A 102,569-nucleotide genomic window follows, 5' to 3' on the forward strand; every position below is an offset into this window, starting at 1 on the left:
TTCACCTTATTCATTTTCTTCACGTCCCTTATCACTCTCTGAAATTATTTTAAGGTCATTCTCTTCCACTACAGTGTAAGGCTCCGGAAGTCGGGGTCAGGGTCGCTCCGGTTCAGGCCTGTACACATTTAGAGGCTCAGGCACACAGTAGGGATTCAGCCAGTGCGCGCTGAATTCGCGAGGTCTACACCCGCGGCGTGCCACGTCGGGGCTCCACTCCCCGGGAGCGCGCACTGGCAGCAGGGGCCCGAGGGGCAGCTCCGCCGGGGGCGTGGTGGAGGCGCGAGCCCGTCCCGGGCCCCGCCCCCCCCGCGCCTGCCCATTGGCGGCAGAACCGGGGGCGGGGAGAGGCCTGGGGCATCGCGATCCCCGAGGCCTGGGACCCAGCACACGCCGTCCGCGCCCCGCCCCGCGCACCAGCTGCACTTTCAGCATGTTGCGCAGCGCCGCGGTCGCGGCCTCCCGCTTCGGACCCCGCCTGGGCCGCCGCCTGCTGTCGGCCGCCACCACCCAGGCCGTGCCGGCCCCCAACCAGCAGCCCGAAGTCATCTACAACCAGGTGAGGCCGCCGGCCCCGTCCCGGCCAGCGCTTCGTTCTCTGCGGGGACGGAGCCCGCCTGCTGGGAAGGCCCGGGGCCCCTTTGGGCCTCAGTTTACCCACTTGGGGCCCGAGTGGTTTGCTGCAGTTGCTCTTTCTGCACACCCTCCCTTCCCTGCCTGTGAGCGGCTTGGCCCTCTCGCCACTTCTGACACCTACGTTCCATTATCTGGCCGTGACTTTGGCCGCTTATTTGACTCCGTTTTCCAAGGCTGACTCTCGGGGTTCCATCCTCCCCTCGATCGTCCTCGGCTTTTGAGCTTCTTAATCGCCCCTATATCTGCACAGAGTCCTCATATCACCCACCCAGGGGACATGTCCATCTAAGACCCTCTTTGCAGGAACCTTTTCTGTCTTCGGAGTTATCTCTTTTATCCCTTGACTCATGCCCTCTTCCAAGGAAGGCCAAAAGGAAAAACAAGAAAAGGAGGGGTCCTTTTCAGCCAAGGTTCACCAATTCGCTAAGGGAGAGGTCAGGCCACTCGGCGTCCAGGCGCTTCCAATGAGGAAATTGGGAAAAGGTGGGGACCTACGCCACTGAGTGCAGTCCCCAAATGGTGACGGCGCCTTCCAAAGAGCTGGCTTTCTTTAATCAAAGTAAGGAATGGCCTTCCAGGATAACACCGATTACTAGTGCCTGATTTCTTGCTCAACTACGACTTAGGAATATTTTCTCTTTTGATCTGTGAGTTTGGGTAAAGTGCTGGAATTCAGAGGGGGAACTGGGCTATGAAAGTGTTCCTTTTGTTTGTGCAACAAGTATAGTTCCTGCCCTTCCATTTCTGTAAAGTGGGGAGGAGGTCAGAGGGCCAGCACAGAGCCTCATAAACCCAGTGGGCACTTACAGGAGTAAAAGCTCCTATTCTCTGTGCACATCCTTTGTACCTGGCACCAATCTAAACGGTTACCTGTGTTGTCATTTCATCCTTAAAACAGCCCCGGGAGGTAGGTACCGTGCCTATCTCCAGTTTACAGATGAAGAGACTGAGTTACAAAGAGGTTTACTGAATCTGAAGTAAGTGGCAAAGTTGGGGTTCACATCTAGGCTCCCAAGAGTAACTGATAACCAGAACTTCCCATGGTACTACTGATGAAACTCTGGGTGGGAATAAAGGGATCACTGCTAACCTGGGATGCTGTAGAGCCGTCCCCTGGCTGACTGGTTTCTATCGGGGACCTGCTCTCTGACCGAGAGCTTGGCTGCAAATCTACACACAGGCCATGAGTGAAGGTACATCTATGTGATTTAACGGATATTAGGGAAAAAAGATAGAATAAAACACACATGCATAACACAAGCCAAAAAGGCAGCGCCTGCTGCTTCCTCGGTAGGCTACTTAACCATGCTTGAAAGACTTGAACATCAAAAAGATGTAGCAGAAATATTCTCAAGGGAAGGGCGGTAGCACTCCACGCCTTTGTAGCCACAGGACCTAATTAAGATTACGCTACTTTGTGCTCACTTGGAGGTGAGGAAACAGGTTTCAAACGTGCACACAGTCCTGGCAGATAGCACATTTAGTTTGGGAATGTAAATTGAGGGAGCAGAGTAGAATCTTTCTGAGGCTACTTTTCTTTATCAGATTTTTTTTTAAGATCATAGAAGTAACCCTTGCTTATTGGGTACAAATGCAGAGAGTACATGAAACTTCCCACCTACCCCTGTGCACTCCTTCCAGGAGCACTGGTAACTGGTAGGTCTGTGGTCTTGCAGACATTTTCTTTGCATTTGTGTGTGTGTGTGTGTGTGTGTGTGTGTCTGTAAGAGAGAGAGCCCATGAGTGAGTGTGCATCAGATTTTTTTTTTTTTTAACATAAACGAGATCATAGCACTTACCATTCTGAAGCTCTGTCTCACTGAACAGAGTATCTGGATTATCTTCCTATTCTTAGCTTACTTATTCTTCCTAAGGGCTGCAAAGCAATCCACATGAGCATTACACTGTGCTGGAACTGGTCCCTTTTAAAGCTCCTTGGGGTCGTCTTCAGTGTTGTATTGTTGCAAACCCTGTGGGCAAGAATGCCAAGACTAATCCTAAAATTCTGAGTCTCTTACCAGGGGCTCTAGGTACAAGCCAGATCATATGCCTGGAATTTCCCTGGGGGTTATTGGTCCCTTGATGTTCAATGAACTGGTCTGAAGTCTGGAGCTTCCCCAAAAGGAGTTCTTAAATAGGCTTTGAAGTTGCTCTTGTAGGCCCTGGGTTTTCTCTCCTGAGGGCACCTGGGGAATGCTGTATTTCAAGCTTGTTGGTTCTCTCCTTGGGGTTGGGGGTGGGGCACAGGCAATAGGGCTTCTCCTTCACACCTATATTTCCTAACCCAAAAGAGGCAGAGTTGGGTGGTCTGGCTGACCTTCCTGGGTCCTCTTCCCTCTCCTTGTCCTGTGTGGAGCTGCAGGGTTGGGGGAGATCTTCTTGGCTGGCTTAGGAAGATTTCAGGACGAGTTCCACCTCCCACTCACCTGCAGGGACCTTTATGGCCGGTCTTCATGAATATCAACGTTTCTCATCCTTGGTGGGTTTTAGGGACACACCTCTGTCAAGGAAACTGATTTTCATTTTTCATTCTTTTTTTTTCTTCCCTGACTTGGAGAGTAATTAAGATCTGTAAAAGGCAACTCCAAAGAAAACCCAAGGGACTGTGGTTTCTGCAGAGTAATTTCTCTGGATGAGGCGTGACTAATTCTTTTTTTTATTCTTCAACATCACCAATTTATGTTGATTGATGATAATAACTGTTGACAAAAACAATCAATAAACAATCAGTAATAAGAATAGGAAAGAGTTTTATTTGAGCCAAACTGAGGACTAGTCCGGAAGCCCGCTTCTCAGATTACTCTGAGTTGTTGCTCTGGAGAAGCATGGCTTCCAGCACAGTTTTGTATCTTGTCAGAACAAAGAATGTTAAACAAGTCAGGGTTACATTTCTTCAAGGCTTCAGGAAAAAAAAAAAAAGAACAGACCAGCACGTACATAAGGAGTCAGTATGGCCTTGGCTCCTGGGAAGGGAGTCTTATCATCAAGGGATTAGTAGCATTGGCATCCCAGGAGGAGGGGCATTTAATTTTTATCTCTAACATGGACATACTTTACTTCTGGTCAGTTTGCCCTTTTCTTTAATAATCAAAGCAGATGTATAATACATGTCTGATAGGCCACAAACAGGCTATTTTAGTTAGTATAAAATTCAAGTTAACTCATGTATAAGCCAGAATGACTTCTCTAAACAAGTATAACAAATAACAGGTTCCCTTGCTTGTTCCCTGAGTGGGGGTGAGCTGATCCCTTAAATGGGGTGATGGTGGGGGCGGATCCACCCGTCAGGCCAGAGGGGTGGCCTGGGTGGTTGGCCTATCCCATTGGTGGTGCTGTGTGCAATCTTTTGTAATAGGTTTAGAAGGATGGGCATTAACTCTTCTCTGAATGTTTGGTAGAATTCCCCTGTAAAGCCATCTGGTCCTGTTTTTGTATCTTCCTGTTCATAATTTGCCCCAACTGGGCATGTACACAGTTAATTTTAGTCCCTTATAGTTTCTGTGTATTCTGTTGCTTGAGGAGACATCTGTCCAGGTGCAAGCACTGCAGCAAAGGGTCCCAGGTCCCAGCCTGTCTCACCCCCAGTTCCAATCAACAAAACAGACAGTAATTCCTACCCATGGGAAGCTTGCATCTTGGAAGGTGGAAATAGACAAATAAGTGAAATGTGAGGAAGGCAATCAGTGTATATGGAGAAAAATGAGGCAGGAAAGGGGGGATATGGAGGGTGGGGTGCAGTTACTTAATTCTGTACTTCAGCTGCTGTATCTGCAAAATGGGATAAAAATCCCATCTACATGGTATAGTTGCTGTGAGGATAAAAGAGGGTCAGTCCTTGCACAGCCCTTAACATGTGCCTGGCTGTATCTCTGTATTTACTGAAGCCTTAAATAGGAGATAACAGTGATGCTGTTGAGCTTACAATATAATGATGATATAACTCCATTTTATGTGGGAGCTGTTGTAGTTGTAAGTTGTTTCCTGAAGGGGTGAGCTAGGTTGCCGTAAAGTTGAATGGAAGTTTGGGATGAATTAAATTTGTGTCTCTATTTTTAGTCTCTTGATCACAAAACTCAGAAACTAAAGAGAGAACTGACCAAAAGGGAATTAAGAAAGGATCTCCCTATATAGAATTTTCTGATTCAAACAGTAATACATCCTCAGTCAAAAAGTCAAACGTTACAGAAGTGTGTTTTGAGGTGGAAATACTGGAAATACACATGGGCACATAGAGATGTTTGTTGCCACATGTTAGCAAAAACCAAGAAATAAGCCAGCTTGTGTTCCATGAGGAAATAGATAAACAACATATGTTAACAGTTATAGGAAGGAATAATTCTTTTTGAAAAAAATTACTTATTTACATTAAAAAAAATTTTTTGGGGGGGTAATTAGGTTTACTTATTTGTATTATTTTTAGAGGAGGTGCTGGGGATTGAACCCAGGACCTTGTGTATGCTAAGCATGCGCTCTACCACTTGAGCTATACTGTCCCCCACAGGAAGGAATAATTCTCTGCATGCAGTAGTTAAAGGAATTAGCTGGAGCTGTATAAATAAATGGATCTCAAAAACAATGTTTCAAGGGGAGGAAATGTACACCACTCTGAGAGATGTAAACTAATTAAACCCACTACCAAAGCAAACTTCCCACTGAATGTGGATGGATAAAGCTATATATAAATGGATAAAAATGTTCTGGAAGGAAAATGCTCCTTGGCTTGATGGCTGAGTTACACAGGGAATCTGCATGTGGCTAATGATTCAAAGGGAATTTGACTTAAATGTTTTGTTTCTTTAAAAATTAGTAGCCTGTAAGCTAATATAAAAACAACAACAAAAAAGAAAGTGGCAGTCCTCTGATGCCCCACCCCTGCAGACAATCACTGCTGACGAGCAGTATATACAGAATAGGAATTTGATTTATCTTGTTTTCCTTGGGAGAGTCTTTTGTGTTAGGCAACCAGTGGCCTGGCGTGACTATATGCCAAATGAGTCAAGTGAAATATTCCCCACGCTGATCGCACTGGTTTAATTGCTTGTTTAGGAGTTTTAAGATCCATTGTATAAACAATAGATTCAGGGAAGCCAGGGAATCTGAGGATTTCACTGGCCCCACCTTGGTTACTTCTGCTTCTATTATAAATGAACACGAATGCCATTCAGTATCTCCTGCCTGCCTAGGACGCGCTGGGAACATGCTGAGCCACAGGTGACTGGGTTATAAGAACGTTTGTGGTATTGAGGTCAAACTGAGACCAGATGTGTGTGTTGTGGACACACATGTGTCCCCTGATCCTATAATCATAATTATTGATCACTTATGATCTGTCAGGCCCTCTTTGCCTGATAACTTGTACCTACATTTTCACCTTTCATCCTACTAACAACCTAGGAAGCACATCCTATCTTATAGATTATGAAACCAGAGTTCAAGATTAGTTCTGTCCATCTCTATCACATACGCCCTTAGCCACAGGCTGTGCTGCCTCGTGACCAGGCCCTGTGGTCAAACAAGGATGTAGATTTTTATGAGACAACTGGATTGAATATTTGAAATCAGATGCGAGGAGCCGAGTTTGTGTTCACATTTGTATTCCCAGCACCAAGACTGGAATATAATCACTGCTCAGTAAATATTTATTGAAGACATGAATAGTTGTCCCTTATGAAACTGTGTTTACAATTTTGTTCTCTAGTAGCAAGCCACTGGAATCCAGTAGTTCCACTCCAAAGGGCGTCTTTGCAAAGAATATGGGAGTTAACATGAACAGGTTTGTGGGGACATGCAGGGAGTGATAAAATGGACCAGAAGAATGGATTATAGCGAGATAGAGATTGCCAAACCATAAGCCCATTGGCACATTGACAAATTGAAACGGTGCCTGCCTGGGAAACAGTCCACAGGAGAGTTGTCCCTCCCATCTTGGAAGTGGTGAAAGTCCAGAAGGGGGTGGAAATCCAGGAACTGGGACCAAAGGCCCTGGGGGATGAGGAGGGGAGGGGAGGGGAAGGCTGGCGTCAGGTGCCATAAGTCTCCAGCAAGTCTAGGGGAAGTGGCTGCCCTTGGCTTTAACCCCAAACTAACCCTGAGGTTTCTAGATGATTGTATGGAGAAGTGTGAATGTGTGTGGCATTCCGTGTTTATCTTGAGCATTTCTCCTTAGGACTGTGTGATATGAAAGACAGCATCTGTTTTCTCTTAGATATAAATCGCCCAACTGTTACTGAAAATGCCAGTGCCAGCAGGAGTCACCCCAGGATAGAAAACCACATTTGCTCACTCACTCTTGGGGAAAATGACATACTCCAGGGATGTAAATTTCCTTGGTAACAGATCCCTAATTCTTTCATCCATCAAAGTTTGAAAATAAAATTTTTCTAGAATGTGTCCTGCCTCTGTAAATTGGAGCTATTGGTATTTAACCTTTTTTGGTGACCTCGGGCAGTTTATGACTGTCCATTGCCATGAGGTGGCGGTGGCACCAGAATATCGCTCTGTCCTTGCCTTGGTTAGGACTCCTCCCCAGGGTCCTCCAGTCCTTCTCCCAGCTCTGCTGTCCCTGCCCCGGTTTCTAAGCCACCCTCCCCCACACCAAGTTTCTGTTTGCAGTTCCTAATCCTCAGGGGCCTGGAAAAAAGATATCTGAGGCAGCCAAGGATCATGTTATCCTCCAGTTCAGCAATTCTAATTTTCATATGGTAATCTGCCCCAAGTTTGCAGAGATGCACATCAAAGATGTTTGCTGCAGCAGCCCCGTCAGGAATACAGGCGGATCTCATCTTACTGCACTTCGCAGATACTGCGTTGTTGTTTTTTTTTACAAATTGAAGGTTTGTAGCAACCCTGCATTGAGCAAGCCTGTCAGCTCCATTTTTCTAACAGCACTTGCTTACTTCCTGTCTTTGTATCACATTTTGGTAACTCAGTATTTCAACTCCTCCTGTCAGTTAGAGGGGAGGATGAATTGTTGAAAATTCAACAGTGGAGAGTGACTCAGCAAATCCAGGGCATTGAGAGGCAGATAGGTGCCAGGGAGTGGTCTGGGGCACAGCGTGGGCCCTGCCCAGGGAGGAAGGGGTGAGGACTGGGGAGTTTGACCAGATTGGCCCACTTTGCCACTTCATATCTGATCTTTGCAAAATAACAATGAGAACTTTTTCCGGATGAACTAATTTAGTATGCTGCTGTGCAGGCATCTGGAGTGATGTTGTGATTGTAGTGGTGAGACCCACTGTGTGTAGGGTCCTGGCTTTGGAGCTTTACATTCCTCATTGCATTTAATCCTCACATCAGCCCCCAGATGTATTATTCCCAGGGGCTGATGAAGCATCTGGATATGAGAGGACTGGCCCAAGGTCACAGCTTGTGAAGGGTAGAGTCAGGATTCGCATCCACGTCTGTCTGGCTTAGAGGCTTGTGCTTTTCACAGCACCCATAATAAAAAGTCAAAATCAGACTTGCAATAGGGCAGTAAGTACACCATGAGGATGGAGACTAGGAAACAAGAGTTCTGACCTCCTTGAAGGCAGACGTGGGCTCTGACTGGAGGCTGGAGTTGGGGGAAGAACTGGGCAATAAGCACAGGCCTTGGAGTTCTGATGACCTGGGTTTAAATCTGAGCTCTGCCCTCACTGCTGTGTGATCTTGAGCAAGTAGCTTGACTGTTCTGTGCCTCAGTGTCCCCCACTGTGGAGAGGATGAAGCTCACCTAGGTTTGCTGTGAGGTTTAAATGGGAATAAGCCAGGTGCAGAAAGCTCCTGGTACCAGCGCTGCCACATAATGAGTAGCTAGAAACAGTCATTCACCATTTCCATGACATGCAGGTGGGCAGGACATCCTTCCTCGTGGGACTGGGTGAACCGTCCTGGTCAGCTAGGGGGAAGGGGTTGGAGGGAACAGTACAGGACCAGCCAGGCTCACCCCCCACCCACCAGGGCCTGCCTCCCTCTGGAGCTCCCTGACCTCTGGCTTCTAGTGCTTCAGTGAAGCTGCTGGGTGTGGGACTGTGAGACCTGAGCCTGCACTCGGGGTGACAGTGGGAACAGATGTTCAGAATGGTCACAGAGAGCGTGCCAGACCCTCCTCCTGCTCCTAAGGTCATCAGGAGGCGAGGCCGAGTCTCAGAGAGGGGAGCGCGTGCACAGGGTAGGGCTGAGTCCAGCATGAACTCGGTCCACCTGGCTTCCAGCCTGAACTCTTTCTGCGACACCCTTCTCTCCACTGGAAATGACCTGCTAGCTGCTTCCCCCTGAGCTGAGGGCATCACAGGACCCGCCCTCCTCTCTGACCCCATCTCCTAGCATTTCCTCCCGGTTCGCCAGTAACTCTAGCTGCCTGTTTTTTTTTTTTTCTCAGATACACCACTTGTTCCTGCCCCAGAGCCATTGCACTTGCTGTTCCTGCTGCCCGGACTCATCCTTCTTTTCTTCTGGTGGCTGGCTCCTTTTCATCAGTTGGGGCTCAAGTCAAATGCCTGCTCCTCCGAGAAGCCCTCCCTGACCACCCCAGCTAGAGTTCTCTCTCCTCCCTCATTTTAATACTCTCTGGATCCTGTTTTTCCCCTTTGCACTTAAAACTGCAATCTGAGGTTGCCTTGTGTACTTGATTATTTATTTGTGCCCACCAGAACACCAGCTCCACGAGAGAAAGGTTCTTACTGAGTTTAGTTCCCATGGTGTCCTCAGCCCTAGAATGGTGCCGGTGCATCACAGGTGTTCACTAAGTATTTACTGAGTGGATGAAAGAATAACCTAACCGGGTTCTCACAACAACCCTCACAGTAGTGAGGCAGAGGACAGGGGGTTGCTCATTCTTTGCAGCTCCTCCTAAGCAGAGGAGTCGCCTCTCCTTCCTGTGAGTCTGGACTGGGCCTGTGACTCACACTCATCAGTGGAATTTGGTGGCAGAAATGAGGCCATGTGATTTCTGAAGCTAGCTCTTAAGAAGCCTTTCGGCTTCTGCCTGGTGTCTTGGAACACTCTGGGGAAGCCAGCTGTCACGTGGGAGGCCCGACTAGCCTGCGTCTGCCATAATGTCAGGAAGCCCAAGCTGCCAGGTGGTGCCAGACAGATGAGTGAAGAAGCCAGCTCGCACCTGCAGCCCCAGGTGCCCTTGCTCTGCAACCACACGAGCAAGCCTTGCCCACCTGAGCCCAATCACTGGACACAACTTTGAGAGAGAATGATAAGTCACTTTAAGCCAGCAGATTTTGAGGTGACATTACACAGCAATAGATACAGATAACTGATAATGTAGGAACGTACTCTTCATTTTTCAGGTCAAAGAAACCAAGGCATTGGAGGGTCAAGTGACTTACCCACAGCACTTGGCAGACTGGGTGCTCCAGCTCAAACTGTCTCCACGCCTGTGCTTTTAACTTACAGGCCACATCCCTCTGAAGCTAATTCACATTTGTACTTCCTGATTTTTTTTTTTTTAACATCGCTGGTGGTAGTGTCGGGAGGAGCGCTGGTCCTGAGGACTTTCTTCCTTCTCGTTGCAGATCTTCATAAACAATGAGTGGCATGACGCCGTCAGCAAGAAAACCTTCCCCACGGTCAGTCCATCCACCGGGGATGTCATCTGTCATGTAGCTGAAGGGGACAAGGTGAGAATTGGTGACTTAACCTCGGGGCAGGGCTGAGCCGGTTGGAGATGGGCAAGGATGGTTTCATTTTTTAATTTTATATGTTTTTGTATGGCTGAAACCTTACCATGTGTGTATTACTTCCATAACTAAAAAAATGCCAATTAAAATTTTTGAGTAAGTAAAGCCACAGAAACTCTTCCTTGTAGACAAAGGTGCTAGATTGTACCTGGGTTCAAGAAATCATACAGTTGTGGAATTGTAGGCTTGGAATTGAATTTGAGAACATCTAATCCAGTCTCTCCTTTCCAGACCTGGAAGTTGAAGGTCAGAGAAAGGAAGTACACAGCTAGATGGAAATCTTGTTGAGCAGAATTGGGGTCTCCTGAGATCTAGCTCTGGTGTCTGTCTTGTATTTTGTTTTAATTACATATACTCATAGTAATATAAAAACAGTAATATTAATTTTAAAATTTAAAAATTGGACTTACAGTAAAAAATATTTCATTTTTTTAAAATAGAGAAAGCATTAAAAATAATTCAAGAATGTCTCCTGCCCTCTGCTTTAAGACAGTCTTCTATATGTACATTTAAGGTCTTACTCCCTTTCCTAAAAGAAAATGTGACTACTTTTTTGGCTCATAGGGTAGTCTGATGGTAAATGTATTTAGTATTAATGAAAACCATGCTCCCCACCTCCTGAGACACATCTCCCTATATGGAAAATGCTAGCTGTGTTCATTTTATTGCTTCCTCAAGGAGAGGGAAGCTGGTTAAACCTGCCTTTGCTGGAGACTGCCAGTGGTCTTAGAAGGCATGGTTCATTCACTAGGCTTGCTTTGGAAGGAGGAAGGGAAAAACAGCCAGTTCTAAGCACTTACCCCGAGTGCCTCTCCTTGCAAAACTCTTGGGGCAATTTTGAAATGGAAATCCAGGAAAGAAAACTGTCAGGATCCTCACTCCCACTGTGACTCCTGGGAGGGAGAGAAACCCTACCGCTTAATTCTGAAGCTGGTCAAACAGGGCCCTGTGAGGTTGGGAGGGACTGTTTGGGGCATTTTCCACATGGGCATTGACTGAAGCCCCTGTGGGGTGCATTTGGCAGCGGGGCAGGAGGTATTTGGAGGCAGTTATTGCTGAGAGGGCCTGAGCTGCCTTGGTGGGTGTTTTCCAGGAAGACGTGGACAGGGCAGTGAAGGCTGCCCGGGCTGCATTCCAGCTGGGCTCGCCTTGGCGCCGCATGGATGCGTCCAACAGGGGCCGGCTGCTGAACCGCCTGGCCGATCTGATTGAGCGGGACCGGAGCTACCTGGCAGTGAGTTCTCAGCCCCCTCCCCTCTCATCCCACAAGGTGAATGGGCTCAGAGCATCCCGTGGACAGCCAGGAAAGGGCTGCATTACTGACAAGTAACTGGTTAGAATGGCAGAGGCTGGACACCTTTGGGGTACCCCCCTACACCAACCTGGGGAGCCTCTTAGTGTCTCCTTTGATGCAGTGAGTTTGGCTAAGAAAGGAGGCGATTCAGGGGCTAAGGGGACCATGATGGGGAAGCCTTCCCAGGATAAAGACCCTCAGGGATGGACACCTCTCCCAGACCCCCTTTGTGTGGTGGGCCTTCTCTCTGGCTGCAGGCAGCGGAAGAAACCAGGAGGCAGTACCCTTTCCTCTCCCAATCCATACTGCACACAGCAGCCAGAGTGAACCTTCTAGAAGCCAGATTATACCATGGCACTCTGCTCTTCACCCTTCCATGGCATCCCGTGTCCTGAGGATAAAATCCCCCCTCCACATGGTCTACTAGGCCTTGCCTGGGCTGGCTCCATCTCCCAACTCATGCTGGGCGGTGGCCCTCACACACACAGCTCTGCTCACCAGCTCTCCCTCAGCTTCCTCACTGCCAAGCTTTGGGCCTTTGCACATGCTGTTTCCTCTGCCCAGGGTGCTCTTCCCTTCATCAGCATTTGTACCTCCACCTTTGCCTGGGTCCTCCCACATATCCTTCAGGTTTTAGCCTACAGGGTGCTTCTCACGCTGGAGTTTCTCCGATTGGGTTGGGAACTTTCTAGCACCCTGAACACTTGTGACTAACAGTCGTGTCATTATTTGCTGACTTTCTGCTCTATAAGCTCCATGATCTGTCTCTGTATTCCCAGCACCTAGATCTGGCATGGAGCAAAAGCTCGAAAAACTGTGTTTGTGAAAAGATTGAATGAAGTTGGTACATCCTTCTCGCATCCCCCTTCTCATGCTCCCTGCCATTGAAGAGGGAGGGGCAATGGCCCAGAAAGGCTGGGAAGTCTAGCACAAAGTTAGCCACCAGCCCTTCTCAGTCTGTGCTGAGCCCCAGTGCTGTTCATCTCCCCATTTGCTCTAATTCTTTCCTGCGTCCGCCTGTCTGCATCACCTTGTTCTCTTTTCTCAGGCCTTGGAGACCCTGGACAATGGCAAGCCCTATGTCATCTCCTACCTGGTGGATTTGGACATGGTCCTCAAATGTCTCCGGTACGGGCTCAGGCTTCCTCTTCTTTGTTCTGGCTGTGTCAAAGTGGGGAGCGTGTTGCTGGGGAGGGTAGAAGCAGAATAATGTAGAAGGATCGTAGGAGTTGGAGAAATGTGCTCTAAGTTAGACTCTATCTCATGGGAATAATCCCTCAGTCCCCAAACTGTAATTAGTCATACATACATGTTTTCTCTTCTTTTTTTAAAAAATTTTTTGGGGGAGGTTTGTTTGCAGGGGGAGGTAATTAGGTTTGTTTATTTTTAATGGAGGCACTGGGGATTGAACCCAGGACCTCATGCATGCTAAGCACACGCGCTACCCCTGAGCTATACCCTCCCCCTTTTGTCTTTCTTCTTGAGTCATTTTTGGTAATTTATGTGTTAGTTGGGAATTTGCCCCTTTCATCTAGTGTTTCTGATTTGTTGGCTTCCACTGCACATAGTAGTATAATCCTTTTTATCTCTGTGAGGTCGGTTGTAATGTCTCCGCGTCTGTTTTGATTTTAGTTATTTGTGTGTTCTCCCTAATATTCTTAGTTTGGCTGAAGGTCTGTCAATTTTGTGAATGTTTTCAAAGAACCAGCTTTTGGATTTGTTGATTCTCTTGTTTTTCTGTTTTCCCTTTCATCTATTTCTGCTCTAGTCTTTATTATTTGCTTCCTTTTGTTGGCTTTGGGTTTAGTTTAATCATAAACATTTTAATGACCAAGAAATGTAAGATGAGGAATAAGAGCTTTGTCAGAGCCCCTGGGTCACAGGTAACAGGAACTCACCCAGCCTCACTTGTGCAGCTATGGAGAGTTGGGGTCTTAAATCCAGAAAGACACCGAGTCTCACGGCTGCCCCCCTGCTCCATTCTTCTCTCGATTACCCTGGCCTCTTATGTGGCCCGGCTGCCCACACCCAGGCTTGTTTCTTTCCGTATGCGTGATTCCAGCCAGACTAAGCTCCAGTCCCTCAGCCCTCATGCCAAATTCCTGGAGGAGAGATCCAGATTGGCTGGCCTTGAATCTGTCCAGCTATGGTCCAAGTGTACAGACCGCTGTGCAAATAATGGTTTTTCCCCTATGACCGTGTGGATGGATGTGGAGGGGAAGAAGATAAGTAGGGACTGGACAACAAAACAGTAGTTATCCCCATAACAGGAATTCTCAACCAGGGCAGTCACGTCTCCCCGTGGACAGTCGGTAATGCCTGGAGACCTTTTTGGTTGACACAACTGAGGACAGGTGTATTGGCATCTAGTGCATAGAGGCCAGGGATGCTGCTAAAAATTCTACAATGCAGTGAATTGCCCCTCAGCAAAGGAATGTCCAGCTCCAAATGGCAGCAGTGCCAGGATCAAGAATGCTCTGCAAGGATGCCCCAGAGGGAGCAGCCTGGTGAATCTAAGGCAGAGCCCCAGGCTGTCCTGAGTTTTAGCAGTTTGCCTTTGTGCCGATTAAATACCTGTTTGGAGGCATGGAAATTTGTGTACTATAGACCTGGGAGGAAGGGAGCAGTGTTGCCTTAATTGGTACAAATTGGCAACTCCCTGGCTATTTTTCTCCCCAAGGTCACAAAAGCATGTTCAAACCCAGGTCAACTCCGGTCTCAGGCTAACCTTGACATTCGTTTCACGAACCCGTCTTTTGCCCTACATGTTGCATCTCTCCCCCACCGTTCATTTCCCTGAAAACCATCATGTACTACTAACACACGGCTCTTCCTTTCCCCCTAGCTCTAACTCACTGTGCTTTTCTGCCACTTGTGTCCCTCTGTGTCTGGATAGTAAATTTTACAGGGGTGGGACCCAGTCATTGATTTGTTGCTGGTGACTGTTTACCAAGTCTTAGTACAATACTCTGCACACAGCAAGTACCAGCCGTTACGTGGGTTTGCACTTTCCCACCAGAGCTGACCCATGGTTCTCAGATGCTAACCTAGGGTGCTAGGCGGTACCACAGTCACGGTTTAATAAATCTGAATGTTTATTAAAAACACCGATTCCTGAGCATCAGCCCTGGAGAGCCAGACTGAGTACGTCAGCAGTGGGTGCCTGGAATTTGGTGTTTTTCACAAGTACCCTGGATGACTCTGAGGTGTAGAGGTTAGTTACCTAGAATGGATTACTGTGACCCTAGCAGTTGGTTAATTCTTTCTGGAAATAAGCCAAGAGCAGAGACAACTATCCGAAAGACCCACCTGGACCAGTTTGAATCTTATCTTTCTGCCAGGGTTTACAGGGGTCCCTGACAGTCATTGATTAAGCTTGGATTTTTTTTTTTTAATTTAAGTTACTACGCTGGCTGGGCTGATAAGTACCATGGGAAAACCCTTCCCATTGATGGGGACTACTTCAGCTACACCCGCCACGAACCTGTGGGGGTATGCGGGCAGATTATCCCGGTGAGTGTTAGCCTCATAAAAACAAATGAAGGTTTATTATCAGGAGTGCTGTGAGAGGCAGTGATCTTGGTCAGGCTCATTGCCAAGGTGGGAGGGTCTGTGGATGATGCTGGAAGGTGGCCTGGCCAGTGGTTGAGGACGTGGGCTTTAATAAAGCCAACCGCTGCTGCCCTGTGTGAACTCTGTGACCACGGGAAGTCACTTATCTCCCTGGGACTCGGTTTCCTTATCTGAAAAGTGTAAGTGAACACAGTAGCTGTTTTAGGGAGGTAGGGAGGAGTGCATTCGACAATGTAGCATGGTGCCTGGTACGTAAAAAGCACTGATGAACGTGGGTTGCTAATATTATCATCCACCACCTGCCTCCTCCATCTGTCTTAAACCTACAGTTGAGTTGTGGGGGGAGCACAGGGAGTTCTGCTCTCTGGGCTGGTCCTTTCTGCTGCTGAGGCAGCTCTGGGCTGTGATTTGGGGGGTGGCTGTTCTTGATTGCAGTGGAACTTCCCGCTCTTGATGCAAGCATGGAAGCTGGGCCCAGCCTTGGCGACTGGAAACGTGGTTGTGATGAAGGTGGCTGAACAGACTCCACTCACTGCCCTCTATGTGGCCAGCCTGATCAAGGAGGTGCGTGGCTCGTGTCCATCTTGACCTCTAAATGCCCAAACAGGCCTGCTCTACAGGAGTCCTGAGGAAGGGCCCCAAAGTGGGGGCCGAGCCCCTCTGACCCCCACCTCGTACACTTCGGCCGAAGTGGCCCCCTTTCACCTCTTTTTTGCATTGGGTTTCACTGCAAGACCCCTTTCAAGAATGAAAATCGTTATGGGGGGTGGGCACAGGGAACCCCACACAACAGGTTCCTCACTGTACCACTTACAGTTCCTGAGCAGTACCCAGTAAGACTGCTCAGCTGTGTCGCGGGCAGACTGCCTCGGTTTCTCTGGGAAGGGATGCATATTCCTCTGTCCAGGCCCTTTGGAGCAGGAGGATGACTCCCAGTGTCCCTGGCTGTTTGCCCACAGGCTGGCTTTCCTCCTGGTGTGGTCAACATTGTTCCTGGATTTGGCCCCACAGCCGGGGCCGCCATTGCCTCGCATGAGGATGTGGACAAAGTGGCCTTCACAGGCTCCACTGAGGTAAGGCACCCCAGGACCTCAAGCTCGTGGTGTGTTTGGCTCAGGCAGCCCTGTCCTCAAAGGATGATACGTTCAGAGTTAGCCTCTGGGTACTGTGTCGAGGGTCTGTCACAAGACTGCCTCTGAGTAGCTCAAGTGAGGGGCCCCACGTGCGCCAGCAGTGACCATCAAGGTGGAACTCTTCGTGGATTGGTTGAAACTTCAGCTGCTGGGGGGTGGGGGCAGCATCTCATGTGGGATAAAGAGACCAAGACTGCCTAGACTTCACAAAACGCAGAGCTGACCACCTGCCCAAGGTCAAAACACCTGTGCTGTGTCAGACTTCTTGACTGGCACTGCTCTGGTGATTAAAAAGTGTGGGCTTCACCAGAAAGAGAAAGAAAAATACCATATGAGATCGCTCATATGTGGAATCTTAAAAGAAAAAAAAAAAGAACATAAATACAAAACAGAAACAGGCTCATAGACATGGAATACAAATTTGTGGTTGCCAAGGGGGAGGCGGGTGGGAAGGGATAGACTGGGAGTTCAAAATCTGTAGATACTGACAGGCATACGTAGAATAGATAAAGAAGATTATATGGTATAGCACAGGGAAATATATACAAGATCTTGTGGTAGCTCACAGTGAAAAAAATGTGACAATGAATATATGTATGTTCATGTATAACTGAAAAATTGTGCTCTACACTGGAATTTGACACAACATTGTGAAATGACTATAACTCAATGAAAAAAGTTTTAAAAAAATAACAAAAAAAAAATGCATAGACAAAGATGCTCACTCCATCACGGTTCATAGTAACAAAAATACTGATCATAACTAAAAATGAACAATTACAGGCCTGGGTCAATAGACACACTCATATACTCATCATAGTAGCATATGGTTTAAAAAACTTTTAAAAAGGGTGGGCTTCAGACAGATACGAGTTCAAATCCCAGCCTTGTCATTATGACATGGGGTGATTCACTCAATGTCTTTTGGGGCTCCATCTGTTCTGTTAAAATACGGATGGCACTGTTTATGTAGTAGAGACAGGAGGTGTGGTGCAGTGGGGAAGACCATGCACTTCGGAGTCACTGTTTCAGCAGCACTTACTTAGCTGTGCGACCTTGGGCAAGTCAGCCTCCTGAAGCCTCCATTTCCCCATCTGTAAAATGGGGATAAAAACTGCTCCCACCTCATAGGGTTGGAGTGAGTGAGATAAAGCTTATGATGTGTTCAGCAAAGGTCTAGCCCAGAGTAGGTGCTCAACTAGTGAATGAATGAGTGAATGAGTGCTGCTCTGTTGTCAGGCCCTTGAGAGACAAAGACAAATAAGATGCCTGATGATTCCTTAAACATAATCTCCTTTAGGCAGGGTAGGGTGTAGCTCAGTGGTAGAGTGCGTGCTTAGCATGCACAAGTTCTTGGGTTCGATCCCCAGTACCTCTGTTAAATTTTTAAAAAATAATAATAAATGAAAGAATAAATAAACCTACTTATCTCCTGCCCACAAACAAACAAAACATAATCTCCTTGAAAGCAGGGACAAAATTCCTTCTAAAGAGGTAACTTTTCCATATCCTTGAGTTCTTGGAAGGCTTCATCACATGACTTCAGAGAAGGCACTCTGCATAGCTGAATGAAGGTGATCTTCAAACAGATCCCCCTGAGATAAAGATACTTCCCAACCTGCAGTCTGTATGCAGTAATGGTGGTTCCAGGAGGGCAGGATGATGGCCAAGATGACATGGTCCTTTCTTTGCTTAGTCACTACCTAAATCAGTGCCTCAAGGGGATGTTGAGAATCTTGCCAAGGGGCTTTCCTGACTGAGATGCATGTGTTCATTCAGCACATCGGGTGGCTTTGTGCCAGGGTCTTGGAACATGGAGGTGAGAAGCACCCATCCTTGCCCTGTGTTGAGAGACACCATTTAAAACACTGCGTGAAAGAGGCAGGATAGCAGTTCTGTCTGAGCTGGTGCTGGACGCTGGCCGTCTGAGTGTGAATCCGTATCCCACGTTTGCTCTGTGACTTTGGGGAAGTGACTTGACCACTCTGAGCTGCAGCTCCCACATTTCTAAATCAAAGAAGAGAGTCAGCCCTACCTCTGAGGTTGCTGTGGGGCTGAACGTAATGCACACAAAGCACTCAGCACAGTGCAGATGGTACTCAGTATGCAGAAGCCACCCGGCAGTGACTCTACTCCTGTTGTTACTGTCATTGTCATCCTAGGAGCTCAGAGGGGTGGGGCAGCAATGGTAAGTGAATGGCCAGATTGGGTGGAATCCTCCAGGTCTCTTGTAATCCAACTTCATTTTGTGGGGGCTTCTGTTCTGTGTCTATGAGAGTGTTTGGTTCTTTCCTCCCACCGAGAGCTGGTCTGTTTCTGCTTCCCTACAGGTTGGCCACCTAATCCAGGTTGCTGCAGGGAACAGTAACCTCAAGAGAGTGACCCTGGAGCTAGGAGGAAAGAGCCCTAACATCATCATGTCAGATGCTGACAGTAAGTTTTCGGGGGGAGGTCTGCTATCAGCCTGCCACTAGCTGTCACTGCTGCAGTCCTCCTCCCCTTGGCTGCGTTACCACAGTGGGCTATGACCGCTGCTCTTCCTGTCTGCCACCCGGCCTCCACACTTAGAAGGGAGAGATCGAGCCTGTCTTTCCCGGCACAGGCTCTGGCACCCAGTGGGCATGGACGCGGCTGGTGGTGGTAATGGGTTAAGGGTAGCAGCCGCTGGGGCCAGGCTTCTCCTCCTCCTCTTCTCACGGCCACCTTCTGCCTCCCCAGTGGACTGGGCCGTGGAGCAGGCCCACTTCGCCCTGTTCTTCAACCAGGGCCAGTGCTGTTGTGCGGGCTCCCGGACCTTTGTGCAGGAGGACATTTACACCGAGTTTGTGGAGCGGAGTGTTGCCCGGGCCAGGTCTCGTGTGGTTGGGAACCCCTTTGACAGCCAGACTGAGCAGGGGCCTCAGGTAAGTCCAACAGCTGCATGTAGGTTTTAGTGTCCAGAGCCAGCATGGAGAACAGAAAGGGCCTTGGATTCTGAGTCAGGCAGGCCTGGCTTCAAATCTCAGCTCTGCCAGGCACCAGCTGTGTGCCCCTGGGAAGCCACATGCCCTCTCTGAGCCATTCTCATTCATAATGCCTACTTTCCCTAACTCACAGGGTGGCCTTGAGGTGGAAATTCATAACGGAAAGCCCTTTGTAAATTACATACACATAATAAACACTAGGAGTGTCTGTGTGAAGGGAACGCATGTTTCCTAGACCTTGGCCTTCCATAAAAATTCATCTGCCAGAAAGACACATGCATACCTGTTAATCCGTTTCCTCTGGGAAGGGGCGGAGGGCCATGGTATGGGTAGCAGAGGGACTTCATTTCACTTGATACTCTTCTGAACTGTTTGGTTTAAAATTAAAAAAAATTTTTTTTTACCATGAGCATCTATTCATTTTAATCAGTAAAAATACAGTCAATAATAATTACAAAAGAAAGAAACACAGTGCCTCTCCCCACCATTTCCTCTCATATCCTGGTCCTTTTTGCAGCACTGTCCTTAGACCCCGCCTGTCCTAGGCTCACTCTCCACAGGGCCCTGCACTGGCCTCCTCCAGCCACCCCCTCCCAGAGTCCACAGGATCCTGGATGCTCCCAGCTCCCACAAGTCCCTTGCACACAGCCCTGAGCCCACTTCTGGGGCCCACTGCGGCCTCTCTGTGGGTTCTGTTATCCTGAGGGTGTCTGCCCTGCTGGTGTGCACTCTTCAGGCTCCAGGGACTGGCCAAGGCAGCAGCCTTTTTTTTTTTTTTTTTTTTAATAGACTATTTTTCAGAAAAATGAGCAGAAAGTATAGAGTTCCCATGTATCCCCTACCCTCCCTACCTGCTGGTTTCTCCTGTTACTAACATCTTGCATTGGTGTGATACATTTGTTATAATTTGATGAGCAAATATTGATATATTATTATTAACTAAAGGCCACAGTTTGCATTAGGGTTCACTCTTGGTGGTGTACCTTCTGTGGGTTTTGACAAGTGAATCGAGGCATGTATCCACCATCACGGTGTCACACAAAATAGTCTCAGTGCCCTAAAAATCCCGTTTGCCACCATTTTGTCCCTCCCTCCCTGCCCTTAAGCCCTACAACCACTGACCTTTTTACTGTCTCTTTGGTTTTGTTTATTCCAGAATGTCATATAGTTGGAATTACATAGTCTGTAGCCTTTTCAGATTAGGCTTTTTTTTCCTTCTTCTTCGGATTGCCTTCTTTTACTTAACAACGTGCATTTCAGATTCCTCCATGTCTTTTCATGACTTGGTAGTTCACTCCTTTTTATGGCTGAATAATATGCCTTTGAATGGATGGACCACATTTTCTTTATCCATTCATCTGCTGGTAGACCCTTGGATTGTTTCCACTTTCTGCCTATTGTGAATAGCGCTGCTATGAATCCCAACATCTCTTTTTCTCTCTTGTTTTCCTTTGTGGTTTGTGACTGCTTAATTATTAAAGTAATACAAATGTGTATAAAAATTTAATAAAAAAAGAGTTTAAAATAAAAAATAAGACTGTCTTGGTCCCCTCCATGTCCATTCCCCATAGGTAACCACACACATATAGGCATCATAGAGTTGCATTTTGGTACGTTCGTTTTAACAAAAATAGGATTATATCACATATATCGTTCTACAAGCGTTCCCCTCTCTTTACACAGTATCTTAGGCTATCTTTCTGGGTCAGCTAGTTTACAGGTCTGTTATTAATGATGACAGAATATATGGATGTACCGCTGGTTATATGAACCAGTCCCTCTATGGATGTGTACTTAGAATTGTTTTTGTTCTTTGCTTTTACAAGATGTGACCAGCCCTGTTCAGGTCCCTTTGTCCCATGTAGAATAAACTCCTAGAAGTTAAATAGCTGGTGGGTCAAAGGATATGAACATCTAATTTTTTTTTTTTTAAATTTCTAGTGTATAGCATCATGTCCCGGTCATGCATATATATACATATATTTGTTTTCATATTCTTTTTCATTAAAGGTTATTATAAGATATTAAGCATAGTTCCCTGTGCTATACAGAAGAAACTTTGAAAAAAATTTTTTTTAATTAAAGTACTGTCATTTACAGTGTGTCAATTTCTCATGTACAGCACAATGTCCCAGTCATGCACATACATACATATATTTGTTTTTATATTTTTTCGTTAAAGGTTATTATAAGATACTGAACATAGTTCCCTGTATTATACTGAAGAAACTTTTTTTAAAATCTGTTTTTATATATAGTGGCTAAGATTTGTAAATCTCAAACTCCCACATTTATCCCTTCCCACCCCCCTTCCCTGGTAACCATAAGATTGTTTACTATGTCTGTGAGTCTGTTTCTGTTTTGTAGATGAGTTCATAGTGTCCTTTTTCTTTTCTTTTTTTTTTTTTAGATTCCTCATATGAGTGATATCATATGGTATTTTTCTTTCTCTTTCTGGCTGTACATCTAATTTTTTGACCAATATTAATAAGCCACTTTCCCAAAGAGCTGTACCAGCTTACAGTCTTTTTTTTTTAATTGAGATATAACTGACATGTTGTATTAGTTCTTCTAATAGAGTATGAATATTACAAAGTGTGTGTCATACCCTAGCCATCAATGCATTTTCTTACTACTTAACATTTTTATTAATCTCATTATTGAAAAATAAAAACAATGGGCTTGACACTCATTTCTTTGAGGGCTAATGAGGTTGGTGGAACCTTTCTTTAAATGTTTTTGGCCTTGCTTATTCATGATCTGTCCCATTTCCCAGCTGTCACCTTGCCCGTGTGGTTCTAAGCCTACAGCTAGGAGAGGTCTGGCTCTAGCATCTTTGTAACTCTGGGCTCCTTCTCCCTCAGGTGGATGAAACCCAGTTTAAGAAGGTCCTTGGCTATATCAAATCTGGGAAGGAGGAGGGGGCAAAGCTGCTGTGTGGTGGAGGGGCGGCTGCTGACCGTGGCTACTTCATCCAGCCCACCGTGTTTGGAGACGTGCAAGATGGCATGACCATTGCAAAAGAGGAGGTTAGCATGGGTCCAGAGCTCGGGGGAATGTTCTTAGGAGGACAAGTGGATAGTTCACTCCAGCATCTTGAGACTGTGACGCATGAGCAGGCCTCGGGCCAAATCCTGGCTCTATGCCTAGGACAGATTATTTAAAATTCACTTCTGATCTTGGCCCTCTCCTTTTCAGCCTCTCATGGCTGCCCACGGTTGGGGAGAACATCTGAATTCTCTGGCACAGCCCACAGGCCCTGTGTGTTCTGGTCCCTGCGAGCTGTGAGTCAAGGAATGACTCTGCCTGGCCCTTCTCGTGGCCTTCATGTAAGCAGGACACTGGACTAGATCAAAGGGTTGACTTTATGTGGCGAGAATCCCTTGACCTTCTTCCCCATAGCACTCATGAACACAGGGCAGCAGCTCCATCTCATTCATTCGTTCATTTCGCAAATAATGTTTGAATGCCTAGAGCCACACACTCTACGGGCACTGGAGAGCCAAGGGGGACCCGACGTGTGCACTCGGCCCCGGTGGAGTTCAGACCTGCTCTACTTCCCCAGCTGGGTTAAGCTCTTTAGCGGCCCTGTGAAGGGAAAAGACTACAGTGCCCCCACTTTCGTGGATAATTCAAAGTAAAGTAATATTAAAACGCAGAATCAGGGTAAAGAAGTACAACACTTGATTCCAGTCACTTACAGTCTGTTCCCCGGGACTCTTCCCTGACAGGGCTGGGAGCAGCCGCACCCCAACAGCACAGGCACACCTAGCTCTCATGTTTTGGTTTCTGAACCCCATTGCCCACTAAAAGGACCCAGGATTCCTTGTAGAGCTGGCTCAGAAATAGGGCAAGGATAGTGTAAGATAAACCTGGAACATCCTGAGATCAGAGACCCTACTTTGTTCATAGTTTCTTCAGTGTCTAGTGTGTGCCTTGCTGAATGACTGACTTACAGTCTTTTAAGCTAAATCTACATGTAACCTGTCAGTGCAGGCTTCTACCTTTCAGGACTGTTTAGAAATAAGATAAGGTATGTAAGGCCCGTGGCACATAGACCGTCACTAGCTCCCGTTAGCTTCCTCCCCTTTGTGTTCCAGTGAGTGCGGGAGCTGTTGTCTCCCCTGGAACTGTTAGCGTGTGTCTAGGGGCTTATCACCACATCTGGAATCATCTGGTCGGCTCTGTGAAAGCTAGATAATAGGTGGTTCTGTGTCTGCCACGTCCACTCACTGTGCTTCCTCACCCCAGATCTTCGGGCCAGTGATGCAGATCCTGAAGTTCAAGACCATAGAGGAAGTTGTTGGGAGAGCTAACAATTCCAAGTATGGGCTGGCCGCAGCTGTCTTCACAAAGGACTTGGACAAGGCCAATTATTTGTCCCAAGCCCTCCAGGCTGGCACTGTGTGGTAAGTGCCTCCCAGCAGCTCCTTACAACCCAGGCTGAGATCCCCAAGCCAGGGCCTTCTAGAGTCCAGTGCTCACATCCCAGACTTGGGGTGCTGGGCTCGGTTCCTCCTGAGTCAGGGTTTGGTGTAGCAGATAGAGATTCCCCACCCTTCTCCTCCAGGAGATTAAACTTCCCTCCAGCACATATGCCCATGCAGCTGTTCTTGGGCAAGCAGATGGATGCCTGGGGCTCCTTACCAAGCTACAGCAAGGGCAGGAGACCAGAGCCGAGGGCCCACACCTGTGTAACACTTATCCTAAATGCTTAGCACTTACTTCACACCCATTAGGATGGCTATAATTTGTAAAACAGAAAATACCAAATGTTGACTGGGATGTGGAGAAATTGGAACCCTCACATGTTGGGGTGGGGGGATGTAAAATGTTACAGCCACTATAGAAAAGTCTGGCAGTTCCTCAGTAAGGTAAACGTAGACTCACCACAGGACTCAGAAATTCCACTCCTAGGTATATACCTGAGAGAAATAAAAATATACATCTACACACAAAAAAAGTGTACCTGAATACTCACAGATTATTCACAATTGTCAAAAGGTGGAAATAGCTTAAATGTCTATAAACCGATACAGAAAATGTGGCTTATCTGTGCAATGGAATATTCAGCCATAAAAAGGAATGAAGTACTGATACCTGCTAGAACATGGATGACCCTTGAAAAACATAATACAAAGTGAAAGAAGCCAGACACAGAAGGCCACATATTATATGATTCTGTTTATATGAAATGTCCAGAATAGGCAAATCCATGGAGTCAGAAAGTAGAGGGGCTGCCAGAGGCCGGAGAAGCGGGGGAATGGGGAGTAACTGCTTACTGGGTATAGGATTTCTTTTTGGCATGATAGAAATGTTCTGGAATTATATAGAGGTGATGGTTGCACAACACTGTGAATATGCTATAAAGTGCTGAATTATACACCTTTAAAGAGGTGAGTTTTAAATTCAGTTAAAATTTAATAATTAAAATAATTTCAAAAACGCTTAGCAGAAAGTAGCAGAGATGACTCATTAATATGGGAAGCTAGCACATGATGCACCCTGTTATTTGCCGTCCACCTGTGACACACCAGGCAGGACGCGATGACTTACGGCTTTATTTCACGCAGCTTGCTTTCTACTCCTGTGTGACTGGGATTACTAGGGTTCTGCCCATCCATTTTCCTCAACAGAATTTTACAGCAGTACCGGAGGCCCGAGGGGTATGATGCTTATTCCCCAGTCATTACTTCTGAAATCTCATCTCAAATTGTAGGGTCAACTGCTATGATGTGTTTGGGGCCCAGTCCCCGTTTGGTGGCTACAAGCTGTCTGGGAATGGCCGGGAGCTGGGAGAGTATGGGCTGCAGGCGTACACTGAAGTGAAAACCGTGAGTATGGGCGCCTCCCAGCCCTCTCCTCTGTGCCGGAGCCCATCAGTGTTTATTGCGAGTTTCTTGTTTTAAGCCATGGAAGCTACAGAAGAGGGTTAAGAGCCAGTCTCTGTCTCTTGAGGAATAACTAGGGACTTGACCACCACTCTGCCTACACGACCCTTAGCTGGGCTTTGTTATACACCAAGTTCCATAAAACCTAAGAGGAAGGAAAAATCCTAGTGTACTGAAGCAGTAAGGAAATTCTCCTAATAAGAATCAAGCTATGAAAAAAAAAAAAGAATCAAGCTATGGGCAGGGAGGGTAGAGCTCAGTGGTAGAGTGTGTGCTTAGAGTGCATGAAGTCTGGGGTTCAATCCTCAGTACCCTCCGTTAAAAAAAAAAACCAAACAACAAAAAACCCTAATTACCTCCCATCCAAAAAACAAAACAAAGAATCAAGCTATGAGCCATCAGATATCAAGGGCCATAAAAATACCTATGTCCTTTGCTTTTACAATTTGAGAAGGAGGAATATAGCCTGAAGAATTAATCAGAAATACCAAGAAAACTTTATTTCCATAAATACCCATCACAGCATTCTCTGTCTAACATGAAAAAAAACAAAACAAAACAAAACAGACGTAACCTAAATGCCCAATAAATTATGGAATGCTAAGTAGCTATTAAAGTATTTTTGTAGAATATCTGCTGTGGAAAATGCTCATACTTTAAAGTAAAAAAGCAGGATGAAAAGTAGTACACAGTATAAGCCCAATTTGAAAACTATCTACGCACATATGTAGATACTCAGATATCTTTATCAATTAGAAAAAGACAGGAAAGATACTAAAGTGGAAATGATTTCCTCTTTACAACGAACACTAAATATAATTTGACCAGGAAACATACTCACAAGCGATATTTTAAGAAGAGAGAAGTAGGTGGATCCAGGCTTTTCTAGGATCGGAAAACAGACGGCTCAGGGGAAACAGCCCAGCCAGGAGGAAGCAGGATGAGAAAGGGGGAGCAGAGTTATGAAAGGCAAACCGTGGTCTTCATTCAGCACTACAGTGGAATGTCTGGGAATAACCTTCTGTGGTATGTGGCTCTAATAAGATACAACCTGTGTTCTCTGGAAGATCACTGGAATAAAGTAAACATGTTTGCTTGCTTATTGAAATGTTCCCAGTATCCACAAGGGGTGAGACCCAGATTTGAAACTGACATTGAGGTGTCACTGGCCTGTAACAGGTCATCGCATCAGCAGTTATGGAGCTTACTGAGGTGTGTGGTGGTGATGGGGGAGGGAGGGCTAGGACTGAGCCCCCGAGGATCTGCAGTCTCTAAGCACTGCCTGGAGGGCAGCGGGAGAGCCTGAAAAGGAGAGGCTTGAGTTGAGGTGACTCGTGGAGAAAGCCAAGCTGCCAACGCCGGAGACCTCAGGAAGTGAGATGTTGGGGGAAGCGGGAGAAAGTGTTTGAAGAAAGAAGGGGCAGGACTTGATGATGACTTGAGAGGGTTAGAGGATGCAGGCGAAGGCGGCAAAGCTGACTCAGCCCAGCACCCACTCTGTTCCAGGCACTGTGCTTAGTGCTCATGATAAAGATTCCTGTATTTTGAGCTTTAGGAACTCAAATGATGATCCTAACAAAAATAGAGATTTTTCAGAAGAGAAGTCAAGTTTGCAAGGGGGGACTGGTGAGAAAATTTCTTCCTTTAAACTCTTTTTTACTGAGAGTTTATTTGGTGCCAGAATCTGTGCTAGACTTTCTTATGTGTGTTACCTCATTTAATGCTCACAATGACCCCGTGAAGGCGACACTGCTGTTATCCCATTTCCGGATGGGGGAATGAGGCACACAGAGGTCAAGCACTTGCTCAGTAGGGAGTAAAGATGGGATTCAAGCCCACATCCATCTGAATCTGGAATCTTCCCACTTAACACGCTGAAACACCTGCAAGCTTCAGCACGTTATTTTTTCCTGGCTCTGGTTCTTGTGGAGGAACACAGTGGATCCAGGTCAGGGTCTCTCAGCCTTGGCACTATGGACATTTGAGGTTGGATGATTTTTGTTGTGGAGGCATCCTGTGCAACATAGGATGTTAAGCAGCATTCCTGACTTTTACTAGCTAGATGCCAGGAGCATCCCAAATGTGGCAATCAAAAATGTCTCCAGACATTGCCCACTGCCCTTTAGGGGGCACAGTTGCTACCCCCGCCCCCTCACTGGCTGAGAATGACTAGGTCAAGGGGAGGCAAAGTGTGACCTTGTGCAGAACACAGCCCTAGTGGTTCCTGGGATTGGGCAGCTGGCCATCAAGATGGCCCAAGCTATGAGCAGCACCCAGCTGTGGGTGCCTGCAGACCACAGGGAAGCATGAAGACGTGACAGTTTCTCTGCATCCCTTTCACAGGTCACAGTCAAAGTTCCTCAGAAGAACTCATAAAGAACCACGCTGGCTTCCTTACTCATCCAGTGATGGAAAGTTCAACGCATAGCAACAAAACCGAGAGAAATGACCCTTGCGTGCTAAAGCTCTCAAAAAAAGAAATTCGGCCACAGGATCTCTTGGATCAAGAAAGTTCCAGAATTTGAATCAATAAAGAGGGTAGGCTTGGGGCGAAGGGTATATGGAAAACCTTTTAAACTGCAACAGTACTACTAGCTTTCAGGGTCAAATGTATTCTCCTGTCCACCTGATACATACACTTCTGTAACTTGCCTTAACAGGGGAAGAAAAAGCCATTGTTTACCATTATACTATCATTGGGGCGACAACTAGCACCTTGCTTTGTATTGTGAACTAAAACTCATTAAAAACAGTGTTGCTCTTCACTTTTTGGGTAATTCTTTCTCCCATCTCAATAACCGAAGGAGATGTTGTCACAAAACTATGTCGCCCCCTCTGTGCTTATGTCACTGTGTACAACTGCCACCCCTCCCCTACTGTGGGGAAGCAGCCTTGGTCCCCTGTGTGTGATCAGCTGATACCTCTGGCCTGCCCACTTATGGCGGGCCCTGTGGCAGACACTGAGGATGACAGCTAAACAGGACTCCCAGCCCCTGCCCTCAGAGAGGAGGAGGTAAACCAGGAAGGACACACTTGATGTCCAAGGTTGGTTCTCAGTGTTGTAAGTTCAAAAACTCGGTCAGACCAAATGAGACGCTATACCTGCTGGACCAATTTCATAACAGATTGATTTGAAAACCAGATGTCAATTTATTCATTTTAAGTGAGGTCTATGGTTCTCGTAACCAGACCTTTTGAATCTCATATCCAGAACACTGCCTTCCTTTAGTCAAGGGACCTGGCAAATTAGTAATTAGTATCATCGGTAAATTAGGAATCAGAGGATTCCTTGGTAAGCAATGGAACTGGAGCAAAAAGAGTCGAACCACATCAGTGGTTTGTGAAGTTTGTGATCATGTCTGAGTCACAGATTCCTTTAAGAATTTGAGGCAGAGTTCAATCCTTTCCTAAGAAAAACACACGTGTATCATTTTTGCAGACAGTGTCGGGGGAGTGAGGGAGCTCACTGGTTGATTCCTGGCCTTATTTCACTCAGGCTAAGCCACATCTTGATATGCAATCCTTACTCCACTAAAGACTAATTTATTTGAGTAGCACTTCACGATTTTTGTCATATATGCATATACCTGCACTATTATTTACTTCTTTTCTTTAAATTGACTCTTATTAGGTAAAAAAAAATTTTAAATACCTTATTGCAATACGTTAAAAAAAGCATTTTACTGCCATAAATAGAAGATGTCATAAAAAAGAGGAAAGCAAAGCAATGTTACTAAACTTAAAATAATGAAATACAAGTAAACCTAATCCTTTAGATTATATGTACATATTTTTGTACATGTATACAAATCTAATCATTCTATAGCTGTTCATACCTGAAATAAGTGTGCCTCACTGAGGAGACGAGGATTTTCTGACCAGTCACCAATAATGGGGTATTCCAGTTCATGCTGCTTCAAGATGAAATGGGATTCACTGCCAATAGAAAGAACCAGGATTTTAGCTTTGATGGTAAGCACCAACAGCAGTGCCTTGACAGGTGAACCTAGTGGCAATGGGCAAACCCCCCTTGCGCCCCCGCTGCTCTCCCATCTTACTCTGCAGCCTCCTAGGCTCTAGCTGGCACACCACACACTGGGGTATACGGTGGCACCAGGTCAGCTGAAATGTCTGTCCCTGTCCTTGCGGAACTTGCCTCCACCTGGGGAGAGCGATGTTACACATGAGGACACGATAGGGAGAGGGTGTTCTGAGAGTGCCAAAGGGGACGCCCGGCCCAAGCTGGGCCTCTGGGAAGAAAAGGTCATGCCCCTCATACTTGCATGCGTCTCTCATAAACCCTTCCCAGGAGATTAAAATAAGGCGCCTAAGACACTCTACCTCTAGAAGCTCAGGATCTGGTGAGGGGAGAGACTCTCAAAAGAGATTATTATAATACAGACGCCAGGTGCAATAAGAGTGATAAGGTAGTGACATCACGGAGGGACAAGAAGGGCCCCGGCTCGCTGCAGGCAGGGAAGAGCGCCCCCTAGGTGGTATTCATACTGTCTTTCACTTCTTTCTAGGCTTCTCGCCAGAAGTTCAATTCCTGAAGGTCTGAGTCTGGGTTATTTGCCTGTTTGTGTAATGCCTTTTACGTAAATGGGAGTACCACTATTATCTACTTAAATATTTACTCTAAGCAATAATCAATGCACGTCAAAGTCTGATTTTTAAAAGTTAAAAACACGACTCCTATTGAATATGAAATGAATATAGGTCAATGATTTTACTCATTAATTAATAAGATGCTGAAGCAGGTTCAAAAATCACTTTGGGGAACTGGCAATTTGTGGGCAAAATCTTAATAAACGAATGTTAGGTTAAGATTGCTACATTAGACACAAAACTGCTTAATGTCCTACAAAACAAGAGACAGTAACTAACCATGAACGTTCTGTTTTTACCAGATAGAAATCATTTACTGTTCTACTATTAGAAATCTATCAATTAGAGGTTGCGTCACCGAGTGTGAGCTCTTAATTTGCTAACAGCAAGTTCAAACACTTCTATAATCGAGGGCAGAGTTGACAATTTTTTTTCTATAAAAGGCCAAGAAAATAAACATGTTAGGCTTTTCAGACTATAAAACATCTCTGTCATATATTCTTTTTTCTTATAATTCCTTTTTATTGAGGTATAGTCAGTTTACAATGTTGTGTCAATTTCCGGTGTACAGGACAATTCTTCAGTCATACGTGAATATACATATATTCATTTTCATATTCTTTTTTTGTTTGTTTTGTATTTTTTGTTTTTACAACCGTTTAGAAATGGGGGAAAAAAACCCCAACATTCTTAGCTCGAGGGCTGTACAAAAGTAGGCCACAGGCTGGGCTTGGTTCCCGGCCCACAGTTTGCTGACTCTTGTCCTAGGACGAGAACGAGAAAATCATTGGGTGAGCCTGTTAAACAGTGTTTTGGCACAACGTTGAAAGGAGGTGCATTTATCTTCTTGGCCACATTTGTAAGGTTTGGATAATTTACAGATATGTAATCATTAACACAAAGTTTGCCTTTGTACTACCTGAAATCATCTCAGTAAGGGCAAAGCTTACTTTGGGAAACAGGACTAAGTACACCTCCCAGTGCCAAGAGTCTCCCTCCAGCAGTTCAGACGGAACCAATTCATAACCTTCAGTTCACTAGTTCTCTGACACCTATGGTTAAGATTTGGGAACTGCCCAAGCCAACTTGGAGGAGATAAATGAGGAGACTTGAGATGACCATTCCCTTGCAGCAATGTGTTAACAAATCATTCTGGCAATTTGTTTAGATTTTTCAAATTTTACTTTTTTTCCCTCCGTTCATTCATCTATTTCTTGTTTCAGGAATTCGTAAGTAGCACTTACCACAGGCCGGGTACTATGCTAGGTAACTGCTTCCTCAGGGAGTAGAGTAATGCCAGTGACATTACTGGCCCCCAGTGCTTACAATCTAGCTATGGAAATAATGAACAAGCGATTGCACTGAAGTGAAGTGTCACAGTAAGATGACTGGACGTGCCCAAATTGTGACATTATACTGTTTGGGGCATTGTCACCCTCCATGCACTAACCATACATTTAATGTTTGGTTTTACTGGTTAGAAGGAACGATGAATTAGGAACTATGGAAGCAAATCTAGTGTTAACTTTGTATTAGCTGGTTTGGTGTCTCTTTCACTGAGTTACAAGATTCTGATTCTTCCATTCCTTGATTTGTTCCCAGTCCACATGTGTATCAGGCAAAAATAATAGTTAAAACAAGGCTAAAAGTTTATTTCTCTCTCAGGTAAAATAAGTCTAGAGATGGGCAGTCAGGGGCTATTACAGTGACTTCACAAAGTCTTTAAAGGACCTGGGTTCCTACTATTTCAATGTTTCATCATCCCTAGACTATGGCCCTCATCCTCAAGGTTTAATATGGCTGCTAACATTCCAGCCATCACATCAACATTCCAGGGAGCAAGATGGTAAAAAGGTGGGACACTCTTCCCTATAAGGCAACTTCCCAGAGGTTGCACATAAAAGTTCCATTTATGTCTTTGGACAAAATTTAGATGCACAGCCACATCTAGCTGCAAAAAAGGATAAGGAATTTTATCTTTTTGCTGGTCATCAGTGTATCTAGCTAAAACTGAAGTTCTTAATTCGAAAGAAGAAAAGGAAAAAGGATTTGAGGAGGCAAATAGCAATCTCTACCACAAGGTAAAACAGCACCCTCAAGATTTAGGATGATGCCTTCCCTAGGCCTCACCTTACCACCAACTCAATCCAAATCTCTCATGATGTAGAGTGAGATTACTTCTGGAAAGTTTTTCTATACAGTGTTATCACTTAAGAATATTTTAGTTGCAAGTGTCATAAAACCAGATTCAAACCAGTGTGAAAAAAAAATGGTTCCTATATTCCAAAATCATGTTATCATGGCTTTGGCCATGGCTTGATTCAGAAGTTCAAAACGTTTCCATCTCTTGGGTTTACCTTTGGCACGTGGGCTTCATTTTCAGGCCATACCATACCAATTTCGGTTCTGGGGGGTTCTGGATTCTTAGAAGAACCAACTGCCCTCAAGAACAAGTCTTACATCCATCCTGCCAAGCTCAAGTCCACTGGCTAGGAGAAAGTCCCTTTTTGTCAGCCCCAGCAAAGATCCTCAGGTTCATGCTAACTGGTTCAGTTGATGTGACATCCTGGCCACAGTGGGATGAGATGTGGTGACTCACTGAGACCTGAGTGGTAATGATCCACCCTTGGGGCCAGGACTGAAGTCCCCTCTAGTCTGACTGGACTGAGAGCAAGAGAGGGATGGATCCCAAAAGAAAACTGGTGCTCTTATCCGAAGGAGGGGACACAGATACTGGAGAGTCCCTTCCTGAGTTACTGCCAACCTTTTAGTACTCCAGTGTTGCTAAAAACCCTGTTAGGGGTGAATTGGAAAAAACAGAGAAATGTAGTTTCTTGCCTCGCTGTAATTGTAAGAAAATCTACTCTTTAAACTGATGAATAACAAAGGAAATTCTAGCTATTAAGAAATGTCTGTAGTGTTGATTTTGACATCCTAGACACTTATTAATCCCCCTGTGTTTTCAGTGACAAGAACCAATTAGAACCTTGGCAGCTGTCTGAAGGGACAACAAAGTTCTCAGGTTATGAACAGCCTAATCTCTCTGGGTATGTGAATGTGGGTCAGTCACAGGAGTATTGGGTGTAAAGCTGCTGTTTCTGCCTATATCCTTGCCCAGGGCCCAAGAGAAAGTGTCTGATTCTGGCTGAATAAAGGACGCAAGGAACTTTTCATGCAGCTTGGAGGACCCGACTGATGAGGCGTTTTCTAAGCATAGGCGCCACCTCATGGGCAATTAGTACACCTACAGCGCTAAGACACGACTTAACACGGGCAACATCTGGCAGGCCAGGCAATGAGAACCAAGAGGCCAGGGACACGTGCCCAAAACAACCCAAAACCTGCACATGAATGTTCGCAGCAGCACTATTCAGAAAATAGCCAAGAGGTGGAAACAACCCAAATATCCATCAATAGATGAATGGATTAACAAAACGCGGTGTATCCATGTCATGTTATTCAACCACAAAAAGGAACGAAGCACTGATGCATGCTACAATATAGATGAACCTTGAAACCGTTATGCTAAGTGAAAGAAGCCGGACACAAGACCACAGATTGTCTCATTCCATGTATATGAAATGTCCAGAAGATGTAAATCCAGAGAGAGGAAAAGGAGATTGGCGGTTGCCAGGGGTGGGGAAATCAGGAAAGGGCAGTGGTATTTATTTATGTTGACTTTATTAACCTTTTTTGAAAAGGGAATAAACATGGTAAAAAATTTTTTCAGGAAGATATAAATCTGGACCCCAATCTTGTGGCCCCAGGAATAAATATTTACTGTGTACCTACTAAGTGTCATGTGCTATTGACACTGCTGGTCTGGAGGCTACACTTTGGGAACCAGTGCTCTAGAAAAAAATACTTGAGGTCATTCTTTGATTTTTCCACACAGAAACGTTCATTTCCTTAATATGAGAGGGAACAAAACCTCTTTCAGAAAGATTTGTGTTTGTTTGATTTTTTACTTTTTATTTTGAAGTTATTTCAGACTTACAGAGTTTTAAGAATAGTACAATAATCTCTCATATACTCTACCCAGATTCATCCACTTTTAGTATTTTTCCCCAGTTGCTCTATCACTTCTTATCCCCTTTCTCACCTCCCGTATATATATATTTTTTCTAGGCCATTTATGAGTAAATTGCAGGCATCATGCCTGTTTATCTCTTAACGCTTTATTGTGTTTGAATTTTTATCTGGATATTCTTTTACATAACCACAGTTCAGTTACCAAATTCTGGAAATTTCATTCGATACACGTTGACACAAAATTTGCAGGAGCTTTTGACAACACTGCAAACATCTGAGTGACAGGATCACCGTGGGGGAAGCCAGTGATCTTTCTTGGTCCTACTCTGCCTCATCCGAGACTCTCATACGCCAGCTATGAACCAGGAAGAGGGCCCTCACCCAACCACGCTGGCACTCTGGTCTCAGACTTCTGTCCTCCAGAACTGTGAGAAATAAATTTGTTGCTTATAAGCTACCCAGATTGTGGCATTTTGTTGTAGCAGCTCGAACAGAGTAAGACATCACCTGATCTTCACACATTTCTGACTCCTACTGACTTCTCTCTGCAATCCCATTGTAAAGGGTGGAGATGGGGATATCACCTCCTGGGCAATAACAACAAAAAAAATCGTCATCAGCTGAGTGTTTAATGATTTATTTAAAAATCTATATCCAAATGTCATGTTCCTGTACATTTGTGGTAATCTCTGTGTCTTGTTTCTCAGCTAGAAAAGGGGAAATCACAGTTGTCAAATGAGATATTTTAATTCTTGGGAAACTGTGCCTTTTCAGAATCGTACTGTCCATTTGGGCTTCAAAAGGCCACTAAGTGAAGTGGTTGTTTAATGGGTCAGAGCCTCAATTTTGCAAGATGAAAAGCTCTGTGAATACACTTAAAACTACTAAGCTATACACTTAGAAATGGTTAAGATGATAAATTTTATGTTTTACATTTTTTTTTTACCACAATAATAAAATGCTTTTTAAAAAAGCTGCCAAGTGAGACATCTGAGAAGCCGTCCCAGAAGAAGGATGTTTCTGTGGCTTCCAAAGGAGAGACCAGAGCCAGTCAGCTAACAGTGAGGGAAGCAAGTGGGAGTCCTCTGGCCACGGGTGGAAAAGGCTGCATGTGGGATGGTTCAGGCCAGGTCAAGGGAAATGTTCCAGCGGCACTGAGGAGCCCCGGCCGGGATGCTGTGGAAACACAGAGCTGTACTGTGGGCATGGGGTTGGCCTTGATGATTGCTAGGGCCCCTCCCAACTCTGAGGCTGGAGGATTTGAGCTGAGTCAAGTTCAGCAAATGCTAGAACTTTCTATTCACAGACTGTCAAATTTTACCATGTTATATTTAAGAAATAGAAATTTAGGTTAAAAAAAAAAACAGTGCATTTTCTCACACTATAGGAGACTATAACTTGGTATGAGTTTTCTGGTAGGAATCTGCTGCTAAAAATTTATCCCAGAAAACAACTGGACAAGTGCACGAAGTGTGTTATTTCCTAAGTGTTCTTCCTGAGCACTATTCGTAATAGCAGAAAACTTCAAACAACTTAAATGTCCATCAAGTGACCACTCGGCAGCATTCAGAGGGACAAGACATCACTCTGTCAAGAAGGGAGAAATCTGGGGCAGGATGGGGGCCTGAGAGGTGGGATGCTGAGCTCTTCTGCTTCTCTCCGCGGCCTTCTCCTCTGTCTGCAGACTGGCTTTCACCACTTTAATACTCATGAGGCAGATGATGACTGGCTTGGCCTGAACAACACGACCCACAACTGGCTTAACATTCCAGTCTCAGTTTCCCAGAGCCTCTGATGGTCCCAGCTTGGTCCAGATGTCCACTTCTGAGCCAGTCAGCTGTGGCTGCAGGATGGGGTCACATGGTACTCACTAGATATTAACCCCATCCCCTAAGCAGGGGCTGTCGGGTGATGAGCACCCTGGAGGTGGCTACACTCACTCATCAGTGTGGTCCAGGACCAGCTGGCAGCCTCTGCGGCACCAGGCAGCTTCTTAGCAATGCAGACCCCCACGTTCCACCCCACACCTAATGAATCAAAATGCGCATTTTAATAAGGTCCTCAGGGGTCAGTCTGTGCATTAAAGTTTGAGACACTGGTTTATCATGAGAAAAGACAGTTTACTCTTACTTTCTTCCCTCTTTCCTTCCTTCCTTCCTGCCCCACCTCCTTTCCTCATTAAAATACCTTTAGCGAGGTATAATTTACATACCAATTCACCCATTTAAATAGTACAATTCAATTTTTTTAGTATGTTCACAGAATTGTGCATCTATCACCACAGTAGATTTTAGAACATTTTCACTGCTTTAAGAAGAAACCTGTACTCCTTTGCTGTCATTCCCTAACCCCACCCACTCTCCCTACCCCAGCCCCTGGCAATCACTAATCTGTTTTGTCTCTAGGGATTTGCCTATTCTGGATATTTCATATAAGTGGAATCATAGTGTGTGAGAATGTGAGACCTTTTGTGTCTGCCTTCTTTCACTTAGTGTAATGTTAATGCACAGTGTAGCATGCATCAGTACTTCATTTTCATTGCCAAATACTATTCCATCATATGGATGTATCACTCTTAGTTTATCCATTTATCTGTTGTTTCCACTTTTTGGTTGTTACAAATCCTGCTGCGAAGAATATTTGTGTACAAGTTTTTGAGTGGATTTGTTTTCATTTCTCCTGGGTTAGACTGCCATTTTTGTAAAAAAAAAAAAAATTCACGTAACAGAAACTCAAACGTGACTGGGCCTTGGTAGGCAGCTTTTGCTATTGCCCAATGCTAACTTTGAAACAGGACTCAGAATTTTTTAGATTGATCCTTTCCAAAGCAAAAACATGCCTGAAAGCAAAACTTACTGAAGATTTTGGGAGGCCAAGAGGGAGTGACACATCACATGGGGTTCAGCCTATCATTCCTGCCCTTCCCCATCCTCAGACACACATCGTCTCCTCAAGATCATCCCCTTTCCCTAGCCCAGCGGGCTTCCTTTTTCCTTGTTCTCATCCTACGTAGCCCCTTTCTCCCTCCCTCCACTCCCCTGCCCCATCCTTTCCTAATGCACTGCATACCAGCCATGTACAACTCACACACTCTCACCCATGTTCAAGTTGAACCAAGCTTGATGGAAATGAAGCATCAGCTATTCTGTGGATCTGGTAACTCCACAGCTCTTTTGAGCACTTACTCATAGAGCTTCTCATTCTTTCCGCTTTACTCCAGCAAAGACTGTTGCTCTCTTTACTTATTACAACGTGTTGTATCATCAGTGTGGGTCCCTACCCTTATGTCTCCTTTGCAATGGTACTTAAAGCTCATTTCCTTCCGGATGCTAGGTATCCTTCCCTCCCAGCGCCAAGAGCATCATTTCCTCCTTTGAATTACTTTGTACTTAGTACACACTTCCGTGTATTGCCTATACTATGCTGTATTCATTCTGCTTCCTTCTTTAGATTGTGAGCCCTTTGATGGCAGAGACCAACTGTGTATCCCTTGAGTAGGTGTGTTACAACGGCCCAAAGTGATATATAAGAAATTGTACTGGGGCATTATGAAGGACTGCGCTATTTTAAACTCAAGAAATGTGGGCCTGGGAAATAGGCATGGAAAATGGAGTCTCAAGGTTAAAGAGGGTGAGTAAGAGAGCCCTAGAACCTTGCTAGCAAAGGGATGGGTCATGGACCAGCAGTGTCAACATCACCTGGGCACTTGTTAGAAATGCACATTTAGCTTACTTCCACTTTAAGACTTTTGCACTTGCTGTTTCATCTGCCCAGAAATCTCCCTGGATTTCCAGTAGACAGCTCCTTCATTCATCAGAGGTCTCAGCTTCAAGGTTACCGCCTGGGGGGTCTTTCCTTGATCATCTACTTGGAAAAAGTCTCCATATGCAGTTATTCTCTTACCTCAGCATCCTGTTTACTTTCTTCTTAGCATCCACAAACTGAGTTTTTCCCTGTTTATTTTCTGCTTCTGTTTTCAGAAAGGAAGATCCATGAGCAGGCACCGTGTCTTGTTTCTACTGTTTCCCTAGGGTCAAGTGGGCCTGGTACATAGCGGTACTCAGTAAATACGTGAATGAATGTGGAACTATCAAGACGTGATTAACCAAAAGCTCCTACAGGGTCTTCTGATAGGTTGTTGGTGTCGTGTAAGGAGAACAAACTTGGGTTCCAATTCTAACTTGACCACCTGTCAACTGTGCGCAAGTGAGCTCAGTTCTCTGAGAGTTTCAGTTACCTCATCTGTTAATACGGGATAAGAACATACTTACCTACCAGCCTCAAAAGCCTACTTTATAAAGAAAGGAACTAATGGAAGAAAAGAGCAAAGTTAACGCTCCGTATATATGACTATTATTACTATTATTACAGGTAACTTTTGTTACTGAAGGACTCGGCCAGGGCCACGGTTTCCTCTCCTCCATCACGAGTCAATATCCCCGGCTCCCTCTGCAGGGTGTTTCTGGCGCCCTAAATCCTGTCCGCGGCGCCGGAAGAAAAGAGGAGGTGTGAACGCTCCCGTATTCACTCGAGTCCGGTGTTGAGGTCCAATAGCCCCGCCCCGTCGGGCCCCTGACCCTCTACGTCATCAGCACGGCGCCAGCGGTGCGGAGGGCCCGGGGCCCTGTCCTGGGTGTGGCGCTACCTTGGGGAGGCCTTGGCGGATGCCTGCAAATCAACTGCGTGGTTCGGGGGCAGCTCAGAAACCCCAGCGGACCACGGCGAGGGGCGCGTGGAGCCGTGGGGGCACAGCGTCGGGCGGCAGGAGGGGCGGCCCGAAGCTCAGGCGGGGCACAGCGCCGGCGGGCGGGCAGCCGGCGGGGCTGCCCGGCGCGGGTGTCCCGGCGATGTGTGGCGCTGAAGCGGCTGCGGGAGCAGCAGCGGCGGCAGTGGGCTCGGCCTCGGCTTCGCGGCGGTGCCGGCGGCGGAGGCGGAGGCGCAGGCTCCTTCTCAGGACCTGGCGAGCCCGGGCCTAAACAGCGGCCCCGCGAGGCCCCAGCACAGCGCCCCGGATCGGGGCTCCCCCCGCCTCGCCCTGCCCCGGGATCCTGCCTCCCGGGCCGGGGATGAGGCCGGGAGGCAGCCGCGCGGGGCCCAACACAAAGGCTTGTTCCTGGGGGCCTCTGCCGCCGCCGCCGCCGCCGCCAGCCTAGAGCCGCCCGCCGAAGCCGAGCCAGCGCCGGGGCCCTCGTCCCTGCTGGTCCCTGGGGGCGGCTGCTGGCCGTCTCCCCGAGGCCCAGGGTCCCAAGCGCTGAGCCCCTTGTTCCCTCGGCTGCGGTGGGTTCGGGCAGCTGCGCATCCTCCGCTGCTCTGGGTCATAGGAGCCCCGCGGAGCATGTCGGAGGGGAGCGACATGGAGAAAGCCATCAAGGTAAGGGGCTGGTGCCCCCTTCCTCCCTGCTTTGTCCCTATGGCTTTTCTCTTTGCTCCAGCCTCAGAAAGCGGAGAGAACTTGGAAGTTCCACCAGCTCCCGGGTTTCGGTCTTCCCTGGTTTCCGTGGACTGCGTTTTACAGCGCTGGAGCGAAGGGTTTGTGTGTGTGTGTGTGTGTGTGTAGGGAGGGATGTCAGACTCCCTCCGACTTACCTGCTGAAAGCGGGGATGTCATTTGTGCTTAGCTAAAATGGAAAGTTAGTGGCATGGAGATACTTGATTTGAGTAGGACCGAGGAGGCCTATTTTCGATCACTCCCCTAGTGCCGTCTGTATTTGCTTCCGGATGATCTACTGCAACAGCTCTTGGAGAGTTGAACTTTACCCATCGCTCCAGATTTGTTTTTAATCCAGCCCCCTGGAAATCTACAGTTTCAAAAGGAGGTCGTTCATAGTCCTTTTCTTCCTAGGGAGCACTGAGTTTATTTAGAAAGCGCTAACGGTGTCCTGTGACTTACTGCTTTGTTAACCAAAAGAGAAGAAAATATGTGTGTTCCAAAGTGACCCTAATAAAGTGACACATTTTTTAAAACCTGTTTTATTACTCCTTTTTTTTTTCCAAACAGGCAAACACTGAGGCATTAAGGCACTAAGAGTCAGAAATTTATCATCTAGCTGAACCTAGGAAATTAGATTCTTATGTAAGTTGAACACTTAAGTTTAAAGTTTGATATGTATTATTTACTTATTTTACAGTTTTAAGTCAACTCAGTGCATTTAAGAATTTCGTTTTCCCTTGAGGGACAGGGTTATTTTCCCCTTCAAGCCACAATCACCACTTCCAATAACTAATTAAGAACTTACACTTCTAACAATATTTGGGGTGGTAAAATTTATAGAAATCATTAGTCATTCCAAAGGAAATTTACCTTTTAAAGGAGGCATCAAAACAGAACATACACATTAAGGAAGATCAAATTTTAAATAATAGAAATAAAGGTTCTAAAAAACTGCTTTGGTAGATCCATTTTTTTTTTTTGGCTTGAATTTAATTGGTACAGCGTGATGAACTGTCCAAAATTATATGACTGGGCTGTGAATCAATGTATATGTGGCAGATTTTTAAATTCAACAAGTATTACCTGCTTTGTGCCAGGTGTAGTCTTAGGCACTACTGGTGCAAAGCCAGACTCCTAGATGTCCCTCTTTCATAGAGCTTCTATCTAGATGGTGGAAACAGGTAATAAACGTTGCCAGGTGATTACAATTTAAAAATATTAAAAAGGTGGGGAGTGCTATTTTAGGAAGGGTAGGCAGGAAAGGCCTCTCTGAGAGGTGACAATTGCGCAGAGCTCTGAAGGGAATGAGGGTGCAAACCTTCACTGTCTTGGAGAGGAATATTACAGGCAGTGGGAACAGCAGGCACAAAGGTTCTGAAGTAGGTGGAGGTCTTGGGTAATCCAGGAACAACAAAGTGGCTGGAATGTAGGGGGTCAGTGTAGATTATGTTTGAGAGAGGTAATGGGAAGCCAGAGTGCATAGGGCCTTGTAGGCCACTATAAGAACTTGGGTTCTGACCCTGAGTAGAAGGGGAAATCTGGGAGAGTTTTGAGCAGAAGAGGGACATAATTCTAGTGGGCAAATACATAAGGAGAGGTGGGGCAATGTTACTGAGTGGTTATGGTAGTTTCTCCAGGTTAACTCATGGGTTGAAATCTCAGCCTGGCCATTCATTTAGCTGTGTCCTTGCATAAGTCACGTCACTTCTCTGTCCCTTAGTTTCCTCATGCATCGAAAAAGGACAGAAAATATCCCGAGCTCAGGATAGGTTTGAGAATTAAATAAGCACATATATCTAAATGTGCTTATAGTATCTAACATTTAGTAAGAACTCAATGGCTATTACCTCACAGCGGCTTAATGGTTTAGAAAGAGTTGTAGTCTTCTTCAGTTGGTTTTATTGTCCAACCCAATTTTCTTAAGAGTTTTTTTTAGCTTTTCTTCATGTACTTACTAACAGGTCATTGGTGAATCTTCCTATTAATTTGGTTGTGTCCAGCCAATATAATTAGTGGAATTGAAAATACCTGATCTAACAACCAGGACTGACTTGGATATACTCCCTTGGAAGCAAGCCAGCAAGCATCACATCGAATAAAACTTTTGGTCTGTGGCATTGTGTTGTAGTCATTGATTTGCTTTTCTGAGGCTGTCCCTCATTTGGTGAGAACTGAGACCTCTAGAATTCAGCTGGAAAAGCTATTTTCCTGGGCTCTCACCACAGCACTTAAACTTCTGTTGCCTGACTACCTGAGAGCCAGCTGATTGAACTTGAAGATCTCATCCTATTACTCTTAAAGATCTCAGGATAAGGCCAACTGACTACAACCAGAGGCTCTGTCTTCTCATTTCTGTCTCTGCTCCCATAGCCCCATGACTTCACTACTCCCAAGTCACTTAGCTAAACCTGGATAACGAGTATGCTGGGATTAGAGAGTCACACATTTGTTTTCTATTGTACATGGCAGAGTTTCAATATCTGATGAATTTAATGAAAATTCATTTCCTTAGTTTTAAAAACATTAAAAGATTGCAGCTATAATTTACATACCATGAAATTCACCCAATCTAAGCGTGCAAGTCAGTAATTTTTAGTAAATTTATAAAGTTGTGCATCTATCCTCACAATCCAGTTTTAGAATTTTTCCATCCCCCTGGAAAGTTCCTTCTGCCTCACTCTAGTCAGCCTCTACTCCAAACTTCCCACCCCAGACAACTGGTCTGCTTTCTGTCACTATTATTTTGTCTTCTCTAGAAATTACAAATGATTGAAATACAATATGTACTCATGTGTTTGGCTTCTCTTATACTTTTGAGGCTCAATCCATGTAAGTGCATGCACTAGTAGTTCATTCCTTTTTATTGTTGAGGAACTTTTATTGTTTCTCCTTTCCCAGTTGATGGACATTTAGATTGTTTCCAGTTTTTAGCTATTATGAATAAAATGATAAGTAAAACTTGTCCATACAAGTTTTTGTGTGAACACATGTTTCATTTTCTTCTGGGTAAATACTTGGGTGTGGAATTACTAGGTAGTACGGTAAGTTTGTGTTTAACTATTTAAGAAACTATGAAACTTTTCCAAAATGGAATTGTTTCAGGACCATTTGTTAGAAACACTGTCTTTTGCTTCTTGAATTACCTTTGTTGAAAATCAGATGATAATTGTATGAGTTTCTTTCTGGTTTCTCTTTTCTGTTTCATTGATCCATATCATCTTCCTTATGTCAGTGCCACAGTGATGTGATTACTGAAGTTTACAGTAAGTTTTCAAATTGGGTAGTGTGAGAACCAACCTGGCTTTTCTTTTTAAAAATTAAGTTGGCTATTCGGGTTCTTTGTATTTCCAAATAAATTTTAGAATCAGCTTGTCAAAATCTACAAAAAAAGTGTGCTGGGATTTTGACAGGGATTCCATTGAATCTGTAGGTCAATTTGAGGACAACTTGCCATCTTAACAATACTGTCTTCTAGTCCAAAATATGGTATGACTCTCCATTCTTTTTAAGGCTGTCCTCTTTCTCTCATCAATGTGTTTGTAGTTTTCAGTGTATATAGCTCTTGCACTTCTTTTGATAAATTTATTCCTAAATATTTTATTCTTTATACTATTAAGAATAGAATTGCTTTCTTAGTTTCATTTTTTGGATTTTTTGTTGCTCGTGTATAGAAATATGGTTGATTTCTGTATTTTGATTTTGTGTTTTGCATCTTTACTACGTTTTGCTTATTCTAGTAGGTTTTTTTTTGTAGGTTCTTTAGGATTTTCTACATATATTATGTCTTCAGCAAGTAACATAGTTTTATTCTTCCTTTACAGTATGTATACTTTTAACTTCTTTTTCTTACTTATTTCATGGGAAGAACCTCAGGTACAATGTTGAATGAAAGTGGCAAAAGTGGACATTTTGCCTTGTTTCTGATCTCAGGGAGAAAGAATTTCCAGACTTATCACTAAGTAAGTTTTTTTGTATATGTTATTTGTCAAATTGAGTTTCCTTCTATTCCTTGTTTGCTAGGAGTTTTGTTTGTTTGTTTGTTTTTGTTTTAAATCAGAAATAGATGTTGGATTTTTGTTAAATGCTTTTTCTTCATCTATTGAATCATATGGTTTTTGCTTTTTATTTCTAATATGGTACATAATAATATTAATTGATTTTCAGATGTTAAACCAATCTTGCATTCTTGATGTAAAACCATCCTTTTATGTTTCTTTTTAAAAAAAATTTGGGGGGGCAGGGGAGGTAATTAGGTTTATTTTTTTAGAGGAGGTCCTGGGGATTAAACCCAGGATCTCCTGCATGTTAAGTATGCACTCTACCACTTGAGCTATACCCTCTGCCCCCTTATATGTTTGTTTATTTAGTTTGCTAATAACTTGCTGAGGATTTTTGCATCTGTAGGCATGAGAGAGATAGGTCTATAGTTTTCTTATGATGCCTTTGTCCAGCTTTGGTATGAGGGTAATGCTAGTAGCTTCATAGATGAGTTGGGAAGTATGCCCTTCTCTATTTTCTGGAAGAGTCTGTAGAGGATTGGTATTATTTAATTAAATCTGTAGTTCTCAACAAGGAGCAGTTTTTGCCTCTCATGAGACATTTGGCAGTGTCTGGAGAAATTTTTGGTTGCCACTACTGGTAGGCATCTAGCAGGTAGAGGCCAGGAATGCTGCTGAACATCCTAAAATGCACAGGACAGCCTCACAACAAAGAGTTGTCTGGTTCAAAACGTCAGTGATGATGCTGAGGTTGAGAAACTGCTTTAAATGTTTGGTAGAATTTGCCCCTGAAGCCATATGATCCTAGACTTTGTTTGGTGGAAAGATTTTTCAGTGTTAATTCAGCTTCTTGTTATAGGTCTATTCAGCTTTTCTGTTTCTTTTTGAGTCAGTTTGGGAATTTGTATCCTTCTAGGAATTTGTCTCTTTCATCTAGTGGTCTAATTTGTTGGCATGAAGTTGTTTATGGTATTTCCTTATAATGCTTTGATTCCTTTCAGGTTTACTGTGATAACCCTCTTTCATTCCTAACATTTATAATTTGTATTTCTTCTCTTTCCCAGTCACTCTAGCTAAAGTTTTGATAATCTTTCAAACAATCAGCTTTTGGTTTTCATTGATTTTTCTCTTTTCTGTTTTCTATTTTATTGATTTTTGCTCTACTTTTTATTTATTATTTCTTTGTGCTTGCTTTGGGTATAGTTCTTCTGGTTTTTCAAGGTAGAAGCTTAGGTTATTGATATGTGATCTTCCTTTGTTATAGATGCATTGTTAGCTATAAATTTCCATCTAAACACTGCTTTAGCTGTAGCGCATCCATTTTAGCTGTGTTTTCATTTTCTTTCAGATCAAACTGTTTTCTAATTTCCCTTGTTATGTCTTCTTCATTGGTTATTTAGAAGCATGTTATTTAATTTCTACATTAAAAAAATTTAGGTTTATTTATTTATTTATTTATTTATTTATTTATTTATTTATTTATTTAACGGAAGTAGTGGGGATTGAACCCAGGACCTTGTGCGTGCTCTACCACTGCACTGTACCCTCCCCCCATGAATTTCTACACATTTTAAAATTTCCCAGATTTCTTTCTGTTGATTTATAGCTTAATTCCATTATGGTTAGAAAATTTTATGTAATTTTAATTTTCAAAAGTTTATTGAGACTTAAGATCTCACATGTGGTTTATCCTGGAGAATAGCCCATGAGCACTTGGGAAGAATACATATCTCCTCTTGTTGAATGGAGTTTTGTAGATGACAGGTCAAGCTGATTATAGTGTTGTCTTCTACGTCCTTGCTGACTTTCTAATTTTTCTGTTATTGAGAATGGGGCTATTGAAATCTCCAACTATTATTTTTGAATTGTCTATTTTCCCCTTAAGTTCAGTCAATTTTTGCTTCATGTATTTTTGAACTCTGTTGTTGGGTGCATGCATCTGTATTTATAATTGTCATATCTTCCTGATGAGTTGACCTTTTTATCATTATAAAAGGTGCCTCTCTTTCTCTATTAATACCTCTGTTTTAAAGTATATTCTGTCTGTTGTTGGGTATAGCTGCTCCAGCTCTCTTTTGGTTACCTGTGGTATGTCTTTTTCCATTCTTTTTTTTCTTTTTTTTTTTTTATAGTAGTAAAGTAAATATAACATAAAATTTACCGTCTTAATCATTTTTACATATATAGATCAGTGGTATAAAATATATTCATAATGTTGGGCAACCATCACCACCATCAATCTCCATAATTCTTTTCATCTTGTAAAACTGAAACTGTACCCATCAAAAATAACTCCCCATTGCCTCCTTCCCTCCAGCCCCTAGCAACTGCCATTCTACTTTCTGTCTCAGATTTGACTACTCTGAGTACCTCATATAAGTAGAAGCATATTGTATTTGTCCTTTTGTGACTGGCTTATTTCTCTTAATGATATCCTCAAAGTTCATCCATCTTATGGCATAATGCAGAATTTCCTTCCTTTTTAAGGGTGAATACTATTCCATTGCATGTGTATCCCACATTTTGCTTACCCATTTGTCCCTCTGTGGGCACTCAGGTTGCTTCCATGTTTTAGCTATTGTGAATAATGCTGCTTTGAACATGGACACAGAAATATCTCTTCAAGATCCTGCTTTCAGTTCTTTTGGGTTTATACTTAAAAGTGGAATTCCTGGATCATATAGTCTTTCTATTTTTAAGTTTTTGACGAACTGCCATGCTGTATTCCACAATGGCTATACCATTTTACATTTCTACCAACAGTGAACAAGTATTCCAGTTTTCTCCATATCCTCTCCAATGCTTGTACTTTCCTGTTTAAAAAAAATTTTTTTTTTATAGTGGCCATCCTAAGGGGTTCAAGGTGATAGATATCTCATTGTAGTTTTTTTTGTTGTTGTTGTAGTTTTGATTTGCATTTCCTTAAAGATTATGACATTGAGCATTTTTTCATGTGCAATAGGCCATTTGTGTATCTTTGGAGAAATGTCTGAATCCTTTGCCCATTTTTTGAATCAGGTTGTTTGGGTTTTTTGGTTGTTGTGTTTTAGGGGTTCTCCATACATTCTGGATATTAATCCCTTATCAGATACATGATTTGCAAATATTTTCTCCCATTTTGTGGGTTGCCTTTTTTACTCTATTAATAGTGTTTTTTGTCACAAATCCAGTGCTGTGTAACCCTTGCCCTGTGTTTTCTTCTAAGAGTTTTGTTGTTTTAGGTCTTATATTTAGGTCTTTGATCCATTTTAAGTTAATTTTTGGTATATGGTTTTATGTAAGGTTCCAACCTCATTCTTTTGCATGAGGATATCCAGTTTTTCCAGCACTATTTGTTGAAATCATTTTTTTTTAACTTCTTTGCATCTTTGAATCTAAAGTGTATCTCTTATAGATAGCATAGTTGGATCTTTTAAAAATCTAGTACATACTATTATTTACTTTTCACTGTATTATTTTTATTTTTATATTAGTTATAATTACATTTATTATTTATTTTTCTTTATTATTTTGTAAATATTGTTATTTATAAAAACTGGCAATGGATAGGTCTGCCTGTGGGTTGTAATTTGCCGACCTTTGGTCTAGAAGGATTCTCAAGAATTACAGTTGACTCTTGAACAACACAGGTTTGAACACACTTATATGTGGATTTTTTTTCAATAAATACGTACTACAGTATTAAATGATCTGTGGTTTGAATATATGGATGCGGAACCACAGATATGAAGGCTGACTGTTAAATTATATGTGGATTTTTAACAGTGCAGGGGTCAGTATCCCTAAGCTCCTGTCTTGTTCAAGGGTAAACTGCACTTCATTCCATGTATCTATATCCTTATTTAAAGCAGCAAATAGATTTCTTAAGCAGAACTCAGTCAATGTGTTTGTCACTGATGCCTTTGAGGTAGTTTGTAATTTTCTTCGGTAGAGTATCTACATTGACCCATGCCTTTCTACCTTCTCTTAGTCATTAAAATACGTGAGAAAATAGGCCATCTACACATAGAAGAGTTGACTGGTGTGAGACTGTTACTTCTTTTGCCCAGCTAGGCTTGGTGAATTCTTAGCACTGGTTAGTGTTTATGGCACTATCAACAAAGGTGCAAGAATTAAATCTGGGAAAGAGGACAAGAGACCTAAGAAAAATGGGGTTCAGAAGTTAGGGCTGTAGACATTTGCAGCAACATGGATGGACTTAGAGATTATCATTAAGTGAAGTAAGTCAGACAGAGACAAATACATGATACCACTTATATGTGGAATCTTAAAAAAATCATACAAATGAACTTATTTACAAAACAGAAATAGACTCAGATACATAGGAAACAAACTTATGGTTACCAAAGGGGAGAGGGGGGGTAGGGATAAATTAGGAGTTTGGATTAACATATATACACTACTATATATAAAATAAAGAACAAGTATCTACTATGTAGCACAGGGATATTCAGTATCTTGTAATAACCTATCATGGAAAAGAATCTGAAAAAGAAGGTATATATATGTATAACCCGAATCACTCGGCTGTACATCTGAAACTAACAGAACACTGTAAATCAAATATACTTCAACTGAAAAACAAAAGAGAGAATCGGGGCTGTGGAGAGTCCTGGCGGTGCCTCTCTTACCTTCTGCAAAGCCAAGTGTCAAAACTCCAGTCAGAGCCTCTATAATTCTTGGCTGTCCATTAGGTAGAGTACCATCTTAATAAGCACCAGTGCAGTGAGGAATCTGCTCTAATATTATTTTTACAACCCAGAACTGGACATATGAATAGTCCTTTGATCTGCTTATAACAAATAATTCTATAGAACAAATCTCTCTGTTCCACTGTGTCTCCTATGAGTGTGTATTTCCATTAGAGTTGAGAGGAGAGGCTTGGCAAATGATTTTACTCTACCAGGAAGCACTGACTGCTCTAATTCCCTCTTTCCCAATTCTACATTCCTCTCTGTCTTCTCAAATACTTCTAAATCAAGCTGGCTAGGCAGTGGAAACATGAAGGAGGTAGACAGGTCAAGCAGATAGGTTTGAATTCTGTTTAGGAGATGGTGAGTAGAGACAAAGCCTGGAACCTCCCTAACTGGGCAGGATTCCTCCCTAATCTTCAATGCCTGGGCAGTTATCCTTTATAGTCAGAATGATGCTGGGGAAGAGGCCAGAGTCATAGATTCTAGTCTTATCAGTGCCTGTAACTCACTAGGTGACCTTCACAAGCCGCTTAACCCTGTTGTACAGTTTTTCAGAAGAGAGTTTGTGTAATGATTTTAGTGGTCCCTCCCAAATCAATATCCCACCATCACCTGGCTTTAGTCCACCTTTCTAGCAATTCATTACATAGTTATTGAGCATTTACTATATGATAGGAAACTTTATCAAGAACTGGCAGCAGAAAGGTGTGCGGATGAATGCTCTTCTAAGCTCGTTTTATACATTTGCATATTCATTGGACAGAAGCTCTGTTTTCATCTCTGAACTTAGCCTGGCATCTGGCACTTACTAACTGCTCAATGAATTTGTGTTACATGGACAAATAAATATTCCATCCCTATACTTGGGAATCAGGATTCTGGTGCTAATAATTGCTTATCCGATTTTCATTGCAAAAAAAGCAGTTTGAAAGTCTCATGAGTTTGGTCTGCAGTTGGTTTCCTATTCTACCTGTAGAACCCTGAAAAATGAATTTTAGGCTACCACAGTTTAAATATATGGCTTTCTTACCTAAAAACATATGGCAACAGAAGCTCAATATATAGTGACTAGATAGGAATTCCACAAAAACTTTAATTGAAACTGTAGAGGCTCTATCTGGAACTATGAAAGCTATTGGAAACTATTTTAAAAAACTATAAAAATATAGTTACACAATGCATATGACAGAGTATCTTTGTACTCAAAATAGTGCTGTTGAAAACTAGATAAATTTACTGATATTTACTACTATTTTACTTGAAGTTTTAAGCCTCAGTTCATTCAGTTATTCCAATTTGATCAACTTGTTCAAGGATATAGGCCCCTGTATCCACAGCAGCATATATCAGACCAGTCTTTCTAGAATCTCAGAAAATACACTTGACCGTTTGAGCGAATAAGTATTTATTAGTGAAGCATTTTGAAAGAGTATCTTCCTCCCACATTTCAGGAAAAAAAAAAAAACCCACAATGAGTATTTACTCAAATGGATCTTGCAGATGAGATGAAGAATTTCTTTTTATCGTAAAGTTTTTGCTTTCCCCCTTTTTGGAAAACAATGCCTAACCTAGTGTAGTCATTTAGGCAAAATGTCTGATTATAAAGCCCTACACAAAGCTCCGCTTATCAGTGTCTTTCAGAAGATGAGTTGTTGAGCATGAATGTCTTCTGTTATCCTACTTCTGCTTAACTATTCAGCTTTTTAATTGGAGAATCATTTTCTGCCCCCTCCACTTTTATTTTAATAGGAAACCTCCATTTTAGAAGAATACAATATCAATTGGACTCAGAAGCTGGGAGCTGGAATTAGTGGTCCAGTTAGGTAAGAGACCTATGTGCAAACTATGACAAAATTGTTCTAAAAAGGGCCATTTGAAATACATCTTAAGTTAGAAGCCTCAGATGTGTCAGATTTGTGAAATAGCCTTAATTTAACAAGTAGAAGTATTTATGATAGGCTTTTTTCATCTATTTAGAAATATATGTAAGTGACCGAGTCACATGGTCTGTAACAGAATAATTTAAGATGTCGACACCGTGGAGCTCCTGTGTGAGTCACTTGTAGCCAGCAGAGGCCATTTTTTCTATCTGGGCCAACCTCAAACTGATTCACATGGCTGAGGCCTTGAAGGGTGGGTGAGATGCCTTTCTGCCTTTCCACCTGCTAGCCCTGGGGGCAGGTTGTTCTGATGTGCCTGGACATATTTTTGATTAGAAGTACAGTTCTCAGAGAAGAACTTGTTAAATTAGTTTTCACTGTAACATAGGTGATTTCTGATTGAATTTCTTCTCTAAATCTAGAGTCTGTGTGAAGAAGTCCACCCAAGAACGGTTTGCACTGAAAATTCTTTTGGATCGTCCAAAAGCTAGAAACGAGGTATGGTCCTTTCTCTCTCGCCTTGACTTGCCTAAATATTTGAAGTGCCCAAGAGTTTTTTTTTTACAAGTAAGGCAGCTTCCTGGGGACAATACAGAGATGCACAAGGAATTTTATGTTCATACTTATTCCTTTTCCCTATTCATGCTATCATTATAAAGCAGTCCTGCATCCATCAACACCAAAAGCTGTTAGTAGAGTTTTGCTTCCTTTCAACCACCTTTCGTTCTTTTTCAATTAATGTGATTTTTGACCCTGAAGTATTCAGGTTTCTATTTAGTTTTTGCTTATTGGAAAAGGTCCTTGAAGAGTAGGGGTAAAATAGTTCAAGGAAGGTTCTGGTTAATATTGTCTGAAAGGGTGCCACAGGAGAGCTCTGAGGATGTGTTTTAAATTATTTGGATGTGGTGATGTTAATAATACGCAATGAAGGACTTATTCTTTTGTTCAGAGATACATGATAATTTCTGAAATAAGAGGAATTATAGGTAGGATAGTACAAAGTAAATCTGTTGGTGAGGTTTTTCCATGGAAAGAGCATTAAGGAGGTAATCTGTGTATGAAAACACTTTTTTTTTTTTCATCATTCCAGGTGATAAGTTGTTTTTTTTTTTTTTTTTTTTTTTTTTTTTTTTTTTTTTTACTGTATTAGGCTCATCCTCAGGCCTAGTGTGGTCAGTTTGGGGACGTTTTGAGAGAAAATATTGGCATGCCGTACATACAGAAACATTTCCTCTGTTCTCTTTAAGGTACGTCTGCACGTGATGTGTGCCACGCACCCAAATATAGTGCAAATTATTGAAGTGTTTGCTAACAGTGTACAGTTTCCTCATGAGTCCAGCCCCAGGTAAGACTACACGGGGTTATTATCACATGCCCACCTCTACATATGTAAGTCAAAGTGTAGTGGGGTCGTCTGCTCTTTTGTGCCTTCTTTTTCTCTCTTCCCTCCCTCTCTGCCTGTCTCCCTTCCTTCCACTTTCTCTTTCTCTCCTTTACTTTTTACTTTGGAAATTTTCAAATATTTTTAAAAGACAGAATTATGTAGTGAATCCCCAATATGAATGAAAAATACTGCCTGCCATATCAGTAAATAGTAAATAAAGGATGTTGCAGCCATCAAGCCATCAGATTGCAGCTGTCCCCCCTCACCCCCACTATGGTGAGCCTTGAGGGAACTCAGGATGGAAAAGCAAGGGATACTGGCCCTCTATAACTAAGGTACATGTCAAAGGAATGATTTCAGTGAGTCCAGACTCTTGCATTTTCCCATACATAGAAAAGCACTAAATTCCTTAACTTGAGATATCTGGTTTTCTTTAATTAACAGTATTCTTTTGATGTTGTGGTCTTTGTTGCAAAAACTCCTATATATCCTGGCTCCTCCCTTACCTCTTCCGAGCAGTCCCTTAGGGCCATCTGAGAGGCTGTTTCCCGGGCTTGAAGTCCTCTGAAAGCCTGCAAATAACACATAATTCTCAACTTTTAGGTTGTGCATTGTTTTCAGTTGACACCAAGTACCCATCACCCACCCTCAGCAGTTAACAACTCAGTTGCCAATCTTACCCCACCCACTCTCCTGAGCCCCTGATTATTGTGATTATTTTCTCTTTTAGAAAAAGCATGCAAGATGGAATTAAATGAGATTCTATTTCAAATTAGCAAAGGGGATCAAATATATTCTAGGCAATGTCTTAGAAGCTGACATGGCATAAAGGCCCTTCCTTATTGCTTAGTCTGACATTCCTTTTCAAGGAAGAAGTCAGCATCATTCTTTTTTGCCTCCAAATGTTGGGTGGAATTCTAAGTCTTCCAGGGAATTCAAAGTTTAAAAAGTTATGGTTTCTGTTGGGGGGCGGGGTGCTGAGATATAAATCTGTCATCATAGCAATGTGATAAGTACCAAGGAGAGGCATCCATAAAATATTTTGAGCTACAAAGGAGGAGGGCTGCTCTCTGTTGGCTGGGGGAGGCAAAGTGTCTCACAAGGTAGTTATGTGGGGACTAGGACTTGAAGTGGGTGGGTAGGAGTTTTCCAGGTGGAAAAAGAAGATGAATTTGTAAAACAAATGGATAATCAGATGATTATTTATTAAAACTATGCTCTGTTGGTGAAAGCATTTGGATGCAAGCTGGAAGCATTTATATCAAATAATGGTAACCAAAACTCAGATTTTTTTTTTTGACAACATGAGAATTTTTGCTTTTATTTAATGGCTGTGTAACTCTATCCAGCTATCTTGCTGGGCATGCTGTGGGTCATATGGAAAACTAGTGGAGTAGGGGTGGGGAGTAGAGAGAGGGAAACACACACACACACACACACACACGCACACGCACACGCACACGCACACACACACACGCCAAAATAGCCCAACCAAATGACTTGAAATTCATGTCCCACACAAAGTCATATTCTATTTTCAATATACTTTCAGTCTAGCTTCCCTAAAATACATATACAACACATGTCACTTAAAAAAACACCTCCCGCTCTTTAACATCTAGCAATAACAAGTTAAGTATAGTATCTTCGAAAGGATCATTGCCTTCAAGACTAATTCTTTTACTTTCTTTTAGCTTCTTAGAAACTTTTGGGTCAGGGATATTCCTTACTCATAGTGACTAGCTGGTAGTGACAAGGGGTCCAACCCAAAGGGGCTTGGTAGCTTAGGACGTAGTTACACACTTTGTAGATAGGCATCTAGGTTAGCTACTTGATGTTTCAGTTTTTTTTTTTTTTTTAACTTAACAAAATCAAATGCTTTCAAACAGGGCTCGACTCTTAATTGTAATGGAGATGATGGAAGGGGGAGAGCTATTTCACAGAATCAGCCAGCACCGGCACTTTACAGAGAAGCAAGCCAGCCAAGTAACAAAGCAGGCAAGTTAACCCCGGGTACCAATCAAACTGCCAACGGTGTTGGTTAACAAGCACAATTTCATTGGGGGGAATAAAAGAAAGCTTGAAGAAAAGCTCTATTTGATCTCTCATTGCCTGCTTTGTTATGTAATTAGAAAAGATGCCTTGACAGAAGGAATGTGACCTCTTTATGCTCTGAGGAGGGATTGTATTCATAAGTGGTTGTCAACTGTTTGCCTATTATAAGATTTAAATAAGCTCTGGAGGGAAGGTAATTTTAACAACTTTTTAGACTGTAGATAATCTTTATAATTATAGCTTCCAAGCACTGTTATTGGACTTTGAGATAAAATGCTGCGGATACTACCTAAAAGATTGTATGATGTAAAAATATGTTCTAAGACAATTGTATATAAGATAACTTTTTGCTTATGGGTCACCTTTCCCTCATCAGATTTTAATAGGATTCTAAGGCCTTTGTAATTATGGGTTACTCCTGGTTATGTTTTATTTTGACATCACATTTTATTGCTAGAGGAATGATTTACATCATAAACAATGCTAGGAATCCAACTGGAAATAACTTCTTGAGGAGATGAAAAGCTGAATCCTCAAGGTTTATCTTCAGGCCAAGCAAGCAAAGCAAAGAGGCTGGACACATGGCCCAACTGGTTCTTAATAAAAAAATTCTTCCAAAGTTTCCATGAGCCTCAAGCATTTTTGATGCCTCCTTTCTGGTAGGGAGGAACTGATACTTAGAATGCCAAGACAATTTCATACAGCATGTTGAAGAACAGATAGAATTTGTTCTTTTTAATTAAAAAAATTACAGCTTGTATTTTTCAAATATTAGGACTAAAGGATGAGCTCTGAGAATCTTATGTAAAACCAGACCCCTTCAAATCCACCTGAACAGGCAACATTTTCAAAAGTAGGATGGGCAAATTGCAACATCAGGTAGAAAAGTCCGTTCAGCTGCTTTCCGTTGTTCTTGAAGGCAGAGCTCGCAGTCGGGCTCCCTGGAGAGTGCAGGTCGCCACTGAGCCAGGCGTCAGTGCCACTGCCCGGCTGGGGGGGACCCAGGCCTGCTGAAGACTGCCTGGCCCAGTGTTCGCTCTGCAGTGCTTGTCACATCTCAGATGAACGGAAGTGGAAGCATTTAATTTTTCCCATTTCATACAGGATTTAACCATTGGGTTTAGTTGACAGAGAATTGTTTTACTGTTGTGTTTTTCTTTTTGTTTAACAAAATAAAAGCTGCAGTTAAACTAAGCTTAATTCATTTCTATTTCTTAGTTCCCAAAGTCTTACTTGACTTCTGCTTTAAAATTGAAAACTGACCACAGTCCTAACTGACTTAATAAAGATCATTTTTTAACATCCTGAGTTCTCTAAACCAGGGGCATTAAAGAGTTATCTTTTCTAAGATACAGTTGCTCCGTTATGTCCTTTTCCAGATAGCTTTGGCTCTACAGCACTGTCACTTGTTAAACATTGCGCACAGAGACCTCAAGCCTGAAAATCTGCTCTTCAAGGATAATTCTTTGGTGAGATGACTTGCTTTTCTGCATTTTAGTGCTGCTACTCTCAACATAGTTCAGGAATGGTATGTAGGTGTGTTTGTGTTTGGAGTGCTCTGAATCCATGGTGAAGAAACTTTAGGCCAAAGAGCTTTAAGCAACTTATTTTTCCCACCTGTTCCCTTGCTAGAGGCTCAGAGAAATTGCACATACCCCAGCACTGATAATTTTGGATGATACTAATATGTATTTTTATGACTTAAGATTTTGGGGTATTATTTGGAGGGACTTTGGGAAGGGGCAGGAGTCTACATGCTGATATATATTACCTTGAAATTTAATAGTTGTGTTTGCTGTTAACCCTGACAAGGTGTGTTTTCCCCTGCAGCCCTAGCCTCATGCTTTGTGTCCCACCAAATAATCTGCTCTGGCTATCGCTATTGTGAAGCTGATGTTAAGGGTGAAGCACACCCTGCACTGATGAGAGATGGGCCAGCAGATAGGCCGCATTTGGCTAAGATCTTGATTTTAGTGCTGCTGCCTTTACAAGTTATAAAACAAGGCTGTGACTGGGTAGAAATTCCTTACTTCTGCATTACTAAGAACAGTTCCTAAATATAAATCATTATCTCCAGACCTGAGGACATGCTACTCATAGGCTCAGGTGTCAGCTAGAAACTCATGAGAGCTTAAGGTAACATGTCTTGCACCTGGATTTTCCTTTAACATTTTCCGAGACCTCTGGAGCAGTAACTCCCATTTGTTTTATTTCAGGATGCCCCAGTGAAGTTGTGTGACTTTGGATTTGCCAAAATTGACCAAGGTGACTTGATGACACCTCAGTTTACCCCATATTACGTAGCACCACAGGTAAGCATGTGCTATTTCTGCCATAGATGTATCATCAAGCTGCCTATAGACTCATATTTCTCCCATTCCACAGCATAAGTAGGCATGTACTACAAATGGAAAGGGGAGAGCTCAGCTTCAGATACATATAGACTATGTAATTTGGTGTAGGCATTTTATTCTTTTAAAATCAATCTTACTGAGATATAATTAATACACAGTAAAATATTCTGATCCTAAGTGTAGTTTCATGAGTTTTGACAAACTCCTGCATGAACATCACCACAATCAAGATACAAAATATTTCCATCACTTCCAATGCTGTCTTGTGTGCTTTTGAAGTCATTCTGCTCCCAACTTAATCCTCTTAATTAAAACCAGTGATCTACTTTCTGTCATTATTGGTTAGTTTCACTTGCTGGAGAATTTTGTAAGAATGGAATTCATGTACCTTTTGTGTTCACTTCTTTGGCTCAGCATGTTTTTGAGTTTCATTCATGCTGCTGTGTGTATCAGTAGTTAGTTCCTTTTTATTGCTAAGTAGTTTTCCATCATATGACTAAGCCACATTTGTTTATCTGACTGATGACCATTTTGAGTTGTTCCCCGTTTTTGACTGTTATGAATAAAGCTGCTAGGAAATTAATTTACAGGTTTAAGGGGACATATTCTACCCCGGCTTGGGTACAGTATTTTTCCAAAATGGTTATACCATTTTATATATGCACGAGTAATGTACAGTTTCTTCACATTCTTATCACCACCTCATCATGTTTGTTAGTATTTATAATTTTAGTCATTCTGGAAAGTATGTGTTACTTCATTATGGATATAATTATAGCATTTTCCTGATGGCTACTGTTGTTGAATATTTTTTCATGTGTCTGTTGGCTATTCTGTTGTGAAATATGGGTACAACATTCTATTGTGAAGTATGGGTGCAAATCTTTTGCCCTTCTTTTGTTGTTGGTTTTATAATTGAGATAGAAAATTTTTTATTGTATTCTGAATACAAGTTCTTTATCATATATGTGTATTAATTTTTTACTGCTGCTGTAACAAATTGCCACTAACTTAACGACTTAAAACAACACACTTTTATTACCTTACAGTGTTGGAGGTCAGAAGTCTGAAATGGCTCAGGGTGTCAGCAGGACTATGTTTCTTTTGGAGGCTCTAGGGGACAATCCATTCCCTTGCCTTTCTAGTTTCTGAGGCCACCTGCATTCTTTGGCTTGTGGCCTCCTTCTCCATTTTCAAAGACAGCAGTGTAGCATCTTCCAGTCTCTCTCTGCCTCTGACCCTCGTGTCTCCCTCTTTTTTAAAAAAAATTGAATTACATTACAGTTTTGTCTAATTGAATTATTTTGCAGTTTTGTCAAAAATCAACTGACCATGTATGTGTGGTCTATTCTAGACTCTGTTCTGTTTATTTGATATGTATGTCTGTCCTTAAAGCGATATCATCTGGATTACTGTAGCTTATTATTAACTCTTGACCTCAGATAGTGTAATAAGTAAAGTCCTTCAAATTTATTCTTTTTCAAAATTGTTTTGACTATTCTGGATCCTTTGCATCTCTCTACAAATATTAATTAATTAATTAATGTAATTAATTTTTGCAAGGAGGAGGTAATTAGGTTTATTTATTTACTTTTTCAGTGGAGGTAATGAGGATTGAATCCAGGACCCCTCTATGAATTTTTGAATTTAATTGTCTATAACAGAAAAGCCTCCTGGGATTTGATTTCATTTAATCTATAGATGAATTTGCAGAGAACTGACACGTTAACAGTATAAAGTCTTCTACTCAGTGAACATGGTGTATCTCTCCACTTATTTAGGTCTTTAATTTTTCTCAAAAATGTTTGTATTTCTTAGTGTGTAGGTCTAATACCTATTTTCTTATTTTTCTCTATATTTTATGTTTTTGGATGCTATTGGAAATGACATTTAAAAAATTTTTCATTTTCCAATTGTTTGTTATTAGTTTGTAGAAATAAAAATGAGTTTTGATCTCTTGGGTCCTGGAATCTTGCTAAATTCACTCATTAAGTCTAGTAGATTTTTTGTAGGTTTAAGATTTTCTACATACAAAGTCATGTCATCTGTGAATAAAAATAGTTTTACTTTGTTCTTTCTAGTATGACTGTCTTTTATTTCTTGTCCTTCCCTATTGTACTGGCCAGGACCACCTACTGAATATAAGTGATGTGAGCAGATGCCCTTGCCTTGCTCCTTATCTTACAGAAAAAATGTTTAGTCTTTCACCATTAACTGTTATGTTTTTTGTAGATGTCTTTTATCAGGTTGAGGAAATTTCATTTTGTTCCTAGTTTACTGAAAGGGAATGTGATAAATTTTGTCCAGTGCTTTTTCTGCATCTGTTGAGCTGATTATATATTTCTTCTTTTTTCTTTTGTTAATATGCTGAATTAATTGATCTTCGGGCATTATACCATTCTTAACGTTCCTAAGACAAACGCCGCTTAGTCATGATGATTGATTTGTTTTGCTGATATTTTGTTAAGGATTTTGTGTCTTTTAACAAAAGGGATATTGGTCCATAATCTTTTCTCATAATGTCTTTCTTTGCCTTGTTTCAGGTTATCAGGGTAATAATACTGACATACAATTGATTGGGAATTATGTCTTCCTCTATTTTCTGAAACAGTTTGTATAAGATTGGTATTTTGGAGTTTTCATTGTGGGTTTTTAATGATGTAATCAAATTTAAAATAGGTATAGATCTTCTGAATTTTTATATTCTTGAGCTAGTTTTAGTAATTTGAGTCAAGAAATTTGACTATTTGTTTTTGAATTTATTGGCATAAAATTATGATAATCCCTTATTAACCTTTTAAATATTTTTAGGATCTGTAGAGATGGAGGTGAATAGTATTTATGCTGGAAGGGGGCTTGCTGCTTCTGCTGTTACTCCTGTAATGTGGGGGTAGGGGGGTTGGGTCATTCGCTCAGGAGTTGAGCTGAGTTTGAGCTTTGTTGTTGCTACTGTTACCTTTACTGTGCCACTGGCTTGAGATTCTTCTCTTGTTACCTTGTGCTTAGGGTAGGGGTTGGGGTGCCACAGGTTTTTTGGTGTTTTGGGTTTTTTTTTTTTTTTTAATGTTTCTTCTCCACCTTCAGCTTTGGCATTGCCTGTCTGCCGGTACCTCAGGGGGGTGTTTGCTTCGTAGTCTTTCCCCACCACTAGCGGTAGTCTGCTGTTACTACTTGGTGTTTGCTATCCTGGTGGAGGGTGGTAGTGGCGAGGGATGGAGAGGTATCTCTTTTCTGAACCAGCCTCTGTGTTGGGCAGGTCCTGTCTTCTTCAGTTTCATAAGTAGAAGAGCCCACAAGTGGATGTGAACACCTCTTGTTTCCATTGCTCCTGGGGGGTCTGCTATCCCCTAGTGCTAGCCCCAACTTTGCCTTTAGCAATTTGTTAAAAATTTAGCCAAATACTTTTTACCCATATGGCAGGCTATAATGCTTTCTCCTGGGCTCTGTCACAGATGAGCTAGTCTTTGCATGCTGTCTCTTCTTTGAAGGGACAAAGATACTTTGTTGCTTTGAGATCCCTGATGGATTCAAGAAAAGTGATGATTTTGTACTTTATGTGGTTTTTCCTTGCTGTTAAGGTGGGAGTAACACTTTCCAGCTCTCTACATCATAGACAGAAACAGAAGTCCCAGCAGTTTGATTCTGGTGTGAGTGTTTGTTTTTCCTGCTCGAGGTTTGTTGAGTTCCTTGGATCTGTCATTTTTTAGTGTTTACCAATTTAGGAAATTTTCAGACATTTTTTCAAATGTTTTTCTGCTTGTCCTCTCTGTGCCTCTTTTATGAGACTGTAGTCATATGTATGTTAGATCACACACAGCACAGAGGTTCTGATCTTTTTTTCTACCTATGCCTCACTCTGGCTGGGTTCTCTTGCTAGGTTTTCAATTTCACTACTCTTCTGCATTGTCTAATCTGTGAAGTTCCTCATTTCAGATTTATATCATCTGTTTCTCTTCTCGTTTTGTTAATTTTACCTGTAAGTACTGCAACATATTTAATAACTTATTTAATTCCTTGTCTGCTGATAGCATCATCTCTGTCAGGTCTGAGTCTGCTTTTTTTGATTGATTTTTCTTTCCTGGTTATAGATCCCATTTCCTGGTTCTGGATAACATGTTCCTGCTTCCTTGCATGTTTAATAAATTTTGTTTGGATGCTGGATGTTATAATAATATATTGGTGAATGTTTGAATTTTGTTGTCATTGAAGATTTGTGAAGATTGCTTTACAACAGCAGTGGGTCTGAGTGCAAGGCTGATGCATTCCCGCAGAGAGCTGCAGAATCCTGTCACCTTCAAGGAGCTGTGTGGTTTGCCAGTCTTGTGCTCCAAGGAGTCCCACTGCACATGACAATGGAGAGCTTGGCCAGGATGATGGTCCCGTGGGTGGCAGTAGTTACCTCCCTGGAGCACTTAACACCCAGGCCGCTGTGACCCTTACAGCCCTCCCTGGCAACAGGCCCCCCATGAACCTGAACCATTGGCCAGAACCAGTCTGCTTTTACAGCTGCATAGGGAATGCCCCCAGGAAAAAGTCGGTGATCTCAGATGCTTCAATGGGCAGGAAGAAGAGATAAGTCTCCTTCAGGGACTTTGATCTTCATGTCCTTGACCTAGGCAGACACACTGATAAATTGCTGATTATAAGAGAGAAAAAAGGTTTTTGAAAGTTTATGTAGAATTTTTTTTTTTAAATTGTTGATTGTTGACTACCCTCTTCAGCCTTCCAGCAGTCTATCTCAAGTTGCAGATCATTGGTGTGATTTTTAGTAAACTGTGCCCTTTCTATGACTGTGACAGGTACTGGAGGCACAAAGAAGGCATCAGAAGGAGAAATCTGGCATCATACCTACCTCGCCAACACCCTACACGTACAACAAGGTAGCAGAAGAGACACTTCTCTTCACCCCTCGGGTGTAGTCCCTCTTCTCCTATGAGGTGTTTGTGGCCCTTTGGGAAGGTGGTGAATTCCATTCTCGTCTCCTAATATTCCTGCCCAAGAGGCTGAAAGAAGCCACACATGCAGAAGAGTATTTGGAATTCAAGTTTTTGTCTGATGAAATATTAAATAAGATTCTTACCAATTTAGGTTTTGCAGCAGGAACCAAAGACGATGGTCACCTGGAGGTTTTTCATTTGGCTAGCTGGGTAGTCCACTGACCATATTTAAAAGATATGTTTGTCTTGCTCTTTTGAGGTGGAGACCATTTCAGAGAATATTCCTTGGCCATTTATGGTGCCCTTATTTCTAACCCCATAAAATACCCAACTTAGAACAGGGTCTAGTACACATAGTAGCAAGTATCCTTAAGTGCTGCATGGTACTATCACAGCTCTTAAATCTGTAGCCTGTGCATCAAACTTCTCTTTTCTAAAGTACAAGAGGTTTAGGGCTTCTTGAAACAGGTCCTGGAGGTCCCGGAGGTCCCGGAGTCACTGAGTAGATCAGAAAGAAATGCTGCTGCTCGGGGACTGAAGGTGATATAGGTGACAGAGAGGGAGCTGAGGCTGGTAAAAAAGCAGGCCAGCTCTTCCTGGTCCCACACCTTACAGGGCCCTACATATTCCTAACTCACGCATGCACGTGTATGCAGACACACACGCACACACACACATACAAATCAAAGAACACACAGGCTCCCACGGCACTCAGGACCCCCACTTGGCACTGGCACTGTGTGACTGGAACCCCAAACATCTGCTTTCACTGATTAACAGATTGACACTGTTCAGTCCCCAGGTAATCACTGCTCCACACTTAAAACCTTATAGGCAGCTGTGCCCTTAATAGAGTGAAGGTTTAAGGTGAGGGCTGTGCTAATTATAGTGTCTGAGTCAGAAATTGCTTCCTGCTTCCCCATGCAGGAAGGAATTGAGTGGTAGAAGCACTTGGCTAAGGGAGATTCATTTACTTGACACAGTCTTCTCAGCATGAACGCAGTGGATTCTTGTGTGATATATTATTTCCCAGTACTAGTTTTTTCTTCTCTTCCTGTTCCATTTTGTGAACCTAGGGGTGCTTGTGAATTAGCATGACACTAATAAAATTTACACACCACAGATGAGTAATATTTTTGAAATAATGAGTTCATATTACTTCTGAATGTGTATATATGTTGGTCTAGTTATAATCTTTATATTGGCAACTAAGAGAACACTGAATGCTACATTTGCAAGTAATTTTTAAATAAAAATAATGTAATAAGATGTAGTTAAATTTCCAAAAATTAAATAAATACATCAACCTAAATTGGGGGGGGGGGGCATTAGGCCAGGAGACTTGCTGTGACTCCACCACTGTTCAGCTGCATGATGTTGGCTGGTGCACTTAGTTTCTTTCACTCTTGACAGAGGACCTTAGAGGTGACGAGATCTCTGAAGTATCAGTTTCCTCATGTGAACTATTTTCCTCACTTGAACTATTTTTTAAGATTTCTTTTCACCACTGTAATTTTCTGATTATGTTCTATGGCATGAGTCATGTCATGTGTAAATATTTAGGAGTATGATGCCAAGATGTGGGTGAGAGCTCCTGAGACGCCTCATTTTCCAGGCTTCTCTCAGAGCAGCACACAGATGTGGTGTTAGGAACGTGTGGCCACAGCGACAGGCTCCGTGGGCTGCCTTTCTCAGGCAGACTCTGCTTTTGTCCTGTAATTCAGGAGAGGCTTGAGTTGAAGCCTCTAAGGACCCAGTGTCCAAGGCAGGTGGAGCCGCATTTAATTAAAATAGGAATCCTTTATTAATAATAGCACTGTGACTACAGGCCACGGAATCACCTTAATACCTACAGACATGGTAGATGGTGGCAGTATCTTCCCCAAGAATGGTCTTGCAAATGGACACAGTGAGCCCTTTGTGGACAAAGGATTGCTTTTAGCCTCCCATTCTTCCTTCCAGAATGACCCAGAAACAAACCCCTGATCTGTGTCAAACTGCTTTGAGCCTTTACAAGATGACTTGTGCTATTTTATGGGGTCAGCCCACTTGTGTCTTAGCTGCTTTGTTCCTGCACCCTCAACCCTGCCCAGGTCGACAGAATACATGTTTCACAACCAGCTGCCTTACATCTATTACTTTCTGGCTGGGGACAAAGTATTCTACATCTGTATGCAGCAATCAGATAGCAGCTTGGGTCTAAGCAGTGAGAATAAAAGTGACTGTTTTACTCCAGGCTGCACTTGTATACATGGTGTGCATATACGTAGTGTTGATAGCACATAACAAATAAGACAGATTAGTTCTCTCAAGACTTGCTGTATCTCTTCCAGTCTCTGTTAAGTGATTATTGGTAATATCAGCCTGTGTATATCAGGGGTTTGTTTCTGGGTCAGTCCTAGGGGCTTTATTTTGGGGCTGTGCTTCTGCTGTGAATGACCATTTTCTTTTTGCTTTCAGAGCTGTGACTTGTGGTCCCTAGGGGTGATTATCTACGTGATGTTGTGCGGATACCCTCCTTTTTACTCCAAACACCACAGCCGGACTATCCCAAAGGATATGCGGAGAAAGATCATGACAGGCAGTTTTGAGTTCCCAGAGGAAGAGTGGAGCCAGATCTCAGAGATGGCCAAAGATGTTGTGAGGAAGTGAGTCCCTGGGCTGCTGGGTGGGGGAGGTGGTGGGTCACAAAGGACTACTGGGTAGAGAAAAGTCCTTTGTTTCTCAGACATGCTCCTTCCCATTTTAGCATCAAAGAAATTTTTCCCCAGAGCCTGAGATGAGAGTTCTTACTGTCTACACCTCCGTGAAATTGGAGCTTTGCTCCCTCCTGTTGCATTCCTGGAATTTGTCTCCAGGGTTGAACCCTGGTCCCTTGGTAGTCATTGTATCTGTGAGCATTAATTCAGGAGCTTAAATGTTAAACCCCCTGGTGTATGCTTCTTGCATGAAGGCTAGTCATTTGGAATGGACATGATGCCTGGAATTGAACTGGGGTGCTAAGATGAGCACAGTGCTTTTGGCTTTTCACTCTGTGGCTGCTGTGGGAGTGTGTGATCGGTTGTGCAGGGTCTAGACCCCACCCGCAAGCCTTCGCACTGCTAGTTGGTTGCTCTGACATATATTAAGATGGAAAGACTTAGAAGAATTAGGGCTAGTGAGTGGATGAGGGAGAGTTGACATTCAGAGTTCTTTGGAGAAATTAGCATTAAGTAAGAAATCAGACCTACATTTGAGGTGTATTTGCTTTTTCTGCCTACCTGTGTGAGAGGCTCACTGTCTGCGACTTGGACACTGTTCTGGCATTCCTACTGCTTGGTCTTCATTGAGTAATTTCTCCTTCTTTGGTTTTAGTTTCTTCAGCTGTAATGCAGTAAAAATAAGCATTAAAGGGGCAGAACCTGGGAAATGTCTCCTAACAGTACAGCCATTTCCTTTGGAGATCACTCTCTTTCAGAAGTGAGCTTATCCTGTTGGTTAGGTATTTATGTATATATGTAAAAAAGAACTCGTTTCTAAAATATTCAAGTGAAAGTTTTTTAGGAGGGTGGAGGCAATGTTTAAATCATCCGTGGTCTTCCCATGCTATTTCCATGCTGTATTCTCAGCAACTTAGCCAAAACATCAATCTCCTCTAAGTGGTTCTTTGCAGTTCTATAGAATATATCTTTTGTCCTCAGAACAACATTATCTTATTTCAGCATTGGGGTTCTTTTCTAAACAATCCTTTCCTTAGAATCTGAAGCTGTTTGTTCACAATGATCCAAAAGTTTGCATAGAACCTGAACGAGCAAGTAGGCATGTTGTCCTGACTCTGATATTTGGAATGGAAGGCTGTGTATTTGGAAGGCAGTGCTGTAAAAGGCCCAGAGAATATGCTGGGGTGAGCTAGGAATTGCATAAGCATGAATGGACAAGATGTAAAGAATTATGATCAAAAAGTCAATGGTACAGAGCCATACATTAGGCTTAGAAGGAAATGCCATCTCCTCACAGATTAGATGTTTAGCTTTTGAACGTCTTTGGAATAAAGGGTTCATATCCTGCCATATGGTGACATCTAAGAGTTTTACTGCAAGTACCAACCTGGATTTTCAGAACTGCAAGGGTCCTCAACTAATTTTGCAGCCACTATCAGCCAAAAGAGCACTCTGAGTCCCTTTTGGAAATTATAGCCCACTGTCCTATAAACAATGGTCTGAAGATTCAAGGTCTTAGGAACTATAAGCCAAATTAGGATTACTTTACTAAACCTAGAACTCACTCTGAAGTATCACTGAATTACGCCTTTTCCTACCACTTTAACCTCAATTTGTTTAGTCTAGAAAGGACCACCTAAGGACACAATGCCCTCACAACTAACGGTTAAGGACAAGAACCCCACCCCTGTGCTGCAGATGGAAAGCCTAGGCTTGTTAGAGTTGGTAGAAAGTCGGAAGCTGGAGCTGGTTAGAGCCAGACCCAGGAACTTCCTGGCCTTCTGGAAGCAACTGTGCCTAGTAGCCCTGTTGGCTTTTTCTCCACAGGCTCTTGAAGGTCAAACCAGAGGAAAGACTTACAATCGAGGGAGTGTTGGATCACCCCTGGCTCAACTCAACTGAGGCCCTGGATAATGTGCTACCCTCTGCTCAACTGATGATGGATAAGGTTTTGAATGATGTTTATTCTGTTGGCCGAAAAGGCTATCTGGGGAAGGAATGCTGGGGTTTGACTCAGTGACGGGTGAAAGGCAAAACAGCGCAGAGCACGCAGTCTTTCGCAGAGAAACATTTCTGATTTCCAGAAAATTAGGTCAGAAATAAAGAACTTCTTTCCATAGAAGACCAGATCAAGGCCTGACTATTTTCCATATTTGTAGTATGGGGTTTGGGTTTCCATATTTGTAGCATGGGGTTCAGGAATGAAGCTGGTTTGGATGAAGGGAAGTCGCTTAGGTTTTAGATATTGTTTAAGGTGGTAAATAGACATTCAGATGAATGAGCTGTGTGGTGTGGAATCAGTGTGGCTGAGGTAAAGGCACTGACACACACCTGAGTGTTACCCACTTTGAAGGGATGGAGTTGAAGTGGAAGGAGTAAGAGAATAGGAAGAAAGGATGCTAAGACTATGGGAGAGAAAGGAGAGTTAGAAGGAACAGAGTTTTCTGTTATCTCTGATTTGTGTGCAGTTGTCTTCCTATTTCAGATATGCCCAGTAGTCCAGAAATGGTTTGTTCAGTCCGAAAAACCAAAGGATTACTTACATCCTATGTTTGTCAGCACTTGAGGGTTACAGTGTGGGTTTCCTCAAGATCCTGGAAATGAAGAAGTAAGACTGACTTCTGGAGTTACTTTTAAGACTAGTGCATAATGAAACCAAGTATGGATATGCATAATCTTCTTAATGAGGACAGGTAGCTCCTAGGCCTATAGAGTGGAACTGTAGTGTTGACAGTGCATTCGTATTTTTAAAGAATTGATATGGTCAAGATGCAGGCTGGTCAACTTGGGAGTGTAGGAAAAATGGCCACATATGCAGAAGCTGAATATTGTCCATCTAAGCTGTGCCTAGATGGAGCCTGTGTTCACGACCTTGAGCTGTTCCTATCTTTTTTGATTGGGCCATTGCTGATGAGGGGGAGATAGCCAAGGGTCCAGGGGCATGTATGTAGCCAGGGCCAGTTACTATGGTTCCCTTAAGTGAGTTCCAACTGTTCCAGATCTAATTGCATGCTCACTAAGGAACGACTTTTTTGAACTGTCAAATTTTGCTGTTGAAATTCCAATAATACAGAAGTATATAAAATAAAGAGCCAAAGTTCCCTTTCATTCTCCTGCCTCAATCTCACCCTTCAGAGGTGAGGTGATCTATGGCTTCATGTATCCTTCCTGATTTTTTTCTAGGGAGATACATACACACTTTTCTAGGGACACACAGAATTTGTCCTTTTTTAAAAAATACAAAAATGAGATCTTCTTGTTCTTACAAAGCTTTCTGCTGATTCTCTGCCTTCCCTCATTGGTCCGCCCATAGTGAGAGGATGCACTGGTCATAAAGACAGACTTGAAGAGTGGTAGATTCATGACAGTTATTTCTCACTGTAAATTAATTGACTGGATTTTAGATCATTTTTTGAGGGTCTGCTGTGCTCAACATGTGAAATGGCTGGGGTTCTGAGCCATCAGGGCTGAGGTGACTGTCTACACCACAGGGGCAGTAAATAAATGCCAGTCAGGGAGGCTTTTCAGGCAGTAGCCTGCCAGCCTTTCGCCCGATGTACATGTATGCCTCTCTTTACATTTGCCCTTGCCAACAACTGAGCATGAGCTGTGTGAGTATTTCTTACTTGCATTTCTGTCTCCCCGCAGGGAAGAAGGGCTAGCTGTTGTGTGGCCCTTGGCTTGCCTGGTATTCCCTGGGCCCTGCTGCTCCATGGGGAAAAGTCCTCTGCCTAATCAGACTTTGTATACCCAGCATAATAGTGAAGTTGCCTTCTTAGTTCTTTGAGATTCTCCTCCCCACTTTCTTAGATTAGCTTTTTAGGTGCCCAGAAATGACTGTGAGAAACTGATGACAGTGTTTGCATTCAGGCGGTGGTTGCAGGAATCCAGCAGGCCCATGCGGAACAGTTGGCCAACATGCGAATCCAGGATCTGAAAGTCAGCCTCAAACCCCTGCACTCTGTGAACAACCCCATTCTAAGGAAGAGGAAATTACTTGGGTAACTGAGCTTATTTCTTTGATTCTTCCTCATGGCTGGTGTGACTGAGTGCAGGGTTCTGAAAGGTCAGCCAGGGGTCTGCCCTTTTTCTGCCTTGTAAGAAGGTGGAAAGGGTAACTTCTTTAAATAGCATCAGAAGTTGGAGATACTCTATAGTTATTTATCTGAAAAATCGGTTGCCTTATGTCTAGCATTAACATTTGTTGAGTCTCACCTTGTTATTATCTCTTTCCCATATTTTTAAAGCACCAAGCCAAAGGATGGTGTTTATATCCACGACCGTGAAAATGGAGCTGAGGATTCAAATGTTGCCTTGGAAAAGCTCCGAGATGTGATTGCTCAGTGTATTCTCCCCCAGGCTGGTAAAGGTTACATCATTTACGAATGGTCTGTGTGTGTCTGTGTGTGCGTGCATGTGCACATGACTTAAGGAGTGGTTTAGTTTGAATTTGTCTGTTTCATCTTTGTGTTAAAAGAGAATAAGTACCTTATATAAATTAGCCTGTGCCCACTGAAAAGAGTGGACAGTGGGAACTCAGAAATGTGGTTAAGTTCTTCTCCTCCTTTGGTTTCCTGTGAAATTTCTAGTTTGGGTTTAATTGCCAGTGTTGGGCACAGCATGTAATTTTTTGTTTTCTTAGTTTGTTAACGAGGTCACAGGATAGAGGCTGGAGAATGGAAGATGTGGACAGGGTCAAGGTTAGGGTGGGAAGGTCAGGCAGGTCGGGAAACATCATTTCCGGAGCCTTTATAGTACAAGGTTGCCATTGACTTGTGAATATAAAGAGAAGACCTCCCAAGTCCAGAACTGGCCCCTGCTGCTACTTGTCTCATGAGCAGAGTGTGACTTACACATGAGTCCTTTTAAATGAGAGCTTTCAGTATGCCCTCTCTCCACTTAATGGGGCGTGATGAGCTTTGCTCAGCAGATGAATGAGATGCTTCAAGTAGCAGGGTGGAAAACTGTTGAACTGACCGGTCTTCCTAGAGTCCTTGGGTTTTAAGAGAACTCACATAGAGTGCCTCAGGTAACCTTCTAAAGGAAGAAACGAGCTTAGGAGAAAGAAGTTAGCCCACTCAGCCTTGTTCTCCTTCCCTCTCTTGGTCTCTTAGGTTAACCAGGCACTTTTGCTCAGCAGTAGTCTGATATTGCCTATTTCCCATCCCTCAGTGCTAAGACTGGGGGATTCAGAGGATTTGTGTGGGGCTTTCAGAGCAGAGGCATTCAGAGACCAGAAGCGGTCTACCTGTAATGTAGGGACTAGCAGCAACGACAGTGTCTGGTAAAGCTTGCACCTTTAACTGTCACTTCTCAGCAAACTGGACATCATATCCTTCCATATCTGACACTAAAATCCCCTAATGCTGCAGGAAAACACAACTTCTTCATCTTTATCAATAGGAGAGAATGAAGATGAGAAGCTGAATGAAGTAGTGCAGGAAGCTTGGAAGTATAACCGGGAATGCAAACTCCTAAGAGATACCCTGCAAAGCTTCAGCTGGAATGGTAGGAGCCTTGATTATGCCTTTCCTCCGGAATGCAGAGAAGCAACTATGTTTAGAACATGCAGGATCTCTAGGGGCTGAGCTGGGGCTGTTTTCAGGTGAGGTGGGGCCAGAGAGTGAGTGAAATGTTGTTGGGTAGGAGGCTAGCCCTTCACTAATTGCCCAGGCATATCTGGATATTTTGCTTGTTTTTCCAGAGTTCAAGTAAATTATGTGTTGCGGATTCATTGCTGTAGGGCCCCTGCCACACGCCACTTGGGAAAAAAAACCCGTCAGATCTCAGAACTGCATCCAGATTCCTGAGCTGTTCACCAGGTCATTAAGGAGCAGTGTACTCTGAAGGGGAGAAAGAGGGCAAAGTACCACAGAGTCCACCCTGCTGATCTTAGAGATCAGCTTAGAGAAGACCTATTTCACTAAAGAGTAGAGAGTGCCAGATCTGCTGCTTACTGAATTTTTTCCCCATAGGCAAACAAGGTAGAGGTGTACTTTTTGAGCTGTTTTTGTAATGTCTTTCTACTTTAGCAGATTAAACTAGACTTAAGGTCTAGGATGCTCAGGTAAGGGAGCAAACCCATTGCCTGGGTTGGTTCTTGGACGTGAGAAATGCAGAGCGCTAGCCTGGCCATGCCCATACTTGGAAGAGATTAGCGTCCCTGGGATTTTTATTTTTTTAAGATTTTGAACTATCAATACAGAAAAGTGATCACATTTGAAGTGTGCATTTCAGTGAACTTTCAAAGTGAACACTTCCCTGTACCCAGCACCTAGAACATGTAGTGGAACATGTGCCCTCTTCTAACTACTACCTCCCTCTCCACAAGGGTAATCACGATCCTGATTTCTAGCACTATATATTACTTCTGCCTGGTTTTACATTTTATGTAAATGGAATCGGGCAAGTCTGCATTCTTCTGTGTCTTGCTTCTTTTAGTCAACATTGTATTTGTGAGATTCAACTATGCTGTGTGTAGCAGCAAGTCATTCACATTATATATATATGTGTATGCATATAAATATAGGTATATTCTTTCTCTCTCTATATATACTTTTTTTCTATGTATACAAAAATTTTTAATATTTATGTTTATCAATTCCACTGTTGAACAGATATGTGGGTTGTTTCCAGGTTTTCATAATTAAGGAAAGTGCTGCTGTGAACACTCTCATGTGTGTATCTTTTGGTGAATATTTTGAACTCATTTATGTATCTAGGCTTGGAGTTGCTGGTTTGTGGGGATAGTCATCTGCGTGGCTTTAGTAGATACTCAGTTTTCCAAAGTGGTTGTACAGATTGATACTTCCACTAGCAGTGTTTGAGGGTTCTAGTTACCCTACACCAACACTTGCTGTTGTCTGTCTTTTTTATTTTAGTTATTCTAGTTAGTAAGTACCACTGTTATTGCAGTCAGTGTTGTTTTACTTAGCCTTTCCCTGATGACTTAGGAGTTCAAGCACTTTTTAACGTTTATTGGTCTTTCAGATTTTGTGAAGGGCCTATTCTTTTACCCATTTTTCTGTTGAGTTGTAGTTCTCTTATAGATGTATAGAAGTTCTTTAAATAGTCCAGATATGAGTCTGTTGTACATATATGTATTGCAAAGAACTTCTCCCTCTTCATGGTTTCCTTCTGTGCTATTGTACTGAATATTGGATTTTTACTGCCAGGTTAATGAACTGCTCAATTGCTACCTGAAAAATGGGGGATCTGAACTGCTTTTGATCAGTGTTGGGGATGGTTCCTCCATTGGTGAGGGTGAATTTGACACTGGTAAGGTGTATCTTATTGGGTCCTTATCAAGAATCTTATCACCTCCCAAGCAGTTTGGAGACTGACCTTTTCCTTTCTTGGATTTCAGGTCGTGGATTCACAGATAAAGTAGATCGACTAAAACTGGCAGAAATCGTGAAGCAAGTGATAGAAGAGCAAACTACTTCTCACGAATCCCAATAATGACAGCTTCAGACTTTGTTTTTTAACAATTTGAAAAATTATTCATTAATGTATAAAGTAATTTTTATGTAAATTAATGAATCATAATTACATTTCCACATTGCTTAAAGATGCTGTATAAATTTAGATACAGGATTTACTAATAGTATAGTTCATCTGTTTGTTTTTTAAGAAAAGCCCAGTTCCTAGAGATGTACTATTACTTCAGGATTGTTTAGTCATATGTTTGTAAAGATGACAGATGGCATTGTTAAGCAAGATGTTTTATTTGTAATAAAGTATACAAAAAACCACTCGCCAGTGGTAGGCAAAGGACCAATTATATTGACCTTTCTGCTTAGTAAACAGTTGAATTGAGTACTGTGGAATCTGGTTTCAATTGCCCTGTGTATTTACTTTCTGCACTATCAGTGGAATTAGCTCTGGTGTGAAGAAATGTTTATGGATCCATGTTGCAGACTGCCTGCTGGAACTCACAGGATGTCAGCTACCATGATGGAAGAGGCAGGGAGGTGAGCCCTATTTCTGTTATCCATTATTCCCTAGAGAAAAGTGCTAACATTTCTTTTTTGTCATATTTGTTGAAAGGTATTGGTACATTTCTTAAGTCTAATGGGATTCTCTATTGAGTTTATTCTTTTCATATTTAACTAGAGCTTCAGCTTCCCCCCTGCTCCCTCCACCCTTCGAAGTCCTGCTCTGTCTGCACCCTTTCCTGTAGGCCTCACCAACTCCATTACTTCTTATTTCCTTTCCCGTTTCTTCTGGACCCCTCTATGGGATGATTTTTCTGAGAAAGTTACATATAAAAGCTGGACTATTGGATTAGCATCTAAGATGGTCCAGGTTATTTGCTCTTAAAGCTACCTTACCTTTTTTCTCTTAATGTTTCTGCCTGGGTTTCATGTTGGCATACCCCTGGGCTGCATTTATTTTGTTCAGTACCCTTCATTTTCAGGAAGCATTGTTCTGACCCAGAGATCAGCTATTTGAATGGAAAACAAGGCTAGATGTTTTTCTAGTTTGCTATTGTGCTTATGGGCTTTCATAACAAACCATTGTTATTTATTTATTTTTAGCAGTTCTTAGTTGTTGGTTCTGTGTAGGTAAATAGAAGAGCTAATAGGCAACCTCCGGTTCACAGAGGAGAGGAAAAGGATCAGTAGGCTCAGTTATTCAGTTCTGTCTTACCACATTCTCTTCAATCAAAATCGACCCCCACAGAGCTCACTTCTTTTCTTACTCCTCCACTTTGCTGAATATGTTTTCATGGTGACATTTGGTTAGTATGCCCCTTGTGTGTGAATGACTGTGGGAATATATGATAAAAACACAAAGTATCTTATCCAAACCACCTTATTACATTGGTTCCTTTTTATCTTAGAGAATTTGTAATTCAATGCATTTTTTGAGGTAAGATTCACTAATCTTAGGTGACTGATAACTGTTATAAATGGATACCCTGTAAGGAGAATTCAGTATTTTTAAACATAGCAAAACCTAAAGAGTTAGGCAACAGAGAAGAACAATGTTTTCTTATTTACTAACCAGAAAACTTAGCTGAGAGTTGAATTAAGGGTTGAATTATTCTGTTTTTCAGCGAAATGCTGAAAAACACTTGTTACAAATCACTTCTTGTAATCAGGAAAAACTCTGCACTGGAACAACTAAATACCTGTTGTTTTTCTTATCTTAGAGCAGAGTTTCAGTATCTGCCGGGGAGAGGAAGGCAGTAATTAACTTTGTTACTCTTCTTTTTCTTCAGAGGAACCTTCTAGCATGCTCAGTCTACCGTTAACTTATCAAATTTGTTATCTGGGCGTCTTCTAAAGACTCAGGATGATTTTTTTCCTTCACTATGTGGCGAATTTTAGGCATGATCTAAAAAGGTATCCATATGAGGCTTCCTTTTACGCTGAGCAGCATTTTCTCTTGTTTCAGTCCCTTCAGGCTGAATTAATCTGGCCTCCAAAATGAGTGCTGTGTCTAGACAGGTCCGTGCTGAAAGTTTGTGAACACCCTGGAGGATGCTCCAGCTGTTGTAACTCAAAAGTGGGTCCGATCGTACACAGTTCTCCTTGACAGTAACTCCCAAAAGACTCAGCATTGTTTGATCTTTAAAGAGGAATTCTGTTTATAGAGTTTGTTTGTAGACCAGTAGCAAATTCTGCTTGAAAATTACTAGTCAGGTTTACTAATAAAGCAAAATTCGCATGTACTGGAAGTGAAACAAAATCATCCTTGTCTCTTTTGGCCTGTCTTTCTAATGCCTGTACCTGCAGAAAGTTCACATTATTAGAACAGTTCTCAGAGGCAGGGGGTTGGAGTCTCCAGTTTTCCTACATGATTTGCTAATCTTCTGCTCACTGAAACCATTACTTATCACTCAGATACCTTAAGACTTTACCATAGTTATTAATCTGCTTGATGTGAAACAACTTTTGTATTTTTTTCTGGCTAATGTATTGTATAAGCATAGGAGAACATCTGTCAGAAATTGTTTGAAACATATACATAGGAGGAACTGCTTTGTAAAAAGAGTTTTGTTTTTGTATTCATTTGAGATATAATAAGTTGAAGGAATTTATTGGTTAAAGTAGGAGTCAAATGATTTAAATCAGATTTTGTGTGTGAATGCTTGCGTGCACGTGTATTTATTTTAAAAATGTGTTTCAATTTGAGAACTGGAAAATTGGATATTTAATTTTAATTATATTTTTATTTATTTAAAAAATAGAAGTGGTCTTTCATTATTGATTTGATTCTTTTATCCCCCAAAATGACTTAACCTGATTTGCCCTGCCTCTTTGGTTAAGACACAGGGGAATATCTTAAATCTGTTATAATTTCCAAATTACCTAACTTTAAGAAGCTTTCTTATTATATAAAATATAAGGAGAAAAGAAATCCAGCTAGAAATCATTTCACCATTTCTCCTCTACTTTTTTTAATGGGTTTGTGATATGACAGTATGAATTTCCTTGCTGGATGCAGATGATAAATTTTATCATCTGTATTAGGAAATTAAGTGACATTAATTGGACATAGTTAATGAGCTGATCTGCTTTCGTGCTCATATCTGAGATCTGGTAGTACTGTACTATTCCTTTTTGAATTAGAAAGGGCATTTCTCCATTGTGTGGTACTTAGTCATAACCCTTATTTTGAAGATATTATGTTGTAAATATCTGACCTAATATAAAATTATTTTTATGAAAAGATAAAAGAGGTAGAGTCTTTGTTTAGTTCATCTCAGTGTATAAAGGAGAATGAATACCTGACTGGGAATGTGGATAGATAGCGCATTTCCCCCCTTTTTTTCCTTTTAAAATTGTATTGCTAAATACACCAGGAGATTGACATCAAAACCAAATCTGAGGACTTCTATAGACATTACAGTTCAATTTTAGTTACAAAAGCGAAGTCTTTAAAAAGTTCTTATAGAGTCCATTCTAATTTTCTGGATGAAATGATAACTAGATACCTGGTCAATCAGAGTTTCTTTTTACTCTGGACTTTGTTTTTATGATGGGGCAGTTGGAAGGAATTGAACTTGGATTTGAGATACTTGTAAGCCATCATGGTGAAACTGAGCTCATTTCATTTAACACTTATGTCTGTGCATTAGGAAAGCTTCTTATTAGAGAAAAATTATGTTTATATGCAGATACAAAATGTCTAAACTCATCTATTACGAACAAAAGCTAATGAGGAAGAATTTGTGTATCCACATAGAAGTTTTCTTGAATTAAAGGGGAAAACCAGACCATGATAAAGGAGGGTTGGACTGGGAAACAATACTCTCAATACTACAGAAATAGGGAAAAGAGGCAATGGGCAACAGAGAACTTTGTCCTGCTCAGAGATCCCCAAGGAATCCCTGTCCCCTCCCCCCGATCTCCTGCCAGAATGTTGGGTTTCAAAGAATGAGCAAATTAACGGCTATCAGGAGTAGTGTGGCCTGGGCCAAGCTAAGGATATTCTGCCTGAGTAGCAGTACTGGCCGAATCAATACAGGCCTTCTACTTGGTATCTCTCTCTATGAGGGTAAACGGAACTTAGCCAAGGAGCATTAAAACTGTTGCTGTTGGAAGGAAGCCATAAAGTAAGGAAACTGCCAAAGGCCAAGAGAGAAGAACAAGAACAGAAACACAGCTCTGAAGTCTGTAAGAGTTGGGCAGCACCCACCCATAAGGGAGCCAGCATAGATCTGGGGCAGAGACCGGAGTCTCCAGGCTCAGCATGCCAGGGAGAGCTCCTGTTGCTGGGCACGGCCTCTGCATCATCAACTGATTCCCTAAGACCATGTCAGTGGCAGACTCCGTGAGACACTCTGCCTCTGTACTGCCTTCACCATGGAAAAGACAAGTGGCCTTGAAAGGGGGTAAGGTACAGTTTCATGCTTGGGCTCAGCAGAAAAGGGACTTGAGCCTGACGCCAAAGCCAGGAACTTCACATGTCAGGTTCGGGATGCTGCTGCTCTTGGTATTGGTTTTCCTGCCAAGCTTGTACGGTGACCTGGGATCAGTATATTACTCTTCCTATGAAATAGTCATCCCCAAGAGTCTGACAGTGGAGGGAAGGGAAGACCCAGTGGAAAAGGTGTCCTATATGCTGTTTATGCAGGGCCAGAAGCAGCTGATACACCTGACGGTGAAGAGAGACTACTTTCTCAACAGCTTTCCAGTCTTCAGCTACCACAGCGGCATCCTGGGGCAAGAAATGCCTTTCGTCGCACGTGACTGTCACTACGAAGGCTACATAGAAGGAGTCCCAGGTTCTTTTGTTTCCGTCAACACCTGTTCAGGCCTCAGGGGCATCCTGATTAAGGAGGAAAAATCCTATGGCATTGAGCCCATGCACTCTTCAAAACGGTTTGAACATGTGTTGTACATCATGGCACACGAAGCTCACGTCTCCTGTAGTGTCACTTCCAAGGACAGCCAAGTGGCACCGACCAGCCGGCAACGAGACAGCAGCAGGCCTCGCGGTCTGCAGGTGCCGTCCTACTTGTGGTCACACACCAAGTACGTGGAGATGTTCGTCGTGGTCAACAACCAGCGGTTCCAGATGTGGGGCAGTGACGTCAATGAGACAGTCCAGAGAGTAATGGACATCATTGCTCTGGCCAACAGCTTCACCAGGGGAATCAACACAGAGGTGGTGCTGGTTGGAATGGAGATTTGGACCGAGCGGGACCTCATAGGCGTCCCAATGGACCTGCAAGTTGCACTCAGGAATTTCAATAGCTGGAGACACGAGCAGCTCTTCCATCGTGTGAAGCATGATGTTGCCCACATGATTGTTGGACACCATCCTAAAGAGGATATGGGACAGGCCTTTCTCAGTGGCGCCTGTTCAAGTGCTTTTGCAGCAGCTGTTGAGTCCTTCCATCACGAAGATGTCCTCCTGTTTGCAGCACTCATGGTCCATGAGCTTGGGCACAACTTGGGGATTCAGCACGACCGTTCGGCCTGCATTTGTAAAGGTAAACACTTTTGCCTCATGCATGAAAATATCACCAAAGGAAGTGGCTTCAGCAACTGCAGCTCTGACGACTTCTACCGGTTCCTCCGGGAACACAAAGGGGCCTGCCTGTTTAACAAGCCTGGGCACAAAGGCCGCTTACGCAGGGACGCCCAGTGTGGAAATGGTGTGGTAGAATATGGTGAGCAGTGTGACTGTGGTTCTGAGTGTGACAATCACCCGTGCTGTGACCAAACATGCAGGCTGATGGAGCAGGCAGAGTGTAGTGATGGGCTGTGCTGTGTTAAATGCCAACTGCAACCTAGGGGATTCATGTGCCGTCCTGCTTTGGGAGAGTGTGACCTCCCAGAGTATTGTGATGGTTCCTCTGGAGAATGCCCTCAAGACAGCTACAAGCAAGACGGTACACTGTGTGAGAAAATCTACTATTGTGCTGGAGGCCGGTGTAAGAACCCTGATAATCAGTGCATGGATATATTTGGGTTCTCTGCAAGGTCTGCCCCAGAAAACTGTTACATTTCAAGGAACAGCAAAGGGGACCGGTTTGGAAACTGTGGTATTACGAACTCGCCTAAGTTAACATATTTGAAGTGTGCAGATGATAATGTATTTTGTGGGAAACTTATATGCACAAATGTTAGACAGGTACCACAAATCAAACCAAGTCATACACTGATGCAGATTCCTCACAAAAATGACTTCTGCTGGAGCATGGATGCCTATAACATTACTGATATCCCAGATGACGGAGACGTGCACACTGGCACTCTTTGTGCCCCACACAAAGTCTGCATGAATCACCTCTGCACTGATACTTCTGTACTTATGTACAACTGTGAACCAATGGAATTGTGTAACGGGAAAGGAGTTTGCAACAATTTAAGGCACTGCCACTGTGAGGCTGGTTATGCGCCTCCTGACTGCAGAGATCCAGGAAATGGTGGTAGTGTGGATAGTGGTCCGCCTGTCGCACTAATTGAAATTCAAAGTGGAGATGTAAGTGACAGTCCTATGCATCGTAGTGTTGACTTTGGAAAGATAAGCAAGATAATTTTCATACTCCCTGCATTTCTTTTACTATTCTTGTTAATTGCAATATTTTTCATTAGCATCAGGACTGGACTTGAGTCAGTACAGACCCCAGGCCGCACTTCAGAGGACAGTTCAGAGGAAACCAGTAGCGAAGTATTCATAATGGAATTCCTACCCGTGGGGATACAAGAGGACGTACCAGAGGAGGGCTCAGAAGCAGCCCCTCCACCAGAAGAGGCCCCTCCACCAGAAGAGGCCCCCCAACCGAAAGAGGCCCCACCACCAGAAGTCCCACCGCCTGAGGCCCCACCGCCTGAGGCCCCACCACCAGAGGCCGCACCACCGGAGGCCGCACCACCGGAGGCCCCACCACCGGAGGCCCCACCACCGGAGGCCCCTCCACCAGAGGCCCCTCCACCCGAGGCCCCACCACCCGAGGCCCCACCACCAGAACCCCCAGGAGAGACAGCACCATAAGAGGTAGCAGGTGAAGGACAACAGTAACCCAAGGCAGAAGTGGATTGGAGGAAGAATTAAAAAATACCAAATACTTCAAGCACTGAGTGGGAATGAGAGAGAAGCAAAAGTGAAGTGAGAATTGATGGCTCCTGTGGCTCTGACTGGATTATATAGTCTACAGAAAGATACTAACATGGGAACAAGGAACCCTTTGCTTTCAATATTCATTTTAGTAATTTGGTTATACTTTCATATATGAAATCATATATAAAATTTCTATATGGTTGCTTTTTTCCCATTTAATGAAACAATTTTATATAAGCTTTTCTCATGGATCATACCTATCTTTTGTTTCATCCAATTTATAATCTGAAATTATTTTTCAGTTCATACTATGTTCCATCTACATACTTGCATATATAGTATTATCTATATCTAGAACTATCACAGGATTATTCATCCCACTCACAATATTGTTTTAAATGTTACCTATTGAGTAATCTGATTTACCCGACAGTTACTTTTCATGAAAGAAAGTTAATTTAAAATAAATAAGCTATTTTCAGATGAAGCCTCACTTCACACTTCATGCATCCTAGTCCTTAGGACTTCTTCATTTTGGGGCTCTCTGGAAGGGGCTACCTCTGCTCCAGGGTGGTCTGATCACCCTGGGCCTGGGTCCATGGGGGAGGGGAAGCAACCTAGGCAAGAAGCAACCTTGTCCAGTGCCAAGTTCCGCTGGAAGTATTCATTTTCCTTTCTTCTGGTTTTGTACTTTATTTACCGTACTTATTTCTCATTTCCTTTTTAAAGTTTACATATTGTTGACTGACAGTCCAAAATAACAGAGCTTTGGAGGGTAGGTAAGTGACTGTAAAGAGAGCACAAAGCACGTATAACATAACATTACCTACTCCATCCTAGATATGTTACAAACATTGTCTTAGTTTAATTCTCCCATCTGCCTTATCAGACCTCCATCTCGTACATGAGGAAATAGAGACTGGAGAGTTTTGCTCTGGAGCCACTAAGGGGCAGAACCTGCATCTCACCCCAGGTATGACCGAACCTACATTCTCCACTGCCTCGTGAGCCTTTTCCTTTAGTAAAAAAAGTGAGTGGGGAAACAACTGACATGTCTTTAATTGCCCAGAGCGTGCGTGGCTTCTTCCTCAGTGACTCTAATGGAACAAAAACCTTACATATAGACGTGATCTCCCTCAGCAACCTACCACATCGTGCAGTCATTATCGATGAAAGTGTCTTTTCCCCTATTACAACCTGACATCGTGGAGTGGCAGGTTTGTGTCCTTTCTCCTCAGCTCTGAGAGCCCAGCTCATTGAAGGTGCCCAGTAAATGCTGAACAAATGAACAACTTGACCAGGGCCAACCTTCAAGTAGGAGGGTAACCTCTATGGATGCCACCTGCTAGTCCCTAGGCGTGGCACAACCGAAACCTTGCTCAGGTGCAGTGTTGCTACAGGTTGAGTATTCTGAGTCTCACGGGAGTTCCTGAGCATCAGTCTCTGATGGTACATTTGCTGAGTCTCTCTTCGAACTGCCTACCCCTACGTGAGCACAAAAGAGCAAACAGAAGAAGGATAAGACCTGGCTTCTGCCTTCCAGAAGCTTATGTTAATTACTTTTGGTGGAACAAAACTGAACTTCAGAGCAAAATCCAAAATCAAGCCTTCAGTTATGTAAGTTTCCAGGCCACAAGATTTGCTGGTAACCATGTCTCCGAATGCTGTATGCCAGAAGGTCACGATCTGGGGTGAAAGCATGCTATTAGTTGGTAGTCACCTGAGAGCTTTGAGGACAAGAGGGAAACGGGGTACCTGAAGCTCTCCTAGTGTAAACTTGTCATTAGAGACTTCTGAAAAAGATGTGGAGGATTTCTGCTGAGGAGCACTTCAGTGGAGAACAGAAGCCATAACCTTCCTAAGAGCACATGCTGATGATGACTATGACAAAAGCTAGTAAGCTTGTAAGTTTTAAAACAACTTAAGAAATATAAGGGAATCATGATTTAGATATTGGGTAATTATGCTTAGCTAATTGAAAGGTGTTCTTTAAGGACCACAACTCAGGTAGATAGGGGCAAACTGGCCAGAGCACTGTAAGAAGAGAGGAGAAAGGAAAGCCAGAGTGGAGGAGCTCCGTGATTCTTCTCCAAGGTATTTCTAAGTGGGCTTAGGAGATTAGCTTCATTCCCAGAATATTTCTGCAGTGATTTAGGACCCGCATCCCAGGGACAGCAACCCAGAAATAACAGCGATATCACAATCATAAAGGTCCTCTCCAAAAGGTCCAAGGCCCACACTGGGTTCCCAAGCCTGAGGATCCTGCACTAGGAGGATAAGCCCCCAGAACTTCTGGCTCTGAAAACAGAAATAAACACAGGGAGTCGTGCAAAAACGGTGAGAGAGAGGACTATGTTCCAAATGAAGGAACAGGGCATGACCTCAGAAAACAAGCTAAATCAAGAAGAAATAAGCAATCGGTCCGATAAAGAATTCAACATAATGATCATAAGGATGTTAAAAGAACTCGGGAGAGTACTGGATGAACAGGATAAGAAGTTAGAAGTTTAGTAAGAAAGAGACAGAAAATACAATGAAGATACAAACGGAGATGAAGAATACAGTAACTGCAAGGAAGAGTAGAACAGAAGATTTAGTGAAACGGGTGAGTGATCTAGAAGACAAAGTAGTGGCAATTAACAAAAAAGAACTGAGAAAAAAAAAAAAGAGCCCTCAGGAACCAGAAAAGAAAAAGAAATAAAGGAAATCCAAATTAGAATGGAAGAAGTAAAACTGTCACTGTTTGCAAATGACATACTATACCAAGAAAATCCTAGAGACTACTATTCTTATTAGAACTAGTAAGTGAGTACAGTAAAGGTGACTTTCTATACCCTAATAAAGTATCAAAAAGAGAAATTAAGAAAGCAAAACCACAAATGAACTATCACCCCACACCTGTCAAATTGGGTTTTCATCAATATCATCAAAAAGATAAGAATTCACAAATGTTGGTAAGAATGTGGAGAAAAGGGAACCTTTGTGCACTGTTGGTGGGACTGTAAGTTGGTTCAAGTCTATGGAAAACAGTATGGAGCGTCCTAAAAAAAAATCAATAAAACTACCGTATGATTCAGCAATTCTTCTTCTAGGTATTAACCTGAAGAAAATGAAAACACTAATTTGAAAATGTATGTACCCTAAAGTTTATTGCAGCATTATTTACGACATCCGAGATATGAAAGTAACCATCAGTAGATGAATGGGTAAAGTAGATGTGTGTGTGTGTGTGTGTGTGTGCAACACACACACATTCATCCATAAAAAAATGAAATCCTGCCATTGACAACAACATGGATGGATCTACAGACTACTTTGCAAGCGAAATAAGTCAGACAGAGAAAGACAAATACTGTGACATATTACTTCTATCTGGAAGTTAAAAAACATACACAATGAAAACACGCAGAGAATAAATTGGCAGTTTTCAGAGAGAAAGGAGGTTGTGGGGGCAAACAGATGACGGGATTAAGAGGTACAAACTTCCAGTTGTGAAATAAATAAGCCATGTGTATGTAATATACAGCATAAAGAATATGGTCGATATTATTTCAATAACTTTCGGGACAGACGTCTGTAAATGTCAAATCACTATGTAGTATACCTGAAACTGACATAAAGCGCTCTGTTACTTGTATCTCAAAAAAAAAAAAAAAAAAGAAAAAAGAAAAGAAAACAAAAAAAAAAAAGTCAGGTAGATACCTGGGAATCAATCAATAAAACCAGTTTAGGATTTCACAACATTTGACAACAAAATTTACACAGATTTAGCCAATATGAAAGTTGTACAGACTATTTTAAACTCTTAGTTGCTGTCTTCATGTTTGACCCTCAGGACTATGAGACCACGTTAAAGGCAGGAAGCAAAGGCTAGGACAGCTACGCGAATGAACTTGCTCTGAAAGAGTGACTGAGAAATGAACATATTTATAAATTATCAGGTGAATCTTAAAATGTGTGGAAACCCCAAAGTCTGGGGATTGAAGGCTGAAGCTCTTTAGGATAGACCACAGCAGGGCAGTGACCAATTTCAGTGTGGGCAGGAGAGAGAAGGTAGAGTAACTTGAGTCTGAAATCTCCAGGTTCAAGGTTGAGTGTTCTGCATTTTGTGTGACTGTGTCTATAGAGTGCACTCTTTTGCCTGATTCTTCTCCCCGTTATGTTTGGAGGATTCTGAGGAATGGCTGGTTACACGTTCCAATAATCTGTGTTGGTAGCCACTCATGACCCAGCCAGCTGCTGCCCCAGGAGATTCTGACAGTGACTTCTTGCCATCCTTTGCCTGCCTTCCCTGAGTGGCTGTTGTCCTCTCTGTGTCCCTGAGGCCAGTGGAGGCCGAGGCCCTTCCCTTAGTTGCCCAAAGCACAGCCAAGTCCAGGCTCTGGATTTGTATCCAGACTTGGGGGAAACAAAGGGACTTACAGTGTGGAAAAGAACACATTTGGATGTAGCCAATATTAATGTTCCGGGAATCCAGAGGTCATGCCCCTCCCTGGGAGACTTGGATAAGTCTTCCCGTTCTTCGGACAGGATGTCCGCAACCTGACATCTCTTCTTGTCCAGGTAGGACTGCTTTGGGGAATATCCTCATAACTTGGAGTGAAACCGCACTCTCTTCCCTGGGCTCAGTTGAAAGAAAAAGTAAAAGATTTATGTTAAACACAGGTGGTATCATCAGCCTCCCAGGGAAGCAATTCTGCACTAAACAAAGTTTTACAGTACTTTGCAAAATTAAAAAAATCTTTAATCTGTTTCCATGTTTTGGCTATTGTAAATAGTGCTGCTATGAACATTGGGGTGCAGGTGTCATCCTGAAGTAGATTTCCTTCTGGATACAAGCCCAGGAGTGGGATTCCTGGGTCATATGGTAAGTCTATTCCTAGTCTTTTGAGGAATTTCCACACTGTTTTCCATAGTGGCTGCACCAAACTGCATTCCCACCAGCAGTGTAGGAGGGTTCCCCTTTCCCCACAGCCTCTCCAGCATTTGTCATTTGTGGATTTTTGAATGACGGCCATTCTGACTGGTGTGAGGTGATACCTCATTGTAGTTTTGATTTGCATTTCTCTGATAACTAGTGATATTGAGCATTTTTTCATGTGCTTTTTGATCATTTGTATGTCTTCCTTGGAGAATTGCTTGTTTAGGTCTTCTGCCCATTTTTGGATTGGGTTGTTTATTTTTTTCCTATTGAGTCGTATGAGCTGCTTATATATTCTGGAGATCAAGCCTTTGTCGGTTTCACTTGCAAAAATTTTCTCCCATTCCGTAGGTTTTCTTCTTGTTTTACTTCTGGTTTCCTTTGCTGTGCAGAAGCTTGTAAGTTTCATTAGGTCCCATTTGTTTATTCTTGCTTTTATTTCTTCTAGGAGAAAATTTTTGAAATGTATGTCAGATAATGTTTTGCCTATGTTTTCCTCTAGGAGGTTTATTGTATCTTGTCTTATGTTTAAGTCTTTAATCCATTTTGAGTTGATTTTTGTATATGGTGCAAGGGAGTGTTCTAGCTTCATTGTTTTACATGCTGCTGTCCAGTTTTCCCAACACCATTTGCTGAAGAGACTGTCTTTATTCCATTGTATATTCTTGCCTCCTTTGTCAAAGATTAGTTGACCAAAAGTTTGTGGGTTCTAGGGTGGGAAGGGATAGACTGGGATTTCAAAATTGTAGAATAGATAAACAAGATTACACTGTATAGCACAGGGAAATATACACAAAATGTTATGATAACTCACAGAGAAAAAAATGTGCCAATGAGTGTGTATATGTCCATGAATGACTGAAAAATTGTGCTGAACACTGGAATTTGCCACAACATTGTAAAATGATTATAAATCAATAAAAAATGTTAAAAAAAATCTTTAATCTAAAAATTAAAAAAAAAACTCCTTGTGTTTACCAGCTTAATTTCAGAATACAAATCTGCTGCTTTCCTTTGGGCAAATACACTCACTGAAATGTTTTCTCAAAAGCAGGCGCAGGCTTCCTCCAAGAATGATTGCAAAAGGCTGACTATTTAAAATTAATCTTCCCCCTGCTTCTGGACATTAAGCTCTAAAAACTTTTGAACTAAGGAAGAATAGGAAAGAAAGATCCAAGGCCACTTTTGTTATTTCATAAAATTATGGAACTCTTACATGAGGAGCTTACGCCCCATTTAAATACATGAGGATAACGAATTGCTAGATCACTATGTGAATGACAAAGCCATGGTGACTCTTATCGTAGTTAGAAAATATTTCTTTTAATATTTAAAAAGGAAACAGCAGAGGTGGAATCATGACTGACCAAGTGTCTGCAGCCTCATGTCTGTTTCATCGCTGTCATCTGTCTCACTGGGCAGGCAAGCTAACAACCTTCCTAAGATTCCCCAGACACTGATTTTCTTACCAGTCTGGAGTTCAGGAACCTCTACTGGACCCCTATGCCCAGCGCCCCCAGATCCCACACACATTATCTAGAGTAGAAAATGTAAACTTGATGTGGCACTAAGGAACTGTGACAATTGGATCCTCCTGTCCATTTCCAACCGTTGTCTCCTAGGACTTTGGAAAACAAGCATTTCCTCTTATCGGCATGTCTAACAGGAAGAACCTCTGTCCTCACTACATACCATGGCCACTTGCCACTCCAGGCTTTTGATCACAATCTTGTTTCCCCTGAATGGCCTTCCTCTTCCCTTCCCCTCTTTAGTTCACCTCTCACAGCTCCAGTGAGGTGCCTGAAACTGCTCTAGCATACCTTCCTCTCCTTTCAGAATGAAACATGGGTTCTCTTTGAGGATATTCATGGAAAGGACCTATAGGGGAGGCAGCCTGAAACAGACCATCAGGTGGTTGTTTTCTGCCGAACAAGGAGCACATACGCAACCTTATCATCAAGTGAAGTTTCCACGGTACCTGGAGGGTGAGAAATGTGTTTACTCACGAGCATGTTCTCAGAATCTCACATTCTGGAGATGCTCAGGCATTAGCGGAGAAATGTGGAAAGAAAACCTTGTAAGAGACAAAAGATATAAACTCTGAAACCACAACCACATTTCTTACAGTAATGCAACTTCAGTCACCTAATAATCACGGGCTGTGTGTTAGTGCAGACAATTTCATGTTAAAGTAGAAATAAAAAAGGCATTAGTGTCAGTGCCAGGGAACAGGAGAAAAGGCTTTCTTTCCCTCATGCCTTCCACTGACCCCTTATCTACCCAAAGCCATCCTTTACAGCTCCACGGATAAATTAGGTCACTATGAAAGTACAGAAATGCAAGTAAACATGCCAAATAAAGCAAAAGCGACCTAGTAATTCTTTGCTTTTTAAATGAGAATGGATTCCTTTGAGGTAACTGATGGGTCACGATCTAAGGAAAGCTCACAGACAGGAATCTCTTCACAGGAAAATGAAGACTGCTGCAACAAAACGTGACCTGTAACATTAAACCCCTGGCTATTGCGAGTCTGCACTGAAGAATTTACATTTTATACAGTAACGCACCTAAAGAAGAACCTGTTGGTTTTCTTCCTGAGCTTTGCCAGAAGAGACACCATTTTTAATCCACCTTATTGTCCCATTACTTGTTTTTTTAACCAATGTAAATATCTAAAAGTGTTTTCCACAACAACTCAAGCATAAGAGAAAACAGTAGAATATGTTTCCTAAGCACCGTGAGAGCTCTTTACTTCCCCCTGGAACTGAGCATGTGTGCTGTGTAAGCTATGAGTCCTGTGTTCTTCTAGCCTGACACATCCAGCCAGGAAAACATTCCTGAGAGCAAATAACAGCCTTTTTAAAAACAATACAGTCACCTTTCTTCTGATTGAGGGGGCTTTCATATCCCATGTACCCACATCCCAGGTGTGACTTTCTGGCTGACTGGTCTGAGACACGGAACTTCACTGCCTCGGGCCTGGGTTCCTCCTCAGCTGGATGGTCACACGGTGGTTCTCCACCACAGAGCAGCTTAGAGGCTCCACCAGGCAACGTGTGTGCTGGCATCTAGTGTAATGCCTGGCATACAGCAGGTGCTCAAATAAATGCTGAGAAGACCTTAAAATCAAAGGTGATCACGGCTGTAAGATAGTATTGTTACCGGTAAGTTGTTCAGCAACAAGACGCTTTATCCACTATCAAATCATAATGCTCAATTTCCTTCACATCTAAGGCATTCTGACCTACCATATGGCCATTTGCAAACACACTCTATTTCTGCCACTCAACTGTAAATCTCTGGGGGTGAGGCACAAGCTCTGGTTAACGTGGCAATCACTGCCTTGGGCCCAGTTACGGGTAAGACTGGTAGGGACGTTATCCTTTTCCTCAGAGCCCCACACAAGACCATGATGGCATTCAAAGCAATGCTGCTCCTTGGACCCTAAGTAAGGATGCTAGCTTTCTGCCTCTCCTGACTGTCCTCAATTACTGATGTGCAAATGGCTCAGGACAGGCCAACTTGCACACTCCATGCCTTGTGTCCAAGCTTGATGCTTTTTACAGAACTCTAACTGTAATAAGAGACGGAGACATGCCTCTCCCTCTTCTTCATGCATTTGTTCATTCAACCATCCATTCTGCCACTACTGAGTCTTTAACTATGAACTGGTCTAGTACTGGGGAAACGGTAGTAAATAAGACAGTCTCTGATCCCACGAAAACGTGAAAAATTACGAACCTGACAAATAAACAGACACCTATACGATGTGCCAAGTTGAGATGCGTGTGATCAAACAACACGAAGCAGTGCAAGGGGAACAAGGGTGATGTTATCAGGGTGGAGTTTTCAGCTATTTCAGGCCAGTGGTCAGAGAAGTCCTACCAGACAAGGTGACTTTTGAGGAGAGACACGTAGAATGCGAGGGAAGAAGCTCTGCAGGTATCAGTGGGGAGAGCAAAGCAGGGAGAGGGAACTCTAAGTGAAAAGTCCTGAGATGGGAACCTGCTTGACACATCTGAAGAACCCCAAGGAGATCAGCACATCTGCAGAGTAAGCATCAAGGAGAACAGCTTGAGAGCTATGGGAGGAGCCAGGTCACATAAGACTTGCAAAGGAATTCTGTTTTTATTGCAGTGCAGGTGGGAAGCATGGAAGGGTTTTAGGAGTAACCGGAGCGGAGAGGCACCGAGGGATCACTCCATCTGCTACGTAAGTGAGGAGCAGGCAGGCCCAGGGAGACGGGCCCCTGCAGATGCAGAGACCCCTTAGGGACTCTTGTAATTTGCCAAGTGGGCAATGGTGGAAGCTTTCAGGAGGATGGCTGAAGTCGTGGCAGTGAGGAGAGGCTGGAATCTGGGTATGCTCTTGTAAGACAGAGCTAAAAGGATTTGCTGATGGAGCAGATGGAGTGTGAGAGAAAGGCAGCAATGGAGGATGACTCCAGTGGCTTTCTCTGAACACTTTTGGAAGTACAGAAATAAAGCAAATTCAGAGAACCACCTGAGGTCCGTTTATTCAAAAACAAAAACAAAAGCAATAATTAACTGCTCAGTCTTGGTGAGAGAAGGAAGGTATGTCAAGTTTTAATTGCCCTGTTCCCACAGCCCTCTCCTCCGGTCCCCACTCATCATCCCAGCTACATCTCAGCCACATCATCTCCACTAGATAATGGCTATGAAAACAGGCAGCCTAGCACCCAGTGGAATCAGCAGAACAGTTTTAAGACCCCTCAAAAGCCTTATTCCCATAGCACTGTTACTAATTTGCATGTCTGGCAGTTCCCTGGAAAATCCCCATTCACGGGACTTGCCTTGCTATACAACTCTTAGAAGAAAACATAAGGCAAAGGTTTCATGGCATTGGATCTGACCAGGATTTCATGGATATGACACCATAAGGAAAAAAAAAATTATATATATATATATATGTGTGTGTGTGTGTGTATATATATATATATATATATATATATATATATACACACACACACATAAGATTTTTATGCATCAAAAAAAAAACTGTTAACAAAGTGAAAAGGCAGCCTACAGAATGGGAGAAAATATTTGCAAGTCATATATGTGGTAAGGGATTAATATCCAGGACATATAGAGAACTTCTAAAACAGCAACAAGACGAGCAGCCTGATTCAAAAAACGGGCAAAGGCCCCAAACAGACATTTCTCCATACAAGATACACGAATGGCCTCTTGCACATGGAAAGATGCTCAATGCCACTAATCATTAGGGACATGCAAATCAAAACTACAGTAAGCTACCATCTTGCATCCCTTAGGATGGCCACTAAAAACCAAAATAAAAACAAAACAGAAAAGAACAAGTGTTGGAGAGGATATGGAAAGACCTGGAACACCTGTGCACAGTATTGGTGGGAAATGTAAAATGGTACACCTGCTGTGGAATATGGTCCAGGGATTCCTCAAAAAAAAAAAAAAGAAAGAAAAATAAGAGTGACCATGTGATCTAGCAATTTGACTTCTGAGTATATACCCAAAGGAATTGAAAGCAGGTTCCTGAAGAGATACTTGTATGTCTATGTTCCAAGCAGCACTGTTCACAAGAGCGAAAACATGGAAGCAACCTGAGTGCCCACAGAGGGTCAAATGGATGAGCAAAATGTGGAATACACATACAATGGAATATTATTCACCCTTAAAAAGGAAGGAAATTCTGCAATGTGCTACGACATGGATGAACCTTGAGGACATTATGCTAAGGAAATACGCCAGTCACAAAAAAGACAAATACAGTATGATTCCACTTAAATGAGGTACTCGACTAGTCAAAATCACAGAGACAGAAAGTAGGATGGTGGTAGCCAGGGGTTGGGGGAAAGCAGACAATGATGATTTGTAGTTTAATGAGTATAGTTCAGTTTTACACAACGTAAAGTGTCTTGGAGATGGAAAGTGGTGCTGGTTGCACAATACATAAAAGTATTTAATACCACTGAAGTGTATACCGAAAAATGGTTAAGATGGTAAACTTTATTTTATTTTTTTTAAATTACAGTCAGTTACAATGTGTCAATTTCTGGTGTATAGCATAATGTCCCAGTCATACATATATTTGTTTTCATATTCTTTTTCATTAAAGGTTATTACAAGATATTGAAAATAGTCCCCTGTGCTATACAGAAGAAATCTGTTTTTTTTAAAATCTGTTTTCATGTATAGTGCTTAACATTTGCAAATCTCAAACTCCCAAATTTTACCCTATCTCTTCTCCCCTATCATTGTAAAATTATTTACGATGTCTGCAGGTGTGTTTTATTTGTAGGTGAATTCATTAGTGTCCTCTTTTTTCTTTCTTTCTTTTTTTTAGATTCCTCATATGACTGATCATATGGTATTTTTCTTTCTCTTTCTGGCTTACTTCACTTAGAATGACAGTCTCCAAGTCAATCCATGTTGCACAAATGGCTTTATTTTATTCTTTTTTATGGCCGAGTAGTATTCCATTGAATAAATATACCATGACTTCTTTTTCTAGTCATCTGCCAATGGACATTTAGGTTGTGTCTATGAATTTGCTATGGTATATAGTGCAGCTGTGTACATTGGGGCGCATGTATCTTATCAAATTAGTGTTCCCTCTGGAAACATGCCCAGGAGTGGGATTGCTGTATCATCGGGTAAGTCTATTTTTAGTATTTTGAGGAATCTCCATACTGTTTTCTATAATGGCTGCACCAAACTACATTCCCACCAGCAGTGTAGGAAGGTTCCCTTTTCTCCACACCCTCTCCAGTATTTCCCGTTTGTGGACTTTTGAGTGATGGCCATTCTGACTGGTGTGAGGTGATATCTCATGGGAGTTTTGATTTGCATTTCTCTGATAATTAGCGATACTGAGCATTTTCTAATGTGCCTATTGGCTATTTTTATCTCTTTACTGGAGAATCGCTTGTTTGGGTCTTCTCATTTTCAGATTGGGTTGTTGGTTTTTTTGTTATTAAGCTATATGAGCTGTTTATGTATTTTGGAAATTAAGCCTTTGTCAGTGGCATCGTTTGCAAATTTTTTATCCCATTCCGTAGGTTGTCGTTTTGTTTTGCTTATGGTTTCCTTTGCTGTGCAAAAGCTTGTAAGTTTAATTAGGTCCCATTTGTTTATTTTCGCTTTTCTCTCTATTACCTTGGTAGACCCCTAGGAGAACAGATTTATGTCAGAGAATGTTTTGCCTATGTTTTCTTCTTGGAGGTTTATCATGTCTTGTCTTATATTTAAATCTTTAGACCATCCTGAGTTTATTTTTGTGTATGGTGTGAGGGGGTGTTGTAACTTCACTGATTCACATGTGTGGCTGTCCAGGTTTCCCAACACCACATGCCAAAGAAACTGTCTTTTCTGCATTGTATATTCTTGTCTCCTTTGTCAAAAATTAGTTCACCATAGGTCTGTGGGTTTATTTCTGGGCTCTCGATTCTGTTCCATTGATCCATATGCTGGTTTTTGTGCCAATACCAAGCTGTTTCGATTGCTGTAGCTCTGTAGTATTGTCTGAAATCTGGGAAGGTTATTCTTCCAGCTTCATCCTTTTCTTTCAGTATTGCTTTGGCAATTCTGGGTCTTTTGTGAAATTTTAGGTTCTGAGCATTTTAACAGAATAAAAAAGTGAAATAATTCTCCATTCTAAGAGACACCATCAAGAAAGTGAAAAGACAGCCCACAGACTCGGAGAAAATACTTGAAGAACATACGTTTAATAGAGACTAGTACCCAGGAAATACTAAGAACTCTGACAGCTCAAGAGGAAAAAAACTCAGTTCTAAAAAGGCAAAGGATGTGAAGAGACATTCCTCCACAGAAGATATAAATGGCAATAAGAATATGAAAAGCTGTGCAACATCCCCAGTTATTAGTGAAGTGCAAATCAAAACTGCAGTGAGATACCACTTACATCCACTAGGATGGCTACAGTCAAACAGACAGACAAGAACAAGCGTCAGTGATGCCATGGCAAAACTGGAATCCCCATTCATTGCTGGCAGGAGTGTAAAATTGTGTAGCTGCTTTGGAAAACAGTTGGGGAGTTCCTCAAAGGCTAAACACAGTTATCACATGACCACACAATTCCACTCCTAAGTATCCACCCAAGAGATAGGAAAACGTGTCTATGCAAAAACTAGTCCCGAAATGTCCGCAGAAGTATTATTCATAATAGTCAAAAAGTGGAAACCACCAGAATGTTCATCAACTGATGAATCACAAAAATATGGCATATCCATAAGAAAAGAATATTATTTGGCCAAAAGGAAAGCAAGTGTTGATACCTGCTACAACATGGCTAATCTTTGAAACCGTTGTGCTACGTGAAATAAGTCAGTCACAGAACACTACAACATGTAGGTTCCACTGATGGGGACTGTCCAGGATAGACCAAATCACAGAGACAGAACGTAGAGCAGTGGTGACCAGGGGCTGGAGGGAGCTGAAGGGAGCTGAGAATGGGGAGTGAGTGCTGACGGATAAGGGAGTTTTGTTTGGGGCTAAGGGAAATGTTCTAAAATTGATTGTGGTGATGGTTGTGTAATTGTATGAACATACCACAACCACTGAATTGTACACTTTGAAGAAGAATATTATGGTATGTGATTGTATCTCAATAAAGCTGTTATTAAAACACAAGTCAAATCAAATTACATAATTCTGGGATGCATACCTAGGAAGCAAATTAATAAAGAAAGTGAAGAAGTCGTTACCATAAAAGACAGGATCATGATCTCTCTCAAGCAGGAGGAGTTATGATTGGCAATGACACATAGGTGACTTCTATGGAGCTAAACTGTTGTTTACCTGATCAGGGTTTTACTTACATAAGTGTTTACCTTTCTCTCCCCCTTCTCTCCTTCTCCCTCCCTATTTCTCTCTTTCTCAGTAAAATATCCATAACATGAAATCAACCATCTTAAACATTTTGAAGTGTACAGTTCATTGGCATTAAGCACACTCACACTGTTGTGCAACCATCATCACCATCCATTTCCTGAACTTCTCATCGTGGCACCCTGAAAGTCTATACCCTTTAGACAATAACTGTCCATTACTCTTTTCCCCTGCCCCTGGTAATTTCTCTTCTGCTTTCTGTCTCTATGAACTTGACTACTTGTGGAACCTCATATAAATGAGATTATAAGGTATTTGTCCTTTTGTGCCTGGCTTAGCTGTTCTCATTTTACTCATTTACCGAAAACTATATTTCTGTTTCATGCACATTTTCTGACTGTGCTATGAGTCAAAATAAAAAAATTTCAGTAAAGAACAAAGGAGTGATGCCAATTGGAACAGAATATCTATACACTCTTTCAAAGACTTTCATTATACAACAGAGCAGGTGAAACTGGATGGCAACTGGACGGGGATGTGGGCTGAGAGGGATGGTTTTATGAAGGTGAGGTAATACAGCATGTAACAGGATTGGATCCAATGGACTGACAGATGTTTAGGGTGTAAAAGAGAGAAGGGAGAAATGGAAAAGTGAAGTCCATGAGAAACTGAAAGGGAAGGCCACTTCACTCACAAGTAAAAGGACTGGCCTTAGATAGGAGCTTGGACAGTTTATCCACTGTAGTGGGAGGGACATTAGATACAGGTGGACACATCCGGTGTCCACATGTGCAAGCATTCTTTTGATTGCTTCTATTTTTCTCAGGGAAATACGAGGCAAGAAGAAATCAGGAGAGTGAACTGACTGGCCAAATGTACAAAGGGGTACATTTTGAGCTCGTGACAGCGCCAGTAGTCACCATGTTTTTTTGGGTCTTTCTTAAGACATTTTCAGATGTTCAGGGCAGACATGAAGCAAGTACACACACATAAGGTACAGCAGATGACACATCCCAGCAACCATACCCGGGAGCTATTTATTCATTCAAGAAATAAGTCTTGTGCATCTACTCTTGGACAAGCACTCTTCCAGACACGGAGGGCTACAAGGATGAACAAACAGAAGTGGTCACTGAACACATGGAGGTCATATCCTAACACAGGGGAGACTTTCAGGATACCTAATCTTCAAAAGGCATCATCTTAAGATACTGCCGTGTCAGGACCAGCCCAAGAAGGGTAATAGGCTTGGAGATACCAACCAGTGTGCCCATGATAACTGCCCAAAGCGGACACTGCTCTAATGGCACCCCCCATACACACTTCTGGACAGTGTTATAAAGTGACCTTGAGAAACTGAATTCTGATGATGTTAAAGAAATAGGAGTATTGTTGTTTGCCCCATGGGTTTATCTGGGGGCACAGGGCAGCCACCCCACTGGCCTTATCTAATGGATGGCACAGCACTATAAGGCCTCACTGTGTGGTAAAGACCACCAGAGTTATGATGTCCATGTGGTACAGAGCAAGAGTTTCAGAAGAGGGGGAACTGGGCAATGGAGTGCCCACCAGAGTCCTCCAAGCCCCCTGGCCTGGAACATTTGGAGTCAGCCGAGCAACGGACAACAGGAGGGGTGGGGGAGGGGCGTTCCATACGGTCCAATCCAAGAGGGTATGGCGCTTTTGTTTCCTCTCTCAAGATACGGTTTTGCATTTTAGAGTCTGCTGTCCCTCTTCATGATTATGTCACTTCATAATGTCAAAAGGACCTTAACCAGGAAGTGCTGAAGCTGATGCTGGAAGGAAGTCACAGAGAAAGACACTATTTGAAGCGTAACAGAGAGATCAGAAAGACTGGAAAGGACACAGCCAGGGGCTGTGCCTCTGAGAGGTAGGCAGTAGCCACCGTCCATGCAGTCAGCATAGATCTGAGGCTAATACCTGTGACAGAGGGTCTGTGTGTCAGGCAGAGCTCCTGCTGATGGAAAGAGGTCCTACATCATCAACTGACTCACTAGGGCCGTGGCAGTGGCACCATCTGTGAGAGACTCTGCCCCCTTCTCATCTTGTCTCCAGAAAAACCAAGTGGTTATGTATGAAGCTAGCAGAGTGCTTGAGACTTGGGCTTCCCAGATGAAGGGCTTGAGGCCGGCACTACTGCCAGAAGCTTCACGTGTCATGTCGGGGATCATGCTGGTCTTGGTATTGGTTTTCCTGCCAAGCTTGTACGGTGACCTGGGATCAGTATATTACTCTTCCTATGAAATAGTCATCCCCAAGAGTCTGACAGTGGAGGGAAGGGAAGACCCAGTGGAAAAGGTGTCCTATATGCTGTTTATGCAGGGCCAGAAGCAGCTGATACACCTGACGGTGAAGAGAGACTACTTTCTCAACAGCTTTCCAGTCTTCAGCTACCACAGCGGCATCCTGGGGCAAGAAATGCCTTTCGTCGCACGTGACTGTCACTACGAAGGCTACATAGAAGGAGTCCCAGGTTCTTTTGTTTCCGTCAACACCTGTTCAGGCCTCAGGGGCATCCTGATTAAGGAGGAAAAATCCTATGGCATTGAGCCCATGCACTCTTCAAAACGGTTTGAACATGTGTTGTACATCATGGCACACGAAGCTCACGTCTCCTGTAGTGTCACTTCCAAGGACAGCCAAGTGGCACCGACCAGCCGGCAACGAGACAGCAGCAGGCCTCGCGGTCCGCAGGTGCCGTCCTACTTGTGGTCACACACCAAGTACGTGGAGATGTTCGTCGTGGTCAACAACCAGCGGTTCCAGATGTGGGGCAGTGACGTCAATGAGACAGTCCAGAGAGTAATGGACATCATTGCTCTGGCCAACAGCTTCACCAGGGGAATCAACACAGAGGTGGTGCTGGTTGGAATGGAGATTTGGACCGAGCGGGACCTCATAGGCGTCCCAATGGACCTGCAAGTTGCACTCAGGAATTTCAATAGCTGGAGACACGAGCAGCTCTTCCATCGTGTGAAGCATGATGTTGCCCACATGATTGTTGGACACCATCCTAAAGAGGATATGGGACAGGCCTTTCTCAGTGGCGCCTGTTCAAGTGCTTTTGCAGCAGCTGTTGAGTCCTTCCATCACGAAGATGTCCTCCTGTTTGCAGCACTCATGGTCCATGAGCTTGGGCACAACTTGGGGATTCAGCACGACCATTCGGCCTGCATTTGTAAAGGTAAACACTTTTGCCTCATGCATGAAAATATCACCAAAGGAAGTGGCTTCAGCAACTGCAGCTCTGACGACTTCTACTGGTTCCTCCGGGAACACAAAGGGGCCTGCCTGTTTAACAAGCCTGGGCACAAAGGCCGCTTACAGAGGGACGTCCAGTGTGGAAATGGTATAGTGGATGAGACAGAGCAGTGTGACTGTGGTTCTGAGTGTGACAATCACCCATGCTGTGACGAAACATGTAGGCTGAAGGAGAAAGCAGTCTGTAATCCTGGACCCTGCTGTAATAATTCATGCCAATATGAAAAAATTGGATCCACGTGCCGTCCTGCTGTGGGAGAGTGTGACCTCCCAGAGTACTGTCTTGGTGACTCTGGAGAATGTCCCCCAGACCGCTACAAGCAAGACGGTACGTCGTGTCAAAAAGTGCACTATTGTTTTGAAGGACGCTGCAGGACTGCTGATAACCAATGTTTAGATATTTTTGGGTACCCTGCAAAATCTGCCCCAGAAGAGTGTTATCGGTCACTCAATAAGAAAGGGAACAGGTTTGGAAACTGTGGTAGTCCCACGAATAGTAACCCAGAATATGTTCAATGTGAAGATAATAACTTATTTTGTGGTAAAGTTGTATGTACAAATGTCAAACAGCTACCAGATATCAGACCCCAGCATACAGTGTTGCAGGTCCCTCATGAAAATGACTACTGCTGGGTCATGGATGCATATGACACTACTGATATCCCGGATGAAGGAACGTCATGGGGTGGCAGTACTTGTGGAGACAACAGTGTCTGCATGAATCACATCTGTAGTGATCATTCAGTGCTTGGGTATGACTGCAAACCAGAAGAAATGTGTAATGGGAAAGGAGTTTGCAACAATTTGAAGCACTGCCACTGTGTGGGTGGTTTTGCTCCCCCTGACTGCAACACTGCAGGAAATGGTGGTAGTGTGGACAGTGGCCCCCCTGGTATGAGTGAAGGACCAGAACCACCAGCTGGAGGTGGAAGTCAAAACACTACCGGAAGCAAAAAAGAAGAACTCTTAGATACGGCGATAATACTATTTATTATACTTTTCCTCATAATACTAGCAATTATAATGTGTTGCATCTTCTGCCTTTGCAAACGGGAGAAAGAGAAAGAAGCGGCTCCACCACCCGAAGAAGGGCCTCCTGCAGAGGCTGCTCCACCAGTGGAGGCCCCAGAAGAGGAGGAAGAGGAAGAGGAAGAGGAGGAAGAGGAAGAGGAAGAGGAGGAAGAGGAGGAGGAAGAATCAGAGCCGTAAGACAATAGAGGGAGAAAGAGGCCTGATACATCAAACACCTTAAGTTTGAGTGGGGATGAGCAGCTTAGTGAAGCAAAGGTTAAGTGGGAATTCGTAGCTTCAGTGGCTCTAGCTAGGATTATAACGTCTACAAGATTATACTCATGTAGGAGGAGGGCTTCTTCCTGTCACATTATTCTTTTTGGTAATAAAGGTTTTATTCTTGTATTAAATATATTACTACTTTTTGCTTTTTCACATTTTACTTGACCTCTTCACATGCCTCTACTGTCATCAACGTTCCTGTCTTGGGCTAACTTTTCTAGTCACAGATCCTTTTTTAGGACATACCATCTTTCATCTAAGTTGTCTGACATAAACTAATAGTGGTACCTGCACTTATTACTATTAACTGAATTTTCACTTAAGTAACAGCTACCTACTATGTGAGGACAGTTTTCTTATGTGACAGATTGTTCTCATTTGCACTGTAAGTGTGCATTCATGAAACAAGGAGTTTTTAAATGAATGAATAAATAAGTAAATAAAATCCTATTCAGATTAGACGTCTCTTCAGATTCCATGTGGTATAGTTATTGAATCTGTTTTCTTCTGGGACTCTGTGGGATGGACTATAACCAATAAGGCAGAAGTCTCTTATTGAAGACTGCCCCACCTTTCCAAAACCGGCATATGTTTGAAGATATTTAACATGGGTGTGTGTGTGTGTGTGTGTGTGTGTGTGTGTGTGTGTACTTTTTCAACTGGTTACTTCCCAGGTCCAGTCTCTTTTTACATAAAATGCTTCTTTTTCTTCTAGGGCAGCTTTCATATCCCTTCCTCTTTACTAGTACCTTCAGATGTATCATTTCTGATGGAATATCACCTAGTTAGGAAACTGTATTTATATTAATTTTTTTCCAATGGGGACTTTTTTCAATTCTGGATTGAACCCACGACCTCGTGCGTGCTAAGCATGCGCTCTACCACTGAGCTATACCCACCCTCAGTATTTATACTAATGTTATACAGTAGAGAGGCCCCTACCACAGTACTGAGTAAAGTATGAAAATAAAATTGTCTTTTCTATTTTTCTTTTTTTATTTATTGAAATTAATAACTTGACTGACATCAGAAGGAATCTCTCCAACTATAGGTAACAACTTTGGATGTGGTAGATAACTTCTCTGTGAAGATAGCATAAAGCAAGTATAATATTAACATTATTCATTCTGTGACAGGAACTGTGTTAAACACCTTACATTTACTGTCTTAATTTGATCCTCCCAACCACCCTATGAAACCTCTATCTTGTTCATGAGGAAAGAGACCAAAGAGAATTTTCTCTCGAGCTAGTAAGTGGTGGTACCTGGATTTCTTCCCAGGTGTGACTCAGTCTACATTTCCTACTATCGTATATACTTTTCCTTTCAGTAAAACGTGACAGGAAAGACACTCAACATGTCTTTAACTGACCTGTATTATGAGCCCACAAACTGTGTAGTCATTATTGCTGAAAATGTCTTTTCTCCTAACATCATGGTGTTTCAAGCTGTCATCTTATTCAGTGCTGTGGGCCCAGCATATTGTAGATGCTTAATAAGTGTTTACCAAGTGAATGATTTAACCAGAGCTGACTTTAAAATATAAGACCAAATTCATTCTTGGGGTAGGATGCCTCTTGCCACTCCCTAGCACAACCAAAATCTTCCTTAGATTCAATACTCCTAAATATTTATAAAGAGTCAAATAAGTCACAAAAGGTTTATAAAATCCCAAACTCCAACAAATGAAAGAAAGACTATGATAAGGGAGGTGCCAGTTTTAATGTAGGCAGGAGTGAGCAGGGAGATGTAACTTGGGCTGTAAAATCTCCATGTTCAAGGATAGTTTACTGGAACACTCAGGTGACAACAGTTCATTCTGCACTGTGTGTGACTGCCTCTAGGATGTGTATCATTTCACCCGATTCCTATTATTTGGGGGAGTCTGACGAATGCTTACACATTCCAATAATCTGTGTTAGTAGTCACTCATGACCCAGCCAGCTGCTCTTGTGAGAACTCTGATGGTGATTTATTGCCATCCTTTCCTGCCTTCCCTGAGCACTACTGTCTTTTCTGTGCTGTCTCAGGTCAACAGACACCTCGTCCTTCCCTTAGTTCCTAGAAGCACAGGCAAGTCCAGGCTCTAGATTTTTATCCAGATTTTGAGGAAAAAAATGGAAATTACAATGTGTAAAAGAAAACACATTTGTATGCTGCAGATATTATGCTTCTGGGTTTCAGGGGTCATGCCCTCTTGGGGTACTCGGATAGGATATCTCCCTCCTTGGAACTGACTTGACATCCCTTATTCCTGTAGGAGGACTTTTAGGAATATCCTCATAGCCTGGAATTAGATTCCACATCATTTTCTGGGAGAAAATTTCAGTGAAGGAGAAATTTTTTAAAAAATAACTTACTGAAAATCCAGATCATATATCACCATAACCTCACATGAATGCAATCCTGCCCACAATGAAAAAGCATTAAATTGGTTTAACAATAATTTAGCTTTTTTATGTCCAAACTTCAATTTTTTAAAGTTTTCTCTTTTATTTTTAATTTTCATTGAGATATAATTGACATGTAACATATTAGTTTCAGATGTACAACATAATGCTTCATATCTGTATATTTTGTAAAATAATCACTACAGTAAGTCTAGCTAGTATTCATCATCACACAGTTACATTTTTACTTATGATTAGAACTTTTAAGATCTACTCTTTCAATATACAACACAGTAGTATTAATTATAGTCACCACGCTCTATATTATATCCTCAAGACTTACTTATTTCATAATTGGAGGTTTGTACCTTTTGACCACCTTCATCCATTTCACCAGCCCTCTACGTCCTGCCTCTAGCAACCACTGATTTGTTCTCTGTATCTGTGAGTTCAGTTTTTTGGTTTTCTGTTTCTTTTAGATTCCACAAATAAGTAAAGTATTTGCCTTTTTCTGTGTGACTGATTTCACCTGACACAATGCCTTCAAGGTCCATCCAAGTTGTCACACATGGCAAGGTTTCCTTCTTTTTATGGCTGAATAATATTCCATTTGTGTGTGTGTATAACATTTTCTTAATTCATTCATCCATTGATAGACACCTAAGTTGCTTGTACAACTTGGCAATCGTAAATAACGCTGCAATGAACACTGGGGTGCAGATACCACTTTTAGTTAGTGTTTTCATTTCTTTTGGATAAATCCCCAGAAGTGAATTCCTGGGTCATACGGTAGTCCTATTTTTGATTTCTTGAGGAACCTCCATATTGTTTTTCATAGTGGCTTTTCCAATTCCCACCAACTGTGCACAACAGTTACCTTTTCTCCACATCCTTGCCAAAACTTATCTCTTGCCTTTTTGATAACAGATATGAAGTGATATCTCATTGTGGTTTTGATATGCATTTCCCAGGTGATTAGTGATGTTGAGCACATTTTCATGGACCTGATGGCCATTGGTATATCTTCTCTGGAAAACTGTTAATAAAGATCCTCTGCCCATTAAAAAAAATTTTTTTTTGTTATTGAGTTGTATAAGTTCATTTTTTATTTCAGGTATTACCCTTTTATCAAATACATGATTTACAAATAATTTCTCCCATTTAAGAGGCTGCCTTTTCATTCTGTTGATGATTTCCTTTGCTGTGCAGAAAGAAGTCTTTTAGTTTGATGTAGTTCCACTTGTTTTTGCTTTTGTTGCCTTGGCTTTTGGTGTCAGATCTGAAAAATCACTGCCAAGACCAATATCATGGAGCTTTGTGTCTGTTTTTCCAGGAATTTCATGGTTTGGGATCTTACTTTCATGTCTTTAATACATTTGGAGTATTTTGGTTAGAGTCTTTAGGGTTTTTTATATGTCATCTGCAAGTAATGACAGTTTTACTTCTTCCTTTCTGATTTGGATGCCTTTTATTTCTTTTTCTTGCCTAACTGCTCTGCCTACAACTTGTAATATACTATGTTGAATGAAAGCAGCGAGAGTAGGATTCTTGTCTTGTTCCTGATCTTAGAGGAAACGCTTTTAGCTATTCACCACTAAGTATCATGTTATTAGCTTTCTTCTTGAGTAGCATTTTGTCATTTTGGGTGGATGTGGACCAAAATCTCAATGAAATTTTTTTTTAAAGGGCAATCTTCCTCCACCATTGAAAATGCTAAATAAGTAAAATAATTTTCCCCCCTGCTACTATACCTAAAGCTGTCAAAATATTTGAGCTCCTTTATTAGACTCCCATAATACATGCCATGGCTCCAGGTAATTACTCTGGAATGGGTAGACAAATCTCCCATAAATCTCTCCCACACTTTATCTTAGCCTAAAGGCTGAGAAGCGATAATCCTCCCCCACAAACACACACACTCTACTACCTTATGTTCTGTTATGGAAAATCCTCCTACTTCCAGAGGTTGATGGTGGGAGGGGGAGATAAATTTTTTGACCATGATCTTACCTATGTGACAAATCCTATATCTTTGAAATCTGTGACATTTCAATTCTCAGTAGTTCTTATTTAATCAGAGTCAGAGGCAAAATCTGCTTTATTTGTGGGAGAATATTTTAGTGAGATTTTATTTTATTTAAAGATAAAACTCAAGGACTATTCCTCACTAGAATAGTTGAGACATGATTTATACAGTTCAACTAAACTTAAAGATGAGCTGTCTTCAGTGTAAGCAAAATTACTTCCTTTTGGAGTACAGTTATGTCGATCACTGAGAAGGAAGGATTTTGTTAAGAGAAAAGCTGGAAGTTGGAGACCTGGGGTTTGTTTAAGAGTGTCCAGGTAAAGGACTGAGGCACAAGAATGCTGGAAGCTACTGCCCTCTGGAAGACCACGGCCTCTGGACTCTTGATGTACTGATGTCAAGTATTATCTCCTGTTTTCTTTTTTTTTTTAACTGAAGTTTAGTTGGCTTACAACATTGTGTTAATTTCTGGTGTACAGTATAGTGATTCTGTTATATCTATATCTATCTCTCTATATGTATTCTTTTGCATATTATTTTTCACTATAGGCTATTGCAAGGTATTGAATATAGTTCCCTGGGCTATACAGTAGGACTTTGTTTATCTATTTTATATACAGTAGTTAGCATGACCATGTGCCCTTAAAGTACCATGGCCAGAACCTCTATACTATGTATGAATTTATTACTGTAGATATGGGCTTCAGCAATGCAGCTTCCACTACTTCCATAAGTTGTTGCATAAGCACAGAGAGCTGCCTATTTAATAAACCTGAGAGCCAAAGCTCCTTTTGAAAGCCATATTGTAAGAATAAGATAATGGATAAAAGAATGTGACTATGGCAATGTCCTTGATTGTCAAAAGGATCACTGCTGTCTGCCCTCATGCCAGTTGAAGAAGGGTTCAGATTATGCATTTAGATGTTACTGCAAAAAATGCAAATTTTTACGGACAACCACATCCTGCCACCTCAGTGTCGATGAACGTGACCTCCCAGAATACTGTAATGGCACCCCTAAGTGGCACCAGACAGATGTCTACAAGCAAGACAGTACCTCTTGCAAGCAACAAGGTTACTGTTACCAAGGCTGGTGCTGAAGACTGGAGATTGTGTGTGTTAAAAAAATCTTTGGAAAGGGCACAAAGGTTGTCCAGGAAAGTTGAATACCAAGCAAGACAGGTTTGGGAACTGTGGCAGTGAATCTAAAGGGATGTTTAAGGTCTTTAGCAAGTGCAAGGCCAAAGATGTAAAATGTGGGAGACTACTATGTAAAAACATCTAAAGGCTCCCATGCATTGAAAAACATCAAAACACTCAGTTCCCTATGCAGGACACATGATGTTGGGGTGTGAAGGCTTTTGAAGCCACAGACGGGGCTGATGAGGGGGAGGTGAAGGATGGTACAACACGTGGTCCACAGAAGATATGTATTAGTTGAACTTGTTTAGATCCAATTATACTCCACTATGACTACAACCTGGGCAAGCCATGAAAGGGATGTTTGCAGACATTTTAAGAACTGTGTCTATTTGTATGCCCCTCTTAAATGTGAATTCAAAGGCTACAACAGTAGTTTGAATAATGGCTATCTTATTCTTAGTAGGATGAAAAGCTGATATGAAAATCCTAATTTTCCCTAACCTTTTATTATTTTTCATTCCTACAATCTTTTTGTTTGCCTACATCCACAGAATATCTAAGACCTATGTCAATGCAAAAAAAGAGTCAGAGAAGAAGATGAACAAACCTGACAAATATTTTATAATAACCTTTTTTTCTGGCAATAAAGTCAAATATGAAGTGATACTAAAAGGACTTTTTAAGAGATGAAGTCCTGGTGGGAGGGTATAGCTCAGCAGCTGAGCGTGTGCTTAGCATGCACAAGGCTGGGTTCAATGCCCAATATCCCCATTAAAAAAAAAAAAAGAAAGAAATGAAGTCCTTAGTTCTGGTGTCCCACAAGGTCTATGGAAATGAGAATTCTTGTTTCTATCTGTCTTTCTGTATGCTGAATGCTTATTAGTTTTTTTAATTAAAAGAAGTTAAAGCAGCTC

At 42.5% G+C, this 102,569-nt stretch overlaps 4 protein-coding genes and 1 long non-coding RNA gene across 8 annotated transcripts; 4 read left to right on the forward strand and 1 right to left on the reverse strand.

Annotated features, from left to right (window-relative positions):
- The first annotated feature begins 372 nt into the window (after positions 1-372).
- On the forward strand, positions 373-27,926 carry ALDH2 (aldehyde dehydrogenase 2 family member). Its single transcript, XM_032471907.1, has 13 exons — positions 373-559; positions 10,143-10,247; positions 11,401-11,541; positions 12,650-12,729; positions 15,003-15,114; positions 15,610-15,738; positions 16,134-16,247; positions 18,638-18,740; positions 19,026-19,210; positions 22,135-22,299; positions 23,522-23,679; positions 24,990-25,104; positions 27,505-27,926. The coding sequence occupies exons 1-13, from the start codon at positions 434-436 to the stop codon at positions 27,535-27,537; spliced, it is 1,566 nt and encodes a 521-aa protein (XP_032327798.1). The 5' UTR covers positions 373-433; the 3' UTR covers positions 27,538-27,926.
- Positions 12,689-38,540, reverse strand: LOC116660981. The gene is made up of 4 exons (XR_004316722.1): positions 37,705-38,540; positions 28,998-29,097; positions 19,554-19,638; positions 12,689-12,787 (listed from the first exon to the last, which is right to left on the reverse strand). It is a non-coding gene; the product is annotated as an uncharacterized LOC116660981 (long non-coding RNA).
- A 23-nt stretch (positions 38,541-38,563) lies between these two features.
- MAPKAPK5 (MAPK activated protein kinase 5) lies at positions 38,564-80,469 on the forward strand. Of its 4 annotated transcripts, XR_004316719.1 has the most exons (15): positions 39,042-39,172; positions 49,674-49,747; positions 50,227-50,302; positions 51,052-51,149; positions 53,078-53,186; positions 54,623-54,712; positions 55,460-55,555; positions 60,397-60,477; positions 62,995-63,182; positions 65,061-65,181; positions 67,104-67,234; positions 67,481-67,602; positions 68,637-68,741; positions 70,600-71,206; positions 78,646-80,469. XR_004316719.1 is itself a non-coding variant. In XM_006178088.3 (14 exons), exons 1-14 carry the CDS (start codon positions 39,137-39,139, stop codon positions 70,692-70,694), a joined length of 1,416 nt encoding a protein of 471 aa, XP_006178150.1. In that variant the 5' UTR covers positions 38,564-39,136; the 3' UTR covers positions 70,695-73,428. The 4 variants fall into 4 exon arrangements, 3 of the variants coding, with proteins under 3 accessions (XP_006178150.1, XP_014409132.1, XP_032327799.1); XM_006178088.3 differs by lacking the exon at positions 78,646-80,469 and having other exon boundaries at positions 38,564-39,172; positions 67,481-67,596; positions 70,600-73,428; XM_014553646.2 differs by lacking the exon at positions 78,646-80,469 and having other exon boundaries at positions 70,600-73,428.
- Positions 75,000-77,690, forward strand: LOC102523375 (disintegrin and metalloproteinase domain-containing protein 1a-like). The gene has a single exon (XM_032472235.1). The coding sequence runs from the start codon at positions 75,000-75,002 to the stop codon at positions 77,688-77,690; it is 2,691 nt and encodes an 896-aa protein (XP_032328126.1).
- Positions 80,470-93,079: 12,610 nt separating the features above from the next.
- LOC102522293 (disintegrin and metalloproteinase domain-containing protein 1a-like) lies at positions 93,080-96,499 on the forward strand. The gene is made up of 2 exons (XM_032472236.1): positions 93,080-93,195; positions 93,542-96,499. Exons 1-2 carry the CDS (start codon positions 93,080-93,082, stop codon positions 96,012-96,014), a joined length of 2,589 nt encoding a protein of 862 aa, XP_032328127.1. The 3' UTR covers positions 96,015-96,499.
- Positions 96,500-102,569: the final 6,070 nt, after the last annotated feature.

Source organism: Camelus ferus, chromosome 32 (assembly GCF_009834535.1).
Source record: "Camelus ferus isolate YT-003-E chromosome 32, BCGSAC_Cfer_1.0, whole genome shotgun sequence".
NCBI lineage: Eukaryota > Metazoa > Chordata > Mammalia > Artiodactyla > Camelidae > Camelus > Camelus ferus.

What these genes read in the sequence shown, in the direction of transcription:
- ALDH2 (XM_032471907.1), top strand. Translation starts at nt 434, where the DNA reads ATGTTGCGCAGCGCCGCGGTCGCGGCCTCCCGCTTCGGACCCCGCCTG. An exon ending in ATGTAGCTGAAGGGGACAAG is followed by an intron (nt 10,248 to 11,400) that starts GTGAGAATTGGT and finishes GGTGTTTTCCAG; the next exon opens with GAAGACGTGGACAGGGCAGT. An exon ending in GGGACCGGAGCTACCTGGCA is followed by an intron (nt 11,542 to 12,649) that starts GTGAGTTCTCAG and finishes CTCTTTTCTCAG; the next exon opens with GCCTTGGAGACCCTGGACAA.
- MAPKAPK5 (XM_014553646.2), top strand. Translation starts at nt 39,137, where the DNA reads ATGTCGGAGGGGAGCGACATGGAGAAAGCCATCAAG. An exon ending in CATATTACGTAGCACCACAG is followed by an intron (nt 55,556 to 60,396) that starts GTAAGCATGTGC and finishes TGACTGTGACAG; the next exon opens with GTACTGGAGGCACAAAGAAG. An exon ending in GCCAAAGATGTTGTGAGGAA is followed by an intron (nt 63,183 to 65,060) that starts GTGAGTCCCTGG and finishes TTTTCTCCACAG; the next exon opens with GCTCTTGAAGGTCAAACCAG.
- LOC102523375 (XM_032472235.1), top strand. Translation starts at nt 75,000, where the DNA reads ATGTCAGTGGCAGACTCCGTGAGACACTCTGCCTCTGTACTGCCTTCA.
- LOC102522293 (XM_032472236.1), top strand. Translation starts at nt 93,080, where the DNA reads ATGGAGTGCCCACCAGAGTCCTCCAAGCCCCCTGGCCTGGAACATTTG. An exon ending in ATACGGTCCAATCCAAGAGG is followed by an intron (nt 93,196 to 93,541) that starts GTATGGCGCTTT and finishes CTGACTCACTAG; the next exon opens with GGCCGTGGCAGTGGCACCAT.